We start from the raw sequence: 120,862 nt of genomic DNA on the forward strand, positions 1-120,862 counted from the left end.
AATAAAGGTCTCTTGTAATCCATTCCTCTAACATCACTGAAACCTGCTGGCTGCCACTTGGCACAGCTGCTCTCTCTGCTGTGCCAGTGCTGGTCACCAGCAGCTACAGTTGCCAGAAGCCATCAAATAAGTAAGAACGCAGAGAGCAGGAGCAGGGTGAGCTTGTGCTGCTGGTTGCACAACAGCCTGCTGGTGTTGAGTATCGAAGGAGGGCCAGAGGTCCATCAGAGATAAAGGAGGTCCAAAGCCAGGAGTAAATGGTTAAAAAACAGAACACAAAAAACCCATTTTTAAAAATAACATGTAATCTAGAGCCTCACAGAAAAAAATAGAAAGGACATTTTGCCAGTTCCTTTCTAGAAGGAAATACAAATGAAGGATACAGTCCAGTAAGTGGTCATATTGGGTATCAAGGGTGGCATCAGCTTGGCTTTCTAAGCCTCTGGCAATGTTCATACTAGAGGAGATAGAAAAGGGCGTGTTCTTGTCTGCAAAACCAAACAGAAGTAACTATGTATGAGCTGACAGATGCTTATGTATGCTTTTGCTGGCACTTCTCTCAGAAAAGATAATCTAATTTCCTGGTTGACAGTTAAATTTTACTTCCACTGAACAAGTGTGGTGCTCTTAACTCCCCAAGTCCTAACATAGCAAAACACTTTGAAGTCAGTGGATGTCAGCATACTCTTTCCTTTGCTGAACAGGTGATGCTGGCTGAACAGAGGGCTGAATGCAGACTATTGCATCCTTTAGCTGATTAATGTATTTATTTTCTTTCCAGTAAATTGCACAAGTATATTTTATGATTCATAATTGTACAGATGGAAAAGGCTAATTTGTTTAGACACTGAGTGATCTCTTTGTCTTCGGGGATCAGAAAAATTCATAATTTCTTTGCATAATAATGGATTGTTAAATAGTATTTTACTGTATAAAAATCAGTATTTACTTAGACTTTATTCTACACAAGTAGCAGGATTCTCAGGACTGATATAATCATGGCATTTAATTGCCTTCATTAGTTTTCCACGCTTTGTTTTCCCAACAGAGCAGCTGGGATATTGTATAAGCAATTCACATCAACACTGGGTGCAATCCAAATATAACCTGCCATCAAGCTTTGGCAGACAAAAACAAAAAGTAAAAATCCAAAAGAGCCAAAGACAAAGGAGGCTGTGAGGGCTATGCCTGTATGTATGGGAGTGGACAGGTATAGCCCTGCTGCGTCTGTACTCAGAAAGGGCTGGAGGTAAGCCAGCCGTGGTCTGGAAGCTATCTAGCTGACTTAGCACGGTATGTCCTGCCTCTTGTTGAGAAATTTTAGTGCCGGCACAGCGCCACACTGATGTGACAACATAGTTTCCAGACTGGTACTTTCATTGCATCTAGCTTGCCAGAAAGCTAGTGAGAATCACGTCGGTAGCTTTAGGAAAAGAGACCAGCGGACAAGACCGCTGTGCCAGCACAGCCTCTTCCCCAGCCAGAGCAGGATGTTACCTGACTACTAAAGGCTACTTATGAAATAAAAAACCCCTATAGCACGTGGAACATGGAGAGGGAGGGGCAGTAAAACTGCCTCCAGGCCTCCTGCATGAAGATAGATACTGCTATGTCTTCAGGAGACATTTAGGAATAACAGCATTTATTTGAACCCTGCGAGTTGCCTATCAGTCTCTGGTTCCATTCAGAAAAATAAGATCAGTGGTGCTGATGGTATGCTACTCTGACCCTCCTCCCCAAGGCTTTCCAGAGAGGTGGAGAGTGGGACTGTTAAATCACCTCATGCGATCTACAAAAAGATCTGTAAAAAAAGCAGTTATAGCAATAGTAGTGTCTGTTGGGGTAGGATCTACTGGAGGGAGTCCAGGGCAGAGCTGCTGGACATGACCTGTTGCTACAGGGATCAGTGGCCCCTATAGCTAGGATGGAGGTTCCCTGGTTAGACACCCTGATCAGCTCTTGTACCTTCAGCCACCTCCTCGCAGAAAACCGAACAAGAATGTACTGAGAACACAGAATTTAAAAAAAAAAAAACAAACACAACCACACTGTATTATTATAAATGGAATCTTTAAAACAATATATAGACCATCTTTCATCACAAAAGAAGAACATCTATTTTGAGGAACTTATCTTGAAGAACTTAATTTTGCTTCCAGCAGGAAATGAGAGAGTTTCTCTTGTTACTTTGCCCTTATTTCTACTTTATTCTTAAATTTCCTGGAGACCTGAGTCGAAGTGCAAGAAATGGCTATGGAAACAATTGCTGAGGAGTAAACAGATTGAAATAGGCAGGTAGACTACTGACAGATTTCATTTCTCTGTGCTTGCAGACTTGATCACTGCAGGGTAGTTATATGAGAAGGGAGGACTGAGGCACATTTTAATACAACTAAAATCCCAGACCAGCTACAAATACCATAGTTAAATAGAAAGCAGAGCAGAACAGAGAGCTTACACTAAAGCAATTGCCTTGCAAGTCATGTATAAGATGAAGTACGAAGGTATTCAAGCTGACAGGAATGAGGAGGCAGCAAATTAGTCCCATCTACCTCAGTTGTTTCATTCTTCTCTGTTGAATTCATTCTGAGTTACCAGGTTAGGCCTTCACATGGTATGGATAGAAGGATTGGGCTGCTTTAGCTTTATGTCATTACAAGCTTTGCCTAAATAAAGCAGCTTAGGTTTGGGCTTTTGTTTATTTAATGAAACAAAACCCACTTCCAGAGAAAAATATAGTATTAACACTACTTTATTCTTACACTGACCATAAGATATTTACCTCATGAATGCCAACTGCTTTCTTGGTAGCAGTAGTAACACTGACTGTGGTTAAAGTCTTGAGAAAAGACATTAGCAACAATTTCCTAAATGGAATAGAATTGACCTGTGTATGTCCCAATTGCACTTTAGTGGAAGGGGAGACCCCTTAGATAAAAGAAAAACTTGACAATTTTCCCATATGTCTGAAGAATGGAATGCAGTCTGTACTTCAAAATGAGCAGTAAGGTCAGAAAAATGGGAGGCAGGGTATAAATACAGCAGAACATTTTCCTTTGGATATTTTGCAGGAGGGAACTGAAAGGTTATATTTAGCCAAGATGCAAAAAAGTATTACTGGTATTTCAAGAACGGCTTTCATACAAACTTTTTGTTTCATATCATCCCACCTTCAGGATATCCCCATGTTAATTGTACTTGGAGGAAGCAGCTAGAAACTGAGCGGCTGGAAAGGTCATTTACTTGTTTTTCTGACAGTTATCAGCACAAAAAGAGGCTATCTTTACTTGGCATACAAACATACTGAGCAGCTTTCATTTTGCCTGTGAAGGGCTTAAAAAGAACTGTGCAGACAGAAGTTCCCATTTCGCCATGGGTTTTGACATTTCAGAATCTTGCCTCATTCTGAATTGGAGGAAAAAAATATACGGAAGTTAGTGACAGTAAATTGCACTTTGTCCACTGTTTGTTCCCATAATCTAAGAAATATTTTGAATTCTTTAAGTGTGTCTGATAGTATATATTGCAGAATGATAAAAAGACCTGAAATGTATATTCCCAAACAAGAACTCCCCTTTAGATATTATTTTAATTCCCTAATCCCACAGTTTTCCTCCAAAAGGCTGACGAAATCAACCTGGTTTATATTTAAGTTTCAGGAGGAAGAGAGTTGATTCCATTAAGTTTTTCCTGACAACTCCAGTTTACACTTTGCTAGTATCTGATACTGACCACGCAGTATACTAGACTGTGGTTTTAGCTTTTACAATGAGAAAGATGTAAATTACTATCTTCTAAGAGATAACAAAATATTTCCCTACAGATTTCTGTTCTTCAAATTCCTGTCAAAAGACATAATCTTGCCCAAGTCAGCCCTACCAAAAGCAATAAATGGTCATTTGCATCTCAGCCTAGAGCAAAACTCAAACTGATTTGAGTGCCGAAGGACAGGCCTTCACAAAGTAGCCAGCTCTGTCAGTAATGATTGAACAGTATGTGAAGTGAGGAAACCAACCTGTGAATCAGGCAAATTACTTCCACTCTTCCTATTAATTGTGCTGGCAGAATTTGAAAAGGTGGCTCCTTAGAGCCACATCACGGTTCACAGAGGCATTGCCCCTGGAAGAAGGATGCACGGTAGGACAGGGGTATAGAGCAGAGAGCTCCTAGAGGGCAGGAACTCCAAAGTGCACCTAGCATGAATTAAGAAGCACACCACCTTTACCACATCAGAGGTAATGTGTGCACCCTGCTGTATTTTTATCACCCCTTTGAAGCGAGACACTGATTGCAATGTAAAGGTGAGCAAATAGTACTGTCATTTCTAATGTTCATTGTGCAACATGTGTTTTCAAAGCTCGGTCAGTGCTGGAAGGAGCGCCTGAGGCCAGGCCTGGCACAGCAGAATTTTCCCTGCAGAAACCTCTGTGCTGCCCAAAAGCCTCCCTCTCCTAACTCAGGGTAAAGTCCAAAGAGAGCCAGGAGCATAGCAGGCCTTAAAAGTGCCTTGTGGCCATTCCTCCCCACAGAGGAGCTCTCTGGCTAACTTCAAAGTGAGGACCTGCAAAGCAGGATAAAAGGGCATCCAGGGCTGTCCTCTCCCTCAGGAGGCACCTTACGGGGTCCTGTGCCTAGCAGCCTTTTTTGCTTTGCTAGGTCACTGTCTTTCCCCGTCGTAAGCACCTCTGGCAGCAAAGGCCTCAGGGTTCTCTGGAGCTCGCTCTCCCTACAGGAGAAGCTCCCTACAGGGCTTCTGCTCAAACTGCAAACCAGGAGCCTGTCCAGGGCAGCTCGCAGCTATGGCAGCTGCTGCCCTCTCCTGCCAGGGTGATTGGCAGTCGGTGCCGGCAGCTGCCAGCTGAGCCAAAAGTAAGAGCAGAGCAGATAATCAGCATATCCACTAACCCTCTCCAGCGTTTTGCCAAATGGAATTTATATACAACATCAGCAGGACCTTAAGAATATTTATGGTAATATGTTGGTCCTTTGACGGAAAATGAAAAAGAACTAGAAAATAAGGATGATAGCAGCCCTTCTTTCAATAGTAACATACATAAAGCTTAACTTTAATCTCACACTGAAACACATCCACATGCAACTGGAAGACCAGAAACTACAAAATATATCCTTCTTGTCATTAATTATATTTATCTGTATAAGCTGTAGTTTACCTCTGTCCTGGTTTTGGCTGGGATAGAGTTAATTTTCTTCCTAGTGGCTGGTATAGTGCTATGTTTTGGATTTAGTATGAGAAGAATGTTGATAACACAGTGATGTTTTCAGTTGTTGCTAAATAATGTTTATACTAGAGTCAAGGATTTTTCAGCTTCTCATGCCCAGCCAGCAAGAAGGCTGGAGGGGCACAAGAGTTTGGGAGGGGACACAACTAGGACACCTGACCCAAACTGGCCAAAGGGGTATTCCATACCACGTGATGTCATGCCCAGTATATAAACTGGGGGGAGTTGGCGGGGGGTGGGGGGGGGGTGGGGGCAGATCGCTGCTCGGGAACTGACTGGCCATCAGTTGGCGGGTGGTGAGCAATTGCATTGTGGATCACTTGTTTTGTATATTCCAATTATTTTATTATTATTATTGTCATTTTATTGTTATTGTTAGCTTTATTGTTTTCTTCCTTTCTGTCCTGTTAAACCGTCTTTATCTCAACCCACAAGTTTTACTTTTTTTCAGATTCTCTCCCCTGTCCCACTATGTAGGGGAGGAGTGAGCGAGCGGCTGCGTGGTCCTTAGTTGCTGGCTGGGGTTAAACCACGACATCCTCACAAGACAGTTTCTAGGTATAGAAAACTTTAAATTTTCAAACTATGTGATCCTGACATACAGATGTTTGTGCTATCTGCCACTTCTAGATTCAGAGCAGTTTAAATTTTATAAAGAAATAGCTCTTGGCTGTTTCCCAAGAAAAGTGAACTGTTCCTCCTTCAGACCCTTTCCTCCTTCAGGACTCTGAAACAATACATAAAGCAAGAGCAGTCAGTGATGATTAGGGGGAGTGTCTCCGACAGCTTGTCACTGCTTCCTGTTTGTGTCACAGGTGTTCCCTGGGATGTGTCAACTTTGAAGCCAAAAGACATATCCGGTTATTTTTGTCATCAAGTTTAACAAGGAGCACCTCTATATGCATCCTGAACGTATTTTCCCTTATAACTCCGAGTCGCAGTGTCTGCTTAGAATTAACATGCCACTCACAGACTAAGTAACCAGTTTTATAATTAGAGACATTACCTTATGACAGGTAAAAGAATTGAGCCATCCTTAGGTGAAAGAAGAAACTTAGGCATCATCAAGAGTGAGAAAGGAGGAAATGAGCAGGCTATGCTTCAGATAATGTGCGCTCACATCCAGTTCTGCAGGCGGTAAGCAATCAGAGCAGTAGTTTGCATACCCTGCAGTTACTTATTAATAGTATGGCCATTATGCAAATTAGGCTTCCCTAGTCAAATGCTGGGGACGTGCAGGAAAGAGAAAAGAGAAATAACTATACAATTTTGAGTTAATAAATGTATAGCTTCTTACAGCTCTGCCAGCCAACAAAATTTAATCTCAGTGTCCTTAAAAGTTTCAAACTGGGTTGGGTTGGGTGTTAACTCAGAAGCCCAAATGCTTCCTAAGAGCTAAGAACATGATAGTATTTAGCAATAGTTCTCTTCCTTTTTCATCTTTGCCCAACTGAAAACAAAAAGACACATACGCCACATAAGTGACACATCTTAATAAATAAATACTATTTATTTATTATCAAAATACTGGCTATTTAGCTTCCTACCTATGAAAACTAAGAAAATTACCCAAATATATGGCATACCTTTATATAGAGGTGACCCTGTTTTTCTTCTCATTTGGGTTGGTAAAGCTTTGACCTAGGGTATAAGGTGACCTCCACCACGTTTTCCAACCATGTGCTGCTCCTTTTGCTGTCTGCCTCAGAGGCATCACCTCCTCCGCCCAGTGCTTAGCTAGCTAACTGCTTTTCACCACATATATCCTTGCATGGCTCCTCTTGTGAAACCTCGGCCCTTAAATTACTGTGTAAAGTGACAGTGAGGTGATTTGCCTGAGTCCTGTATCACTGGCAGGCCCTGAGTCCTGCCAAGCTCCTGCAAGTACTGTGAAGATGCTGCTTTGCAGAGGAGTAAGGTACCACTTGCATTCAGCAAGACAGCCCGTCCTCAGCATCTGCGGGAGGCAGATGTAGGCATGAGCTGTAGTGCAGTCATCATCAACTCCCTTAGCCAAGGTAGATTTTCAGGGCAGTTTCCTCTGTAAAGAATAAGAAAGCACTACCTTGCATTGAGGCAAATAAGATCTTTTTAAAGAGTGATTGTTTTTGAATACCGCAGCTTACATATGAAACATAAAAAAAAAAGCAACATAAAATACAAAGCAGGTCTTTTGCTTTTGGGGTATTATTACTGATTAATATGGACTGAGGGTGACTATGATATACTACACTCTCTCCTTCTCCTTATGAGCTGCTCCTTTCCACTCTTCTTGGCCTTTTGAGAAAAGAGCGCCCTTCTCTTGCCTCCCTGCGTTGTTTTAGCTGCAATCATATTAGTATGGGAGGCTCTTGACTGGCTCAGGTGGCTGAAATTGTCATTAGAGTTACGTAGATCACTGCTGAGGCTGACTGAGTAGAGGGGCTTGGAGAAAAGTCAGAATACAGAGAATTTCCTACATATTAAGATCATTGAGAATTATAGCTGCTGAAAGGAGAAGAAAAAACTTCAGCAGAAGTAAAAGTAGTTGTATGTGTGAAAGCAGAAGATGCGTAAGTGATGTAAAAATCTGACTCATGGTTCTGCTGTCTCACTGTTAGAACTGCACAGCACCCCTGTCACCACAGCAGTTCAGTGCAATTTAGAAAAAATAACAGGAGAGGTTAAGTTGCACTCCATTCATTTATGCAGAATCACAGGATTTTCCAGGCCAGATCACATGGTGGTTTGATGACTTCCAGTGCCTAAGCTCCAGAAGTGATTAGTGTCAAGAGCATTTCCCTGCCTCTGTCCTGAGTTAGTGTCCCCGAGTTAGTTACCCATATGGACTGTTCTGCTGTGCTTTGCATAGAGAAGAGAGAGGAATCTCTTCAGAGTGCCCCACAATGCAGAGCCTGACTGCTAACAGTATGACAGTGTGCCGGTGACAGCCCAAGCACGTTTCTGTGACACCTCTTGAGGAGTCCACGTGGGTCCTCTGTCTCCAGCTGCGCCATCGGACGTGCACCGTCAAGCCAGCTGTGGAGATCCTGTGGGATTTCAGAGACCGGAGCTGAATGCCGTTGGCCTTCTGGCTCCAGTTTAAGGAGTGTACGGAATTTCCAGTGGGATTCACCAGGCCGCGCGGGAGGGACCGTGTCTGGTCTGTCGAGCAGGTGAATGAGAGTCATCATCAGGCTGAAACCATATGATATAAAACAAATGATAAGCTGCATGGACTGGAATTAAACCTGACAGGAAAAAAAAGAATTCTAGATGCAGGAATGGTTCTAATAAATCTAAAATGTTGTTTACAGGCCAAACCAGCCAAACTACTGGGAGCTCTCAGAAGACTGAGTGGGCTCAGGTCTCATCTCAAATGCCACCAGCCTGTTTCACGACACTTAAGGTACAGGTCAGGGCGCGCTAGGCGCAAGAAGCAGGAGGGAGGGCAGTGCCGGGGAAAGGCGGCGGCCCGCACCCCCCGGCGTTCACTACCGCGGCAGTCCTCTCACGGTTGCCGCAGCCCTCCCAGGACTTCGGCGCCGAGAGCCACCAGGCACCCCGGGAGGCCTCCCGGTCAGGCGCGGCCCTCCGCTCTCGGTTAACGGCCCTTCTCCTCACAGCCGAGGCGGCGGCGAGGCGGCGGCGAGACGGCAGCGCGCGGCGGTCCCGCCGCCCGCCCCCCGGCCCGCCCCCCGGCCCGCCGCGGCGGTGAGGGGCGGGGCCGGCCGTTGCTCTCAGCACCCGGGACAGCAGCGCGAGCCCCGGCGCGCCCCGCCCTCCCCCGCGCGCCTTGGTTGCCACGGTGACGGCGACGCCGCGGCCATGTCGGACCTGAGCTCTGAGGAGACCGAGGAGGCCGAGGCCGATCTGGGGGTCCGCCGGGGCGGTCGGGATGCCGCTGGCGGCTCACAGCGCGGGCGGAGGCGGCTCTGCCCCGTCGGCCGGCCCCTGCCGCGGCGAGGGGCCCGTCCCCGCTGGGAGCACCCGCCGCCGAGGGCGCTGGGGAGGAGCGGGGCGGGAAGCGGCTCACGGCCGCGGGCGCCTCGGCAAAGGGGTGGGGGAGCGCCAGCGGGGAAGGGAAGAGTCAACGTTACCGGTCAGGGGGTCTTGAATACTGTGTGCCGGCCGTGCCGAGCCCTGGAGAGCTCCCGAGGCGCTTCTTCCGAAGTGGGGCTGTACCGTTTCAGCTGGGACCTGCCTAACTTTCTCCGCTGGATGAAAACAAGTCATCCATACTTTCCAGTAATGTGTCAGGAAGAGAGGAAAGCCTCTGGGTGCCAGGATATGATCAAAGTGTCTGCATAAGCAGTACATCTGTTGGCCAGGTGCTCCTGCAGTCTCTGATTCAAGCCAAACTGGAGCAGCTTTGAGCAAACACTTGTTTTCCTCTGTCTAATGAGGTTAAATTCAGTCAGGTCTAGCCCTCTTAAACATTTTTTTTCCCCACATTTGATCAGGAGTATGATGGTGAACGCAATTCAGAAGGTGAGCGACATGGACGTGGAAAAGCACGTCTACCCAATGGTGATACGTACGATGGAGAATATGAACATGGTTTCAGAAGTGGACAGGTAAGACAGTGACAGAAGACAGTGGTTGTGGTTAGGTTTCAGCAGTTCTTTTAGTTTGGGCACTATATTGAAACAAGAGTGAGAACTGAAAAGAATTTTATCTATACCAAATATGTTTCAGGGGATCTACAGATTTAGAAATGGTGCTTGCTACACTGGAGAATATCTTCAAAACAAAAAGCATGGCCAGGGTATTTTTTTTTATCCAGATGGATCAAAATATGAAGGTAAAACAATGAACACAGTTGCAAGGATTTCTGTAACTGAAAGGACACATTCTTTCCCTCTCCCCCCTCCCCCACCCCACCCCGAATGCAAGGAGATAGTGAATTGGAAAATGCATTACTTTAAGAAGATAAATTTGCTATGAAATGTTTTCCTTTTATTTCTTTTTTACTACAAGCTCTGAGAAATGTGGGTTTTATTTATGGGGACTTATGTCAATTATTGTAAGAAAGCTGATATTCAGCAGCATTTTATTCTTGTCATGTCCTCCTTTCAAGTGGGGTGTTCCAAGTCCTGAGAAATATTAAGTATCTTTTACAAATCAGTGCAATCTTGGTAGAAGAGAGTATAGTTACTTATTTCTGAATGACGATTATAACTACAGGTGTGTTCAGTATAAAGTATTTCAGGACTTTATTATGTCCATCCTTAAAAAATAGTCTACTGATTAGAGCACTTACTCAGGGACTGGGATGCCTCTGAAGTTTGAAAAAGCTGAAACTCGCATTGTTTCCCTTTTTCCAGGAGACTACCTGAAAAACTCTGAATATCAGTTAGGCTTCAAGGGACAATATTTCCCCCCTCCTTTCTAAGCTAGACAAGAAAGAACATTCACATTGTGAGGGCTAGAAGCAGAGAGCAAAAAGAGCAGCCCAGTCTTGCCTTACATGAGCATATGCACGTGTGATTTTTTTATTTATTTATTTTAATTTTGAATAGAAGAGTAATTAAGACACACAGTCTAGCATCCTTTTGAGTATATATGCCCCGTGACTGACAGGGCAATTTTAGCAAATGAGTCAAAATAAAGTAGCCCCTCTTTTTATTTGAGTCACATTATCTAATACAACTGTAATACATTACCAAATTTAAAGATAGGAGCTGGATGTGACATGACTTCTTGTGTTCATAATGATAATGGAGAGTGATAATGGAGACAGACTGTGATGGACAAAATGAAAGGGAGGTCAGGCAGCTGCATAAATATGTGTGGAGAGGAACAGACAGAAGGAAAAAGAGCAAGGGCTTAGAGTAAGGAATGGTGTAAGGAATGGTAAGGAAGGACAATGGTGTCATAGCTTTCTTTTCCTTCTCTAATAATTCACGTATGATAACTTTACAAACTGACCACTAAATCACACAATGAAATAAAGCCTGTCTCACTGTTTTTATGGTATTCTCATTAAAGGAGACTGGGTGAATGACCAGAGACACGGCTATGGACAGTATACATATGCAAATGGAGACACCTATACCGGAGAATGGTTTAACCACAATAGGTTTGTTTCATTCTTACAGTGATGTTTCAGGTCACCCAATGGCATTAAAATGCAAAGGTCATTTTCAAAGCATGGCTGACTGGAGCAAATCAAGTGCTACTGGATGACCCTGGCAATTTAGTCCATCTCGAGTCATTTCAGCTATTTAAATAATACAGTTTTAATACCTTAAGTATAACAACATCCTAAATTCTTAATATTCAGTAATACAAAGCAAAATTATTATTTTCTTCTCAGGCACGGACAAGGTACATATATATATAAAGACACAGGATCTAAGTATGTTGGTGGTTGGGTAAATGGAAACCAGGAAGGAGAAGCTGAACTTATCCACCTAAACCATAGATTTAAGGGCAAGTTTTTGAATGGAAATGTAAGTGTGCTGGAAAACTCTCTATTCATCTGAACAGTTAGCATGGAATTGCCTTAATATGACCTGTTTCCACTTAAAATAAGAAGCTAGGCTCCTGATCTTTTGTAGTATTTCTTGTACCATAAATGTAACATGAAACTGAATTAATCTGTAGGACAGAATGCCAAGTTTCTCTGCAACTTGGCTTTCAAACTATATTGTTATTGACTATTGTATGAATTTTGTAGTAAAGCATATTTTAAACTTATATGCTTAGAATATACTAACTTTATAGTTCTGATGACTTTTTTATATCTTTGTGCAGCCTATAGGTCGTGGCAAATATATCTTTGATATTGGATGTGAACAGCATGGCGAATACATACAATCAGAGCAGGTAAAAGAAATAGTGCAAATTATACTGAATATCAGAGAAATCAGTAAATCAAATCTATTGTTGAGTAATCTATAAAATGCCTCATAGACGCTGATGTTAAAGTAGATCTTAGCAGTCAAAAAAGGGTAGAAACTCATGCTTTTTTAAGAACTAAATGAGGTTTCATTTTGCTTTTTTCTTTAGCTTCTCTACTGTGTAAGCTTTGACAAGTACAAGGTGTGATTTTTGCATTACTTGCAAACAGGAGTCCTTTCTGCTTAAAGTTTAGGAGAATCAGGACCTTTCCAAAACATTTAAAGTTTCAAAGCACAGAAGAATGTAGATGTATTTGTCTGTGCATTTAGCCTGTATTCTACTTCGTTCTGAACACCAGAAAACAATGAAAAATATTTCTTCTTATATTTCTGAATTGCTTGTTGCTCTTTGTACAAATGGTAATTTCCAGCAGACTCGTGTTTTGGAAATATGTCCCACTGTTGTCCTCGTCCTGGGAGGAGCTTAATATCCACAGCTCCTAATGAATGTAGGGAGCAGCTGGGATCAGGGCTTGTTTTTCCTTCTCCTTCCTGTGTGAATGTTTTGAAATGTTTCTGACTGATATGGGGCAAAATAGCTATAGAAATAAGAAATATATCAATATTACTGGTTTGATTTCAAGAAAATATGCCACATTTTAGCTTAGAGTTTGCTACCTCTGTTGTCTGACACATTAGTTCCCATTACACACTCTTTGAAAATTCTCCAATGCAGCAATTGTTTCTTAAGACAAGGACAAAATAATAACAAAAGAAATCCTATCATTAGTGATAGAGATTTGCAAAACATGGAGACTGTTTTGCTTTTTTGGCTAAAAGCAAGAGATCCTCAAATTAAGTATCAGATTCATATGAGCATCCAAAGTGATGTGTGCCCAGTATCCTCAGTTCAGTTGGGAATTGTTGGATATGCTGATTTTGGAATATTAGGCCATTCATGTGGGAGTTTAAACATGAATTTAAAAACCCAAGGTTAAACACTAGGCTCCTGAAAATCGTTACTCTCAGGAATAATACTTTCTTCTCATGTGAATGCTGTAGTGACTGTGTAAAGCAAGGGAGAGTGCTGTCACTAAAGTAAGATTAAATTTTGCCTCTTTGCTGTAGTTGAAGTAATTGCAGAACAAGGCCCATTTAAAAAAAAATTAAAAGAAATTAGCTTGCCATACAGATAATGATTCCATTACTAAGACTCCTTCATATTTGGACAAAATAAAGCATGATTTTTTAAATAAAAAAAATTATCTTCAAATTTCAAAAACATCAGCTTTGTGCAGTACCTTACTGCTTCCTAGATCCATTCCAAGGTCTTTCCTAAGCAAAGATTGAGGCAGAAAGAGCTGTTTTGCCGCTCTGTTCCTGTGTGAGATAGTGTAACATCTACCAGACAGAGCATCAGGTCTTATTTGCTGCTGTTATACTGTAGACAGGCACAGAAGAGGAGACATAGTTGATAGGCCCCTTCACAGCTGATCTGTTTAAGGGAGAGACAAAATTTTACCTTAAAGAAAGCAAGCTGGCAAGCATTGATCATGAGTAATAGTCAGCTGATTTTATCAAGGTTCAAAGTATAGTTCTGTTCCAAGATTTGTGGCTGCTGAAGTTCCTCCACCTGTAAATATTTTAAAAGGCCATGTCATTGCTATTTTGAGCCTAGATAAAGAGGTTTTAGTACACAAAACCACCATCATAGTTACTCCCTTAATACCTGTAAGATGAGATGCTGGATTTCCAGAGCTGTCTTCTAGGATAAAGGAGAGGGAGAAGAAGAGGAAGAACCCTCATTGCTTGTTGCACCAAAATGGAAAGCATCAGAAATTACCAAACTAACACTCTGGACTCCCCATGGGGAAAACCCACCTTCTCCCAGAGAAGCCTCCCTAGTGGGAGCAGCAGCAGCAGCAGCAGCAGCAGCAGTGGAAGAAAGAGCAGCAGCAGTAACTGAAGAGGAGAAAATGCCATCAATTGCAGGTCTGTTCTGCTGGACAGCTGGAAACTCCATGCTTTCATTATCCCCTGAAGCCGTGTTTTTCAGGTTTAATATCAAGTAGTGTGGGAGGGTTGTGTCGTCCCCGTCCCCCCCAATAATTTACCACATACTGAATGTTAGGAACTTCCAAGTCTGTTCATAAACTGCACAATATATATATGTCTGGTTTATCTCACATAGCATGATGAGATACAACTAACTGTCTTGGGAAGCCTGTGAATCATTTTAGTCTATATCATGGCCTGTTATACAAACTTGATTATAAACAGTTACAGAAGATTTTGTGGGATTTCTCATGTGAGTAAAGACTGCAGACTTCAGTAGGAGTTATTAGCTACTGCATGAAAACAATGGCTGAGTGCAAATTTGTAAAATTAATTTTCTTTGGTATTTCTAATTTCTCGTATTTCAGTCACTGATGAGCCTGCTGAGGGTAGGGATGATGAGCCTTCTGTTCATGAAGTATCCAGTGAAGTTTTTAGCCCAGCAAGGGATGCAGGAGAGGAAGATGAGGGAAGCAGAGGGGAAGAAGAAAACAAAGATCAGGAGGATCAAGGTGAGGAATGGGGCATGCATGCTCATTTTTCACTTACCAATCAGGGTTTGAAATGATGTATGTCAATCAGCTGAAGTCATGCTGCTGTTGAGAGGTCCATTATCAAGCTGAAGAAACCATGGGAATCTCTACCTTTAATAAGGGGGGCCGTCCTCTATAGACGTAAACTGGTTTTGAGTAGTCAAGTTCATATAGTGTAACAGTACAAATTAGAAGTGACACTTCTGTGCAGCATTATCTATGCACATACAGTTGACACCACTTGCAGAGCTGAGTTTGTAAGTGATTGCATTTGCAAACTTTTTTTTTTTTTGGTACAAAAATGAGAGAGAAGATTTCAGACCCTGTGAAATTCAAGGGGTTTTGAGCACTCCACTTTTCTCTCATGGGTGGAACTGTGTATTCTTATTCTCTCAACTGAAGTTAAAAAGGAGGCCAAACAAATCTGAAGAAACAAATTTTAGCTATTGTTATGCATTATGGTTTGAACAGTCTCTGGTTGATTTGTTTCTCCTACAAACCAAAGAGATTTGGAATTCAGATACTCAGGTTCTCTTCCAGCCAGTTCAGAAGACTGTTTTAAATACAAAATTACTAAGAAGCAACAAAAGGATGCATCTATGTTTACTCATATTCAGCTGATAGACCTCCACCCAATTGTGTTGTTTGTATTTATTGTTAACATTTACAAGCTTACATATCTGATGTATGAAAACATAAAATAAATTTATCCATTTGTAATCAGTCCATTTTACAATAAATCAAAGCAAAGCACTATCCATCGGGATCAGAAAGACTATTAAACCATGTAAAAATGCCTGGAGGTATACATTAAACATTTAGGTTAGGTCTTGGAATTTTTGTAGTTTATTTGCTCTCGTTTTTTACCCATTACCTCTGAAGGTGCTCTCCTGCTTCAGGGCAGACTAGCCAGCTAGCTGATCTGGTGTGTAGGAATGATATCTTACAGGATCCCTGGGCTTGGATCAGATCCAGTAGAAATCTCAGCAGGTTTCCTGCATAGCTCTTCTTCGGATTTGGCAGAAGTTCACTGAGCCTGTCTCAAAGTTTGTCTCAAAGTCTCTTGGACTCAAAAACCCATTTTGACTGAACTTGATTCTAATAAATTTTCTGGCCTACCACAACGTTCTGGTATGCCCATTGTTTTTTGTGGTGTTTTGCTTTTTTTTTTTTTTTTTTTTTTAAAACAAATGGACCCAAGTAAGTATCTGTCAGAGACAGCATAGATGCAGATACCAATGCAAGAAAACATAGGAATGTGGCAGATGTTCTCAAAGTTCCTTCCAGCTCTTTATTTCTAGACTCAGAGAGTTGGATGATTTTATACATTTTTCAGCATAGGTCTACATCCATAATTAATTAGACAACATATTGTTCCCCTTGTCTTTATGTTTAGCAAGATTAAGTTATAGTAAGAGGAAATGATTTGAAGAAAACATGCATACAGTGAAGAGCAGATGTAACAAAATCTGTTTTCTTGCAGCCTTATATTCTCTGTCCCATTACCGTAATTTTTTTCCACACAGGAATTCCATCCTTCTTGCTCCGTGTTTCTTATGATATCATCTAAATAGGAGACATTCTTTGGCTATTCCAGAGATACATATGGGCTGGCTGGCAGTCAATATGTGTGTACTGAGTCTTGTCTGGCAGCTGACAAACAATGTATAACAGTTAAATTCAAGTATTGGCAGTGAAAGGCAGTGGGGAAGGAGGACTGAGGTAGACAGCATAGTCCTAGAATTATGTTTTAGGTTACTAGGATTATGTTCCAGTATTTTGTGATAAAACGCATCTCCATGTCCTGTCTTTCCTTTGCCTCCACAGGAACTGCTAGTTTAGAGGATAAGGAGGACGAATCAAAGGAAGCAGTGTAATTGGATACAGCTACAGACAAAGAGCCAAAAAAAGGAAATGTCAGAGTAAATAATTTATTATGGTAAACCTGCAATATTTTTATTCATAAAAGGCTGAGTTAAGATACTTTGAATAAACATTTTTGTCACTGTTCTGTCTGGAATATCTATCTCTGAAACTTTTATGATCTCAGAGTATGCTCTGAGATGTTGTGTGTTGTCTCACAACAACTAACTTTATTCCATGTAGCAGGTAGTCAGTTGTTGAATTCAGTGCAGGATTATTCTGGATTTATGAAGTTGTGTCCTCACAAGTTTTCAGAAGCAAACTCAATCTTCTCCTGCTGCTGCTAGTTCTTCTCTTCCTTGAACCCTGCCTCTGAGCACAGAGACTTGGGGGTTTTGCTTGGGAAGACAAAGACAAAAGCAGCACTGGCCTTGCCAGCTCTATCTGTATCCCCTGTTACTAGACCACCAATTACAGGCCTACATTTTCCTTGTTTATTTTTTTGTTCATGTAGCTGTAGAAGCTCTTTTTGTTGCCCTAAATGTCCCCTTGCCAGTTTGAACTCAAACTGAATTTTGCTTTCCTAATACAGTGGTGCATATAAATTCTTCCTTTGTAGTCTGTTTTTGCTTCCACTTCCTGTATACTACTACTTTTTTTGTGTGTGTGTGTTGCAGCTCAGTCCCAAGTTGCTTGTTTACCGTGTAGCCTTCCTTAACCTGTTTAAAGGAGTCTGTCAACTGATCAGGGTGAGGAAGTGGATCTGTAACAAATTCCCAACACTATCCCACACTTAATAGCCTCGCTGATGCACAAGCTCTCAACCAGCATGTTGTCCATAGTCTTCTTCACATAGAGGAAAACTCTCCTCCTCATTTTCCCTTTCTGTCTCTACAAATGAGCCCTTCATTCATTGGAGAGCTCCACTTGTGTGAGCTGTCCCACCATGTTTCAGCTTTTCCAGGGATGTCACAGTTCTGCATCTGCACACAGAGCAGTTCCTAGTTCCTCCTTTTTGTTTCCCAGGCTGGATGCAGTTGTATACATGTACTTAAGGTAGGGTCCCTTTAGACTTCTTTTATCTTTCCCAAGGGGTATCTTGCTCCCATCACCCTGCCCCATTTACTTACCACCCCTGCAGCGACTGAATCAAGCACTCAAGCTCTCTGTGCAAGATTCCCTTTATTTCACAAAAGAATCCAACTTATATATGTTTCAACAAAGATCTAGAAAGTACTAGCGGCATACAGCCAATACTACTAACACAGGAGCGCATATCTGGCTCAGCTGGGATGTTTGCCAGTCCTCAGAACAGTTAAAGATAAAAACATTCCATACACATACTCATGACTGTCTTCAGCCACATCTTCCCAGGCCTACACAAGGCCATCCTCCAACCTGACCTTGTAAAACTAGTTCTTCAAAGGCTTGGCAAACATGCAGCACAACAAGTTCTAACGGTCACTCTTGAAAATAAATGCCAGGTGTTCTGAGCTGCTCCCACATCTCCCCCTTTTTTGTTTAGTAACATCAGATTCACGAGGAAGGCAGCGAGGACTCCAGCTTCGAACCGACACAATCCTCATACTGCTCCTCAGATGATTCTGATTGCTGCAAACACACAGATGATTAATAACCCTCCAATAGCAATACAAATTCAGATACACAGATTTAAACCTTCAAACCATGTTTTTGGATTTAACCCTTTAACACTATTAGACAATTCTTTGAAAAACACCTTATTCTGCTAATTTTGTATATTTCCCATTTGATCTTGTAATATCTGTGCAAGATCTTAGATGTCTCCTGCAATATTAATAGCAAATGCACCTTGCAAATGCACCTTCACCTAATTCCAATCTCATACACTTTCATTCCTTTGTAAAGGAGTTACACACAGCCCTTGTTTTTGAAGTTCCCAATTGCAATGTAATTTCATTCTATTTTGTAATGCACTTTGTCTATCTCTATGTGATGAGTTGATCCTGGCCGGACACCAGGCACCCACCATAGCTATTCTATCACTCTCTCCTCCTCAGCTGGACAGGGGAATGGGAAATGAGGTTTGCGGTCAGTTCATCACACGTTATCTGTGTCACTTCATCCTCCTCAGTGGCAGCACTCATCACACTCTTCTCCTGTTCCAGTATGGGATCTCTCCCATGGGAGACAGTCCTCCATGAAAATCTTCAGCATGGGTCCTTTCTGCGGCGTGCAGTCCTTCAGGAGCATACCGCTCCAGCGTGGGTCCCCCACGGGGTCATAGGTCCTGCCAGAAAACCCGCTCTGTGAGCTTCTCTCACCACAGATCTGCAGGTCCTGCCAGGATCCTGCTCCCGCGCGGGCTTCCCACAGGGTCACAGCCTCCTTCAGGCACCCACCTGCTCTGGCGTGGGGTCCTCCACGGGCTGCAGGTGGATATCTGCTCCACCGTGGACCTCCACGGACTGCAGGGGAACAACCCGTCTCACCATGGTCTTCACCACGGTCTTCACCACGGGCTGCAGGGGAATCTCTGTGCCGGCACCTGGAGCACCTCCTCCCCCTCCTTCTTCACTGACCTTGGTGTCTGCAGGTTTATTTCTCTTACATATTCTCACTCTTCTCTTCAGCTGCCATTTCTGTGTGTTCCGCAACCGCTTTTCTCTTCCCCCTCTCCAGCTGTTTTGTTTTTATTATTGTTTTTCTGTCTCTCCCTCTCTCTCTCCTTTTTCTTTTTCTTTTTCTTTTTCTTTTTCTTTTTCTTTTTCTTTTTCTTTTTCTTTTTCTTTTTCTTTTTCTTTTTCTTTTTCTTTTTCTTTTTCTTTTTCTTTTTCTTTTTCTTTTTCTTTTTCTTTTTCTTTTTCTTTGCACAGAGGTGCTACCACTATCACTGATCGGCTCGGCTTTGGCCAGTGGCAGGTCCGTCTTAGAGCCAGCCGGCATTGGCTCTATCAGACACAGGGGAAAACCTCCAGCAGCCCCCACAGAAGCCACCCCTGTAACCCCCCGCTACCAAAACCTTGCCACACAAACCTAATACAGCCCAAGCCAAATTACCACTGCTTCCAAAGCATCCAATCATTCTAGTATTGTTGATCAACTTGTACCTGGGTATTCATTTCAGCCGTAACATTTTTTAATACATTAGCTACTGTGTGAGTAGTCTGAACGGATTTCACAAGCGCCGTGGTAGCAACGGGGGCAGTAACTGCAATAATGATAGCTGATATTATAAAGGCAATGAGCCATTCTATAAATTGTTTCGGGTGACTAATTGTCTGCTTTAAAAGCCTTGATAATTGACGTAATCCTTATTCCCTTTCCCACGATTTGGTCATATTTACAGGGATCCACAATTCAGCATGACATCATATTGGCATGATTACTGTAAGACTTAATTCAGATATATTCTTATGAGTAAAACAACTAAAATACCAAGGTTAATTCAGATTAGTTTCAAAAGCATGGTTACGTAAAGCAATATCTACAAATTGAGCTGCTACAAAAACATAAGGATGTGAAATACATATCATCACTGAATCTTTGTGATTCTGTGTGAGGTTCAAACTTATACAAGGAATGGTTTCTTATATAGTCACCATGGCTTAGGCACAACACCTCCATGGGCCCAATACAAATGCTGCACCCGAGCAACAGTGACCCTGCAAAGAAAAAAGATCAGAATTCTTACAATACTGTTCCTGGCCACTATTGCCAGGTATGCTAAAAAAGGTATTCTTTGGAGTAGGATACACGTTGCATCATCACACTAGCTTGTTGTTGCATTCTCTTCAAATGTCCCTATGTGGTAGCTTTTTCATTCTCGATGCGCTGCTTCCTCGTCATTCATCTCTCCTCCTTCAAATTCAGAGTCTTCATCTGCGGGATTGGGTTATCGGAATGGTTTCACCAGCTCATGATACGGCTTCATGTGTTTAGCTGGAATCCACTTGGTTTCTGTGGGAAGAACACAAGCATACCCTCGCCCCCAAGTGATTAGTTCCACAGGTCCATTCCAACCAGGTCCACTAAAAGGATCTTTATACAGTACTTTAGGTCTGTGTGAAATAGAATCAGGAGTTTTAAAATGCCAATCTATTGCTGTGCTGGCCATAAAGTCTGGTGAGTGATTTAAAAAATTCAAAGTAAACATAGCATTATCTAGCTGTTCTTGTGGTGGCATATTCCCCCTTTTTTGTTTATGTAGCATGGACTTTAAAGCATGATGCGCATGCTCAGTTACTGCTTGTCCAGTAGGTGAATGTGGAATTCCTGTCACATGGGATACCTGCCACTGTTGCAAAAATAATTGAGTAGATCTAGCTACATACCCTGGACCGTTGTCAGTTTTAATGGTTTGAGGAACCCCCATAATTGCAAAGCATCGTGACCAATGTTGCTGAACATCACGTGCCCTTTCTCCAGAATAAGCAGTAGCACAAATATAAGAGGAAAAGGTATCAATAGAAACATGCACAAATTTCAAGGAGTCAAAGGCAGATACATGTGTAACATCACTTTGCCAAATGGCATTAGAATGTAAACCACGTGGGTTAACTCCAATGCTCACTGCATCAGAAGCAACTCTTTGACAATCTGGACAAGAATGAATTATATCTTTAGCCTGTGCTTTTGTCAAATTAAACATCTTTTGCAATGCTGCAACATTTTGGTGAAAAAAAGGAAAGAGAGGCCACAGCAGGGTGGAATTGCACTGTGTCAACTGTAAAAGAGTCAGCCACGGCACTGCCTTTAGTCAAAGGTCCTGGCAGCACAGTGTGCGACCTAATGTGACAAATAAACAAAGGATAAGCTCTTTTATTCAAAAGAGTTTGCAATTCCAAAAATTTGTTGAATAAGTCTTCATCATTTATGTCCTTTAAGTAAGATCCTGGTAATCGCTGTACAACACGTACGACATATTCTGAATCAGAAACAATATTGAGTGGTTCCGATGGAAATAAAGCTAAAGCGTGTAAAACAGCCTGTAATTCCACAAGCTGCGTGGAACTGTGTAACAAAACAATAGATGTGTGCCATAGTCCATTATCCAGCCAGGCAACTACACCTTGTCGAGTTTTTCCAGAGCCATCTACAAAAACTGTACGGGCATTAACAACAGGAGTATCTGATACTATCGTCTGTGGTTTGATGTTTAATGTATGAAGGTTTTGCAGTAACTTACATTTAGGCAGTGAGAAAGAAATTTTGTTCACGAAGTCAGCCAATGCAATTTGCAGTGATTGTGATTGAACAAAAAGGTAATCAAAATCTTGTTTTGAAAAAGGAAGATACAAGGTATCGGGATCAAAACCAATGAGACACTGAGTACATGACCGTGGTTTTTATACCACGGTCACAATCATTTCTAAAGGCTGTGTAATAGTTTTCTTTAAAGTGTGAGAGAGAAACACCCATTCCAAATATAAAATTTTCTGAGTGACTCTATCATGTTGCCCTATAATAGCAAAAGGTTGTTTTAGACCTTGTATTACATACACATCAACAGGTAAAGTTAAGTCCCTTCTATAAGCTTGTAATGTAGATATCTTTTGTGAAACTAGATTTAACTCTTCCTTGGCAGCTGGAGTTAAGATCTGTGGTGATGTTAAATCAGGATCACCTCTCAGAATGTTAAAGAGATTACTTAATTCCTCTGTGGTTATACCTAACATGGGTTGTACCCAATTTATTGTTCCTAATAATTTTTGAGCATCGTTCAGAGTTTGTATATCTGTCTGCAACTTTACTGATTGAGGCTGTACTTTCTGTAGGAATCCACCCTAAATATTTCCACGGCGGCATCTTTTGAATTTTTTCTGTAGCAATTTGAAGTCCAAAGGTTTGCAAAGAATTTACAAGATGTTGCACAACATTTTCCAAATACTGCGTTGTTTCTGTTGCAATTAAAATATCATCCATATAATGATATATTATAGCATTAGAAAATGCAACTTGGCTTAGTTGAATAGCCGCAGCAACTACTATCTGACATATAGTAGGACTATTCATCATGCCCTGAGGTAGCACTGTCCACTGATAACGCTGCATAGGCTCGGCGTTATTTACACTAGGCACTGAAAAGGCAAAATGTGCACAATCATCAGGATGTAAAGGAATCATGAAGAAGCAATCTTTTAAATCAATGACTTGTAATTCCCACTCTTTAGGGATCACCGTAGCATTTGGCGTCCCCGGCTGGGTAATCCCCATAGGTTGTAACACCGCATTTATCGCTCGTAAATCCTGTAATAATCTCCATTTTCCTGACTTTTTTGGAATAAAAAAAATCGGCGTGTTCCATGGACTAGTTGAAGTGACAATGTGTCCTTGCTGCAACTGCTCTTGAATTAATTTATGTGCTTGTATCAATTTGTCCCCTTTTAACGGCCACTGATCGACCCAAACAGGCGCAGAGGTTAGCCATGTAAGTTTGAGCAGGGGTTTTACATCAGTGACCCTTAGGATAAATTTGAATTGACTGTGGTTAGGGTAATGTGCCGTTGTTTCAATAAATCTCTGCCCCACAAATTTATAGATGAGTCAAGTACATAAGGCTGAATCCATGCTTCATGCTTCTCAGGCCCCTTTACTGACAAAAGTTTGGCACTTCGCATGGGCTGTTGAGTGCCTCCTGTACCAACAATTGTAGAAAGAGCTATTTGCAGTGCCCACGAAGCTGGTCAGTCCTTTTTTGATATTATAGAAATGTCTGCTCTGGTATCTAGCATTCCTGAAAACCATCTACCCTCAATTTGCAATTTTAAAATCGGCTGTTGCTGTGTTATTTCCTGTGACCATAATACAAAAGGTCTCCCGGTGCTACCAAAGCTACCGCCACCTCGATTATTTTGCATGTTTTGAGATACCCAACAAGGAAGCAATATTAATTGAGCTATTTTTGTGTTCGCTGGAATTGTACATGGAATTTGCATTGAAGCTAGCATGATTTTAATTTCCCCTTGATAATCTGAATCAATAACTCCAGGGTATACAATTATTCCCTGTGTTCATAGAATCATAGAATCATTTAGGTTGGAAAAGACCTTCAAGATCATCGAGTCCAACCATCAACCATGCCCACTAAACCATGCCCTGGAGTACCCTGTCTGCTTGCTTTTTGAATACCTCCAGGGATGGTGACTCAACCACTTCCCTGGGCAGCCTATTCCAATGTCTGACAACCCTCTCAGTAAAAAAATTTTTCCTAATATCTAACCTAAATCTCCCTTGCCTTAACTTGAGGCCATTTCCTCTTGTCCTATCTCCAGACACCTGACAGAAGAGACCAACACCCTCCTCACTACAACCCCCTTTCAGGTAGTTGTAGAGAGCGATAACGTCTCCCCTCAGCCTCCTTTTCTCCAGACTAAACAACCCCAGCTCCCTCAGCCACTCCTCATAAGACTTGTGCTCCAGGCCCCTCACCAACTTGGTTGCCCTCCTCTGAACACGCTCCAGCAGCTCAATGTCTTTCCTGTAGTGAGGGGCCCAAAACTGAACACAGTACTCGAGGTGCGGCCTCACCAGTGCCGAGTACAGGGGAACAACCACCTCCCTGTTCCTGCTGGCCACACTGTTCCTGATACAGGCCAGGATGCGATTGGCCTTCTTGGCCACCTGGGCACACTGCTGGCTCATATTCAGCCGGCTGTCAACCAGCACCCCCAGGTCTTTCTCTGCCAGGCAGCTTTCCAGCCACTCTTCCCCAAGCCTGTAGCGCTGCATGGGGTTGCTGTGACCCAAGTGCAGGACCCGGCACTTGGCCTTGTTAAACTTCATACAATTGGCCTCAGCCCATCGATGCAGCCTGTCCAGATCTCTTTGTAGAGCCTCCCTACCCTCAAGCAGATCGACCCTGCCTCCCAACTTGGTGTCATCTGCAAACTTGCCGAGGGTGCACTCGATCCCCTCATCCAGATCATCAATAAAGATATTAAACAGAACTGGCCCCAACACCGAGCCCTGGGGAACACCACTCGTGACCCGCCGCCAACTGGATTTCACCCCATTCACCACTACCCTCTGGGCTCGGCCATCCAGCCAGTTTTTCACCCAGTGAATAGTGCACTTATCCAGGCCACGAGACGCCAGCTTTTCAAGGAGTATGCCATGAGAGACAGTGTCAAAGGCCTTGCTGAAGTCTAGGAAAATAACATCGACAGCCTTTCCCTCATCCACTAGGTGGGTCACCCGGTCATAGAAGGAGATCAGGTTGGTCAAGCAGGACCTGCCTTTCATGAACCCATGCTGACTGGGCCTGATCCCCTTCTTATCCTGGACTTGCCATGTGAGTGCTCTCAAGACAAACTGTTCCATAATCTTCCCCGGTACCGAGGTCAAATCTAGTGTTGTAGCACTAGATCGTCCAATTATTAATCTTAACATGCCATCAGGCAAAGGTCCGAATATTGCAGTCCCCACAATATAAATCCTCTGTTCTTTTATTGAGAGGTTGGCTGCTGTTGCCAAATCCAGCCCAGCACTCCCTGTAGTTGCGGGCTGGAGGTCATAGATGGTTCTTGCAGGCTGCCTGTTTGTGTAGCAGTCCAATCGGTTAGTGGTGCCTGCACTGAATTCCAGACCCTGTCGGTTTGCGGGGCACCGGGTCTCCTGCCCCTCCTGTAGTTTGCCTGGAAGAGATTACTTTCTTTGTCAAATTTCGATTTGTGTTGATTCGCCCAATGATATCCTTTACTACAATGAGGGCAGAAGTGATTTACAGGTTTTTCACATTTGGATTTCTGTCGCTTAGGACCTTGCTTAGCTATATGTCCCAATTTTCCACAGTCAAAGCATTTCACAGTAACTTGATTAACATTTAGTTGCTGTGACAGTGCAGCAGCTAACATGTTAATCCTATGAGTGTCTGTCCCTACATTTTGACATATCTTAATATATTGCCCAACATCAGTAGCTCTTCCTCTAACTGATTTCAGTGCAGCCTGACAGTCTGTATTTGCATTCTCATAAGCCAATTGAAATAATAATGCTTTTGCAGCTTCCGGATTTCCTACCTGCCGTGTTATCGCAGCTTGAAGGTGATCAATAAAAGATATGTACGGTTCCTGAGAGCCCTGTCGTATAGAGGCAAATGAAGTGATACCTTGCCCAGTTTTGGGTACGCGTTGTAAAGCCACGATCGCAATATGAGTAGCTTGATCGAAAACTTGCTTTGGCAAAGCTGCTTGTGCCTGAGGTGTAATGTAAGGGTCTGTTCCTTGTAACATATTTTGATCTATAAGTATCCCTGATGACAAGTTCTCCATAATTTGTTCCACTGACAAATCATTGTATTCTAATTGCCATACAGAATACTGAGCAGAAGTCAACACCATTTTCATAAGCAATTTCCAGTCCCAAGAAGTCATAGTATAAGTGCCTCCAATTGTTTCCACTAGTCCCATTGTAAATGAATTGTGCAACCCATTTTCACGAGTTGATTTCTGTAATTCTTTTATCATTTCATAAGGTAAACCATCATGCTGCGGTGGATTATGAGGTTTGTATACAGCAGGAAAAGTGAACATGGTATGTCCTTGCTGTAGAGCTTTTTCTCGACAGCGTTGCATCAAGCTATGTGTATTTTTTCCCAAATCATTAAGTGAATGGTCACATTTAGCATCAAAGTCTGTTAGAGGCGGAGCTGAAGGCACTCTAGTTTTTTCTCCGCACCGCTGTAAAGCAGGAGCCACAGGATTAGACAGAAGCATAGAGTTAGAGGGATTAGTAGGAGAAGGAGATACAGGCAGTGCAGCAAAGCCAGGTTCCGTTTTAACTTCTGCAAACCCTGGAGAGGGAGTACCAGGCGATTGGGGTGGGGGGGGTGGGGGACCGTGGCAGGCGGCGGCGGCAAAGCGGGATGTATGCGGTGGTGAGGGTCGGCGACCCCGCGGAGCCCATGCTGCCCACCCGCTGCCTGCCTGTCTGCCTGCCGGCGGGGTGTGTGCGCTAACGGCGTTAGTGCGGGCGGCGGCGGAGGTAACGAGGGATGTAAATCTGGCTCTTTTTCAGAGTCCACCCTGCCTGATGCAAAAGAATTATTATCAGAATCAGAATCCTGCTCATTGGCAGCCTGCTTACAAACTGTCTCCTCAAAAGCAGTATCAGGTTGCATTGATATGATTTTCTCTGCCGGCTGTAAATGCATCAGCGCAGTATAAATAAATTTCCGTGTCACAATTAAATTTTCTGATACACCAAATGCCAAAGTTTTTTGCGTTTGTAAACGTTCCCTGACTCTTTCCCAAACCTTGCTATCAAAAGCTTCCTCTGTGGGAAACCGGTTACAACCCTTTACCCATATTAAAAGCGAAGCAATTTGTCCCTCTGTTATTTTACACCCAGAGGCCCGTAAAATCTGCTGCAAAATGTTTAAGGAGAGCTTATGCTCCTGGGAAGCTGATTGTCCCATGCTACCGCAATCTCGCAGCTCACCCGTTCCACAGGGCTTGGTGTTACCTATTTTCTCGGAGTCATGGTCACTTCTTCAAAAGTCTCCCCATTAGATTGTGTGGTCTCCACAGTGAAGGGGAATCACCTCTTTTCTTCTTCTCTTGATCACGTCTTTTTCTTCTCTTAATCGCGCCGGCTTCTTCTCTTGATCATGTCGTCTTCTTCTCTCCATCATGTCGTCTTCTTCTCTTGATCATCTCGGGCTCACCATCTGTGGCGGCTGAATCAAGTGCTCAACCTCTCTGTGCAAGATTCCCTTTATTTCACAAAAGAATCCAACTTATATATGTTTCAACAAAGATCTAGAAAGTACTAGCGGCATACAGCCAATACTACTAACACAGGAGCGCATATCTGGCTCAGCTGGGATGTTTGCCAGTCCTCAGAACAGTTAAAGATAAAAACATTCCATACACATACTCATGACTGTCTTCAGCCACATCTTCCCAGGCCTACACAAGGCCATCCTCCAACCTGACCTTGTAAAACTAGTTCTTCAAAGGCTTGGCAAACATGCAGCACAACAAATTCTAACAGTCACTCTTGAAAATAAATGCCAGGTGTTCCAAGCTGCTCCCACAACCCCTGAACTCCATTTCTTAGTGTAAGCAGTTATCAGCAGCCTCTAAGGTATCAAGTTTAAGTCTCTCCTCACCAGATTTGCAAACCTGTTGGCAAAGATACTCTTACCCCACTTTGTTAGCCCTCCTTGGTCCTCCAAGAGAGACCCACGGTGAGGAAAGCCAAAACATTACCTATGGCAACAGCCATGTGACCAGTTTTTACCTCTCAGGATTGTCCCCCCTCCTACCTGACCTCTTCCCATAGAGGATCAAGGGGACATCCTGTGGGTTTCCATGTCCTTTGCCACCCAGAATCCTGCAGTTACTCTTGTTTTGCTCCAGGTGTCCCTCAGCAGTATCACCGATGGTCACACTGATGAGCAATGAGGGGTCACAGTCAGGGGACCAGATGAGCCTTGACCATCTCTCTACAACACCCAGTATCTGGCATTTACCAAACAGGAAGCATCCCATGACAGCATGTCTGGTCAGCAGACAGGTTCCTTTATTCCCTACAGAAGGGGATCTGCAACTGCTACCACTGCAGGTGCTCAAGCTGGGCACAGCTGGCTCTGAAGCTTTCCTTAGCAGCATCTGTTCCCTTCCCATGGCTCAATATTATTTGGGCTCAATACCAACTCTCTGTGTTCAGGTCTGAGTAAGGAGGAGGAACATTTCTCCTGCTGCCAGAAGTCATGAACTTCAGCAACTTCCCTCAAGGGAGTCCCCATCCACTACTCCATGCAGCACAGCCCCTAGACATCCCTCCACCTCAGGCTCAGGATCTCATCTCTGTGGAGACTCTGCCGATATCCCATTTACTCTCCTTAATAGTGAACAGTCTGCACACCACCTTCTGCAAGTCCTTGGACACACAGCACCTGGACCACTACACACCTCCCACAGGGGAGGAACCCATCACCCACAGCCCCGTGAGAGACTCAGGCACAACACCCGCCTGCCCAAGCCCTGTCTAGGTTGTCACCACTGATGTGTCAAGGGTACTTTCTTCGCTGGTGCTGGAGATCAGGCCCAGTAGCTCATCAACATCGGTGTTGCACAGTCCCACACTTTGGAGGAGAGTTTCTGCCTTTCTCCAGCACCCACAATTACCAAAAGCTCTGCTTGCTGTATTCCCATCTCCCAGATGAATAAGCATCCCTACACAGCAGACAAAAACCAGTCCAGCACCCCCTAATCAGCAGGCAGTTAACTATTGAACATGCAGCTCCTTTTAACTCAAGAACTTGTCAATCAGGAAGCAGCCAGCAGGAGATGGCAGCTGCAGAAGCCCCCTAGAAGCTACCGGAATCAAATGGCATTATATAAATAGTAAGTTAAAAGTACAGAGCAAGGCAGAGCTGCACAAAGTATTGTACAAGCACTAAATGCCACAGACAGATCTTTTCTCCTCTTCTGCAAGGGAATAAAGCTGATCTGAAACATTTTTTCCTGATAATATGTAAGCAATACCTTAATTATTAACATATGTATCTGTCTGATTGTAATTGACACTGTCATACTGTGGGAATATTGGTATGAATATTGATGGGCCTGGAGCCTGAGGTAGAGAGTTGCCAGCCAGTAGCAGTTGCTTTTGAAGTAAAATAACTGGTTTTGGCCCAGTTGGGATAAGAGAAGTTTTACTGATATTGCTGAAACAGGACTTAGATTTTCTTATTCTTCACCACAGAGCAGGAACTCTATACTAAAATTTTAGTTTAGGGGAAAGAGGGAAAACATTTTAACAAGTTCCTTTTCTCTACAACTCACAATTTCAGCAAAGATATGTCCAGAATTTTGAAAGTTAGTGATAAAAATGGATTAACAGAAAGTGGAGATAAGGAAATGAGTCATATGAACTAAATAGAGTTTATTACTTCTCCCTTGCAATTTTTTCCTATCAGATATCTCATAGAAAATTCCTGTGCAATCCTTCCCCTCCTATCTTACATGTCATTTTGTTTGCAATTTCTTGTCACACTGATGTGATTTCAGAGAGCATTTTTAGAGGTGGTTACCTTGTCCTTCCTTTGCTTTCTTTGGCAAAGAGAAATGCTGCATTTCCATCATTAGTGTAGCGAGATCAAAGCAAACTTGGCTTACTAATGTTGGGGTTTTTCTGTCTTTTTATAAAAAACTAAAAATCATTAGTTTACTTAGTAAATTTGAGAAATATCTGTACAACATATTTCCCAACTCACTTCCATTCTAAGGTAATCTTCAGGTCAAGCCGAGTTCATTCTTGGATAATTTGTATTACCTTTTCCCCTGCAGCCCTGTACTGTTTATCAGTACATGAGTGACCTCCAGTGGTATACCTGCAAAAAAAATGCATCTTGTCTGGAATACAATTGAGGAAAATTAAGAACATCTGGAATTCTCTAATGTGTTATAAAGTGCTCCTGAGAAGATGGCTTGCTCATTTTGGAGACCACCAATGCTTTTTTTGGAGGAGACATTTCATTTCACTGTATTTTCCAGAAACACCTTAAGGATAATTTGGAAACTAGTTAATAGTAGTTCCTTCATTCCTATCTTGCAGAGGCAGGAACCCCTGCTGAAACTTGTTGTACGAAGGTGTGCTAAGCCTCTGTCATCCTTCTGCCTCTTAACTTTTCAGTAATGAAGAAAGACCATTTTAGACAGTACTAGAGCAGTCATTTTTCAGACATCTTCGTAAAAAGAGTAAAAAAAAAATATGTGCTGAATGCAAGGATATGATGTTGAACTTAAGGCTTTGGAGCTGTCCCTCCAGCTTTTCATTCTTAGATTATCACTCTGGTGTTCAAATTACTTACTCCAAAGGTAGTAAAGTGTTCTTTAAAAATATTAGACCATTTTAACCTATGCATCTAATATTGGTTTAGGTGCCCAGCTTTTTGCCTTTAAATCATAGAATGATTTGTATTGGAAGGGAGCTTTAAAGATCATCTCGTCCAACCCGCCTGCCATAGGCAGGGACGTCTTTCACTAGATCAGGTTGCTCAAAGTCCTGTCCAACATGACCTTGGTATATCAATGACATGTAAGACATTATGAGTTTGAGGTTAAAAGTCAGTAATTTTCTCCCACATATAAAGCTGTGTATAAAAAAAATGGTGCTGAGAGTATCTATGCTCCGCATGTCTGAGAATAACATCAGGAAACCGTATCATGTGTGACCTGCAGAGCTACTTCTTCCCCAGAGATGGCACTTTTTCCACAGTTGACATGGAAGCTGGTCACAACAGTTCATTGCAGCTAAATGAGGCACTTGGGGTTCTCAAGTTCTTCTCACACCAAGAAGGTCTTCGAGTGCACCTGAACATGTAAATGTTTTAAACCCCTTCAGAGAGAGGTCCATTTTACATTCACAGATGATAAGGGAACAAATACCTGTTTGAGCTGTTGCATAAAGCAGGCTTTCCCCTCTTTCACCAACTTCATGCTAAGGAGATTTAAGCCATTTTCTAAGCACTTATGCATGCAAGATGTAGGAAACATCCCTTCTGTCAAATTTTATGAGTCCTTACTTCCTGCAAGTTTCAGGGGCTGCAGGAGGGAAATCTTGCAGTATTGGGGCCTTTTCTCTCCTAAAAAGACTTCACATAAAGTGAAACATGAGTGAACATCATTCCTCTTTTCTGGGAGGATCGTGCTGGAAGGGTTCCAGCAGGCTGTCTTTTTCTTCCCCCTTTCAAAGGCCAATAAATTTGTTACATAGTGTAAGGTAGGCTTTTTTAAACTGGCCATGTACTTTTCAAACATGTTCAGCCTGGGGACTTTTACCAAATTAGAAATAATATCAGAAGTCAAATGTTAGGGAAAGAAAACAGGTTAAGGAGACATGAAATTGTTTTTATAATTGATTCAACAACTTCCCCACATGTGTACCTGTTGTGGTTTAACCCCAATAGGTGGCTAAGCCCCACACAATGGGATGGGGAAGAGAATTGGAGAGATCCTCCTTCTTCCTTCAGCTTTTATTGCTGAGCACAACATCCCATAGTCTGGGATATCCCTTTGGTCAGTTGGGGTCAGCTGTCCCGGCTGTGCCCCCTCCCAACTTCTCCCCCTCCTCCCCAACTACTCACTGGCAGGGCAGTGTGAGAAGCAGAAAAGGCCTTGACACTGTGTGATCACTGTTCAGCAACAGCTAAAACATCCCTGTGTTAAGAACACTGTTTTGGTCACAGATCCAAAACATAGCACCATACAAGACACTATGAAGAAAGTTAACTCCATCCCAGCCAAAACCAGTACAGTATCCCAAAAGGTGACATCCCTTGAAGGGGTCTTTGGTAACCTGCCTTGTTCAGCCTGTAGGCCCAGCAAAGAGGTTATCTATAATCTGCTCCTCTAAGAGACATAAGAAGACATGACTAGACTCTGTAAAGATATGCAGCGCTCGCGTCCCTGTGCTAACTCTTATATTCACCCAGCACAGCACAGTGCTTTACAGGCTTAGGGTTCCAAAGTTGTAGCCGCACTGGCACAATGCTGTGCCTGAGCTAATAGGCACCATTAATAATTAAGGTAAAAAACATCAGCGTTGCTCTGTGCTGAGAGCATCTCTCCAGGTGTGGCACTGACACAAAGATCTCTGCACGAAGCGCTGCTGAGCCGTGTGGGCAAGCGAAGCGAGAAACTACAGCGCAGATGCAGGTGTCTGTGCATTTCAGCCCTGCAGAAGAGCTCAGAGGACTGCAGAGTCTGAAGTTTTATTTTGTACATAAAGTGGGAAACAAAGCTGTAAAAGAGATTTACATGTGCATTCCTTATTCTTCTGCCGGGAATACACAGCTTGGCTGCATTCTTGAAGGCGAGAGATTGTGATTCATTTGCCAACCCACACAATCACAGAGGTTTTCACTGGCAGAGGTACCTCCACAAATGACTCTTGAGAGTTTTTTTAAATAGCACAGTTACTCTCATGTGCTAGAGCAGTTTCTGAACCGTCCTCCAGTACAGTGATGTACCAGATGATTTTAAACTGAACACCACAGCGTGTAGTAAATTAACAATTTCCTGATGCAGGTTCTGTGGGACCACAAACCCCCATTTCTTAAACACATCTAGCTTGCTGGTTTTTGTAAAGACTGATGCTTGGGCAAGATTCCTTTGAATAAGTTGGAACTAGATAATAGGTTATATTGCACATAGGGTTTTTCCATTCTGTGTATTATTTATTCAGCTTTCTAGCCCACAGGTGGCAAGAGAAACCTGGCAGAACACCTGGGAAGTAATATCTTAGTATCAGACAAATTTGGGGACAACTGAGCTTTAAAAGACAGAAATAAGGTCATTGTGTTTTAAATATATTCTGTCAAAATTGGATCAATGAATTTCCATAAACAGATTTGCAACAGAAATTCCAGCTGTGAATTAGAAAACATATGTGTGTTAGTAGCATCTCTCTCTATTTTCTCCCCACCCCTGCCCCCAGCAGTATCTGAACACCAAAATGCTACAAATTTAGACCCTGGTTTTCAAAACACTTAATTACACAAGTAGTTCCATTAAGGAGGCACTTTCAGGTGGATCAGGTTAAATGCTTTTAACAATATGGCTTTGTTTTTATTCTTGCATCTGTAGAGGTAGAAGATGCTGCCTCCTGGGTATCCTCACCAAGAACCCAGGAAGCTTGGGGAGATCCCATTTGGAGGTTTTGCATAGATTTTCTCCAAGTTTTTCTTCTAAGTGTTAGAATCAAGACCCCCAAAGTGCTCTCCAGACTCTTTGTGATCTCCACAAAAAACTGGACTATAAAATTCAGTGATTCACTAACTCCTTCCTATTCCCCATACATTCTTCTGAACTCACAATAAAGAGCTGCATACAGTATTTAAAAAAAATTTCCTTTTGTTTCAGAGCATTTCTATAACAAAGCTCTCAGGAGACAGTAAAAAATCTACCCAACTGCTTTACTCCCCGCCTGATGATTTAAAATTGTGCAAAGTGAATAGAAATAACTACTGTTTTGAGTCAGCAGAATTGCACATTAGCCTTGCACCAGTATCAATGCTGGCATAAGGAAAAAGCTTTGGAAAAATCAGGAACAAAACATTCGTAGCATTTTTTTATCTTGCTTTTCAGAAGAACAGGACTCAAGTGTCTCTCCAAACAGTTCTGCCTAAAAGTAGTCCCAAACATTATTATAAATTTCTGTGTTACTATCCTTTCAAAGTGTATGGAAGGAGCATTCTTCTTTGAAAAATTGCTGCTCCTCCTCCCCATCCCTCAATCGCACCAGATCTTATTTAGTCATGTAAATCTGATGTGGTGTTTTCCCACAAGGTGTCACCATAGATTAACTTCACTGTAGGTCTTTATCAAAAGAAGTTATATTTTCAGTTTTTAAGATACAAGCAAAACATTCAGATTCTCTAGGTAGTACTCAAAGCACCTATTAAAGTACATACCTTTGTAATGAAATAGATCCAATTAAAGAAAATTGCAATGGAGTAAAGCAACACCTATTTTTTGAAGTTGCATAAAAAATCAAGAAACTAGAAAAGAATTTCCTGTTTCTTTTGCTTACTACAAAAACAACTTCAAAGCTTCCAAGGACATTTCCTTCATTTCACCTGTGTTCAGCAATTAGTTTCATATTATTAACACACCACATTAGGAACTCTTTTTCTCTCCTAAGCACTAGATTTTACAGCTAAGAACCCTCATACATTAAAGATATAATTTCAGCTCTGATCCTAAAAAGTGTTCTTTAGCGGTGAACCTGTGCTCACATGGGGTCACAGGAAAGGCAAAAGTGGGGGTCATTGTAAGTAGAAGAGCTTGTCCTTGCCCTTTCGTTATTAAGACTGAGACACAGTTTCAATGGCTTGCTATTTCTGCTGTCTGTTCTTTCTGTTCAAGTGATTTGGATGGTGGAAATAGAGACGTCTTTATAAGTTAAAGACAGTATTTTGCACCTAAGAATTTGTCCTCACTTGCTTAGCACTGCAGTGTCTGGATTAGAAACCACCACAAGAGAAATATTTAAGTCCCCAAACCCTCTTTCCCACATGGTCTGAAGTTTAATTCATTGCATTCACTGAAGTAAAATTCATTGGAGTGCATCTGTATTGAAAAAAAAAGCATAGTGGGATTTTTGGTTCATGTGTCTTAGCAATCTGCCTGTTAAGTATATTTAGTTTGCAAATGCAGTTCTTCATGCTCCGAGGGCATTTGATTAGATGCCAAGATTGGGCGAACTGGTTGAATCCTTCCCCTATGCCCCCACCTGTAAGAAAGGTCCTACCAGACCTGGCACTTGCCCCAGCTGTGTCCTTCTCCCCTCTCGACACCTGCGTGCATTCGTTTCAGATGGGAACTTGATGGACAATAACTGGATTAGAGTGCTGTAAACTGGCTTTTAGTAACATTATTTCTGGAGTGAAAAGCAAAGAGAAGTATCTCATTGCTAAGTTGTACACAGTGGCAGCAGTGTAGGAAAGCTGTTCAAAGAAAGGAGATGATGCTGTTCTTACAGGTTACTTTTCACAACCGACTCACACTGACAATGCTTCTTATGCCATTTGGTGAAGGGAGAGATATCATTTGGTATCTTATTTTGGTGTTTGAAAAGAAGACCCAGATTCTTAACCCAAATTGGTATTTGCAGCACATTCTAGGATTAATTTATAAGATCATTCTGGAAAAAAGCCCCACATTATTTCTAAAAAGAGAGGAAAACATCTCATGAAAGCACTTGAAATTTTATGTCACTAATTCTTCAAAAATGGCCAGTCTTTTAAGTGGCTTTGAAGACTCCTGTTCCTGAAGGAAGTTTCCTTTTTCTCTTTCTTGTCAGTTAGCGCCGACTCCATACCCCACAGGCAGGTGTGTCATGTAAGGAGGAGAGCACAGGTCTTACCTGCCTCTCCTTACCTGCCTCTGGCTCCATCCCCAGGCGGACAGTGTGCCATCATGTCCCGCTATCACAGGGTGTTATTTGAGCAGCAGGCATTTTCCTTTCCCGCATGAACCTGGAGCACGACTGTCACTCCCACCCATCCTTAGCCTCACTTGGGCTTTTTTTTTTCCATTCCAGGCGGCCTCCATAGAGAAGAGGGATCAGTCCCAAGGCCGGAGCAACTCAAAAGACTGAAAGAAGATAGGCTGAAACCTGGGAGACAGACTCCAAAATCTGTCTCAAAAGGCTGCTTTTCAGAGGCTAGGGACAGCAGTAGCACGGACCATAACAAGCACAGCCGCCACTACCATGTGTTAAAACAGAGCCGGGTCCCTATCCAGAGGCTGTATCCCTAGCAAAAGCTCGACCCAGAAACACACACCAACGCCCACACATCCTGGTACCATGCACGCCCAAGTCCTGGTCAGAGCTGGGGCCATCACTCACATGGGGGGTTCAGTCTGGGGTCACAGCTTCTCAGATGACACCTGTCCTATGGCTTGAAATCACTTGATGAAATCAGAGCAAATCACACCAAAAGCAACAGTTTTCATAGAGAGGAAAGCCCCACGGGAGCACTGTGAGGTGGGAGCTGACTCCTCTGCAGGCAATGAGCTCGAACCTCCCAGGAGTGACCGGAGATGTGCCATGCCCAGGGCCAGTTCCTTGCCCCATGCCACCCCCATTGCCCCGCTGTCCCCATTTCCCCCTCTCTTCCCACTTGGACAGGTTCCTTGGTGAGGGAACAGGGCGCCCAAAGGGGCTGCTTTTCACCAACGGATGGTTGGGCTTGCACCCGTGGCCGGGGCTGAGCCCAGCCCGAGGGAGCAGGTGCTGTGGTGGGTGGGAGACCCTCGCTGGTTGCTGTTGGCATGGCTGAGCGCAAGGCGGAGGTGTTGCTCCCTCCCTCATCACCCTGCTCTTCCCCTACGTGCTGGTTTTCTTGGCCCTTTCTCAGCAAGACCTCTGACTCACAGCCCTCCCTGGAGACCTCAGAGGAGCCTCGCCGCTGCCTTCGGGGCTCAGTGCAAAATCGTCCCTCACCACACCTGCCCCTCTCAGCTGACAGCGAGCGCGTGGCGGGGCGAGATGTGGAGAAGTAACCAAGCCATGGTCTTCTCGGCGCTGCAGTGGCATCCTGCTCCCCCGGAGCAAGAAGAGGCCATGATGGCACTTGAGGTTTTTACCTTTTTCCCGGGGCTGCATCCGTAGCCACCCATCTCAAGCATTCGAGCTGCAACCAGTGATGCAGTCCTGTGCCCTTCTTTGCATCACTTGCTAGCTAAAGAGCTCCCGTCTTGGCCCTGGGGCTTTTGGTTTTCACTTTAAAATTACAGCGCTGTCAGAAAAGCAAGAGCTCAAGCAATTTCACCAGAGCTGGAAAGTCAAAATGACTCATTCAGGTGCAAGACCGAGATACGAAATCTCCACGCCCACAGATAAGAGTGCTTGTCAGACACCTCTCAGCCCCAAAGCCTGAATGTTGGATGGGCTCTACCGCATGCCCTGACAGCTAACGGCATGCATACAGAGATATGTCAAGAAGGAGCAGGGAGATGAAGAGTGAAAATGAAAACATTTTTAGTCATGCTAAGAGAGAGAAAATCTCCATTTTTTCCTTTCGTTGAAAGAAACACTTGTGCTTTCCCAGAGGTAGTTATCTGAGAGGATAACTGGAAAGGAAAATTAGAAAGGAAAACAGACTGTGGAAAGGCATGTTCCTGTTTGTGCGTAAAATTTCAGGGCTACATTCCCTTAATTAAACAAATCACCAAGAGAAGAGCTACAGAGACATTTTGGGTGACCCATCTGGTAGGTGTGTCACCATTTATACAATTTGGCACGGAACAGCACAGAGCAAAGCTGTTGTCCTGCGAGTGCCATCTCAGGCAGTGTTCAGCAGTTAAGAGTTGCCCACGCCACGGTTTTGTCACCAGTAGAGTAACACAGGGCATCTTTCTTTGTCCCAGCAACAGTAAAGCAATCAGTTCAGTTTTCTGCAAAAAGGAATCATTTAGTCCCTTTTGCAATATGGATCACTCGGGAATCACTGAATGGGGAGCTGTTGTGATAGAAAATGGAGCCCCTTTGTAGAAGAGGTAAATAAATAGTCAGCGTGGTATTTGTTCTCACGAAACTGATGGAGTGAACAGGAAACCCAGTGGCTTTAGGTAGAGCTGGTCTCCTCTTTGGGTAGGAGATGACTTTTCTGCAATCCCAGTTTCTCTGCTTGTCTGAAAAGATCCAAGTGCACGAAAAAAAGCAATTCTTACTGTATGTATTTTGGTCTTGGAAAATGCAACATTTTCTATGTTAGTGCCTTTAGGAGTGGAATTTTTAATCAGGTAGTTCTGTATTTATTAAATGTTGGTACTCAGAAAAGGTTAAAAGGTACTTTCTTCACCACCAGAAGAGTTCTTTCTCCCTTGCACGCCAGTTCCTATGTTCCTTCCTCTCAGCCACTGAAATAAAAACAATATTCAGGCACCAAACTCAGAAGTGTTTTTCTGTGCTTTGACAACTTAGAGATGGTATTTCCCATCCACTGTAAGTCTTCTGGATGAAACACTGGACTGTGCTGAACCATAAACTGTCTTTGGCTTATTTTTGACAACTGCAAAAGGCAGAGCCGGCCTTCTAATCTTCCACAATACCATTTCTCCAGTTAAAGGCTGCATTTGCTCCATGAGTTAACGTCTTCACTGGTGGGTTGACCATCTGCCATTTGTTCTCCTCTTTCAGCTCTTCACAGAAACACATGCCCAGCGATGGGATCTAGGAAGGAAGTTACCAGCAGAGTTACTAGCAGGGTCATTGCTTTGACATGAAAGAGGGGGCTTTGCTACAGAAGAGAGCAGACCCTGAGACTGTTCCGGGAGGAGAGACCAGGACATTTTGCCACTTCTGAAATGAAGTAAAACCAGACTGGAGGCCTGTGGGGTAAAAGCTGAACTTGTGTCCTCACCCCACGTTCATACTTGGAGATATATATATTCACTCCTCCTTATGCATTGACAGTGGTAGTAAAAATATATCCAAAGACTGAATTCTCTGGTTGGTCATACCAAGGCAGATGGTAAGGAAAACTGGGGTGAAGAATTCTGCCACTGGTGATAATACACACATAAAGTAAACAAAAAACCTTGGCAACCAATCTCAAGCACAGGTCCCACTTGTGAAGCTGGCGAGAAAACCCTTCTCCACTTCATTCTGTAGCTGAGCACTGAAGCTGTGAACTTACAGTGACTCGAAAAACACACAGCTTCTTAAAGAGTGACTCACTGAATGTAGCTGCATGTTACACTCACAACACCACGGGGAGGAGAGAGAAGGCTAGGTCCAGATGGAGAGGTTTCCAAACGTGCCTCTTGTCTGTTAAATGTTACCTGGCATTGACTTTCCATGGGAGTTGGACAAAAAATTTCTCCAAAGACTTAGCTGCTAGTCACATACTGTTCACCAGGAGAAAATCGTTCTCTTGACCTCCTGTGTTTTGCTAAAACTACAAGAGATTCCCTTTGTAATGAGAAAGCTAATGTTGTTGGTATTGGCATGCAGTTACACGCATGTCTTACCACATAAGCAGGCTCCTTATTAACAGTATAATAAAACAAAACCAAAGCTTCCTGCTGAAAAAAATCTTCTTACCTTTCGTACCACCTGAGCAAAGTTGCTGCTGTCTCTGGCAGGGAGCCCTAACAGAGGTCGGGTGAAAGATGCCAAGGAAGAGCCATGGCCCACAATGAGGATGACACCTGATACACCAGAAAAAGCAAAGAAAAGTAGTAAGGGAGCTGCAGCACTGTCAGGTTACCCATCAGCAGATGGGTATGAGGCTCTTTGGGGCTGTTCATCTTTGCAGACCTCTTTGATAATGCGGCAGGGTATACTGTGCTGGTCAGAAAAAGTCTGGTGTGTTGTAGGCATGCCAGCTAGTGAGAAAAAGCATTTGCTAGGAAAAGAGAGAAAAAAAAAAACTTTCCAGAAAAGTATAGTATCTTATGCTGAGCTACATCCCGATGTAGAAAGATGAAGCAAAGTATACTCTTGCAATTTAGTAGTCTACTGTTTCCTGTTTAATTTTGCTTTTTCATTTCTATCCCATAAACTGCATTTATTTTAATTTAGCGTAGCCCAGGACAAGGACTAAGAGTTTACCTTAAGCTGTGTGGAATACAAACAACTCACGTTAAATGTGTTTCTGTTGGCAAATCTTTGCCAGTTCCTGTTACTGAAAGTCTCTGACAGAATATACAAAGATCTGAAACCTTTACCTTTGCTGGGGCAGGCAGCGATGATCTGTTTTATAACCGCAGAGCTTCTGCTTACATATTCTTCATAACTTTCCGATGGCACCAGAGAAGAGAGTGGGAAGTTACCCCTGACAATAAAATCACAAATGTATGTTAATCTAGATGAATACTGGGACATTGTCAGCACTATTTAATGACTACACCAGAGAAAAAGCACTTGGTTAAAAGGATATAGGTTTTTCTACTGACTGGGCTGACATACTGCTGCCTCAGCTTGCATGCAGCATTAGTGTCCCCCACGGTAATTGCCATGAAATCTTATAGCCAAATCTCATAGCTCATAAGGCACCAGATACAGGGAAAACCATGCTTTAATAAAACTTGTAGTTTACAGTGGAGACTATTTAAAGTAGGATTCATGCCTAAGAAAAGCTTAAGCTTTGAGCAATTCTGTCAGCAGGGACCACTGCCCAGCTATGGACTGCAGACTTGCAGAGCCGCCCAGCTCTAGCAATCCCGACCGAGTTCAAACCAAGGCGAGACACTGACGATGTGAATGCTTTCAAGATCTGGTGCCTCAGTGTTAGCCTCCTTAATAAACAAAGCAAATCAGACTCGGCAACAAATGAGGCATATCTGTATTAGCTGGACAAGTGGATAGTAAAGACTTTCACTCCTAGAGTTGAAAAAAAAAAGTGTTTCCAGCACCAAAATGCACCACTCCTAAGTATCTGAGCTCTTCTACTGAGACCAGGCATTCTTCTTTCTTTTATATGCCAGGGCTCTTCAGGCACTGAATAAACATTTCCTAAAAAAGTAGGAGCCAGGCCTTCAAACTGCTGCGAATCAAGGCAGCCCCACAGACCCGCTAGGGCTTGGGTTGCTGGGTGCCGTGCACCCTGCACAGACCCATCCCAAGGCTCCGCAGCACCTTCCAGGACACCAGCTCTGTCCAGCCGCGGGAGGAGGGCTGGGGGCTGCCCCAGCCTGGCGGCAGTGGGGAAGAGCCTGCAGGGCCCCAGTGTGCAGGTGGCTGGGAACACCAAATTCCCCATGTTGGGAGGCCCTGACAGCCTAGTTGAAGGTTGTCATTTGCAGTGGGTGAATATGGTAAAACCAGCCCCTGGGACCTGAGGATTTTGAACCCTGCATGCGACGGGAAGAAACTGGCATCATATGTACAAGTTTATTGCTCATCCACCCTATTTTTGCCTGGACCTGAGTGAGGTGCGAGGGGTCTGAACCCTGTAGTTAGCATTGCTTCAGAGCTTCCCCTCTGAGCTTCTCACTGCTCTGTATTTGCACACTTTCTTTTGAGGCAAGCGTACTGAAAAAACTAGGGAAAACGGTCTGCTGGTGGTAAAACACACCAGAAAGCACTATGATCCAAGAAAGTGAAGCATTTTATTCCTTCATGCAATTTCAAACGAAGACGCTTGGCTGTAAGAAATGCATTAAGACATGAGAAGTTTCCTTTCCCCCTTTCTTGTATATGTGGGAAACCCCAGAGACACTCACCTTCATTAGCTGAGTAATTTCCTGGATCTGGCTCTGCAACACGAACACAGAGCAGCCTGGTTTGCGACCAAGATGAGGAGCTAGATTGAATTGGAGGCTTATCATTTCCTGCCTTGCTGTGGTTTGCAAGCACTCAGAAAAGGCATCACCTCCCTCAAGTTGCGAGGGCCCCAAAAAGTCCTTAATGAGCACAGTACTAATCTTTGAGCGACGCAAAACAAAACACCCCCCCCTCCTCAAATGAATTTGGCACAAACATCAATTGCAGTGAAACACCGTTACCCTGCCTTCCCCTAAAACCGCAAGGACGGCAGGCTCGTGTCGGGCTCACCTCTCTCTCCCCAGACGCTGCATGGACCTGCCCCGGGGTGCACGGGGGGTGGCCCCCCGCTTTCCCTTCCTCTTGTAGCTGTTGCTTCAGTGACACAAAGCAGCGACGTTTCAGGCGTGGAGCTGTGCTCCCTGCCACCGCCCAGCCTGTGCTCACCCTCTGCCGCGGGGCAGACCTCTTGCTGCTGCCCTGCAGACCCTAAACAAAGGGCTTACTGACCTTTTCTAAAATCACATTTCTTCATCGCTGAAAACCAGCATGTTATTTACCCAACAGGTTATTCTTCATGTTTCTAAAGCGTGCTTTGCTTGAGCCAAAGGTAAAAACAAAACTCCTGGTACCTGACACTAATGCCTATAATGCAGCTATTTTTGTGCGTGACAAACCATGGGCCTGAGCCGGCGAATCTGAAGGCAACACCAAAGGAGGGCTGGTCCCATACAGAAGTATCGGATGTTTGTGCATGTTCAGCTGGACCCACGTGCTACGTGCACGCATGTTCCCAAGCGTGCGTGTGTGTCTCTCTGTCAGAGCAGCAAAGTTGACTCTTGGCACAAGATAGCTGACAGCATATCATATTTGGGGAACACATCATGCAGACTTGAATTTGATCAGAATCACCCATTTTTTGGAGTGTTCATAATGGTTTATGACAAATATAAAGACGAAGAGATACCTCAGGGAAAAAAAACCCAACTGCTTTAACAGCTAGATATGGAGCAATTACCTGTAACTTGTGTCTATTTTGTAAGAGGCCTCTGCCAGCTCTGTCACAGCCATGAAGTTAGGAATTACTCTGCTTCCTTCCCACTTGGTCCATTCAAACAGTCCTGGTTCCACCCTGATTTTGACTTTTTGATCTAATTTAAGCCCTAAAAGAACAAGAAATATTTATTAAGAAGAGAAAGGTACACTTGAAGTGTTACATTTGTGCTGTACATTATACGTTGTTCACTGTAATGTTTTCATTAATGAAAAAGAATTATTGTCAAACAAAAGAGAATTGTGTTGATTAAATGAAGTCAACATTATATTCTTGTCTGACTAATGTTAAGGCACTACAAATTCTTACATTATTATTATTCTTTCTGGAGCTCTCTTGTGATGATCTGCAAGGTACAGGAGATAATAGAAGAAAAGACCTCAGTAATGTTGCATTCTGAATAAACTTTAGACAGGAAATGTTTTTACCATTTTTATATAGCATTTTACTCAGTGGTCCTCGGTGGGGCAATAAATTGTCCTACAGTGTCAGAAATGGAATTCTCTTGTCAAAAGACATATTATTTTGCTGATAATTCTCGAGAGGTTACTGAGTGGTACTAGTTCCCAGAAGAAATGCACTCTCATCGTAATTCTGATATAAACATGATAATAAACTGTGAACCTCTGACAGACCTGTGGGAGGGGACAGGAGAGGAAAAAAGAAGAGAAGGAGAGGGAGGGGGAGAAGTAGAAGAGGTTCTGCAATATGAAGGAATTAAAATAGTTTGGCTTGCAAAGGCAAATGCTTTCAGGAGAAAGTTGTCTTCCCTGATTCACATACATATCCTTCAGAGCACTGGAAACATTTGCTTTTTGGAAGAGGTGGCAGTGGTGATCTGATGAGCAGCTACTAATGTTGAATTCAACCTGACGTGAAACACCACTGTTTCATATAACATTAGATTCCATGTTAACTAGCGAGGACTAGAGTTAATGGGATAGTACTCTCCAGACCATACACATGGCAGCATGTTTGTTACTGCCTGTATTACCAAGCTAGACAAAACCACCTTGTCTTCCCTGCTTAAATGTAACAACAAATAGCCACAAAGTCGTACATCTTCTTAATTACTCATCTCAGAGACTTCACAAAAGTTTGATGAGGACATTTTCACCATGGCAAAAGCACCTGGCCGGTTTTGCTGCCTTACCCTGCAGTATGTGTTGAGCTGTCTGTATGCAGCGGAGTGCGGGTGACGAGTACACATAGCTGACTGTCACCCCCTGGTCCAGCAAAGCTTCTCCTGGATGGGAACAGCAAAGTAAGTTCCTCTTTCAAAAACCACAGCAGATGAGACAATACTACAAAATACTTTCTGCAAAAAACAGCTTGGAGCTTTTCAGTTTCGTTGACATGGGATACATTGACAGTCCCTTTCTATTAATTTTTTTCACACTGTTGGCTGCCTGAGCTCACTAAAAAGCTCATTCTGGTTGTAACAGCAAGTTTAAAATGAGTGTTTGAAAAATAATTTTAGAAGATTCACTCAAATTCTGCAAACAGCAGTTAGGTATTTGGGTGTCTCCATATATCTGAATCATCAGAGATAAACACTTGCACCAGACTTGCATTGTCACAGTCAGGTGTGGCTGCTCAGGGAGCAGAAACAGCTTCATCTGGAGAGTGATCTGAGTCAGACTAACCCACACCAGCCAGCCATCAGGCACCTGTGATGAGGTGACCACATGGTGCTGAACATGAAGCTGCTTCCTCTGGTCAGCCCCTTCGCTCCCCACTGCCCATTCAGTGACAACTGCATAAGACGTTAGTCCCTTGCAGACACGCAGCAGGGCACAGCTAGTGTTGTAGCTTCTTTTTTTTTAATTTTCTTTGCCAGGAACTGGCAGAATGGGTCTCCGAGATGAGCAACCAGCCCCACCGTCTATTTTACTGTTTAACAAGATCTTGCAGCGGTTGCCAATACAGAAGTGTTACCACAATGAGTGCTACTAAGAAGTTTTTCTACTACAAAGCCAGTATGAGCTTTTGCAGGTGATGAAAGCCTGCTTCCCAAGCCCTTACACTTTCAGTAGGATATTATCCAGCTTACCTATAAGCCTCGACTGGAAAACACCACAGCAAGATAAAGGAGGATCGCACTCAAAATGCTTCATGCTGTCTTTCCGTTTCGGCAGGGTGGAAGGGAAGTTCAGATCAGCTCTGTAGTATTTTCCTGAAATGAGGTGGGACATTTTGCCGCTGTATGAGGGAGGCAGCAGCTAACACACGGGCTGCATTTCGTTATAATGGCTTCGTTTCTTCTGAATGGTAGAATGGCTGGTTCTGAAAACTCAGCCCAAAGTGACATCTCGACTGGCTAGTGAAACAGGTCGGGGTCTGTTCTCTGGCCACGAGGGCAAGTGAAGAAGCAGGGTGTCCGCCCAAGGAGCCAGTCTCTCTTCCCTCCACCTCAAACACCCATGCTGTCTGTCCAGTGGGGACCGACCCTGGTCTGTGCTCTCCCCAAACCTCGCCTGGAAACCGTAGGGGTGAGGGGGAGCTGCCATCAGCCAAGACCACGCCAGGGAGACAGCTGAGAACTAAGCAGTTTGGGGGATCGTGGGGCAGTGCCTGAACTCAGATGCCTACAGCATTATTTCAGTACTACAGACATAGTGTCTCACTGGTGTAAAAACCTGGTGACTACTATTATCTTAAAGGTACCATGTTTTAAGGTCGCAACACTGGCTTGGGAAATCACCTGTCCTAACAAAACAGAACCTCTTTTGCAAGTTCAGAAGGAGCAAAATGTGGGAGGAGAGAGAGGACAGGAAATTGTGAGACTTCGGCTTTGTGGGGCTCAAATGAAACAAAAATCCACTCCATATTGATATTCTTTTACCATTGCCAATGACAAAACCCAACATTTCCACTGAAGGAAAATGAAACCAATGAATTGATTATGCAGCCAGAAGGTACCATGCTCATTATCTAGCATGAATTTTGCACACTTTAGATAGGAGATCTCCAGCATAACAAAGGAGACTTTCAGCATAAAGCTCTCCCTTCTGAACTCCTACCTTCTTGTTACCCTCCTTCCTCCTGACACACAGTTCCCTGTTCTGGGTCAGTTTTCTTCACCTCAAAACATACATTTTTGAGAGAGAGGGACAAGAAATTCAACTTTTCGTTTAGGTCAGTGCTGACATCTCCTTTCCACCATGGTTTGCTCTTGCTCTTCTTCCCCAGATTTGACTAGTGACGTACTGTGACTGATCAACAGACCATGATTCTGACTCAAGTGCAGAAAGTTGGAGGGGTCTGACGACCACCACCTTGTGTAACGAGTGGTAGAGATGTTGTGTTTTGTACATCCGTCAGTGAAACACACATCCGTCAGTATCACAAGAGCTTTGCTTGGTCTGCAGAGTTTATCCAACATAAACATGAAGGACTTTAGGACATTACGAAATACTGGTTGCATGCAGGTCAAAGCAGTGCTGTACCTGACTTGCAATGTTACTCACTCTTTTGTGTCAGTGTTTACATTTACACGTAGGAGACTGAATCTCTTGTACCTATTACTGGGATTAATTGGTTTTGGTTCTGATTTGCTAAGATCCTTCCATTATCTTACTCACCATCTGCAGTCAAGCACTGTTGAAGCCAAGATTTGCCGAAGACCTGATCAACTCTTTCCCCATGACGCATGACCAGCACACCTCTTCGCAGGGTGGCATTCTGCGACAGCTGTGTAAAAAGGGTTTTTCATTACGATATTATATATAACCTGCATAAAAAGTCTGGATTCCTGGATGCTGCCTGATGGAGGAAGGAAGAGCAGACCTGTCCTGGGAGGTGTATAACAAACACAGAGGGGGAGAGAAGGAGCTGCTATAATAGGTGCCTATCTTTAGGACAATAGTAAGCCTGACGGGTTCTCCACTGAAGGCAAATGAAAGAGATCCCTGACCTTCATGGGCCACAGATTAGGTAATTCTATGTTTACACTAGTGAAAGGTAGTGATGATAACAGATCTTTTCATTCCAGTGTGGGAAGGAATTATAATTTTAATATATATCATATGGTTGGTATAAGCAAAAGAGGGAAACTAGCTAAGATTTAAGTGGCAATGCTCTTTTCTACACCAGGACTAACACTAAGCTTATCCTTCTTTTCCTAATGAAAACACTACTTTTACACTTTTCATAACTGTGTGGCCAAGTCAATAGTGAGCCCAGTTTTCCTCTGAGGCCACTTTTTACTCAGACTGCATGGAATTACAAATAAATTCTGAGTAGTTTGGGTTTAGTATGCAATGCACATTAAATACAGATGAGAAGATAGGGGGAAACAGGTCAAAGGCTTTAAAAGTTTTTCAACCCATCGCAGCATTACTGCTGCAGCACTGAGGTTAGCGATGTGTATCTTCAGCAGCAGAGAAGGGAATTCTTAAGAAGTGGTATGAGATTTATATTCATGTATTCTGCTAAACGCTGTTGCATTTCTGCCATAAAACACGAATCAACCGCCACAAGATCAGAGTTTAAAACTAAGGTTTTGTGGTCTTGCTCTTCTGCTTAGGAGGAACCCAGAGGCTGGGGAAACTCCTAGACTGGAGACGTGCACATCTGCAAAACATGTTCCTCAGGCCAAGTGGTGGCTCTGCCACAGATCTGAGCTAGATAAAAGAGAGGCTAAGAGCGATCAAGAGCCGGTGGAAGGACACGTGACTTGTGCAGATGTTACTGTCTTACGGTTGTACACACAGCATCCTGGGACCCCCCAGGATGGAAGTTCCCTCAGGGTCCCCTCAAGTTTCTCTGATGCTAACACAAATGAACCCAGGGTTATCCCCAGCACAACCAGAAGAGAGGCCATGGGGCCAGCAAGCCCAAAGGGGTTTCTGCAGCATGCCAGTGTGCTGGAAAGGACCATCTTGGCATCCCTGACAGTCAGAGTCAATAAGGCAGTGCAGGTGCAAATGTGCTGTAGGTAAAAAAAGAGTCCTTATTTGTTTTGCTCTTCCTACCAGAAGACCAGTGGAAAACCTGGGAAAAAACTGATACACGTTGATTTTGAAACTGGGACAAAAACGTAATCCTGTCAGTGCTGCTAACCTTTACAGCTGGCTGTTCTCTTGTAGCAGTTCTATGCAGTTATTTGCATTAACTATGTATCTAAAAATACAAAAGAAAATGAAACATTTAAATGTGCCAAGATCTGGGACCAGGTAAACCACCAAGGTGACATCCATAGGATCTGGACATAAAAGTAACAATGAACAATGAGCCCAATTCTGCTCTAATTACTCTGCTGTGAACCCACATGAAAGTCAGGGGATGTTGTGCCTGTGTCTCACTTGTCAGACTTTTCACCATACCTCTGCACAGCTTGCCCAGTAAGGCTGTGCACAGAGAAACCTGAGCAGAGAACTCATATGTTGTGCTATTATGACAGCAACAAAAAGTCTTATGAAAGAAGGCGAGAGTAATATACATAAGTCACAAAATATTTATGAGATATTATACTGTACAGTATAAGCGTATTTGTGTGTGTGTATATATGTGCATTACAACCTAACATGAAAATGCGAGGGAGAACAAGGAAGATAATATTAAATTTACTAAATGCTTTTAATACATAGTATATCTGCACAAGCACACGGCAAAGATTAGAAATGGAAAAAACCAATTACCTGAAGAGAAAGTACATTGGTTACGCTCCTTGACATACTAGGATTATGGACTTCTCCATTCAGCTTTACATTAGGTTCATTTTCAGTTTGGGTGAATAATCTCGAAGCTGTTACAAAAACATATTCCCTGTAGAAAAAGCAGAAGCAACACACACACACACAAACATATGGGCACACACACAAATAGAAGGGATTTTTAAGTTGTGATTTTGTCTACAGAGACGTGCAAGTCAGGATTCATGTTCCATTCAATATTTTTTGCACACTTGCAATCCACTTCATCACTTTGTTCTTGATTTAGAATCTGCCCCGGAAAAATGAATCTAAAATAATATGAATCGATGGCATATATTGTGTGTAACTCTGCTGAAGTGTGATCCTCAAACAGGAAATACTACCTGGTTGCCTCCTCTCTGTCTCTGAGGACTCAACAAGAAGTGCACCTACACCTCCCTGCTTAGAAAAATCAGCTCTAATCTGCAAGTAGCATCAGCCGTGCGGCAGTCAGCGGCAGAACAAAGTGCAGGAAGCCAGACAGATGCCTGCTGATACAGGGTAAATCAACAAGACAAGGGCTCAAGGTGGTGGAGCAACCTTGGCGTGGTTTCATTTCAAGTTAACTTTGCAAGCCTTTGAAATGAGAAAAAAGAAGAAAGAAGAAAGCACTGAGCCAGGCTGAAGACTCAGTCTGCCTGGCAGAACGTGGTCTTTTAAAATTCATTAGGATGTTCAGGTTGTTCAAGAGCAAACAGGGGTCATCCCTTGAGCAGCTGAACTAATGAACTCTGGGTATCCGTGGGTGTGTGTCCTATGTCCCTTCTTCCAGAAGTCTCAGTGTCCCACCCAGACCCCCAGGACCCCCCTCTCCTCTGCCCACGCTGCCTCCAGTTCCCGCCTGGCAGCCCACAGCTCACAGCGAGGAGGAACGCTGCCACGGCTCCCCAGCAGGAAAAGTAGCTGACATAAAGCAACACCCACGAAACCCCAGCTTACCTGTGCTTAACCCACGTGTCTGACTCGCTGGCCCTCTCAGTGTAGTTTTCGGGAATAAAACCCCTGCAGCCGGTCCGATGTGAGGTCCCGATCACCCAGCCTTCGCTCACGTCGGACTGCTGCGTCGGGTCAACGTAGACGAAGTCGCCGGCGTTGATCATGAGTTCGTCGATGTTCTGGGGCTTGTACTGGAAGAGGGCCCTCAGCGTCTGGGGGAACACGCAGCAGGGTCAGGCTGCTGCCCAGAGCCCGCTGCTGCATGTGCCACAGCGGTTCAGGAGCTGCTTGTTCAACTCTCCACTGGACACGGCGACCGCTACTATTTTCCACTCTGCAAATGCTCTTTAATGGCATTTTGGCAGAGAAAAGGAAGACACTACTGCATTTGCAGTATGTGTAAAAATAGGCACTTGGTTTTCATAAAAATACTTTTTTCCCTGTAACTAGTACAGGCTTATTTGGAAGCAAACATAGCAAAAGCATTGTCAGCTGGTTTTGTGATTACTTGCAGCTCTCCCGAGTGTGACCAAAATCCAATATAAGACTTGTGACAAAGCAATATACTGATCTGACTAAAAAATGTTGATCATTCCATAACTTAAAATTGGAAATGAGAACTGGAAAAATGTCGACTGGTTTTAACCAGGAGTTTGTCAAGCAGAAAATCATCAGCGACAACTGTGTCCTGCTCACTGATATTTAATCTGTGCAGTTTTCATCATGGCTGGAACAATCAAGAAAACTGATTTTGCTGAATGGAATTTTACTGCAAAGCTGTGATCTGACAAATCCTAGAAAATATTCAAAGATCATAATTTCCTGTCTCTCTTATTTTTTCATGTCATGGTAAGATTAGTTTTTTCTGCTGGAGTTGGGAATTAGACCTTGCTGACATGCAGGTCAAACAGCCTAACATAAAGGTATCTTCTACTGATTCATGAGTACAGTTTTTCAACCCAAAGAGGTACTTGAAATAACCATGCTTTTTGAAACACTGTACTGTGCATGCACTGATTTTCTTCATGAAAAGAAAAAGCAAGATGACTGTAGCAAAGACTCTGACCATGGGCTCAGGAAATTAAATAAATCTGATGACAGTACCTGGTAATGCACAAAACGCATGTCCCGTGAGTAGAGAGCAGCTACCCACTGGCAGCTCTCCCCTGGGTTAATGCATTTGGCCAATTCTTCCAAAGTCTTCTGATGGTGAGGATAAAACTTGTGAGCCAAGGTAAGGTGGAGCTGCTTTAGGCAGGGCTTCACATGGCAATCTAGGAATAAAACAATCATGTCACAACATAGAAGTGAAGGTCATTTAAAGCTCTTCTTGTTTAGTCCTACATGTTTTGCATGCTACAGGAAACACCATAGTAATTAGTAGTGGAGTAGATCAGAGTTTTGCTGAATAACTGTTTTGCAGAATGTCATGATTTTAATCATGCCAAAATGATTCATAAATCTGGACTTGATTTGCTCCCTGGCTTCAGCTGGGAGAAAAAAATTGAACAGGGTTTGAATTCCTCTCCCAGTCTGAGATGTATTGAACTTGTTTCTCTGAGACGCAGCTATTCTGGGGTTGTATCCCCTCAGTCTCAACTGGTGATGCAGTTTCCCTTGGATGTCATCAGAGTGGGGATTAGGACCTTCTTCTCAAGGATGCAGTCAGGCCATTAGCCTGGGCCATAGCACCATAGAGATGGAGGTCTGGGGATAGGGAGGATTATATCCCCACCCATCTTGGATATCCTGATCGATGACCTATCAAATTACACAGCTAACCTTTTCGGCTTCTAGATAAAAGCACTGTGTCTTCAAAGTCTAAACCATGCTTCCCTAGCCATGTTATTTTCAAATCTGTAGGAGGAAAGGGTGTTTGCTGGCATAAAACATCAGCTAAGCTTCCCTGCATACACAAGAAATGCTTTCAGTAACATGCCTAAGCATTTGTGCTATGACCCACCCATTTTCCCTCTGATTTTGGTCCTACCTGCCTGGGCTGAAGCCTCTGACGAGAATGCCAGAGCAAACTCTTTGAGGATATTTGCATGGCTGTCACCAATGAAGAAGCCAAGGTAGCTGGTGGATGAATGTAGTGATAGTGAAATAGATGCTGGAAAGCACCGTGAAAAGCTGTCACCGACTCGCTTTAAGGTGTCATACAATATTTCCACTTTCTGGTCTTCACACTGAAAGAGAACAGGAGGAACAGGCTTTACCCACTGGCTCAACAGCCACTATTGTAGCCTGTGTCATACAGTAATAGCAGAAAACAGTGCAGGAATTAGACTTCCTGAGAAAGACAACACACCTACAAACTTGCTTGAAATTCCTGGTATTAAGATCGGCAATACTGGGCAGTTTGATCAGCACAGTATCCTGGTGCTATAATAGGAGATGGAGCCTTCTACCAGCAGGCTGGATAGGAAAGAGCCAAAAGATTTTACCATCTGACAGGTGTGCAGTAACCTGACTGAAATGAAGCAGGGATCATGATTTCCCTCTTCAATTCTAAGTAAGAATTTGCATTATTGTTATCTGACAGCTGAAATAATAGCTCCTGCTAAAACTTCAAGATCTCAGATGCTGAGCAACATACCTAGCAAAATTTATGAGGCATCTTTGTCATTATGACCCTTAATGCTCTAATCACAGCAAATTAAAGGATTGTACGGAGCCATGCTTCCACAAAAAGTGTCAATTAAGCAATTTAAACAGTGAAGAGACAAGGATGAAATTTGTGCTGTCTAATCAAAGACAGAAACATTAAAAATGCACCATTTCCACACTGCTTTGGTCTCCTCCACAGAGCTATTTGCTCCATTTAGCCTTTTCACTAGGTCATGCTGTTGAAGGGGAAGAGCAGAAGAGAAGAAAGGAGCTCCTCCTGCTTAGACCGTCTTTGTCTCTTGAGCATTTCTCAAGCCACATACGCACTGCCTGGCGAGGCTCAGGCGTGGTGAGGAGAGATGCATTGAGGGGCACTGGGCAGACTGGGCTGTGGGGTGAAAGAGGCAGGTGGGATCCTGCACCAGGGCAAGTGCCGTGCAGCAGGCTCCCCCGCGGCTGACAAGTCCGGGAGCTGCAAAAGACGTGGGGAGTCAGGAAACAGGAGAGGGCTGTGTCGGGAGAAGGAGGTGGGAGGCAGGTCAGTGAGTCTCGCTTTCTGCCTGTGAGGCATCCAGGCCAGCTCTTGCTGACAGCTGATGAGCAGAGAATAGCACCGGAGGGTGTATTTATCCCTAGAAATATGCTACCTGAAACAGGGTGGAGGTGCCTGAGGTGAGGGTTGCAATTCAGTCATCTCTTCCAGGGGCAGACCTTTAAACTTGACACCTTTCAACACCATGGCATTCGTTATTAATTCATGATTTTTGTTCTGTATAATTGTGATTAATGGCCACAGGGTACCCTGCTATTCAATATTTTGCAACAAAATACTCTTATTTTCACTGTCTATACTTAGCAGCATGGTTTAGCATGAAAGTATGATTAACATAATAATTTTGTCCAGCTACTCTAGCTCATAACTGTTTCAGCGCATCTCAGCTGCAGCTGATGTTCATGTGCAACACCGTCAGTGTGCGAAAACTGGATACCAGTTGGCTCCAGAGTTTTTCCAGACCTTTGCTGGTCTTTGCTGATACTGGGGTATTCACCTGTGCAGGAGAAGGAGCTCTGCTGGGAAGTTCTTTAGAGGGTTACCGTTCACTCAGAAGGCCGGCTAGGAGGACAGTAGCATCTCCAGAACCAGAAAAAAGCCCAACAAGAGTCCAGCTCAGGAGCCTAACTTCCATGTTAAATTATTGACAAAGTGACTCAATTGCACTGCTGGACTCCTGTCCAGCTCCCCTTGCTCCTTCCATCCCTGTGCATTTTGCTTCTCCCTTTTTCACAACATCCAAGCTTCAGTAGAAAGGGTAAAGACTGGAACATGCCACCATAGCAATGACGTTCTGGCTGGGGCTCTCTGGGCTAGGTAGCGGTTTCCCTGAGATTCCCATAGGCATAATACCAAAGTTGTCTATATCCTATGATAACACTGTCACTGCTGCACAGTTGGCTGAAGCCAGCCACTGCTGTCCCAGGCAGGAAGGTTTAACATCCTAGATGGATGCAGCAATGGGCATGGTCTCTGTAGCCTGCTGATAGCTGTGTGTGGGGAGCAGTTCTTCACTGCTGGCAGGTCCATGTGCAGCCTGGACTGCACAGAGTTGCTCTAGATGGATGCTAGACATGTGTCACTCAGCTACCCTGAAGCATCCCACTGGCCCCAGCACCCAATTTTTAGTATGCCAAGGGCTAAGGTGGGTAGCTAGAGCAGGTAGTGGGAAGAAAGCCCCCGGTGCCTATGCAGGGGCCGAACACTCAATATTAAGCAAACACGCCTGGACCTAGGTCATGTTAGTTTGATCACCAAGGAGAATTTCTGGTGTAAGACAACTGTAGGTGGTCCACTTCCACCAGCAGTTTATATTTGACCCTTGCACGTCTTTTGCGCCTTACCGTGAAGAAGTCGCAGAGAGTGATGTGTGGAAAAATCTCATGGGCTCTGTTTTTCCCGCACTGGCGCTTGCTCTCCTTCCAAAACTCTTGCAGATGGTCATGCAAACGGCCGGTGGGACACAAGTAAAGAGCATACTCCTGAGGGATTGGGTCATCCAAAGAGGGATCGTTGCAGTGGGAGTGCAACCTGAAATCAAGAGCATATCACAGAGAGTAAAGTATGTGCACCGCTTACTCTTGTTTCCTGTGGTTGAAGGCATCCATAGTAGAGACCAGAAAAAGGAAATACAAAGTTGTTGTTTTCTTACAAAGGAAAAGCTAAATTAAGAGCTCCTTACAAATTTTCTCTCTGAAATATTAACTAATGGAGAATGGGTTTTTCTTCTGCTTATTTTTTGTGTACTTTACATTTTAGTATGTGCCTTCACTTCTTTCAATGTCTGAAAATAAGACAACAAAAAAGATATTTTTAGATTTTTGGGGGTTATTCTTCCCCCTTTTTCATGACTGGAAACAGAGGGCTGGAGGAGGAAAAAGAAGCAACGGGTAGAAAATATTGAATAATGCCAAAATGAAAAATAACTGAAGATTAAAAAAATACTCAAAAAGAGCTAGCATTTTTATTCAGCCCTAGTAAAAGCAAACAAGACAAATCAGAAAATGCACAAGCAAAGATCAGAAACTCGTATCCCATGTGATGACATCCTTCACCTTGCTCTTCACATGCTGTATGTTTGGCTTTGCAGCTGTTAGATTGGTAGTGATTGATGGAAAGTGTGGTGGCATCCCTGACAAAAAATTATTTGGGAAGAATCTGCCATTCTCAAATGTCTCCTCTGGCTTTTTACAAAAAAAAAAGAAAAAAAAGAAAGAAACAATCAAACCAAGCCAAAAAAATCCCACAGCAAAACCCAGAAGAGAATGCAAGGAAAGACTGGATTTGATTTGAGAGTGGATTAAAGAAAAAAAATCAATTATCAGCATATGAATACTCTGTGGGACTCCTGGTACAGAAGAAAAACTTTGTAGAATTCAAGACTAACAAGTCATTTTTACTCTAATGATACATCCCTCTGACCGTCAGCCTTTCAGCTTATTTTATAATGAGCCTTTCTCAAGGGAAGAAAATGGGCTGTTTGCCTTCAGCCATTGCCATTTAACCCCATGTTATTACTGCATGTGTTTGTAACTGCAGCCATGGGTTTACAGATATTTTCCCTGTTTCCTTCCTCCTTTCCTTCAGGATGGAAAGTCCAGGTTCCGCCCTCGGGCCCCGTGCCAGCTGCCCATGGGTGCACACCACGAGGTGTGAGCTCTGTGCTGAGGCAAGAAGGACATTTACCCCACGGGTGCCTCTGAGCGCCTTCCCGAACATGCCGCAGTGCATGCCCGCAATCCTGGCTCGGACCCCGGGAACCCCTTGCAGAGGTAGTGAGCAGACCTCGGCAGCCACGGCCATAAATAAGCAGGAGGCTTCAAACTGAGGAGAAGTGTCTGGTGCCATGAATTGACTAATATCACTGTGGTAAAAGTAGATGCTTCTGCCCAAGGCTGCCCTTTCTTCTCCAGCTTTTTTGATTTACCCTGGACTTTCTGCAAATAACCTCGCTTCCCAGAATAAGTACAAATACAATTATTTCTTTCTCTGCATGAACTAAAATGAAAAAAAAAAAAAAAGAACTCAGATGCAGGGGGTTTTATGGCAGCTAACTTCACATTCAGTGACAGAATCAGCACATGAACAAGGATTTTTAGCCAAGTTTAATCTGAAAGCACTCCTTAAAAATCACAGGTACTTACCATTTTGCAGCATCTTCTATCGTCTTTTGTCCAGTAGCAGCCAAGGCTTTTTGCCTAACAAAAAACCAAAACAGATTCATCAGAATAACAGAAAGAAAAATTCTAAAAAGTAAAGAATGGACATGCTATCGTCACCAAGTCTATTCTCCAGCACAGACAGGACCTTTAACAACTAGGTTATTCCTGGCAAATACTAATGTTCTTGAAGCCCTCCAGATAGTTTTTTCCACTACAAGTCTTTAATTCCTTGAAGATTGCTAACCTGTCCTCCTTTGTGTTCTGGAGGTGTTTCCTTAGCAGCCCTACTGACTATATGGATTTCCTTAGGGTTGAGTAAACCACGCACTGGAAGAGCAGGGTTTGCTCGGTTCATAGGGTTATGTTCTGGTTCAAGATGTCAGGCTGCAGCACACCTCTGCTGGCTCTCCCTTGTCCATCACATCAAACACAACCAACCTACATTTTTGCCATTCTCCCCATACAGCCCTTCCTGCCGTATTCTGTTGAAATGTCAGTGCCTGCCTCTGCTCAGCCAATGATGCCAGACTTTGTCAACCACTTGTTACACCTCAAAGTCAGTGTTTTACTGCTTCATGTCATGCTGCTCCTCCTACTCGGAGAGAAGCTCTGTGCAAGCTGCCCTGAAGGCAAATCGAGCATGACTTCATCTTTTCTTTACCATAGGGCCTGCAAAAGTATAAATGTAATAAGACAAGCGAGACCTGAGACCATGGACTGTCATGCTGCTCAGTACTATCTCCTTGCTCCCTTGTGCTCCTCTCTGTGCCGGTTCCCACCTTTTGTCTCATCATATATGTTGGCTGTAGGATGCTTTCCAGCAGGGTTTGTAGAGACCTTAGCACCAGGAGAGCATTAGGCTGTGACAGACATCCTATGCTTCCAAGATGAGCAGTGAAGATTGAAAGATAATGCATAGAATAAATTCTGTATATACCAATTTCTCTCAGATGATAGAGAGTAGGAATAAACCTTTGAAAATCTGTATTAAAAATAGTGTCTTTACAGTGAGAACAAACTGAGTCTTCCCTAAAGCAGAAACTGCTGACATTCTTCAGTTCTGTGTAAAGCACCAGGGAAGGCCCATTTTGTTGATCTGATGCTAGGCTGGATCCTCACATATTTGGTTTTTGTTCTTTGGGGAAACGTTGCTTTGGCATGCTGGTTCTACTTTATGAAAGATTTAGTAATATTTCCACCCAGCCTCGTTTTTGTCAGGCCAGGACATCTCAAAAGAACAACTTTTCAGTACTTTCATTTACGGTTCAACCCAGGAATTGCAGAGACAGCTAAAAGGTTTTATAAAAACGCGATCAAAATTTTGAAGGTCTTAAAGTCAATAAAAGCAAATAAATTAAAAAATAAAGTGCTTTTGGACATTTTGTCATTTTATGTTGATTTGCATAGTGCTTCTGCCACTGCTTCTTGATTTTGACCTGGGAAGCACAAAGCCATCTCTGTAACAGCAGAACTGTTTCAAAGAGGATTTGAAGAACATCACATACAGGACAAAAAATTCGAAAACTAGCTGTTACTTTGGGGTGACCAAACTTATAGTATTACTAGAGAAATGATGAGCCAGGTTTTCAGCTGCACAGCTAAAATTCCACTGTGTATAACTGGGAACAAGGGACCCATGGTTTCCTTGCGAGCTGTGCCCATCATGTCTAAAGTTGATCTGCTAAACACAGCTGTTCCTAAAAAAGCAACATGGCACTTCTGAATGGAGCCTTTTCAACTTGCTTAATTTTCAGTCAAAAGGGAGAGATATTGCTCTCCTTTCTAAAATATTTTTATGAGGGGTTCTTCGACATTTAAATAAAAAGATTTATTTTTTTAACAGTTTGAACCAAAGTGTCCATACTTGCCCTTCAGAAGTTGGAAAATCCTCCCCCAAACTTCCTTGTGCAACCAGAGTGATGTTTGGGGGAGGAGTGGTCACCACGTTTCTTTTTTATTAACTTGGTTAGCTGCCACCAGTTAATCTCTCATCCATTCGGGTTGCCAAGAGTAGCGCCTCATTCTTTACTGTTACATTTTCCAGGTAAGACATGCTTTTGGAACAAGATCCTGATTCAAGACAGGAAGAAAAATTGACAGACTTAGGTGGCATCTTGTTAAGGAAAGCTTACTCTTTTAAAACAGTTTCCAGTGACAAAATCCAGCAGGAGGTCTTTGCCAGGCCTGAAAAAAACTTTGGGTAGCAGTTACATCCACATTTAACTCCCTTATAATAACAGTGGTAAGCAGAAAAAAATGACGGGGTATATATCCCAAGAGCAAACTATGGACATCAACTTCTTAACTTATTGTGAGGCCTCTCAACCTGAAGACGTGGAAGGGTGTTGTGTCTTCAGATATGCACAGTATTTATTAAAATGGGTACAGAGCAGGTTGTTTTTGCAGTATGAGCAATACGCACAGCTCTACAAGAAATTCAAAGCAAGACAGGTCTGATCCCTGTATAGGGACATCACCCTCAGGAAACAGCGTGGTCTCTTGATGAAGAAAGCAAGCTGCCTGCTGTCAGGATCTTTTGAGAAATACCTCTTATATCTTAAATACATCTTACTGTGCAAAGGCAGCCAAACACATTACTCACGCGATATGAGCCGGGAATCCTTTGGTGAGGAGAGACTCAAGGAGTACAGAGGTGCTTTTGCTCCTGTGCTTGTTGGCCACCTTTGCGTACAGCTGTGTCTCCGCCACCGCCATCTCTTCTGCTCTTCCCCTGACTGTGTGCTGAGTGCTGACAGAAATTGGGAGGTGGGAGGACGGTGAGAGGGAGGGAGGGAGTAAGAAAATGAAAGAGAGAGAAAGAGAAAGAGGCAGCTAAAATAAAAAAAAAAAACCCTCAAACCTCTTGTGATCTTTTCTGACAAAAGCTGACATCCTGTTTTCGTAGCATCTGCATCTCCGATTTTTTGGGTTAGGGTGGCTAAAAAAGCAAAAGCTACCTGCAGGCTTTCCCCATCCGCCCCAGCAGAACAAGACTAGTAGTCCAAAGGTAAACACCACAGCCAGGGTGGACTTGCTGAAGGGTCTGAGATGGGATCTTTTAGCCTTTCATTTTAAAATGCCTTCTGAAAGCCAAGAAATCCACCTGAGCTGCTACTGCAGCATGGGGGAGGCGAGCAGGGATGTCCTTCAGCATGTAAGAAGTTAGTCTGCAGGCCAAATTCTTTCCGTTTGGGCTCAATTTTCATGTCTTCCCATCCCTATCGTCCGTGGCTCCTGCTCTGGTCTCCTCAGCCAAAGGCGATGGGGCGGCCAACTGTGCAAGGTCAAACCCAGTGTCACATCTAGACATCAGACCCCGAGGCTGGGCTTGGAGCAGCTCAGGGTGGCAGCTGGGAGAAGCCTGTCCTTTCCAGTGGTGCCAGTCCCATCATGGGAGCCTTTGCAGAGCTGCACTGGCTGGTCCCCAGGGTTTCCAGCGTGGCCAGAACAGGTGAAATGGTTGGAGACAATTTTGTCTGGCCTGGGCTGTCCTCATTGAAGGTACCGCTGCTCCTGGGGGAGGACAGGACATCTCACTGTGTGGACTGAAAGGGTCACCTGAGCTGCTGGTCTCCTGAAATGAGCCCTCACTTTCTCCCCCTTGGCTGAAGTTCCCCTTGGGGCACTTGGCCAGTGTGGGCCGCTTTTCCAACTGCTTGTCTCTAAAGCCTGGTGGGGAGACCATCAGAGCACTGAGAGCAACTCAAGAAGTGCAGCTTTCTTTATACATCCTTCTCTGCTTTCTTTTTTTTTTTTTTTTTTTTTTTCCTTATGTCCCCCTGTGTTTCCCATTTCCAGGGAAGGCTGCTGAAAGAGTGGCATAAAAGATGATGAAGAACTCTTGACATCATGGTATAGATGTGAACAGTGACATGGCGACCTCGCCTTTGGAAGTGCCAGTTTCCATTGTGCACAGCGAAGGGACTGAACAGCTTCCCTCATTGTAGCCATGTTCCAAGGACATGGGTTTTGCCATGGAAAAACTTCATTTCTTCCCTCGTCTCTCAGGAGCCTTGTTTCACTTACACTGCCATGGCTTTTTGCTCCATCTCTCCTCCTCCTTCTTCCTTCCACCATCCCCTCTGTCATCAATCTCTCTTCTTACTAAAAATACCCCAAGCCAAATTATTACTATTCTTGAGCATTTTATGAAGCTAAGCATGCATTTTCATTTTCTAGACCCCAGAGTACAAATGAGCTGATACTTCAGAAACATGAGATACTGCTTGCAAAGTACTTCCAGAATATTGTGCAATATTTCATTATAAAAGTTATCCATAACTAAAGCATGGGTCTTTTTCAAAAACCCTCTTTAAGTGTGCGCTTTGCTGCAAGCACACAGCAAGGGCTAAAGCAAGGGAAGGAAGAGCAAGGTGAACCTATGGGCCTTGTGTGCCGAAGAGACGAAGCACCTGGGGCTTCTGCCTTCTGCCACCCACAGCTGTCAGCAGACTTCTCAGCTGCACGAGTTTTGATAAAAGATGAGCAAGCCGGAGCCTGTGCAGTTTGGGGTGCTCCTTTGCTGAGGGGTTACAGAAAGGTTTGCAAATACTACAATATTACCTGACACTCTTAGGCTAATTAAAAAGCATGCTGAATTTTTATCTTCCCCTTTCCGTAGCCATGCCATCCGGGGCTACCTGATACCCCTCACCAGGTTGAATTACACAGGCTGCTGCCATAATGCCGTATGCAGCAGATAACTGAACGGGCAGCTGTGGGCAGCTCGGTGAAAACCTTTCCAGAGCAGACTGGCTTAGCAACCTCAGAATTTCCTTTTGGTTTCTTTTGATAATGAAGAAAGAAAACAGTTTTGCTTTTAACTATGACTTCTCAGGAAGAGGTGAGTGAAGCTTCAGGAGCATGTGATATCCTCTAAAAAAATGCCACATCAGTGTTTAGCTTTCGTGTAGTATACTTCACAATGCTGTTTTGTTTCCTGATGGACAACTCACGTATGAGTTAGAAGGCTTTTTTTTTTTAAATATTTAAAAATCATGCACAGCAAGCTGTCCTTCTCTCTGCCTTAAAGCTAGCAGATGCTATATAAAATTTAATTTATGTTCATTGAAATGTACATGAAATTTTATCAAATGAAAGAATAGAAATCTTATTTTAGTTGTTTGCTGAAAGGTGAAAAGATATTCCAGGTGACTTAAAGATATAGTGTTCACAGACAAAACACGTATTCTTTGCCTATAATGTGTCATTGTAAGCATTTTCTGGGACTGACTCTGCAAACACACCACTTTCACAGCTTACCAGCTCCACTGTCTTTAACAAACCTAGACCTATTTCACATCACTGTGAGCTCAAAAATCTGATTCCTTTTGCCAGTGACATTGTGCAGAACCAGACTCAGAAATTAGCATTTCAAATCTATTTACCCTGAATTCTACTGTAGCCTGTTTTGTTTTTCACTGTGTAGAAAGTGATCAAAGGTTTTCTGGAGTAAAATTCAGTGGGCCCCTGCATGAGTATCCTGTCAGGTGCTGTGCAGGTGTCATATGCTTTTTAGTCTTTCTCTTGTTTCCTATTGCGATTAAAGAGCAGGGGATGGATTCACACCCCCAATGTGAGTTATTAAAGGTATCTATGGTGCTTAGAGAAATTTGAACAAAAATTAACTTCAGTAGTTTGCTGGTAAATTAATTATAAGAGCTCCTCTCATGAACGTTAAGTACATAACAATGTACTGCATCCAGCTCTGGAGCCCTCAGCACAAGAAAGACACGGACCTGCTGGAGCGGGTCCAGAGCAGGGCCACAAAAATGATCAGAGGAATGGGACACCTCTCCTGTGAGGACAGGCTGAGAGAGTTGGGGTTGTTCAGCCTAGAGAAGAGAAGGCTCCGGGGACACCTTATTGAGGCCTTTCAGTACTTAAAGGGGGCTTATAAGAAAGATGGGGACAAACTTTTTAGCAGGGCCTGTCATGATAGGACAAGGACTAATGGCGTTAAACTAAAAAAGGGTAGATTTAGACTAGATACAAGGAAGAAAGTTTTTACAATGAGGGCGGTGAAACACTGGCAGAGGTTACCCAGAGAGGTGGTAGATGCTCCATTCCTGGAAACATTCAAGGTCAGGTTGGACGGCGCTCTGAGCAACCTCATCTAGTTGAAGATGTCCCTGCTCATTGCAGGGGGGGTTGGACTAGATGACCTTTAAAGCCCACTTCCAACCCAAACCATTCTATGATTCTATGATAACATTTTACAAGGTGATTATCTTCTTCTTTTTTTCTTTTTTCTCCGGTTGAGTCAGGTACAAGAGACAAATCCCACTACTGGAAGTCTTGAAATCATCTCTATTACAGAAGATGAACCACCAGTACCAGAAATTCAGTTTTCCTTCAAAAGATTTTTCTGCATACCACAAGCAAAAGTGGACCCCAGTGCAGATGGATCTGGTAGGGATACGGCACAGCTTTTTGACCTTTGTAATCCAAACGGCTAATGTAGGCCTTTAGCCTTGCAAAACTATGCTAGCCCACTCAGTCAGAGAAAACAATCCCTTAGAGGAAGAAGAAACACAACCTCACTCCCCCAGCTGTGAGGTTTGCCAGGATATTAACAGATGATGACTTCTTGTGTCGGCTTGCATGCGCAAGCATTTTTCACAGCCAGATTATTCACACACTTCAGCCACATAGCAAATATTTGCCCATGCTTTTCAGACACATTTTTGAATGGCTTATTTGAAATTTTACCAACCTGGAAATTGGTCTCTTAAAAAACTGAGTATACAATTACAGCAGCGTTGGAGGAATAGCATGCATGTTTGCTACTTCCCATAGGTTTAGTGGCAAAAATAATCATTAACTCCAACAGGGACAGGCTGAGCATCAAGGATGAAAATAGAGCAATTTAATTTTCTAGTCCATTAGCTACTACAGCTATCTAAGATTTTTGGCATACCAGACACCAACTCCATTGCCAAAATCAGTTATTCAGCTGCTGCTGAGAGAGTCTGTGTAGGCTGGGATTTACTTGTCAGTCTATAAGCACTGGGAGACACTCCTCATCCTTGACCAGTTTTAAGTGTCTGCCAATCTCAAACTCAAAGCTTGAAGAATGAGGGAGTTAAGAGCTGCATGAATTAAAATTGGAGACAAGGTTCTGCCAGTTCCGTTGTGTGCCCATGACCGAGCTGTGTATGCTATTTTCCCATAGTTTGCCCTTTGTATATCAGAATACGCTTGAAACAAGTGAACCGTTCATTATTTTTAGTGGAATCTGTTGTTGTCTTCCAGATTGACAATATCACTAAGTTGAGGTCAGCTATGGAGGTGGTTGGTGAACAGGACTCGTCCACCTCATGAAATGTATTCAGCAATTACTACTGATATATATTTTAACTTTGTATGCATCTTTTTTCCTTGAAAACTCAAAACTCAGCCTTGAACCATTGCTCAGTTGTCTCCTTGTCTTTATAGCAAAACTTTGAACAGAACGCCTTTCCTCACATTTTTCAAGACTAGTTTGGGGGTCCTGTTTTTTGCAAATTTATCTTTCTATCATTTTCAGTTAACCTTTCTTCCAAGTCCAAAAGGACCAGTGACTTTCCTCCTTCTTGTCTTGAACACCTATTTACTAGCTAGTCCTGTCTTTTTCCAATATCCTTGCTCCTGTTCGAATCTTTAGGCTCCTCTTACTTGTTTCTGTGCCTCTGTTACTCCAACTCTGGAGGAATGCATCATGCACAGGACTTAGCTCCCTGGTGCACAAGCCAGAGCTCTGTGGCCTCCGTCCTCGTCCCAGAATTTCTGTTGTCCCAGACACAGTGCTCAGAGCAGTGTCCACCTGGGGCTACGGCTGGAGGGAGCACCGAGACCACAGGCTTGGTACCAGCAAGAGTCAGAAGGCATCACAGGCAGGAACAGTCATAAGGAGGAGACTCAAACTAGTTTGTTCTTTGCTACTTCCACTGAAAGAATTTGTTAGTCCACTTGAGCTTTCTGAAGTCTTCAGAGAGTATACCTGTACCCTGCACACAGGTTTGATTACACAAACAAAACAGATCTGAATTTCATTTTTATTCTGGGACTCATGTTTTCAGGAGAGGTGCTTGTATACTTCTAAAGCTCGCAGTGTGATGTAGCCCAGGATAATAAAAATTTAGAGCTCATATTCTCGATTGCATTGAGGACAGGCCAGGTGCTCTGTAAGGGTACGATTCAGACCCCTTGCGAGGCAAATGCTGAAGCGCTGTCTGAGAGCACCAGCCACCTCCAAAGCACTTGGAGCCTTCTCAGCCCCTGAGCCGGGGGATCTGAACCACTCCGGGTCAGGTCAGCTCACGAAGTGTATGCAGGGGTTAGTACTGACATCTAGTTTAATGTTAGATAAATCTTTTTCGTTGCAAACTCAAGCTGGTTTAACTTCACAGAAGCTGTTCTCTCTGTTTGGTTTCTAGGAGATATCGAACCACCTTCAATGTGCCATGTTTTTATCTCCCTAAAATACTTTCCATATATCTGTGGTTTATTCCTTGCAGTAATCCTAGCAGTTGCCATTGGCCTGGGAGGTGAGTACAATTAGTTATTCATTAAGTTCTCGCTTAACCATTCAAATGCTTAATTTTTCATGAGCCTTTTACTTAGGATGGAATTAAACTGCTACTGTGGCTTGTTTGCTGAAGCAAAAAATCTTGTTGATGTGATAGCTTTAAATTTTATTTACATGTAGGGACAAAACAGATCTGGCACTCATGAGAGGATTGGTGTAATATTCACAACACTGAGGAACCCACAGCTCCAGGAAACCTTTCTCTAGTAAAACTTCACCAATTCCCCTTGGGTGGTGAGCTAAGAGTTTAGAAACTGGGGGAGGCTTCGGGTAGCACACATCATATTTTTGTCCTGTAATTCAGTTCTCTAAGTTTCTTCCCAAAGAATTAAAGAACTTTCCCCTATCACAAACAACTTCTACAAAGGAAAAGAAAATGCAGAATGAGTTTAGTTGCAACTGGAAAGTGTGACCTGCCCAGGTTTAGGTGCCAAATGTGTTGATGTTAGAGCAGCGCCTTCACACCTGCAACGGGGATAAGCTTGCGGGAGGTTGAGGCATCCCCTCAGGAAGAGAGTGCACTGGCCATGTTTTGCAAGGGAGACCCTTGCAAGGACTGTTGTGGTTTAACCCCAGCCAGCAACTAAGCACCACGCAGCCGCTCACTGTACCAGCTACTAGGAAGACAATTAACTCTATCTCAGCTGAAACCAGGACAGTCTCCTTGCTTTGCTGCTGAGGGGCTGAGGCACCAGGCAGAAACTCGCCCTGGAGTGAAACATAAACTGGGTAGAGGGAGCTGGGAAGGAGTAAGCACAGACAGCAAGGCTCACTCATCCTACAAGTCATTACTAATGGATAAGTTTAGCAGCACCATGTGGCAACCTCCAGGTTGTATTTCAAAAGTTCCTAGAGTACAGGAGTCATCTTTTCCTTAGAAAGACAGAAATCTGGCCAGATAATGGAAGTCAGAAGTGTTAAATTAATATCCAAGTGTGTTTTCATCACCCTGTTTTCTTTCGTTCTTGTTAGTCCAATACAACTGCATTGGGAAGTTTCGCTGCCGATCATCCTTTAAGTGTATCCAGAAATCAGCCAGGTGCAATGGTGTCTTCAACTGTAAAGAAGGGGAGGATGAGTACGGATGTGGTAATTTAAATTTGATTATAAATCCCTCCTACCTCCTCCTGTAGCATCTGGCACGTTATCAAGAAATGCATGTTGTAAAGAGTTTGGGTGAGACAAGAAAGGTAGAGACTGATGGATTATCTAAATCACCACTTCAGAAGAACAACCTCTCTGAGGTATTGATGTACAGTTTCTGAGAAATCAGACTGCTCTTAAGGTAAATGTGATGATTGCTGAATACTGCTACTGCCATATCTGGCATGTTTCCCCATAAGAAGTCTAGATGCTTTTTGACTGCTAACATTTCCTCTGCCTGCAAGGTATACCAACACTGCGTTATGGTGTGTATATACAGCACTCTCTGTATTCACTGGCACACAGTTTTGTTGTGTCAGTTTTGAAGATTGCAAAAGCCTGTTATTATCTTAAGGCACATGGGAGGGGGAGAGATCAGCACTGCCTGTTGTGCATTGAGTACTGTGGAGTTTGCTGCTTCATGCGTGAAATGTATGCTCCCATGCCTGAGTTTCTCTCTGTAATGGTTTAGGGAATCACAGGGCCATTGTAAATGGTCCCTCCCTGTCCTGTGCTATGAAAGATGACTGTGGTGTTTGCAGCCACTGGAGGGAAAGGGCTCTAATATTAGTAAACAGAATAACTTATTTTTAGATCAGTGCACTTGTAATTCTGACTCCTGCACCTACAGGCAAGGAGGCAGCACAGCTTTCTGTCTGTGCAGCACGAGGAATGACAAGAACCACGAGCATTTGGCTACAGCTAACCCCGCACGATCCTTTCAACCTTTGGCGTGTTTTCCCCAGGGAGGCTTCAGGCCCCAGTGGAGCCTGTGGGCAATATGTCTGCTTTTCTTGTCTGCCTTTGCAATGCCATAACGCTGGCCCGTGGGTGCCTGCAGGGAAACCCCTGTCCGGCAGTGACCCTGCGCATGGCCTCCCTTCTCCCTGGGAAGACCAGGTAGACATGGACTCTCCCAGGTCCAGGTGCCTCCTGCTCATCCAGGGCCCTGCGCCCCGGCAGCGGCGGTGGTGCGGGGTGCAGGCGTGAGGAGGACACGGCGACATGCAGGACAAAGGGACCATGGGTGATGGGTCTGCACCTGGGCCTCCAGCAGTATTTCCCCATCGGTCTCTTGGCCGGAGGCAGCACAGCTTGCGGCAGTGCTGGCTCCATGGGCCAGGCTGGTGTGAAGAGCTGCCCGTGGGGAAGGGCTGTGCTGAGCAGAACGGGGCTGGCACGGGGAGGGAGTCCCTGGGAGACGAGCTCCCAACCTGCGCATGTCTCCTCTCCTCAGCCTTTGCACGCTCACCAGCCCAGACACGCCAGCCCCATTTGAGCAGAGGGAAGCAGGTAGGAAACTGCATGGGAGCCCAGGGACGGCAGGGTGCAAATACGTCCACCTCTCTGACTGTGCTGTGCGGCGCAGGAGGTGTCAACCACCTTTCATCATGTGTCTTGATCATAGGTTTCCTTGGTGCCAAGCACTTGCAGCTCCAACTCGCTGCGGTCAGCAAGACTTGCTTAGGCTCACTGGAGGGCAAGGCAGCGTTCTCCATCTGTATTAGAGCTAGCATCCCCTACCCATTCCCATGAGCATAGAATTTTTCCTCCTGGCTGTTCTAGCTCAGCGTGCCTTGGTTGCCTTCCTTAAGGGGGAAGAAAAAAGGCACAGAAAAATTCTGTCGAAGTATCCAAGTGATGAAAAAGACAAATAGCAAAAACTCAGTGAGCCAAGAAATGCGGATGCCACAGTGGTGCATTGATGCTGTTGTGTACCCAGTGGTTCTTCTTCACAACTCACTTAGGCTTTTCTTCTCCTGAATCTCAAAGTCAGGTTGAGTGGCAAGAAAGCAGTGCTGCAAGTGTTCATTTCTGGATCCTGGCGAACAGTCTGCTCTGACGACTGGAAAGCAGAGTATGGAAATACTACCTGCAAACACCTGGGTTTCTCGAGGTATGAACACAAAATGGAAGAAACCCTGTTTGGCATTTTGAACAAACTCTGAGGTTTTCAATCTTTCTAATGAAATCTTGTATTAGTGCTTAGAAAGAAAAACGGATTTAACAATCCACCTTTGTGAACGATATGGTTGAGGAGATTTGGGATGATGTGGGAAATAGTCCTGAATACTTGTGCACCGCAAATACCATTTATTACTGCTATAAATCCTGGATGATGGATAAATACAATGGTTTGGTTAAATCTTCCCTATGGGGTGCAGGTGCCTGAATCCTACTTGTCTCTCAAGTAGCTTACAGCCTGTCAGAAAGGCACTAAAAAACATATGAGCATTTTCCATCTCTTTTACTTCCTCTGTAGAAAAATCATATGTACAATTCAAGTCATGACATCTGTTAGGAATTAAGGTCCACCTCACCATTAGAGAAGAACCTGGCAAGGCGATTCTTACTGGGTTGATACCATTCCTGAAAAATGCCATTTCTTTCACAAACTTTCACAACTGAGAAAGAGTTTGAAGTTGTGACTTGCAATGATGCTTTGTCATTTCTTACAATGGCGTCATTCTGATTTCTGCGCATTATAGTTAACAGTATAAAGCTTCTTTTAATAAATTCTTGTTGCCTTTAGGATAAAATACATCTCAATTGTTCAACAAAAAAGACAGGAAAAAAATTACAAATTATTCATCCTCCCTGCTGCAAAACATAACTCTAGAAAAATGAGACAATGAGCTTGTTAGTGTTTCAGGAAATGTGCCAACCAGTTACAATAAAAGCTTTATTACAATGTTAGAATTAAAATTTACTTTCTCTGCCGGTTAAATGCCTCTCAGCATGTGTGACTTCCACACGTGATTATGGCAAAAATACATGTACATTATAAGAGGTATTTCTTGGGGAGGATAGGATTACTTCATGAAGTGTCAGAATCCGATTATTGTGGTTGCTACACTGGGTTTTCATTAGCCGAACCGCTGAATTATTTCAACAGATTACTGAAACGCTGTCTGAGAAAGCTGTGTTTATGGTTTATTTGCAGTTACGTGAGTTCAGGTTACCTGCCCGTGGCTGCAGTTGAAAAACAGTTTCAAAGACATTTCGTGTCCCTCAGCCACTGGTTATCAGCTGATCAAGTGACATCCCTGCACAACGCAACAAACCTCAGGTATGCCTCAGATTGTTCATTCTGACAGAAAGAGAGCAATCAATAAAGGAGAATTACTAATAGTTTGAGATTGTTGCCTGTTTTTTCAGGCATGTAGTACTTCATAGGTGGTTGGGGAAGTTATGCATCATAGACCAAGGTTCAGTACCAGTCTTGCTGGAATACGAATTAAAAGCCTGATCCAAGGCCCATTTAAAATCAACAAAGGCTTTAAAATGAGCTATTTGAAAAGCCTTTTTGTCCCATGATCCCTTTTTTGCAAATGAATAGACACCAGGCTCTTATCTTTTTCCATTGTGATGCAGTTTGTTTCAGTTTACAGATCCCTAGATATTTCCCAGTGGGCTTATGAACCTTTTATGGTCCATTTCTTCCTCCTGACAATTGCTTGTTTTTCTTAGTTACCTTTCACTGAGAAGCAAGCTATGGAACCAAGGAGACTACAGATCACATGTTGAAAATTGCTAATGAGCCTCCCCTCCTGTAAGAGTGAAGCAGTCTTCAGCAGGGCAGCATATGGTCTGCAGGCTCCTGATGGTGTCTAAGCTCCTAACTTAAGTATTTCAGCTAAATGCCCTAAGTAGATTGGATGAATACATGACTTTTTGTACTTCTTTCAATATATGAGTTACTTATACTGATGTGCACATAGCTGTACAGGAAGATGACACAATATTGTAAAAAAACCAGTATTTGTGAATTGGAACTAATACTGCACTGTCTTTTCATCTTAGAGAGGAATGCACTTCTGGCAATGTGATCATCTTAAAATGTTTGGGTAAGAATCAGGAAAAGGGAAAATAAAATCAGAAACTGTCCTTCATCCACTGCATGGCAAGAATTGGAAGGAATTGTGTACTGAGGGCATACTATACTGTCAGTTTATCACGCCAAAGAAAAATTGTATTTCTTATATAAAATTTAAAAGAATTTCAGAAAGTAAGAATAGGCTGGGAGGACAGTTTGGGAGCATCAGGTAGCAGGAGCATTTTGGTGAGAATCACAGTAGGAAGCAGACATTTTAAGGTTTGTGAGTTGAGTCCACGGACTGATGTTGTAAATCCAACTCTTTGCCATCTCAACAGGGAAAGGGAAGTTCAGTCTTAACATTTGAACTTTCATCCCACACCTCTCCATGTCAGCTAGTTTTCAGATTGGGATATGAAAAGTCAAAAAAACAACAGCAAAATAATCACCAGGGGAGATGAGATGCTTCAGCCTGCCTATGTGGGCCCCTGGGACCCTGTGCATTTAAGGACGGCAGAACAGTGGGGTTTACAGCTCAGCTGAGCACTACGACTGCAGGGGAGAAGATGTGAGCCCCACAGCCCCCGTACCGGCTGCCAGACATGATGCTGCAGGGATGGGAGGGAGGAGGAGAAACCTCTGGGGGCAGCCACAGCCCGAGATGTGGGCCATGGTGATGGGGACGGTCCTGCTGCAGAGACCTCACAGCCTCAGCAAGGCTGGGACTAGAGGGGCTGAAGGTGACCAAAACCATGCCTGCGTTTCCTCCGTGGACCATAACCTTTGCTTTCTGGCAGCATGTGGGACGCGGGCCAGCTACGGGCCACGGATCGTGGGGGGCAACGCGTCCTCCCCCCGTCAGTGGCCCTGGCAGGTCAGCCTGCAGTTCCACGGGCACCACCTCTGCGGAGGGTCCGTCATCACCCCACGCTGGATCATCACAGCTGCCCACTGCGTCTACGAGTAAGTCCCTAAATCGCCTTGCTGGGGGTCTCCCACTGACCCTGCTTGCAGCAGGTCTGCGTGGGGGGCCACTGCAGAGGAGGGCAAATGCACTGTGCTTTCTCTTAAAAATAAACTGCAGGAGAGATTGGGTTATCTTTACTTCACAGGCTTGCTCCGTAACATTTAAACCATCTCTCTCTCCTTGCAAGAGTGCAAGTCTTTACTGAAAAAAAGTCTCTCTCTCTCCTACCTCTTTGTTTCAGCCTGTACTTGCCGAGCTCATGGAGTGTGCAGGTTGGTTTTGTGACTCAGCAAGACACCCAGGTTCACCCATATTCAGTGGAAAAAATTATATACCATCGCAATTATAAACCCAAGACAATGGGAAATGATATAGCACTGATGAAACTGACAGCACCGCTTACTCTCAATGGTAATTCTTTCTGTTAGCTTTCACTTGACTTTCTCAACTTTCTAGCTAAAAGCAAGAAGGGTCTTTCCTGGTACAGACAGGGAAATTTCTGTTGGCACCCTATGTGTGGCCCAGGACAGTCGAGTGGATCCCCACCACCTCTAAAAGCAGTGAGATGTGCAGCGTAGATGTAGCCAGCCTGCAGCTGTGATGGCAAGGCAGCGATCCCTGTTCAGACTGCACCGGCAGAAACCCTCCGGCCTCAGTATCAGGAACTCCTCTGTGCTCGATATCCAGGCACAGAGAGCAACAATGCGGTCACAGGGCTCTGCAAAATGTTCCCAGTCCATTCTGGTATTGGCTTACTGAAGGCATTTAATAACAGGCAAGCATTAACTTTTTTCTAAATATTTTTCCTAGTTAAAATAAATGCCCTACCTCATTTTACTTGGAGGTCACAGAGATTTTTATCACATCCTTTCTGTGAGTATAGGGAGATCCAGCAGTGTCCAAAGCTGAAAATCAAGCTTAAATTTCAAAGAGAAGAAAAGGCAACTCAAACATAATGAAGCTTTTAAATTAAAACTACATTTATTTTCTCAGCAGGATGCTACCTACAGCTGACACAGTTAGTGAATTGAAATAACGTATAATAATATTTTATGAATTTAAATGATCACCTGCCAATACCTCCTAATCCCTGTGAGCTCTCTGCAATGCGTAGCTGGCTCTCTGTGATGCATCTAGACTGTCAGTTCCTAAATCAATTCCCTTGAAATACTTCAAACTTCCAGTTCAAATGAAAATTAAGCTTGATTTTGTTCTGTTTTATATCTCAGCTAGTGCTGTTTTCTTTTGCTCGGGAATAAGTCTGGGATGCTGTCAAGAACAGTAATGGTTCCACACCTGAGCGAGACACCCACTAAGCCCTGGGCGGCTGGGGGCAGCCTGGGGCGGGGGGGCTTGGAGGTTCCACGCTGGGGGCTTGATGCTTTGAGCTGGGATCTTTGCAGTGTGGAGAGCTGAACCACTAGGAATTGCCCAGTAATACCTCGTATCTTCTGTCCCTTTGCCCAGTGCCAGCTCATCTCAACACATCACAGTTGGCCCTGCAAGCATCAAACGCTGTTTGAGGTACAGCATTCAGTGCCCCAGAGTGCAGAGGCACTGAAACTCTATGAGCCGATGGGTGGGAAGCAAAGAGCACCCCGGACATCTTGTTGTCCCTTCAGAAGAGCGCAGAGATGTGCACAGACGGCTCTTTGTACGTGCCACCGCACAAAACGTGTTAGGAGGTGCCATGTAGTCATGGTGTGGTTAGCCAAGGCCATTTCTCTGCCTGAGCAGCCTGCCGTGGGGTCTTTGATCTGCCCATCAGCTGTGCACGCCGTGCATTTCTTGTTTGCTCATTCTTCAATTTATTGACCTGCCAACACCTCCTCCTGTTGCTTTATTCCTGAAACTACTTAGGCCTGGTGTAGGTACTGTTTCAAACCTATGGTATTGGCTGTAAGACAAAAGACCTGCCGAACTGCCAGGCTATTTGTGTGGGGAGTGGGTGGTGTTCATAACAAGGTCACAGCAAGCCGAATCCTCAAGTTTTACTGAGTCATACAGTTTTTTGCTAAATTTTAAAAGCAATTTTCTCTTCTCTCTCTCTTTTTTAAAATAGGTCACATAGAGCCCATTTGTCTGCCTAATTTTGGTGAACAGTTCCCAGAAGGGAAAATGTGTTGGGTATCAGGATGGGGAGCAACTGTGGAAGGAGGTATTTGAAATAGTCTGCTGTTGATACACTACATGAAAACATCTCACATACAGTAAACACAGGATTTGGTTGGAGCGTTGTTCCACATTAAATTTTCTGGAATATCTTGGGGCGGGGGGAAGAAGACATATTGCTAAATCTCATGCTTACCCTGAATTGCAAAAGTGCTGTACAAACCCTTATCACAAGAATACATGGGTACACTCTGTGAAAAGGTTGAAAATGACATGTAGACAGCAGCACTGCCCACAATCTTGTAATCAGCCTCAGTCAAACAGGCTGTGTCCTTTACAACTTCAAGCACAGAAAGCTCAGCATGAATGCAAGAATCGACCATCCATGTTTTCAGAGAAAGCATGTACACATTTTCAGGCAGGTTGGATGATGTAGAAATTGGATCTGTGAACAATGTCACAACGAAAAACAAATTTTTTATTTTTTTTTTCCATGACTCACAGGCCATGTTAATCAGTAATATATACCAAATCACTTTCATGTGAAAATGCTTGAGTTCTCAGGTCATTGTTTTTTATCATTCTTCATTCATCTCGTTTAACGTGTTCACATTGTTCAGAGAACAAGAACAGCATGTTACCTCACATACAGACAATAGCAAAAGGTGAGAAAAAAATGAAAGCAAAGTTTACCACATAAAAAGTCAGCTATAAATTGACAATAGGCAGTGTGCAAATACTCCCGTTTATAGAAATTATCCATTCAGACTCTGAATAAAATAAAATAAAATAAAATAAAATAAAATAAAATAAAATAAAATAGAAAATAAAATAAATCAGATGTTTGCAGATGATTTGTTGACTAACAGAACAGGCAATACATTCAAAATAAGTTTTGGCACTAGTATTGAAGACAGGGTCCAATTAGCTTTTAAGTTCATTACTGTCATTGATTGTCTAGTTTGAAGCAGAAACATATAAGGTACAGCTTTATATTATATACCATGATAATCCACAGCTCTATAGAGTTGTTGGTTACTGGATTCTGTAAGTGATGAGACACCTAGTTGCCTTACTTGTATGTTGTCATATTAACCATATTTCTTTCACCCTTGCTTGCCAATTCTTCATATACTAAAATATTTTCTGTTTATAAATAGAGATTAACTTCAAAGATAGACAGTATTTTTCTTCTTTTTTGTTGTTGTTTTTTTAACAGGTGATACATCTGACACCATGAATTATGCAGGTGTTCCTCTGATTTCTAATGCAATTTGCAATCACAGGGATGTCTACGGTGGGATCATAACTCCTTCAATGCTTTGTGCTGGTTTCCTAAAGGGAGGGGTAGACACCTGCCAGGTATGGAAGTTTCCAAACTGCAGCTGTGCTCATTAACAGCAGCAATGGAAAAACATGAGTAATAAGTTATCAGAAGGCACTCCCAGGCTTTTCTTGGGCAAACATTTGGGGTTTTGCCATTTAATCTGTTTACCATGAATATCGATCACTGCGCATGCATTCATGTACTACAATTCCCTTCTTATACTTCTGTGGACCGTATCTGCTACTTCTGAAGCCAAATTTACTTAAGACATTTCTTAACTTCTTGCATGTGCTACAGCATGGTGCCATCCTTTCTTTGCCCTGGCTGTGGCCTCTGCACTGCACTGAATTGCCATGCACTGCACTGCACTGCACTGTGAGCAGCTCCGGAGACCTGCAAGGTGTAGAAACCCTGTGGTGAAAAGCAGACAAAGCATATATCAGTAAAGAAGCAGAAGCATGTGATTTTGGAAAGAGTAGAGTGAGGCAGGGGAAGGAAGAAAGGGAAAGGTGTTTGAGTAACTCAGAGGACTCGTAATGACTCTGGGGGAGAGGGGTTCATAGCAGTGATGGATCAGAGGATCCTTCACAACACAGGGTGGTGATGATCCAAAATCACTGTCAGAGTCATGACGGTGCCCACCTTGTGCCAGGTCTCATCCCCATACACACTAATGTGGACTCACCTAGCTAGTCATGGATAAAGAGCAAGGGCTGGGGAGGAAATTCATGTTTCCAGATTTTCTCAGTCCCAATTACACATGGGACAAGACAAAGCAAAGGCATTAGGTGCACAGATCTTCATTTAAGCACTGGTTTGCACAACGGTCCCAGCAAGGTACCTGGCACCAGCGCGTCACTATGCCTGGGAGAGCTGCCCAAAGGAAGCACGTTCAGCATACGGCTTCAAGTGACAAAATGAGCCCTGCTCCCTTTTTCCCTTTTTCTCTGTTGTTGTGCTGGCTTTGCTGCTCATGGGGCAGGAAACTGCCCCAGCAAAATAAATTGGGAGTCTTCAGTACTTAGATGTGAGTGCCTTGAGTCAAATCTGCTTAGCAATGTGTCTGGGAAGGGCCAGAAAAGCAGTGCGCAAGACTGCACACAGGAGCAGGCAGGGACGGAGGTGGGGTACTAACTTCTTGTTGCAACCCTGGGCTCGGCTCAGCTCAATAGCTAGGAGCTTTTTGAGAGAAGCAGCTGTGAGGGACCAAGACCATGGCACGGAGACTGCAGATTAGCAATGCCCTACCCGCGGGACAGACATGCTCCCCAGCACCTAAATGTTGTTTAACAGCAGGCTGTTACTTCTGTTGTACTGTACTGCTAACTGGGGAAAGAAAAATAAGATCTAATATACATCTCTAAGAAGTCTTCAACTTCTGCTGTAACATACGCTTTTCTCAGGACCCAGAACAGAGCAGAAACAGGACACTTTGAATTACTGGACTATGCCTCTCCCCCTACCCCCCCCAATAGACATTCCCCTCCTTTTCTGGGGCACTGACGTTTGTTTTAATTCTTTGTCCTCCAGGGAGATAGTGGGGGCCCTTTAGCATGCGAAGATATGAGTATCTGGAAGTTGGTGGGGACCACCAGCTTTGGAGTGGGCTGTGCAGAAAAGAACAAGCCGGGCGTCTACAGCCGAACCACCTCCTTCCTGGACTGGATACACGAACAGATGGAGGTCTGGTTTTGCCCCGTCTCTCCATCTCCAGTTGTCGCTTTGCTCCGCCTGTGCCACACAGGGTTTAGCTCATATTTGTAACCCAGCTCAGTTGTGTCGTACGGGCACACGTGGCCCCAGGGCATGTTTGGGGATGGGGGCAGCTCCGTGGGCAGAGTGGGCAGGGCAGGGTGTGAGGGTCTTAGCGAGATGCGGGGAGCACAGGGGCAGGGGTAGAGAGGGGAGAGGAGCACGGGAGTGACTGGGGAGGGGGCCTGGAGGTGCAGAGCAGGGAGCAGGGAGGTGTGACAGGGCTGAGTAAGGAGATGGGGGCCAAGGGAAGAGATGCTAGGGGACTTTACCTGAAGCCGTGAGGCTGCTACAAAAAAAGCCTGGGGAGTAGAAGCTGAGTGGGCCAAAGAAATGGGATGGGGGCAGATGGTGTTGGCTGGAAGGAAAGGAGAGCAGAGGCAAGGAAGTGGGAGGACGCTGCAGCCACCTTCACCTGACCCGAGGGTCGCCCACTCTCCGGAGACCAGGTCCTCTGCTGTCAGCTCCCCTCCAGCGCTGCCAGAAAGGTGCTGGGTTCAGTCAGCTGAGCAGGGACAGTCGTTGTACTTCAGGTGGACTCCCAGGCAGGGATCTGTTGCCTAAGGAGAGGCTTCTAGAGCCATTTTAGAGACCCCAGGCTGTCCTACCTGGCTCACAGGTACCTGCAGAAGGGCAAGGATCTGCAGCTAGCCCTGGGTTGTATCCACCATCCCCATGGGGGTGTCTCAGATGCCCTGCGATGGCTCAGGTAGATATGATAGAGGATCTATGGGAGATCTGAGGCCTTCCGGACCAACTGCTAGAGGTCAGACAAAGTGCACTAAGACGCCTCAAGTGGCACTAGATAGTGCACGTGCAAGGCAAGTGAACCGTCCTCCACTGCCCTGGCAGGAGCCTAGACACACAGCTCACAGGCAGACATCTATGCACAGGCTCTTAATTGTCATTTTCTTAGCTTCATGGCAAAGCCCCCCTGAGCACCAAAGCATACGTCCCGTCCTGCTCTAGCCTGGTCTCCACAGACAGTGAAGCCAGTGCTGCTATTCCAGCACCCAGTTTGCTGGAATGAATGAATGAATGAATAGCAATGATGCTATTCCAGCACCAGCAATACAGCCCCCAGCCCAGACAGCTGCCTATGCCACCGTGATAGTATGTGATGAAACCACTCCTGCCCCCGTCTCATTTGTGAAATATGTGAGACTTCCTCCTCAAACCAAAGTGCCAATATCAAGCATTCACAGACAAGGAAATGCCTGAAGTAAGGTTTTGTGTGCAATTTCAGTTCAGCCCCCCATCTGTGTATCATATGACACATGCTATTTTCACAACCTGTATTACAGATGGAGATTTATGCTGTCACATGCCTATTTGTCACTCAACAAAGCTAAAGAAGACAGGATAACATTTCTAAATCTTTAAGACCTCTAATATTACTTTTTTTTCTCCCCCCCCAAATATATACATCGTTGTGATTCATTTGCAGATACAGAAGCCCAGATGTTTCAGATGAAGAGTTCATATCCAATGAAAGCACAGATCTCCATTATAAAGAAGTGATCAAGGGGAAAAGAATACAGCTAAATCTTTGTTTAGCTAAATGCTGAGGTGTTATAATTTTTCACAGGGACATCCTTCAGATGTAAACATTAATTCATCAATTTATCCTCTTAGAAAGGATTTTCAACTGCAACATAGAAACACGGACACTTTTTAATGGACTCTGAAACAAACCAAAAGAAAGTAGAACTAGTGTGCCTTTGAAAATGGGGCAAAGGGAATGGCTTGCACCTGGCAGATCTGTATTGTGACATAATGGTCCTGATCTGCTCTTACGTGCTATTACTCACCATGGACTGGGGTTCATTTGGTGTTTCCAGAAGTTTCTGTGCTTTCTTCAAACAAAATTAATTGTCGTAGCTAAGGCTTACCAAAGGAGTTAGGAAAGAGATCCATTTTGATCTAAGAGATGCAAAATTGCAAGATAAGGAATTTGGCCAAGAGCATGCCCCTAGAAGCTTTCTTTCTGGAAATTAGCTTTATAACAGCTCACCTGTCAGGGCTAATCATCTAATGCAAGGCATGATCAAAGAAGAGGCATTTGTGTTTTCTGATCTTCCATTTCCAGTTTTGAAACCTGAATAAAGCACTTCTGTCTCTCAGATTTTCAGGAGGGTACAAACATTTTGCTAAAGGCTCTCTCCTATGAGTGCAAAGGAAAGTTTTTTATTGCTTTCCACTAAGTGGTGAAAATTAGTTGATGTCATTTAGCAAGATGTTTCTCCAACACTGTGAACAGAATTTCTGCTGCCTCCATTTTGAATGGCTCTCCCACTAGGGAGGAAGCAAAAAGTTTATAGCACTAAGGGGAGTGCCAGTGACCTACATACATTACTGTCTGAGAAATATTATGCTTCAACTGTTAAATCTGAATAGACATGAAAGGTTCCCACCCCAGCAAAAAAAAGAAAAAAAGAGAAAGCAGCAATGGAACAACTAAGAGGAAATAAAACAAACCCCTTCAAAGCCTACTTAGCTCCCCGTAAGCATGTGTCCCATGCATGCAGTATCTACCACTATTACTAATATATTCCTCCATCCCCCATAACCATATTTCTTTATGAGCCTTATATTCCTGTCTCAGCTCATGCAAGGCTGAGAACCAGTGAACTAAAGCTGTGAGAGAAGCTGATGGCATTTGCTCAGGTTCACAGTGTACGCAATGGGAATTGCACCACACCTCTTTTGTCGAGGTGGTGTGTTTATCTGAAGAACTTCAGCTGGCAGAAGTGGCTCCAGCAGCCCCGGGGTTCTTCTGGTGACCCTAGTATAGCAGGGGAAAAAACAGTCATGCCCTTTCAGAGCTCAGCAGGTGGCAACATGAGCATTTAAATAGATGCATAACTGGTTTTGCTTCCCAGAGAGAAGAACTGCAGACCTGAGGAGAGTGGTGGTGCATTGGGCTTCTGAAAACCCACATCATGCTCCAGCCCCACAGAAGGACCCACCACACTTTTCTGGACACTTGCTCTGAGCTTTGTACTTTTACAGACTACTTTTTACCATTTCTTTTTGGTACTGGTAACTGTACTTAATGAAAACTGTTGCACATTCAGCCTCTTTTGGATGGAAGAGGCAGCTGGATGCTCGATGATGGGTATGCGTATTTACTGTCAACTACAGATTTCATATGTAGAGAAAGTGCTAAGACTGAAAACCCATGATGCTATCACAATGAAGTTTTGCAGGCATCATGAGTAAAAGACTACAGCAACTTCAGATCAGGTTGCTAGCTATTACTTTAGTACTTACCTTCCAAAAACCAGACTACAAAAAGACTTTTCCTGAAAGTGTTCATATATAAGATCCATGCTCTGTTGCACAGGCAGCAGCAGCTTTCTTTGAAGCCATAAAGCAAGCAGGAAGCAAGCAGTTGGCAATTTTGGCAAGCATTTGGCAAGTATGTTCAACTCTTGTTAGAAAAAAAATCTCTGGATTCACATCTTTTATCATGTGGCTGTGAACAAAGTCCCTAAAAATTGAGTTCTTAGGTGTTTTCTTGTAGTAAATAGCTCTGAGATGAGCAACACACAGGCTGTAACTGAAGAATTCTGAGGTTACTGAATAGTCTTAAAGGGAAGAGGGGCTTCTTTACTGCCTTTCAATAGGCTAGAGAGCCAAAATCATTGCTCTGTGATGCACCATGCAGTGCAATAGCCATTGAATACTCCCAAGCTCACGTTATGTAGTACAGTTCACCAAGGAACTCGTACTCAGTCGCCTTCCCTCTTTTCCCTCCTTTTCTCTGCGGGCAGGACAATGTAGATCTCACACTCTTTGTACCTGTTAGTGACATCAGTGGTGCAGATGAACTGATGCCAGCCAGGCAAGGGACAAAATATGTGAAGTGCTGCTGTGGTTTCCTGTTTTACAAGCCATTTTAATATAACAGCCTTGTGTTATTAGGTTGGCAAATGCCTGATCCTTTTGCACTTGCCCCTTGTAAAAATCCTGGGATGAAACTTGTCAATTTTAAGAATTGATTGCCAGGGACTAGGTAGGCTGAATAATGGATAATATTGTCAGAGCTTTTCAATATCAGCCAAAACTGATCTTATCATTTGATCAAGTGCTGCTGATCTGCTTAAAAAGTGGTTTTGGATGCAGTCTGAGTGCTTCTAAATCAGTATCTGCATCATCACTGTCATCCACCACTGCTGCAAAAAAGTGCCAGCGGAACTGGAACTGCATTCTCGCTGCAACACGTCAGGTCAAAACCGAGAGACAACAGCAAACCCACATGAACTGTCAAGCTCCACATTGCTCTGTGGATACAGACTTTGATCTCAGAGGACACTGCATCAATATATTTCACCCTGGTTAAAGAAACTGCAATGCAATGGAAACAGCACTTCCAAAAATGGCATGTTGTTAAAAAGAAGAGGGACGCAAAAACTGGAATGAAATGGGAAATTTCAACTTGACAGAACCATGACAGAATTAAAACAAAGTATGTTGAAACCTTGTGTAACTAAGACATCTTCAGAGGAGTTTTAATGTTCACTGTTTATTATCATAACATTTTCACAGCCCCAACATGGCTCATGTTTTAGTATTATCAGCAGTCTGGAGATGAGGGCACTGCTCTCTGAGCTCATGGAGTTGTTATTTCATATTTCTGAAAGGAGCCCTGAAAATTCCTTTTGCACTCCTTCTATTTCCATAAAAAGACTGTACGATAAGTATCCATTGTGGTCTGCCTTTATATTAAAGAGCAAGCCAATGTAAAATGTAGAATGCTAGTGAACTCTTCCCAACAAGAAGCCACATTGACCCCCAGATCAATGACAGTCACTTACGGGTACACCTAGCCCAGGGAGTCTGCAAATCTTTCTTCTGATTTCTGTTATGCCCCTTGCTGTGGTGTTTTAGGTATAGGCAGAATACAAAAGAGTCACTCTGTAAAAGTGGATTTTCCTCCCCCAGCTTATGCCATTAACATACATGCTAGAGGTTTTAAAATAAATATAATCACAACATTAGCATATTTCTTTGTGTTAACCCGGGTGAAGATACATGGGGTTTTAGGACATTTGCTGTGGGAAGGGTTTTGTACAGAGATGGGCATTGTGTCCTATTCAGAGAGGTGGGATTGATGAGCTGGTCTCTTCTGGTAGTCAGTATTACAGCTGGAATGAACTGGTAGACAGTAAAGTAACTTTTCAAAGAGATTACATGACAGGTTACCGAGCCTTTCCTTTTCCTTGGATTTTCTTCTCTCTATTCAATGAAAATAACTGGCTACACCATGCGTGCATGTCCAGAGGCTTGCCAGACCAGGTGGGGTTGAAGGCAGCTCTAGTTTAACTAATCCTGATCAGGAATTTCATGGTAAACACCTTGGAAGGTTTTAAGATCTTTATACTAGAGGAGTGTATATCTGCTACGTTATTAAAGAGGCTGATGAAAGAGCTTCTAGCTTGTGAACTCAGATCACTGGTTAAAATGGTTGCTTTAACATAGGATTATGTTACAGCTGTAGTATCTCTTAGAAATACAACCTGCTTGTATGCACAGCCTGTGGAGAAAACTTGCATCGACATGTAATAAAGAGGCTCTCAGAAAATTAATCCAATGCATAACTTTGCAAGAGATGCCCAGCATGTGAAGAAAAATTCCTTTGCCATTCATCACTTCTTCCTGTTACCATTATAGTTAAGCCTGGAAACTGAGACAAAGCTGGTAAGTTTGGATGAACCAGATGAGACTTTTATTCAATATGCGGTTTTCCCAGACACTCTGAAAAACATCAGATGGAGAAACTCTCCTTTGACAAATCCAAAATTCATTTTTTTTCACTTGAGATGTACAAATAAAAAGGCAATTTCTGTAAGGATACAGAGATAAGCATAAAAACAAATACCTAAGTTTGGTGTCTGAGAAAGCCAAAGTGTTTTCTGAGGGGTGACATGCTTTTAACTTGCTAAGACATCCTGCATCAGGAAGCAATCACTGCAGAGGGGCGAGGATGCTGCACAGCTCTGCTCAGAGGGGCTGTCTCACTGGCAAGTTTCATATAAGTCTGTAAATGCAAATTCAAGAATTGTACATTGAACTTAAAAAAAATTAGATCTGGCTGGTCCCATTTTTTGACTGCCTTCAACATCCAAAGCAAGCAGGTTGAAATCTTAGAATATAAGTGTTGCACTGGAAATCTTGCTGGTTTTGGTGACAAACCTAGTTGCATCCCTGAAAGGTCTACACTCTCCAGTATCTCTGCACGCATAGTACCATTTTAAGATGTGCAGATCAAATTTATTTTCTTCAGCAAGTAGCCCTGTGAGAAGCAGTATCACAGTTGCAAGCAGCAGGAGCCTGAGATTACATAAAGCACAGTAAGAAATGAGCTTACTTCAGCTGTTTAACTTTAGGGAAGGTACAAGGAAGTGTTTCTTATCTGAACTGAAAGAGTACACTCGATCATTGCCTTTAATCTCTGTTTTTATGTATTTTACATGATCAGAGGCTTCTGAGTTTGTTTTATTGCTTTTGTCACACGTTTTCTTGCTGGTGGAGCTGCTGCTCCAGTAGAAGACAGCAGGTTGTGCCCCCAGCATTGACACCGGTTAGAAGGGTAGGATTTTGAACAGTTTGCTTCAAAATTTCGCAGGGGAGAGGTAAAAATGCAGCCTTGTGGATGGCACAAAATGATCAGACCAATTTCTCCTGATTAAAAGAAAATTGACTCCGTAACTGATTTGTTTTCCTGAAGAGCACCTTGGTAGCTGCCAGTCTGAGCAATACGAATGTGCAAAGTGCAATGGGCAAGAGTGAAAAAATTACTGATCCCCCATCTCTTAATGCTGGAGTGGGTTTACGCAAGGTAAATGCAGGCACACGACTGACAGCTGAATGAGGAGCCCGGCCTTGCCTCGGGCACCCATGTTAGACCTCTGCTCTGAGGTTGCCAGCACACATCTGTGTCCCCATAGCCAGGGCTGGGTACAGCTGCATGGTGAAAAGAAGCTTGGCAAAATGTAGCCTTAGAAGATAAGGCCAAAGCAACTACTTTAATCCTTTAGCAGAGGACTAAATAAATGGCAATTAGCTGCAGCAAGTGGGATGCTACCCTGTGCACCCATTTTTTCAAGGACTGTTCCCTGCTGAGCCTGGTGCAGGGCAGGCTGGTGGGGCTCTGGTGCCTGGGTGACTGCCTGTGGCTTTCCCGAGAAAGGATTTGCTTAATTCTTGCTAAATTAAATCAAAGTGGCTCCCAAGGGCAGTAGTGGGAATGAGGCCGCCTTCTCTGACATGTGATCTTAAAATAAATATGGTACCCCTGAAGCTTTCAGGTGAGAGAGGTTGGGCAGTGAGGGAACAAAAAATGAGAAGGGAAGAGTAAAGAATAAGACTGTCTTGAAGGACCACAGCATAAAGCGCTTGAGGGGGGAAATCATTTGCACTTAAAAATAAAATCACCGGTAATTTATAATTCCTTTCTACAGATTTCTGACTTTTTGAAGTATGTTTTGCATAGAGGGTCAAACGGAAGGGCGTTTTAGATCCTTTTTTTACAACTAGTACGACTGCCATGTATCATTTATTTGGGCACTCTTACCCTCAGCAGCATTACCTCTACGAGAAACTAATTTGAAATGCTTATGTTAATATTTAAGCCCACAGCAGATGGCAGCATACTTCAAAATTTTGCCTACGTACTCTATTTAAAAAAAAATAACTAACTACCAAAACGGTTCATGCCTCAACCACCAGAAGTGGGTAATGCGAACACAGTTATGGTTCCCATCGCACTCTTGGCTATTTGAGGAGAGGTTACTGGGGAGATGCAGCTTCCCCAGCAGCGGAGGGGACTCTCAGGCACCCAGGAGAGTGGTCAGGGCATCCGCACGCCTGCCCAGGTCTCTGGTGGGTGCTGGCCGTGGCTCCCCAAACTGCATGGCTGTGTTGTGTGTTAGTGCTGCTGGCTCCTCATGGTAGGGGATGCCCTGGAAGTCACAGCCTCAGGTTTTCTCATGCTTTGATATATTTAAAAGTGATACAGTTGATATAACTAATACACTGAAGAATTACAGTGGAATAGCAGTAAGATGTCACTGCAGAGCTGTTTTTGATCCAGAGAGGTCTGTTGAGCAGTATATTATCCACATCTCCAGCTACCTGGCTAGACTATTCCCTTTTGAGACTGAAGCTAAAACTGGACAATAACAGTAAAAAAGAACCTTTCCCCTACAAATTATTTTGTGTCATTCACCAATGGCAGAAAGAAAAAAAGTTTATTTAGAGATTTAGCAACATTCCTTTTTACTAGCACTTTTACTAGGACTAGGATGGTGTCACAACTTACAGATGTCAGGGCAAAAATGTAACTGTCACATACAAATATTTCTTCATAGGTACCCAGTGCTAGACACCTACAGCCATGTGCAGATACCCATTAGATAGCTTAATTTTAAGAAACCCTTAAAGCCGATAGGAAAATGGAAGCTAAGCTTCTCCGGAAACAAATTACTTCATCACACTGTGGCTGCAGCGAGAGTGAAGGGAAAGATGGTCACCTATTTAAGGCTTCCTTCACCTCGTCCTCCTGCTTCTCCCTGCGGCAGGAGTAAGGCATGGCCGTGCCAGCGTCAGGTTGCAGTCAGGCTCTGCGTCCCTGCCCCTCCGTGGCTCTGTGTCCCCGCGTCCACCCACACCACGATAATCCCTGCTTTTTATAGTGCCTCCTCTGCAATACCCCTAGATCCTCTCCACCTCTCAAGACCTCTTTCTTGCCTCACAAGCCCTTTGCTTTCTCCACCCCTCTGTATCCCTAAATACCCATCTTCCCTCCCCTTGCTGCCCCTCACATCCCCTGCCCATGGCATTTGGCTGGGCAGGAGGCAGGACAAGCACCAACCAGCCAGTCAGCCCAGCGGCCGATCTGCTGATGCCAAACCAAAGCCTGAAACCTCCCTGCTTTTCCTCCAGTGGGAACTGCCATTCAGATCTCTTTCTTCCTCCCAGCTGCAAATTTGCACAAAACTTGCCAGAAGTTGGTGTGACTGTTTCAATAGTTTCTCCTCCAGTTTCTCTCTCAAATTCTTTAAAATGTCCAACAGGCTCAGGAGCCATTAGGGGACTGGGAAGCCAGGCAGGAGGAGGGGAAGCATGCCGTCTGCTTGCAAAAATACAGACAAAACCCCACAGGCATCCCCAAGGCATGGGATAGCTTCGAGCCTTCATTCCCTTCCAAAGGTAGCAGCCTCTCCTCCTCCTCAGCTCCTCACCCTCCTGCGGTGAAGCCTCTGGTCACACTGTGCCTGCACCCCTGTGACAGCCCCGTTGGTCCTTGAGCATCCTCGTGCTTTTCCTGCCATCCCTGCGCAGGTGCCACGCACGGCAGAGCCCAGTCCCCTGTTCCAGCGAGGGGGGCTGCACGCAGCCCCCCGTGGTGGCCGTGATGTCTGGGCACCAGGCACCCCTCCTTCCTAGGGCAACCGCAGCACTGCTGGCCCCCTCGTCCTTTGGCCTTGGGGAATTTGAGCCTTTGAGGGTTTTTTCTTCTTGGATGAAGCAGAGAAAAGAATGAAGCCTCAAAAAAGACAGATAGGCTTGAAAATAAACATAAGCCAGCAAACCAACCAAAAAACCCCCCAGAAACAAAACCTTGGAAAAGCTGAAGAGCTTTACGGTTGTGGTTCATTTCCAGCATCACTCCAGGACCTTGCCACTCCCCCCAGTTCACGGCCACCCTCAGCCCAGGAGCAACCCCCAAAGGGTGTGTTTGGTGGAGATTGGACTCCAAGGAGAAAATCAAGCCCAGGTCAGCAGCTACAGAGGCACAGCACATCTCACTCCCTCGCGTGGCTGCGAGGACCCCCGTGGTGGAGACCCTGCCTCCATCAGAGGGACTCAGAGCTGTTGCCCTCCCTTCCAGCAGCAGGCAGAGCAAACTGGGAGCATCCCAGTTTATGTATCATCAAATGCAAGGTCTTTTTTGCTGGCAGCCCTGCCTGCTGTGTAATGCCAGATATACTGCATGTGTGCTACGCTGGGATCAGCATTTCCCACCTTTCAGAATCTGAGGGCCACAGAGTTATTTTAAACAAAGCTAGGGACCACCTTGCACCATGCAGCTGAAATGATTTTTTTATTTACAAGTAGAGATGTTTGTTTATTTTGCTCGTTTCCTTTTTCTGTTCACCCACCTGTACGCATGGGCACATGTTCATATTATAAAGTTTTTTTTTTCTTTTTTTTTTTTTTTTTGGCAGCTGCTGTGCAGATCACCCTCTGGTCACTAACAGACTGGGACTGGAGATGCAGAAATGCTGCTCCAGGTGATGAATTAATTCCCCTTCACATTGCAGGAGGACAGTAAGCAAATGCTGACCGCTGACTCCTGTGGGACTTGACGATCCTCATCTCTGCCTGAGACATGGGTGAGCTGGAGGGGAGAGTGGTGACTGCTGTTCCCAGCAGCCCTCTGAGCCATGCCAGCATCCCTTTGTGAGACACCAGGGACATCACTGTGAGACCCGTCCTTACGGAGACCTGCGTGTCTCGGGGGATTTGTCACTCGCTGGAATCGCATAAATCACACACACGCGCTCTGAAGTGTGAAGACTGTGGCAGAGCAGGGACAGACCCGGGGCCATCCCAGGGGAAGGCCAGCACCCACCTGGATCTCGGGGAGACCCCCCAGCTGGCACCGAAGGCTTCTCCCCAGGAAGGGCTCCTGCAGCCCTGCGAGGGCTGCCTGCACCCAAGGGCTGCCTGCACCCAAGGGCTGCCTGCACCCGAGGGCTGCCTGCACCCAGCTTGCACCTGCCTGGTGTAACCCCTCCACCTACGCCGTGCGGCAGGCAGCAGTGTCACCCCTTTTACCGCATCGACATCGCCAGCTCTGTGATGGTGACTGAGCCGTTATCAGTCCTTACGGATAGCATCTGCAACTGCAATGAGCGTAATATTAGGCCCTGTTGAAGCTCCTGGGAAGCAACAGAAACCACAGACATACACGGGAACCTGACTTCTTCTGGACTGTTTTGCTGATGATGTTTTTGCAGTATGAATGAGACAAGTGCAGCTCCACCTGATGCATAGTCCCAATTTTCCCCAGTGCTACAGACAACCTGTGAATGCTACCCAGCAAGGTGGTAAGAGCTGGGAGCGGAGGGGCTGCACAACTGCTCCTCCACCATTTACCTGGGGGTACTTATCTACCAGACACTGTCAAAAGAAAGGAGGGGTAATAACAAGCCCCTCTGCAAATCTGTTCACATCTGGCTCTGTGCTTCACTAAAGAAGAAATCCCATTTCTTGCTTTTTTCCCCATCCCTTGCAGCCCCTGTTGATTTTGTCCCTGGACTGAGCATTATTTGAAGGGTCCCCATCACCTGCATAATTTCAGAAGTAAATAAAAAATATTGCTGTACATACACATAAAAGCATTGACTTGGTGATTCACCGTGTTGAAGATAGCTTATTTAGCAACTGGCAGAACACACACCCAGTGATAAATGAGAGCCAGGCTACTGCTGGTGAGAATGACCAGTTTGATGGCTGAACATTTCTACCACACAGACCTGATGCTGAATTGGGTATCTTTGCCAGCCTTTGCCCAGGATCAGCCATCTGCCTGTTTATGGGACACCAAACGTGCCAATAACACGTTAATCAAGAGTGACTAAAAAAAAATAAAGCAGCACAAAAATTCTTCCTCAGGCAAATGTAAATCAGAGTATTTGGGCAAACACAACCAATATAAAATAAAAGCCTCAAAAGTGACTTTTTTCTGTGGACACACATGCTACCTAAAGTCTGCAGACGGAGGACAGCCATGCAGAAGACGTTGTTCTGGCTCCTCACCACCTCACTGGCTGTAGGGCCCAGCAGTGCCCCAGAGAGTAAGCGCAGGAGTTTGTATATCAGCATGCAGCAGTGGTTCGAGGTGTAAAATCAAGCCATCTGAAATTAGCCTGCGCTGCTAAATAACATTTTTCATAGGGAGCTTGCTTCATTATCACGAAATACTAAACATTAAGTGAATATTATGCTCATAGGTGTAACGCTATGTGCAGAGGTAAAACATGATTCAGTACAGGATCATGAAAGACATGATGGACACTGCAAATTAAGACACTTTCAGTGTCGTTCCTGTCAGAAGGAGGGAGGGGAGAGATTGGAGTGCCAATGATTTTTGTTTCTCTTAGCTGTGGTAGCACAGTCACACACAGATCTACTTTCCCAGCAGCGCAGCTTTTTGAGCAGATCAAAACTAACATTTTCCTGAATCTGATCAGGAATTACTGCAGCTTTTTTTCCTTTCTTGAGTTGGTGAAAAGCAGATTTAATTTTGGATTTAAATGATTCAGCAGCTCAAACAGAGCAGCCCCATTCTACCAGCAGAGAATCAGGGAGTGAAGCTATGTAGCTGCTTTCAAATTGTGTATGGGGTGTCTCTCACTCTGTTGTGTATGTGACATCAGGAAAAATAAAGTGGCGTTGAGTACATCCCTAAAGGATTACATTACAAAAGATCTAATCAATTTTCATTCTCCTAGTTAAATGAACTCAAAAAATAAGCCAATATTTGGAAGTCAAGGGGATTTTCTAAATGTTTAGTTAATCTAGCGTTAAGAATGTAAGTAAGATTTATTTAAATAAGTTTCCACGACATCATCCTGTATAATCCTTGCTGTGCAAAGCTCAGAAATGTTCCTTATGCAGGTGCCTTCAGCTCCCTGGCAAAGGAGGAGTGTAAGAGCCACAGGGTGAGGCAGAGAGTCTCTCAGGTGTTCGCAGTACGATGTGTATGGGCAGTACTCTACAAAATATGAAAAAAGGATTCCTGCGGGGCAGGGTGCGACAAGCTGTCACGACTCAGACCTTCCGGCTCGACCTCTGTCTGGTCCCTGGAGCATCCTCGGTGAGGTGGCTGCGGCAGAGCATTTCCAGCGGACGGAGGGGAAAAGGCCTGGCTTTGCCGCGGAGGGGGCTGAAGGCAGGCACCCCACTGACCAAGCCCATCGTCGGTGCTGCGCTGGAGCTGAGACTTTTTGCATGAGCCCCCTTTGCTTTTCACATGGACCGTCCCTGACACATGGCCTGCAGTTTCGGTGGCATCGCTCTCATATTACAGCTAAGTCAAACCCTGCTCCATGTTTACACCTAACCAGCTTTTAATACCTGATGTTTTCAGGTGCCACCGCTGTCAGCAGCCTGTTTCCACAGGGAAGCAGAGCCAGGCAGTGTCACCCCCTCGGAGGCTCCTCGGGGCGACGTTTAGAGGCATACCAGTCTGCACTGCAACGTTATGGCCGTACACACAGATAGGTGCTAGGGGCTAATGTGAAGAGAGAGAAACCATTAAACTGTGTAGATTAGCATATTCTGCTTCTGATAGCAGGCCAAGACCAGAACCTACTTCACTAAGTATCGCTTTGCTTAGAGGATTGACCTGTGTTGGGCCTATTTATAGTGGAAGGCAATACACCCCTCAGTTCACAGCTGCTTTTGATATTTGACTGGGCAGACCCTGGAGTGGCTGCATTCATTAGTTAGGAAAGACAAAATATTTATGCATCTCTATACTTTTATATATTTTTATATAAATGTATGTAGGTATGTGTATGCATATGTTTGTGTGGCATATAGATATATATATATACATGTTGTTTACCTTATCCTTTGCTTTAGGTAGACCATAATTAATGTGAAGTGCACCCAAAAGCAAGGGAAAACCGTGGGTTTCTAGGCATCACAAAGTCATCATCATGCTTACAACAGATGTGTTGCTTTGACCCATCCATCCCAAATGTGCCCTGGTGCTTCAGACCTGTCTCCAGGCGGTCAGTATCCACCAGAAGCACTGCCAGTTCTCTGCAGTTTTTAATGACAGGCCTTTCTGTCCGTGGCTTTGTCCCAGATCTGTGCTATGCTGAGGGCTCAGCACTGGTGCATCTGCAGTTTAAGATCCATGCTGGACCTTGCAGAATGGATCCCAGGATCAACTAAACATCACACCACCTGCAGCTCTGTTGCTCGCTGGTTGATAGCACAATGCCATGGGTTGAAGGAAAGCAGTATGCGGTATAGGGAGATGGTTTAGTGGTGGACTTGGCGGTGTTAGGTTTACAGTTGGACTCTATGATCTTAAGGGTCTTTCCCAACCTAGGTGATTCTGTGATCCTATGATACAGATATATGGCTGGCTACCTGCCAATGTGCACGGCAGGTATGGCCCTGCCGTGAACGGAGGGCCAAGGAGAGGCTGCCCCTTCCCCTCTCCTCTGCTGATGCCAGGGCCCTGTGACATGCAACCTTCAGGTCCTGACAAGGAGACAGCCTGTGGTGTGGTGCAACCTCAGTGCCTGATCTACCAGGGCTGCGGCATGGGAGGAGGCACTTGGGAATACCGGGGAGGCAAACGCCACTGCGTGCTGATAGCAGAGATTTCCTCCTCTGAGCGAGCACAACTGGGGAGCAAGAACAAGTGCTAGGAAGAACTCAGGGTTATCCGCGTACTGGCCCGAGCCAAAGGGAAACAATTCTATCTTGAGGCCATGAAGTACACAAACTAGCTAGAAACAATCGATTTCTTTCTCTTGCAGCAAGCTGGAGTGCTGTGGGGCAGCTGAGGCATGGGTGTGCTCAGCCGGTGGTGGTGGGAGGGAGGATAACTCTTTGGGACGCGTGGTGCATGGATTACGGGAACCCTTTAAACAAGCAGCATTGGGTCGCCTGTGCACAGGAACCATGACAGGGAAGAGAGGCTGAGGGCTGGGGTGGGTCGCTCACACCTGGGTGTTGGGTGCCCTACAGCAAGCCCTCCAGGTCCTGTGTGACACTGGCCAGCACCCAGGAGCATCGCAGACGCCATGGCGTAGTACAGCCGGCACTAGGGGTGCACACAACCAAATCGAGCCCTGATGCAAAGCTCTTGGGGACTCTGGCGTGCCTAAACCCACAAGCAAGCACCATCAGGGTCATTTCACCAGCGCAACCCACAGAGTGGGGTTTCTGTTTAAGGAGACCCTCCTACCAGGGCCTGCACCTAGGCAGCTGGGGCAGGGGGCTCCTGAAAAAGAGGGGCAAGTGGTTTCCCTTGCAGAGAGAAGCCGAAGCCCCTCTGGGTAGGTGAAAATGGCTGGGGAGAGCTGGGCTGGTGGCAGCGCGGCCGAGAGCAGGCAGGGACCCCATTGCCAGCACCTGCAAGCAGCTAGCAGCCCTTCTGCAGGGGACCACCACCACTGTCCCTCCTCTTCTTCCCCCTGCACAGCTGGTCCATATGCCAGAAGAGGGAGTGCAAAGCCCACTCACAAAGGAGGGCACAGTGCCTTGGATGATCAGCGCTTCCTAGATCCAAATGTGCTCAATTTATAAAGAAAAAAATAAAGACTTTTATCTTTGGTAATTAGTCCCTTCATATTTCCTGGCCCAATATTGCTGAAGAAGAAAAAGCAGGAGGAAAACACAGGGTTTGCAATTAGGGTTTGCAATTAGGGCTTGCAATTAGGGCTTGCAGTTATCAACCCTTCCCATGCAGCCCCGGGGGCTGGCAGGGCAGGAGCGGCTCTCCGGAGCTGCAGCAGCTCTCCTGGGCCAGGGATGGCCCCACGTCCAGGGCTGTGGGCAGGCAGGGACAGGCAGGGACAGGCAGAGACAGGCAGGGACAGGCAGGGAAGGCCCAGCCATGGCTGCTGCAGCTTCTGCCCTCCCAGTGGCTCACTTGAAGCTGAACTTCTGCTGCTTTATCCCTGGACACTTGTGCTTTCAGGGGAAGTGGGGCAAAAAGGCTCGGACAGCAGAAGGAGCAAGTGGATCTGGTGGGAGCCTGTGGGCCTGGCTCTGCTTTCTTACAGACAGCAAGGTGTTGGTGCAGGCAAAGGCTGGGGCAGCAGAGCTGTGTGCTGGACGCGGGGTTAAACCTGCCAAATGCAAACACTGTGACCCCGTCTCTCTCCATCTCCTACAAGGATCTTGCATTTCAGAGGGGGTTTGCTCCCGTGACTTCAACTCTGAATAATTGACCCTACCGCCTGTGGAAGAGGATTTCAGAAGTTTTGCTAACTTTTAGGCCCAGGAGGCTTGTTATGGAGGACCGGAGAGGAAAGATATCTTCTGAGTTTAACAGAATGGGAAGGGGGCGAGGCAAAGGACCTGCTGAAATCCGCTTTCCTCGTGTTCCTTTCTTGCAGAGGGGACTTGCTGCCTATGTCCTCTGAGCAAACTGGGCTAGGCAAGACCTCGGTCGGAAAGGCTAGCACCCAAACCTGGGGGCAGAGGGCTGAGCCAGCCTGTGCAACCTTGTTTCTTCAGCAGTGAGCACCGACCCAGCGTGAATAGAGGGACTCGGACATCCCCGCTGCCTCCTGGTTTGTGAAGGCAGGTGGAAAGGTGACCGGCCATCTAAATCTGGGGCTGCTGTTGCATTTCCCTGGACACTAGTCCAGGGTGCATCAGATTAAAAGCCACCAGCCCAAGCAGGAAAAAGCCAGCAACGTTAGCATAAGCCTTTTGCTGGGCTCTTTTCCCCAGTGGCAAGGTACAGTCACATCACGCCCTCTGAAGCCATCGCTGGCCCACACTGAGCTTCAGGTGACAAGTAGTTGGAGGGGTAACCTGTAGTGCAACTGGGGACCTGAAGCCATTAAAGCAAGTATTCACTGTGGCAAGTATATTTTTTATTTTAAAATGTCTATAAAGGTAAAAGAATAGTAAGAGAAAATTATTTCCTTCTCCTGAACCTCATCCTCCTTCCAGCTGTGTCACGGGAGAGTAATGAGTTCAAGACAGGAATGGCCCAGATGTTAGTGTAACAAAGCATGGGATTTAAAGCACATCTGCTTTGTAGAGGTCTATATGCCCAGAGCCACTTGGATTCCACCACCTAAGAAGAGAAAGAGAGAAAACAAAAGAGAGAGAGAGAAAAATAAACAATATTTAAGGGTTTATTTTCTCCCCATCAGTTCTACAGATAGGTGACTCACATTTCTATATCATAGAGGAACATAAAGATGACAGATAGAGCATATAAAGCTGTTTGTCCTCATCCTGTCCTCATCCAGCCATTTTGCTACGACCACAGCACAGGAATTGGTCTCTTCAAGAACACACGTAATTTTTTTCTTTCTTTCTGTTAAAAGGTGAAATGGATGAGGTCAGGCCAGTAGCAGAAAGTCCTGTTGGCACTAGGATGACCCATCTAACGTGAATGGGAACCAAACGTTCGTGCCAAGCTGAAGCCCTGACCCTGGGGCCATCTGAAGCCAGCAAAGCTCACCTTCCTGGCTCCATGTGGCCAGACGGGCTCTTTCAGAAAGGGGGCAAGCCTCATTGCCAAAGTTACCTTCTGCAGGACCTCCTAGCTGTCCTGATGGCATCTGCCACTTGAAGTCTATTTGACAGCTATTTTTTCAGGAGCATTTTAGCTGAGGGTATCTCATCAGGGTCACTACTTCACACTATCTGCAGGTCTGCATTTCCCAAAGGCCAACAATAGGGGTGGTTTGTTTTGAACATTGAAAATCTCTGAGACTAATGTAATACCAAAAAATTCACCAAATTAGCCCTTAAAGTAGCAATCATTTTGTTACATCACACAGTTACAACGGCCAAGTTTAGTTAACAGCATGGGAAGAAAACCTCTGACTGAAAATTTCTGACCAGTGTGTTGGCTCCTGTAACAGGGTAGGGAACAATCTAATCAAAGTTTGTATAAAGCTACACTTAGGAACGGCAAACAAAACATTTACTAAATAATAGTTATTCTGAATAGATCCCAACACAAACATCAGGGTTTGTATAGGTGGCAACAAATAATTTGAATTAAATTATTGGCAGAACTTTTTCTTACTGCTAATGTAATTTCACTAAGTATTTTAGTATTTTAAAGGGGCAAAGGTACTGAGCCAGGGATTTACCTCCAAGTCCAGGCTAGAGGAGAGAACAAGGGGAAAAACCCCAACCCTGAAACTTTCAGGTGAAGGCACCTGGCTGGGGCTCCCAACAACTTTGTTCTGACTCACATAGTTCCCCTCTCAGTTTCTCGTCTTGCAGGTGGCCCTCCATAATGCAAACAATTAAATGGGCATTAGGTGAAAGTGGCTGATCCTATTGCCTAATGAGGACATTTGGCAGGAAGGTAAGGGTGCCTGGCTTTTTGTTCAGAAATCAGGCCCTTTCTTATAGGGCCTCATGTTCTCCACATTTCTAAAACTCTCCTTTGTTATCAAGGAGATGAATAAAGAGGTTTCGAACTTCTCCAAACAAAGTCCAGCCAGCCTGAGACTAAAACCCAGAAACAGTGTTTGTAGAACAGAGTAACAGTCAGTTCCAGCAACCAGAAACTCATTGTCCAGTTTATATGTAATTAAATCTTGCTGGCCCTCCCATCAGCAATGGGTGCTGCCGTCACAAAGCTCTTGGCTGCAAAGTGCTGTGCACCTGTGCTCTGCACCGGTAACCGGCTCAGGATGTGACACGGTGTTGGGTCCTAATGGTGTGGGAGGGGGGCATTTGCCACCAAAGAAGTGTTTTCAGTGGGGCAGGACTGGTGAGAGGGCTGGGCTGCTTTCCATTACCTGCCTGGCATGAACGTGCCTGTAACAGCTGGGCAAGAGTCTCCTCCTGCTTCGGGAAAACTAGTTTGGGAGAAAAGCCATCTTTGATCTCTGGCTGGTGAAATAAGAAATGCCACAGACTCAGCCTGAAGTCCGTTGGGTTTGCATGAAGTTCATCAATGGCAAAGCCTGCCCTCGGCGCATATGTTGCTTCACAGATGTTGTTGCTGAAAAAGGGCATCCAGAAGCCTCAACGGCTGTTACAACAGTCACTGAATATCACCAGCACTTCTTGTCTAGTCTGCCTTTGCCTAAAAGCAAGGTGCAGCTGAGAGCTGTAATGCAGATACCACAGGTCCTGGGGAGAAATTTGGGGGTGGATGGAGCTCTGTGCACAGCTGATCCCAGCAGCACTGTCCGCATCACCTACAACGATGTCCTCCTTCAGCCCAGGGTGCAGGTCAGCCCCAGCATCCATATCTCATGGTATAGCCCCAGGGAAGCAGCAGCCCCTGAACTCCCCAAAAGCCTTCTAGGGAGCTAGAGCCGAGCCAGGCTGTGACATGGGCTGTCAGGAAACAGCTACCTGCTGGGGGACTGCCGGGGCGGCCAAATGTCACCGGAGGTAACAGAGTGTCCAGGATGGGCTGGTGCTGTGTCTCAGTATTTATCGTCACCCTTCGAGAGGGATCTGTGATGTCACCAGACAGTGATGCCTGGTGGGATGATTTACTGCCCTTTTGGTTAACCAAAACCACAGCAGCCCCTTGCTTTAGAAAAGGTAAAGGCGCACAGGACCTCTCTGATTCTCCCACCAAAACCTCTCCCGGAGCGGCATTTAAGTGCTGGCACCAGCATACCCCCAGCCCTCTCCCTTCCTCAGCCTCGCTGCACACCAGCATCCAGCTGTCTGAAACGACGCCCGGCGTACTGCCTATTTCCTTTCTCTCTCTCTATTCTTATTTGTAGTCCCTTCATCATTAGTTCCCACAGGACTATCAATAGCATATTTGTCTGACACAGACAGTTTCACTGCTATAAATTCTCCACAGCCTATTGAATAGAGACTTTTTAATTAGGTTTTAGAATTTTTCCATTAGCAGGGAGATATTGAGAATTCAGGTCTCACTTCTGAAAAGCAAAATATGATAGAGAGGGAAGCTGCTTGATTTCCTGCAATATTAACATTTTCCTCCCTCTATTTATGGGCATGAATCAATCACTGTTTTGCTACTGTGGACGGAAATGTGTTTGACAATTTATTGTGTTACAAATGAGAGACTTAATCCAGTGATCCAACGTGAGAGCCCTCTTGGGCTACTGTATTCTCTGTGTGACATATACAGAAAAAGTGAACAATATCTTTTATCATCAAAATTTGATTGCTTTCCTATTTGCACCAAAATGGCACTATGTTCTCACTATTAAAGCGTTTTTCTGGCTTTAGCTCTCACTTTGCCTCGCAGATCTGAGATAGGGCCTTATATGAAAGGGGAAAAGATTGAGCTGGTGTCACCTCCTCGACAAGTGTGAAAGAGCAAAGCTGTGCTGCCTTCAGCCCTAGACACCAGCCTCCATGGTCACACCAAGAGGGCAAGCATTCATTTCTAGTATACTCCCAGCTGCTGGGTATTCCAGACTCAGGGAATTCATGAACCAAGTGTAATATTTTGTATTTTTAAAAACCCAGATGGATTTTCCCTTCCAGGAACTGCTGTAAATGTCTTTCTGTTGAGCTGACAGAAAGCTCTCTTGCTTGCTGTCTGTCCCATCCCAAAACACCTTCAGATCAGGAAGAACTGGCACGGCAGTATTTTGCCAACGCAATCCTCGCGGGCATGAAGTTTCTATTTCAATCTACTCATCCTGACAAATCTTTATGTTGAAAAAAAGCCCAGTCAACTCTAACGAGCAATGTTTTAATCCTGCTGGGTACATTTGATCTAGTTCTTGCACCTCAGCTATAGTCCAGTGTGTTGCATCAGCTTTTGTTGGGTTACACCGGATAAGCAGGACTCAGCAAGGGCAGCCTCAGGTGCCATTTCATCTGCCGTGGCAGCCTTCATCCCAGCTGGAGACCGCCAACATGCTCGTCTAGGCCTGAGCTAAAGATCTTTGTGGCTTCTGCAATGCTTTCACCCGCAGTAACGTATTATAAAAAACACAGTAAAGAAAAATGTTCTTATTACAATTTTATAGTTTTGAGAGGAGGAAAATATTTTTTTTCCTTTTCTGATTCTTGCCAAAATTTTACAGTACCTTTCATATGCTCACTCTCTTTAAAATCCTTAAAAGGAAGGTTTTGAAGGAATTTTATAGCTAGCCTTCTTTTTTCTTTTGACATTTTGACTTTTTTCTTTCAACATTTCTACTTTTTTCTTTCTACTTTCAACTTTTTTCTTTCATTATTTTGTTAATTCCTTTGAAGAATTTAACTACAGAGAGAGGGTTTTCCCCTGAAGTAGCTCTCCCATTAATCCTCATATACTTTTGCTAACATTAGAGCTTAATATTTCTCCCTCTATTTTTAACCACATTTAACTGGTACAGGAGAAACACTTCCTGGCCAGTATTTCCTCCACTCACTGTCATCAATGAAAAGAGCAATAACTGACACTTGCTAAAAGCAGCAACTGTCTTGACTCCACTCTGCCGCCACTGTAGGTAATTTTTGCTAGCAGCTCAGCTGAGCCAGTCCAGGTCACTTTTTGCCCTCTAGCTTTTTTACAGACCCTGCCACACTGTACCTCCCTTTGAGCCTTCTCCAGTCCTCACTGCTATTTAGAGACAGCAGTTCGGGCAGTATCTTTTTGCTACCCACTTCTGAAATGGCTAGGGCAAAACTTCTCTGAAATGCCCTTTCCCTCCCACATGATGTCTTAGGCTCACTTATTATTTCCTAGGTTTCCTGCTTCTCCTATTTCAGGAATTTCTTATTTGTATTTATCTCTTCAGCTATTTGTGCCAGAAAGAACCTTACAGCCCTTTACCTGCATTGCCTGGTTTTCAAAGTTTTGATCACCCACTGTTCCCATAGTAGCAAATGAGAAATATGGATTTTTTTTTTTTTTTCTCATGTGTCCTGAATAATATTCAGTCCTTGACATGTAAGGTGAAAGCCAGACTTCACAATCTGCTCTAGGAAGCTGCAAGAAAACTAAAAGGGGACCATTTACCTTTAGCTTGCAGGATTAATGGCTGCTAACCCCTGCTTGCTCCGATTTATGTTACAACTTACTCTGACATTAATGAATGAATTATGCTAAAATGATACAATAGGGGCAATATTTATCAGCTGTTCCATGCCATTGCCCTCAGCACGTCAGTGTTGGGAGCTGCTGACCAGTCTTGGTGCCTCCCTGTCCCCTGTCCCGGGTGCAAGTGAGAGGTGTTGGCATGCTCGTACCCCTTGCTGGCTGCCCCATGGGGGATGCAATTTCACTGCGCCTGCGAGCATCCCTTCCTCCCTCCCTCCCTCCTTCCCGCCAGTCACCGTGGGAGGGAACTGACCCAGAAACCCTCCCCACTTCACAAGCGATGCTAGATATGGGTCTTTCTTCTGGTAATAGGAACCTATCTGCAGGGGTGGGTTTGCTTTGGTTTTGGTGAGTTTCAGAAGCACTTGTGAAACTCCACCTATCACAGCATTTTCCATTCTCCAAACTGGGACATTTTTACCAGATTCAGTATTAAAACCAGGCTAGAGTATCTTGGTTTTGAGCTCGAAACTTTCACCGGATGATTAAACTCATCAATTCAGGAGAGTTTGAAAAGGTGCTCCTAAAAAATGATGAAAATCAAAAGTTGCAATGATAAAATCATAAGATTGGCCAGACTAAGCTAAATCCATCCCTAGCCCAGTTCCCTATGCCATGCATGGCCACTTACAGGTGCTCACAGGAAAACTTCAAGAAGGAGTAGCGAGGATACAGTCATACACCATATTCTTGTCATTTACAAACCCTGCCTCATCATTTTATTGAATGCCTTCTGGTTGTGGCATTCTGAGAAATGCTGAGTAACATTAGCTAAAGTCCTGCCAGCCATGGGCAGTGATACTTTCACAGAACACATAATACTCTTCTAACCTCCAGTGATTTGCAGCTTAGACATTTCCTGAGACAGATGTGTAGTTTGGGGATTTAATAGCCCCAAACAATTTTTCTTCAATGAGTTTATCCAATTGCTTTTCAGACCTGTGTGAAATTTTAGCATCCACGATGTCCTGCAAAAGGGAGCTCCACAGCTGAACTGCGTCCTACCCACACACTCGGTGAAGAACCATCTTCCTTCACATGCTTCTAACCTGTCACTCAGACTTTTATATTAGATGAGACAAGGAGCTCTGCCTCCTGTGACCTGGATGGGGCTCGCACCCTGGAAGTACCTAGTGTACATGGTCATTCCTGGTGTGGATGCTGTCCCACACCGCCATCCCCGACACGGGACTTTTACAGTCTAGAGATTGAGAACACAGCATGAAAAAGTGGACGTACTGTGGGTTTATAAGATGGCATAACAGTGTGAATCTGTGTGATTCTCTATGCCTTGCCTAATAATTGTTAACCTGCCATTTGCTTTTCTCACGGTTGCTAAGCACTGAGCTGGTGTTTTCACAAAACTGTCTGTTATCCTCCATATGCTCATGTCATACATCACACTCGTGTGTACCTGGGCGATCATAAACAGCTCAGGGCCCATCATTTTATTTGAAAAGGTAGGATTGCTCCTTTCCCAGGTGTGCATCACTTCATATTTATGGATATTAAGCATCACCTGCCATCTTACTCTGCAGTCATTCAATTTTGCACAATCCATCTAAGTAGTTGGCTCATATCTTTACTACCACAGAAATACTGTGTCGTCAACAAATTTTACCCTCTCGCCTCCTCTTCCAGATGGTTTATGAGTTTGTTAAGCTGCAAAGGTCCCAGCATAACTCTCTGCAGGAGCCTCCTCGTGACCTCTCCACACAGTGCCAACCGTCCACTGGCTCCTGGCCTCTGCTTCTAACCCCGTTATTTATCCAGGAGAAAACTTCCCCATCTGCCCTGTGACAACTTAGTTTCTAAGATCCTTACACTCTTCAAAATCTTTTTTCATAGCTCATTGCTCCCATGATCCAGGGGGCTTTTCTCAGCATCTCTTCTAATTACACTTTCTCCTTTTTAACTTGGGGCAACCAGATTGTCACAAAGTGATGGAGGCATGGGAGCAGCAGGGACTGTGTGGTATCAAAATTATGTTTGCCGCTTTGTACTCAGTCCCTTTCCTAATAGCTACTAAAATTCAATTTGCCTTTTTGACACTTTGAATATTCAGTTGGCGTATCCACAGTGATGCAAAGCTATGTGAGTGGCAATAGCTGATTTGCAGCCCATCTTTGTGTTTATATAATTAGGTTACTCTTCCTCCATGCACTTTACTTTGCACTTACCCACTCTGCCTTTCATTTGCCATTTATCACCCAGTCAGTCTTTTAAGATATTTCTGAAACTGTTCAGTTACCTGCACTTTTGAAAAATATGAAAAATAATTCTGAATCATCAGCATATTCATTGCCTCATTATTCACCAAGCTTTCCTGATCATTTATGAGTATGTTGAACAACAAAAATCCTCTCCTCTCCCTTGTGATTGCTGACCTTCGTCTCCTATCTTAAAAGAAGTTATTTGTTTGCTTCTTTATGATTTTACTTTCCTGCGGTCAGGATTTTTTTTCTGGTTTTTTTATTTGGCTTTGAAAAAAAGTCTTTTGTTCTAGTTCTTCTAGTTCCTTTACTCTGCCATTTAATTATTCTGGGTCTATATGTGTGCCTGAGGACATCCTTTTCATATTTTGTGTTTGATGGTAAATATTTACCCTGAGTCTTTCATGTTGTGTCTTTAAATAGCACCCTGCTGTTTGCGAACATTTACCCATTTTACTCTTCCTTTAAGTTTCATTTAATAAGTCTCCTTTGTTTATATGTTTCCCTTTTTAGAAGGTAATAGATCAGGATTTGGGCTTTTTTATTGCTTGGGGCATGGTAAACTGGAATGCATGACAACCACTATCATAAAGAGACCTTTCAATGGCCACGTCTCGAACCAGATCTTCCGCATTTCTCAGGCGCCATTCAAGAATTTCCTCCCCTCTCTGGGTCACTGCAAAACTGATGGGGTCTAGAAAAGAAAAAAACCCACCTTTTCCTGCCTTGCTGGTTACAGCCAGTGTGTTCTTTTCTCCACAGGCTGGTCCCCATCTCATCACAGGAACAATAAGCATTTTCTGGTGTTACTTTGGTGCTCACAAAAAAAAGGCAAATGCTGGCAGTGCAGATATCATGGGCTGCTTGGAGAACACAGAAGCATTAGGAAAAATGATAGGCTGGGATCTGTATTTCTAAATCGGCACTAAGCTTTGCAGTTGCAACTAAAACTTTTTGCAATGTATTGGATGTTGAAATTCAGGCTTTTAGATCTGACTCAGCTCTGAGTTATATATTTGATTAACTTCAGGTAATTATTTTTTCATTTTACCTCGTGCAAGGATGTTGGCCACAGAAAGGTGACAAAAGCCCTCCTCCAGCACTGTTTATGGTTTGTAGAAATGACATATTCTTTTACAAAATTCCCCTTAAGGAGTCTGTACACACCTGGTTAAAGTTGATTTTGACACCTGCGTTAGTATATCTCAGGTAGGTATGTTTATCAAAGCAGTGGATCTCAATGGTTACTTTGAACTGTCCATTCCCAGAATTAAGATGTAGGGTTTTCTCTTTTTATTTTTTAACCCACGGTGTTATTTGGTAGATAGGCAGATAACATCCTGATTTAAGGGCGTTTGTGTGCTAACTCATCAGTTAAAATATGTGGGAGGCTAATGGCCTCTCCCTCATTTACACCAGAGTTGCCAGGTTTGGCTCACTGCTTCCAAGCATGGATCAACTCATCTTACACAAACAGGTCATCAGAGCCTGTATAGTACCTCTTATCCCTACTACTTTCTTCTCTCTCTTTTTTTTTTTTTTTTCATTTACAGCTCAATGTTTCTTTCTCTTTTTATAGTTCCTTCTCCAGACCTGTTCAGATTTTGGTCCCACTGAGGGCGAGTTTAGCAGCTCGGGGAGACAAGAAGTACGGTGGGACACTGCCTGCTGCAGTAACCTACATCTGAACTTAGGTGTATGTGAGGGTCACAGAGTTCATCTCTATATTCAATTTCTCCTGACTCAGTTTTTCCTAGTGACACATACCTGCCCCTGTTTTGATGGCTGACATTTTTATGCAACAGGTTTCTCTGTAGCATGGCTTGCAAAAGTAAGCCAGGCAGCAACCATGCAACTGGAGCATTGCAAAACCTTTGGCTGGACTCCAGGGACTTTTACGTATATAAATGAATGTTTAAATTTTTCCAGAAATCTCACCTGTCCCATATTTCGGCCTGTGTTTAACAACATGCACAGTTTCAACCTTTAGAGTCTCATGCGCTATAGTTAGGTCCAGCTGTGTTTTCCCAGATGTGGTATTTTTAAGCTTCCCTCTGAAGCATTGCTTGGCTGATTGCTCATGAAATGGGGGCCACCCTGAAAGAAAAAGGGAAAGCCAGCCCCAGTCCGTGCCCAACAAGGGTGACCCACGCGCGCAGCACAGGTCGTACCCCTCTGCACAGACATCTCCAAGCTGCAGCACAGCTCCTGCCTGCTTGGTGGGAAACAAAATTTTTGAGCATGTTTTACAACAGACCTATATCTAAAAATAACATGGTTAGACACCGCCCCCACACACTCAAAATATTGACCTTTAAGCTTCAAAAACATGGGGATTTCCTGTGTGGGCTAGAGAATAACGTCTGCTAGGGAAGCCCAATACAAATCTGAGACCATGATGCTTGTTACGGGCACTGAGCTGCGAATCTTACTGGGACCATCTTCCTGGTATTTTTGCTTCTGTTCAATCCCAACAACCTTGGTGGCCTCTTGAAATTTCCATTCCCAGATGTGTTTGGCACAGAAATAAATAAGTACAGGCTCAGAACAGGAAGGAACATTAGGAATTGACTGCAATATCGCTTAAAGATTCTATTACAAGTCTTTCAACCTCCAGGTAACTCTAATTTACACCAGGGATTGGGGAGGACTGGAATGATTTCTGCCATTAGCCCAGGACCCCTGCTGCATGCAGAAACCTGCAGCTCCAAATCCAGTCTCCTACTTTATTTATCTTTATTTAATTTTCTCTGGGTTTTAACAGGAGCAGCAAGGAAGCTCATTGCTGTGCCATGCCTTGCAAGGACAATGTGCCTATTGAAAACACAAGGGTCCACAGAACAGTAGCTGGAAGAGACCCATGTCCCTAATTCCAGCCACAGCATCTCATCCAGAGATGCATGCCGAGACGAACGTCCCCACGTTGGGAGCCCAGAACCTGCCCACAGATGCAGCAGCTGCCCGCTGCGCGGGTACCCTCTGTATACACACACATAGACGGTTTGTGTTGGTGCTGTACACAAACTGCCCATATAACTCGTCACGGTAGAGCAGCCCCACAACATGGTCCTATGGGCCCCATGGGAAGTACAGCCTGAAAAATACACCCTTTAAATGTTGTGGTCCTACAGGCCACACCTTGGGGGAAAGCACCCACACCACTCCCCCTGTACCTCCAAAAGGGACAGAGGAAGGGAGATATCGCAGGGCACCAGTGGCCATCGTGAAGCCAGGCAAACAGTAAGCCTAGTGATAAGGGAGGAGAGTACAATTCATTGCTATGGTTTCTAGAAACACTCTCATAAAAAACGGTATTGCAATGAATGAGTGGCATGTAGGGAGGTTCGCCTAAGTGGTGTTGTCAGACTGCCCCGGCTCCTGAGTCTCTCCTCCTGCTGAGCACCCCTTGCACAGCTGGAAGGAGCAAAATTGCTGAAGACTCCCCCCCCTCCTTTGCCTCTGATTCTTTTCTCTTTTATGATGATTTATTTTAGGGAGCACTCAAAACTTGGCATTTCTTTTGTGGGCTCACATGCAGTGGTGTTGGCCCAGTGACAGATTTCTCAGGTCAGCACTCATCCTAACAGTTACCACAAAAGGAAATTCTCTTTAGGTCAAAAAACTCCCTTTAGGATGAAAAACTAAGTTGTACTGTTGGTTGCTGGTTCTTTGTTTTTAAATGAAAAGAAAAAGAAAAAAATACCCACATCCTTTAAAAGTTCTGCAATATCAGAATAAAAAGTTGCAGCCTGTTACTGACTTCCAGCAAGAAGGTCTGTACCAGCCATGGTGACTTCTCCATTTCCTTGCTGGGAAGGAAATGAGAGCACCACAGTTCAGCTAAAAGCCCCGTGGGACCAGAGGAGGATGGTGAGGGAGGACATGAAGGCTGGGGAGGAGGAAGGAGCCCTCCAAGCCCCTTCTGGCCATGGGCACTCGCAGAGCCTGGGTGCCCTATGCTGGGTTACCAAAAGGTCTAGGTAGGTGCTGGCCTCAGGGAAGGAAACACATGTACAGGGATATCCCAGATAATTTTCAAGGCTTTGCTATATAAACATATTAAAGATCTTAAACTAACCCGCTGGCAGAAAGCAAGAAGCTTATTTCTTTTGGTGTGTTTGTTTTAAGATGCCAATCAAACACTCCTTCCGCAGCAAAAACTCAATGGTAGATTTGCCTTTGTGCACGCAGTTAGGATAGGGCCCAAGAGGTAACAGCCAACAGATAAGGACTTAATTAATGTCCAGGAGGGACGAATGTTATCGGCAGTTTCACCTGACTCACGCGATGGGCCAATAATCTATTGAGAACTCCGTGGAGGTCTGAAAGCAGCACGGTCCCCCGCTTGGGATGACTGCTTTCCTCTCGTGAACGGGCAATGTTGCAGTCAATCTCACTCCCTGCACCATGAGAACAGAGCTGATGGAAAAATTACTAAAGACTTCTCTGTACCAGGCATCACAATGGGCCTTTGGGAGCACTGTTGACATTGCACGTAAGGCGAAAACTGGATTTTTAAGTTTTAAGTCTGACGTTTTCTCCCAGTGATGGAGGTTAAAGGTGTGATATGAACTGCTGAGTGCTGGAACACAGTCTTCTTCTGCCTGCAGCTTGGTATCTTGTGAAATGAAAGATACAGAAAATGTCTGGTTTACAAATCATGACTTGCAATGAGAAATGCCACCAACATATTAAATAGGGATGGACATAAATAAAGTCCATAAAGTATTAGATAAGTTAAACAGCAGGAAAATGAGCTCTATTATTTTTTCCTTTGTGGACCAAAATCCCTCCCACAGGGTTCAAAATACTTTTCAACAAATAAATTACCTTCAAAACACAACTACAGAAGTTAAAAGTTCTCACTTGGGACTTTGTCAAGGAAAGAGGCACAAAACAAACTTATATATACTAATCAAAGGCGTGAAGACACAATTCTGTCAAAGATCAAAAAAATGCATTGAATCCCTTTTTTGGTGATGAACAGGAGGGATTCCCTGGCGGTTTTCCCGTGAAAAAGGGATGCTGCAGAGCACCACGGGGGCTGTGGCCAGCCCTACTGCTCTGCAGGTGTCTGTGTTGGGGAGGGTGCAGAGATGGTCCAGCCATCCCCACTGCTTGTCTCCCCCTCCCTGGCACTGCTCTGCTTGTGTTCAAGCGATGGGAAGTAGCTAGAAGTTAAGAATGTTACAGTCAGTGGTAGAAAAATGGGCAAAAGGGAGATTAAAGCCTGACCAGGCAGTCCAGGTGCCAAGACCCGTTGTCCTGAAACAGCCCAAAGGCTACCTTAGAGGCCACCTTTGAAACCAGGAGAAAAGCAACTGGGAAATTAATAGGTCAAACATGGTGCTTCAGAAGTTTTATTTTGGCAAATCCTGTGCCTGTGGTGTTGGATGGGTTGCAAAGCAGTATGCTGCTCCGGGGATGGGGGCAGCCCCTGCTGTGGCTCCCCTGGGACAGGACCCACAGACTTGGGGGTGGTGGGGTGGTGGTGTCTGCTCCAGGAGTCTGACCTTCCTCTTTGTGCAGGACAGCAACCCCAAAATATCGGCTGGGACACTTGGGTCTGACCCCTGGATGAGCACAGTGCCTGCGGGTCAGGCTGAGTTCATATATAAACTCTCCTTTCCTCTCTTGAGTCTCTTTATGCTGTTGTCCCTCTTGGGTTTGGTTTTTTTTTTTCCTGATCTTACCTTCTTTTCCTACTCCAAACTAGTGCAAATTGTCTCATGTGTGGAAACAAACAGTGGCCTCAGCCAGGCTCAGTATTTCACAGTCACACCTTCCACTTTCTGCATTTATGTATTTCTTCAGGTGCACGGATTGCCCTGTGGTCTCTTGAAGCTTGGAGGTGTCAGACCTCCAGCCCTCCTGTTTCAGAGTAAGCATAACCAAAACCTTAAGGCCAGGGAAAAATTGAGACAGAAAAGATACACTTGGATAGGAAATATATCTACATATTTTTCAGTAGTGGCAACCATTTAAAGCAGCCCAGAGCTCTGAAATCCTTGAATGGCAATGAAATCAGCTGGGGCTGCCAGAGGCACCCAGCAGCATCCATTTAATAGATTATGGGGTCATGTAATAGATATGTATCTATAGGTACGTAATAGATACGTGATCAATAGCTCACGGGAGCCTAGAAATTTATCTCAGGAATATCAGAATACGCACAGCAACATTTCCTAATTAAACAAAAGAAAACCCAACCTCTATGTGAAGCATTGGATGGAACAATGTTATCAGACCTCGCCTGGCAAACACGAGGAGCGTATAAAACGAGCTGCTCCCAGGGAGAGCGGCACTTCTCCTCCACCTGCCTTCCAAGAGCAATGGATCTCAAAGTGATCTGTGCGCTCTCCGTCATCCTCATCGTATCCCTCAGCACCTTCGCAGAGGGAAAGAAACTACCAAGTAAGTACATTCATCTGCTGTTGCCTTCACAGGTATGTACGTGGGCCTGATCCTACTGACTGTAACTGCAGCAAGAGCATGTCTCCAGTTTATGTGTCAGACAGCCAATGTCTTGTTCTGGTACTATTACCAAAGTTGGAGTTGACTTTTTAAATTTTTCAGAGAAATCTATGGCTAAATATAAAAAGACTGCAGGTGAACTCTTGTGTTGGTGGAATAACCAGGAACCTGCTGCAGAGGGACAGACATGCCCACAAGCTCGCTAGAACAGGACCAAGATTGGAACAGGAGCTAGCTTTGTCTAAGTAGTGTTCTGACATTTATTTTATGCTACTTTGCCATGTGAATACAATTTTAAAGGACTCTATCTGCCTCCTCAATAAAAGACAAGTCATTTAGACAAGAAGTGCAAAGCAAGTAATTCAATGACAGACACCTAGGACCATCTCCAGAATTTTTTGTTTGCAGATGACTGTGCAGTAGACTTAAAAAGTTAAAAGTATAGCTGCAATTATTTGCATGTAATCCTGTGTTTTTATAGTCACCTGACAAGAATGCAAAGATTTTTTATCTTTACACCTGTTTGAATATCCACTGGACCCTTAACTCTTTCTTCACATGAGATGGGCAAAACAACAAACATTTACTAGCACGACATTTGAAGTTATGGGGTTTTACTATTTGATATGGTCTATTTGACAGACCCCACTGTGCTGGGCTGGTTTGGCTGCGAGACCACAGATTCTCAAAGGGTGGAGTACAACCCTTACCGAAATCAGTGCGAGTTTAAAAGCAGCTTTTAAACCACACAAATTCTGGTCTTAGCAAGCAACAGAAAAGGTACACATGCAAAGATGGACAGTCTAGGGAGAAGATCCTTGTTCTCAGTGGGCATCTGATAAATGCACTGCTGCTACCAAGTGTGCAAACTGACACCCAGTAACTTGCTACTTCTGTCCTGAACAGCAAGTTGCCAGTGTAAAATGGCCCCCAGAGAGCGGAAGAACTGCGGCTACCCAGGAATCTCACCGGAGGAGTGCAAGAAAGCTGGGTGCTGCTTCAGCAATTCAGTCGCCGGCGTTCCTTGGTGCTTTGCTCCTAAGGCAAAGAAAGGTAATATCTCTGCCAGAAACACTGATTTACCTAGTGGTTGATTATGCAGAAATGTGTACAACTGGGGAGCAGCTCTGCTTTTCTTCTTAGGCCAGCGAAGTGGGCACAAACCTCTATTAGAAGACCACTCGTAGTAAAATGCAAAGTCAAACCTTGCTTACCCATCAGTTTTTTGTCTCATCCTTTTCGCACAATATATTTCCACTTCCTTCAGGCTTCTAGTTGTCAAATAACCCGTGCTGATTATTTAAGAACATTTCACTGCCATTTGTGGTCTTATTCATCAGTGGATCAAGGGATCTTCAGTGCTTATTTAAATGAGTTTTCTGTGTGACTGAGGAAGACTTTAGCACTGCGTGTCAAAGTCCTCAGTAGATGAATCCCTCTGTAGTCATCTGACACCTGTACAAAAGACCACAGGCATCCTGTAACTTCTAGGTTTTTTGCTCTTCTCTCCAGCCTGTTTTGATACTTGCTACTTCCTTCCTCTCCTGTCTGTTTCCTAGCGTAATTGCATTTGGTGGTTCCTTTTTTCGCTCCCATTTTTGCTCCCAGTCTTCATTCAATGAAATCTTCAAAATATCCCAGGGGAAATCCTTTTCTCCTTTAGATTCTTCCTTCTAAAGCTTCTGAAGTCCTTCTTCCACTTTTTGCCTTTGTATTCTCAGAGACGGCAGGAGCTGTTCTCCCAGACCTTCAGGGACTGAATGTATATTTTACATAACTGCTGAACGTAAGCTACGTTTGCTAGGCTGACTGTGTGACTCCTTCTTAGGAGAACTTCAGGGCAATCTCAGCAGTTGCACAGGTGAAATGAAAGGAATTGATGGTGCAAAGGCAACGTTACCCAATAAAAGAACTTGATATGAATCAAGATTGGTCAACAGGGCTCAGAAAAAAAATTTGCTTTTGAACACTGTTTGCATTTTGTGAAAATCTTGAAAAACAAATTGCAGCACCTTACAGTGTCATTTTCACAGAACTGCTTTTCTGAGCAGAACTGTTCCGGGAGACGAAAACTGAATTACTCAGGCCAGGAGGTATAACATCTTTACCTGTGATTTGACTTTAAATTGCCTGGATGAGCTGTGATTTCCTCCTAAATGACCTACCTCCTTTCCATAACTCAAGTTGGCATGCAGAGGAGGCTGGGTTTTCCTCTCCCCGCATTATCCAGGCTGCTCTGGGGTTAGCATTGGGTCAGGTCATGAATATACCCTGTCCGAGGCCAGTATCTGTGGTACCATTATGGGAGACACATGGCTTTTCACCACGTTGCTGGATCTAGGAAAGGTAAAGCTGGGTTGCTGCCTACCAGACACTTCTGGGGGGGAAGTTTTCCCCCTCTGGCCCCTGGGGGACAGCAGCAATTCCTCACCCATTGGTATTCAGTTTTGCCTAACAGGCACTGTAAGCAGTCGGGTGAACCTGCTGCCTGAAATTGGTATGGAGAAGGTCATCATGGGTGTCATGTCTGCTCACTGACCTCACCTTCATGGCCTGCCTTTTAGTTGTGAGTTATGCCGCAAGGTAAACAGAGTGTAAAGTAACATAGCCTCCTTCCTTTGTTTTTGGTTTACACAGTTAAGAAAGTATGTCCCAACAATCCCCGTGCCAGGGTAAACTGTGGCTTCCCCGGCATCTCGGCTAAGGACTGCGAAAGGAAGGGGTGCTGCTTCAGGGCACAACCCGCTGGTGTCCCCTGGTGCTTCTACCACCACATGGTGGAGGAAGGTAACGTCCTGCATGAGACATCGTCCCCACCACAGCTCCTGGCAGGGTCCATGCTGTGCCCGGGCTTGGTGAGCTGTGCCAGCCTGGCGCGGCAGGAGGGAGCGAGCAGGATGGGGTCTCCCCCCTTCCCGGTGTGGGTGCAGAGCTTCCTCACCCCCAGCGTGAGTGGGAAAGAGGTGGCTAAACCCTAAAATGACCATCTTCTTGCACAGAGGGGTGGGTGTTGCCAATGCAGTGCCAGGGACTTGTGGGCAATGTGGCTGCACAGGTAGTCTGGGCTCAGGTGTGAGCTCAAGCCCTCAGCTAATGCAATGGTAGAGGTGCAGCTACCAAACTCACATCTACTTTATCACAAGAGATAAAAGGCTTTGCTTTAGAAATGTGGAATGAAACTTACAGAAATTTCTGATCCCCTACTTCCGTTTTTTTAATTAGGATTGACCTTTCAGCGCATCTAACGTAGATAACCGATAGCCTCAGCCAATTCCAACCCACCCCACAGTGTATTTTGTACTGGAAACAATTCACCATAATTTGGTTTTACTGATCTGAATCATCATTAAGAAACACATGTATGGATGGGGGGAGGGGGGGAAGCAATTGCTAAAATTTGCCTTTTTGATGTCCTGCATCTCGGCAAAACACTTCCTAGCATTTTGTGTAATTTGTGGAGAAAACACGTCCCTTAATCTGCTTCTCCTCTTTACCTTCCCAGCTTGTTAAAGGAGAAACTTCCATCAAGACCCTTGTGATCTCTGGACCTACTCCAATAGGAAACAACAGCCGGAGGTCCCAACTCAGACTTCATGTCTGCAACAGCTATGATTTCTAGGTGATTTTTACCTTGGATTGACTCCTTTCTGATGAAAAGTTACTTGCAGCTTTTCTCCTTTCAGTAGGCTAGTACCATGTAGGTTTTCACTGTAATAAAAGAACTAAGACACATTCGTGAGTTCTCTGCTGTCTTTATTTTAAAGCTGTGTATTTCTCCATTTCCCAGGAAATTCAGCATCTTAGCAACCCGCTGATGAAAGAGTAGTCACTAACACTTCCGAAAGGAACATGGCACTCAGCTTTTTGTGTTAGTTACGCGTCACACTTGCAAGTGACTGCTTGCATTTGTTAGCTGATATGTGGCTTCACACGGGCCACTCACCCTTCTGAATACTGAAAATATTCAGTGTTTCCCTTTATATGGCTACAGCTGTGGGTTTGGGCTTTTTTTTTTCCTCTCAAGACATAGGGAAGGGTACCTTTACTAGCTGACCACTGAGCTGGTCTGGCTCAGACACCTCCTGCTCTCTGCATCTCTGTGTCTCTGGTGCTGCCAGTCCCTCGGTGCTGCTACCAGCGGGGCACGGAGTAGCTCAGGAAGGCAGGTACGTACCTGGTACCTTACCTAACCCAACACGGGCCCCGGCTGCTGATGCAACATGCAGCTGAATCACTGGGCGTTCTCGCCGTCAGTCAGTGTCCCCACAAGCAGGTCCCATGGGTCATGCTCAGGAAAAGTCTCTGCAGCACTAAAAGCAAGACACAGGTCTCCCTGGCCCTGACGTATACCTGAAACAGAGCCTGCTGTGTCTCGCCAGACACAGGAGAAGCTCCTGGTCTCCAGCTGAGCGTGGCTGCTTCCTCCTGGGTGTCTTTAATGCTCGGCACAGCAGCTCAAATGCTTCCCTGCTTCAGCTGAGTGAGAGCACAGTAAAGAGCCTCTAAAACCACCGCTGGGAACAAAATGGGTAATGCGAGACTGCCGCGGCAGCAAGTGTGCTCAGGGCTTAGCAGGAAAGAACGGTTGTGCAGGGTTGTGCTGCAAGGAGAGAGAAAATGGTGGAGATGCATGCCTCCTTAGAGATTTCTCCAAGTACACTTTTGTGATGAGTAAGTTTATCCAAGCGAGCAAAAATTAGTGATTCATAAAACTTCATTATCACTCACGATAGGCTCAATAATATGATTTGAACATGGTGGGATATTGGCTGTAATATGAGCAGTAAACTGACAAGTCTACTTTGAAGGTCTTTGCTGAGAAAGGTTTGGCACTGTAGCCCAGGTGAATTTGTAAGGCCTAAGCCCAGTGTAATCACGATAATACTGCACTGTAAAATCTGGTGCAAAAGGTAGGTGCATCCACCAGGTACTGGGGCCTTCACAGGAGTCTCACTGGGAGAAAGAATGAAAATGCAACCACAAATTAGTGCTATGGGAAATGATCTGCAGGGACTGCAATTAGGCTGCCAGAGTCAGTGCCCTTCCAGGGCAGAGCTCTCACTGAGCCACACGTACTCACCGAAACACTTTTCCTTCTGCAGAGGCACGTGCTGACATGCACAACACAGAGTGTAAGGGGGCATGCAGGTATTTCAGAGGGACAGGCTCAGATGGATAACTCCTTACTACTCTTGTCTCACCCTCCCAGATCTCTCCGTTGGGGCTGTGCCAGTGAGGCAGGCGCAGGTCGGTGGTCCTGCTGAAATTCCCCTGCCACAGCATACCGGGGCTGTATTTGGCTTTGCAAGAAAAATTATGAACAGAAATGTCTTATTAAGGGGGGTGGTGGGTATTGTGGAGTCCTCTGCTGCAAAACCTGATTGGGAAATTCTGCCTGGCAAGGCACAGCCCCTGAAATTTCTGGGAACTGCTTGAGCCCCTCTGTTGAAATGGTTTGCATGTTGGCATGGAGAAAAACAGCAGTGATGGTGCAGGAAAGCCGCACTGACAGCAGTCTAAGCCCAAAGGGATGAAGCATGATGGGCTGAACTTGCTTACTTGTTGTACCTGGGCACGGTGTCCCCTGCAAAAACCATGAACTGCTGTGTGCTGACCAGCAAACTGTTCCCAACAGCATGCTAAGCCAAGGCACTGGGTCATGCAGTTGCTCTGGACATTTGAGGTTATAAATCAGAGTTAGTTGCTCATAATACGAAGAATTACGACCTAAGGATCTGTCATAATCAGCTAGTCCTAAGGGATGATGGCTATTTACATTAGGAATTTACATTAAGTGAATGTAATGGATGGGAATTTACATTAAGTAAACATTTGAGGTTTCTCTATGTAGATTGTTATCCATACCCATCCAAATGCACTTGAAAAAAACCACCTAGCATTCTTAAAATTAACATTATTGGTGAGAAAACAAGCTGGTAACAACAGAATAAAGCCACAGCCACTGAGGATTTGAAGACGGCAGGCAGAGCCAAGGTAGAGCAAAGTGACGTGCCAAAACAGGAATGCACACCAAAAAGGAGTGTGCAGGACCCACAGAGACGTGGCTACAGAAGGAAGGACCTTCCTCTCCTCACCTTCAGGGTCACTCTGCGGGCTCCCCTTGCCTGAGTCAGTCACCACAGGCCCCGTTCACAGCCCTCACAGAGAAGACACCTCTGAGATGGAGATCATCTGGCTAGTTCAGATGTCCCCAGTAGGGTGAATTGAACTGCCCAGAAAGGCCTCCTTTCCTGCCCAGCTCCAAGGGTTGTCTAGACAAGCAGCTCCATATATCTGCTCTCCTTCCTTGGGTTTTCCCATCAGTGCCTCTTGATCCCAGAGAAAGCTACTCAAGGGACAGGGGAGAGAGAGAGGTGGGGATCACCACTGCCCTGGCACAGATTTCTGGCTTGATGCTGGCTTTCCTAGCTGTCCTGGTGGCAGAGGCCCAAGAAAGAAAAATCACTGCACGGGAACAGAGGCGTCCTGGCTGCTGGCAATTGATTGCCTTTTGGAGCTCACAGTCTGGCCAGCAGATAGACACATGTAGACATGAGCAGTTTGTTCATTTATTTTGTGTCAATAGATGGATAAACTTCACCAGCTAATGTGTTTCAAATAGCTTCACATTATTGGATTGTGTAAAGTCTGTCCTTTTCTGTCCCTTCTTCATCTTTTTTTTTTTCGTTCTTTTTGCTTGTATGTAGCCCTATCCACCACTAGGAAGAGAAATTAAGACAGAAACTTTAAAACTGTTTTCAGTGTTTCAGGCTGGTTACTTTACTACTTTACCCAATTGATCTGTATAATGGAAAGAAATCCGAGTGCACCCACAACGCCTTGAGACTGATGGGTGGCCACACTGGGTCATTTCAGATGTTCATCTAGCCCTCTGTCTGTCAGTGACCAAAAGGGTCGTCTCAGGAGAGATGCAGGATAAGCATGTAACGAAGCTGCTCTTCTAACAAAATGCAGGGCTGTCACAAACGTGAATCAGTTTTAACAAGCAAATATGAGAAGCCCAAATGAAGACTTGCCCTTTGTATCTCTGCAACTCTGCTTGCACACCCCCGTCACTGTACAGCGAGTGCTGAATAAATAAACAAAGTTCTGAATATTTTTCTGGGGGAAAAAAAGTAGCACAGCTACATGACTTTCATCAGCAAAGGTGCTACCGTAACAGGAATCAATTCTTTGTGACACAAAGTATTTGTGCTGATGGGGCTTTTATGAAGATAGTGAATGACGTTTAACATGATGAATGCCTGGTAGTCCAAAACTGTCTGTAATCATAACAGCTGTGTGCAACCAATGCTTCAGCTTCTAATAAAGGCTGAATAGAAAATGTTTGACATTGCAGATTGATTGCCCATGTGGTTCTTCAGTGAGTGAGGATATTCTACTGTTTTTTAAAGCAATTGTAGCCAAGGAAAAGGTCTCAGAAATCATTCATTTTGAAGCAATGCAGGAAAGCTGTATTTGGCTGACGTGGAGAATTAACAGGGGAGAAAACTAGGACAGACAAGGAGCTCAGAGCAGATGGGTGCTAGCAACAAAGAACAAACCTGTAGCAATGTGAAAAAGGGATATAACTGAAAACACCTCCAAAAATGTGTATTTTAATGTGCCCACTTACTTCAGATACCATTCCCAAATGTCTCTGGAAAGGGTATGCTTCCTGCTACAGCTAATATCACACACCTCCTCTGGCAAAGCTCCGGTTCAAAAGGAAGGTTTCAGACAAGGTGCTAATCCAAAGCAAAAAAAAAATACAGAAAATGAAATCTTCCTCTGTTGAGAGCAGCTAAATCACACAGTTCTGCCACAAGTCTCTAATGAGCTACGGCTTTTATTAAAGCTTGAAAACTTGACCATGATGCCATTAAACAGCTTGCAAAGCAGAAGGTAAAACACAAGAACCACATCCGATTCCCTGTGTTAAAATCAGGCAGAATGATGATCTCAAGACCCAGATTCAGTTTCCAGGAGGTTGCCCTCGCTGCCAGGCTGAGTCCAAAAAGGGGAACTCACTGCTCTGAGGTGCAGGTTGCAAAACCTTCCTTATAAGCAAAGCTGAGGTGAGAGTTTCAGAAGCTCTCAAGTGAGAGTTTCCCAAGCAGCTCTCTGCCAGAAACAAAACCTCTTTGGGCAAATGGTCCATTATTACCCTGTAGACCTCTTTTTCCCCATCTGAACCTTCCTCTAAAGCATTTGAAAGCTGCCAGTGTCAGTATACAAAACAATGAGCTGCCTGACTAGCTAAGACAGCATGCATGGTCCCTGTCCCAGTACACTCCACCAGGTACACAACGGGAGGATGAGACTACAAACATGTCCTCAGTACTAGAAGACAATGGCCAAAAGATAGAATTGCTTTAAAATATGTGTGCTGCAATGCATAATACACTCAAGTGCTAGAACTAACTAGTAGCACTCATGGATGCAATAGAAGAGGATGCTGTTTTGTTCAAGTGTTTGCAGTCATTAGGTGCTACTCCCCCTGCTACTGAATGGTAAGATTTCTGTGTGCCCATCAGAGGTGAGCAGGGTAAGAAAACAAAGTACTTTTCTGCTGGAGACTAGTGGATCCATTAATCTAGCTCTAATAACTTCTTGTGCTTTGTGAGCACCCTTTGTATACCCATTAGAGTACCCAGAAATTCCCTTCAGAGAAGACGCTAGACAAAGACAGGCTTTTGCAGGGTCTTGCTCCCATCTGTCTCTGAATTAGGTCTCCCAGGCTTCCTTCAACATGCACTTCCATCTCTGAGCATAACAAAAGGTTGTTTTGGAAAACAGAAATTTTGAGGGATTTAATACTGAAATACCACAATTGAAATGAAACTCTGGAAGTCTAGAATCAAAATATTTCAAGCCAAACACCTTCATTGCTGAACTTGTTGCAGAAACTCTAGGAAATTCCCAGCGTTCAAAGCCCATGATATTTAGTTGGGTCTGTCTGAACACAGGAGTGGACTGATGGTTGTTTGAAAGCAGGTATCATCAGTTTGATGATTTTGGTCTGTGGTATTTCCAGGAAGCTTCATGAAAGGTAAATTTGGTAAGTAAAACCCAGCCAGGACACATGCTCCTTCCTGCCACAATGTAGGATTTCCCCTGCTTGTTACCCTTTTTCAGACTTGGCATGATGCCCCATCCAAGGGATGCTTCACCAAGACTTTGGATACGGGTTTCAACAGAAGGAGCAAAATCAAAATCTTTACTGTAGCTTCTGTTTCTTCTCTAACTACTTTGGGGCTACTTTCTGATTCTTACACAGGAGAAAGACAAAAAGCACCTGTAAGACTCTTGATAAAGCCATGAAATCTACTTGGTATTTGACTCTACAGATGCCGGTGGGGATGAGCAAGGCGGTCCTGGGAACAGGTAGAGCTTTATTCAACCTGCCCAGCAGAGCAGATGAACTGGCAGTGGGACAAGAGAATGACTATGTGCTAGCAAGAAGTGGGGGGAATATAGCGCAACTCTGAGGGGTGTGTTTGCAGGCAGAGGCTGACAATGGATCAGCTTTGTGTTTTGATAGTATCTTCCATCTGTGGAAGAGACCAGGTATTGACTTCCTTCTCAGCCTTCCTATGTGCGTGTGGGCACAGGCACAAAACTGAAATGTCAGGTATCCAGCAATGCCATTGCACAAAGTTAACATTGCATAAAAAATTCACGGATCTTGAAAATATCTTCAAGGCACAGAAAAAAATAAAAGAAACCAAATGAGGTTATGAAATTTAAAATAAAATAAAAAAAAGAAATTGATGCAGTTAGTGCCAACTTGATTAATCCAGCCCTTGACAGCTTTACTGCCCTAAATAGAGCTTGCAACATACACTTCCCCACCAAGCCCTTTATTAAGGGTCTCCCAAGATAAGATGTCAGCGCTAGGGACTGACAGCATGACGGCTGCTCATTGCTCACCTGGGCACTGCACAGATCCTTGTATCCTCCCGTGCTGAAAGAGGGGATCATTCTTCCTGTAGCAGCTTTCCTGGCTTCCAATGCCTTCCAACCCGCGTTATGAAGCAGGTTTTAAATGGATAGCTATTTGAAAATACAACATAAAGTGTCCCTTACTTTCAAACGCTCTTTATTTTATGAATCCATTTGGAGTACACAGTGGATGGTAATTGCATGTGAAGTATATTAATTTTTGCAGCATCACCAATGAGAATTTTATGGTTGGCTTATTTCATAGCATTAACTGTAATATAAAACACTTAAAGTAATTTATGTTGCCACTCAGGCTACGAAGGACTCCTGTTCCTCTTCTTCCCTTCCTGATCTATAGACAGTTGGCATGGGGAGGCATCTAGTTTTTGAGACCGTAATTCCTTCAATCTAGTATTATTTGCAGGCCTATAAAACATAACATAAAGTATGATCTTGGTTATCATTAAAAAATTGTCTTGCCGTCAGTTCTGAAAATACAATCCTATTGTGTCCTTAGGGTAATTTATCCTTTAAGCATCACTGCTCATGTCATCCAGGACTGGACACTTAACTAACTTGTAAAAGTTATGGCCGTTATCTTCGAACTGAGGTGACCAGTGCAAGCAATTTTGTTGCTGTGGTGGTCAGGAGGGGTGTACAGTACAGCGACGTTGTATAGGCTTGACCTTAAGTCCACTACACAAACAGACAGCTTAATAGCATGAAAAGCCACCCGGCCAAAGTATATGGCAAAGTAAGGGACACCTACACTGCAACCCTTCTTGTGACACTGCTGTTCTTGGGGCCTTACACAGGTCGAGTTTTCTGCCCAAGAGTTTCCCTGCCAGTGCCATAGGAAGCAGCAGTCCCAATGTCTCATGGGCTGTATTTTGGGAGACAATATGGATCTTCAGGAGAAACATGTGAGGAAGAATACTGGCTTTTTAAACTAGCTGAAGAGACCTTTCATGATGACAGAAATACGCAGAAGGCTGCAAAAGAACATAGCACGGGTGTTGTGGCTGAACAAGGGAGACCGACATTTTGTAAAATGGGGAATGGACAGGTGTGACTGCCAGAATAAAACATGGTTTCTCTTCGGCTGGGAACAAGGGAGGAGGAAATGTATACATTCCAGAGTGCCGAACAGGAGGTAAAGAGGGGAATAATCCTTTACTGCCTCCTGTAATGCAAGAGCATGGGGAACATCTGCTGACACTTGGAGGTAGCGTGGTCAAGATGAACAGCAGATAAGTCTGTGGAAGAAAAATCCATCAAAGGCAAGAAAATACAAAGATAAACCCACTGGTTCAGGAAGTCCTCAAATTGTGCAGGGTTTGTCAGGGAAGCACCCCCTGATGCTTGCCCTGTTCTTGCACTCTTCCCTGTGCGGTGCTGTTGTTCACTGTCAGGTACTGTGCAATACAGACCTTTGCTCTGAGCCAATGTGACTGCAATTAATGTTTTAAAGAATTTTTCTGCATATTCTGTAACCTACTTGTATTGGGAGTTACCTGAAACCACCACAATGTACATCTGGAACAGGCAATTTGACGTCCTTGCTGGCTGCCAGAACCTAGGAGCAGGCAGTGAAAACGTATCACTACCAATGCACCTACCACTTCCCTTTGAGAGAGAACAGGGACACAGGCATCTGTCTGAAAATAATAACACTTTATTTGAATTTTTTTTTGTTACATTATCATAAATGTTCTCTAGTCTCAGAAAACAAAGCCCTAGTTTGGAAAATAATGCACATACAAATCTCTTCTTACGGGTATTAAGTATACAGAAATATACAAAGATTTGTCTATTATTGTAATATATCATCAGAATGCCCCACATCCCACATTTTTACTCAGGTCCACTGTACCGGTAAGCGTAAACTACAAAGGTAACAAGCAACCTGGAAAAGACATGGTTTATATAATATATTTATATATAAGTATATATATATATCTACAACAGTGCAAATATATCACAGCGTGCAGGCAGCAATAGTCTCTAGAGAAGCATAATAAAACTGATTCATAGTAATGCAAATGCATTACAGAAACAAGAGACAACAATGACATATTAGATATACCGAATATGCACACTTTAGCACGCTGATTTAAAATGATACCTTGCATTGACTCTTGCTTTAAAAACAAAAGGACAAATGTTAAATAATTCAGTAACAGTTTCAAGGGCAGTTTCTGACAATAAGGTCAACTGACTCAGATAAGGTATTCCACAAATCTTTACTGACACAGGTAAAGGCTTGGCTACACTGCAGGACTTGTTTGTCTTTTTAGATATATCAATGTAATCTTTTCCTTAAATTTCATTTACTTTTACCGTAATTTAAGTGCATTTTTTCCATATTATTTTAAATTGCTCAACAACTAATTCACATTTGTAAAGGTTGGTACAATTATCACGGAGGCCAGGAAAGCTGGTTTTTGGAAGTAATAGAAAGGAGTTTGTATAACGATTACCCTAAATGGGCTACTAAAATAAGCTACAGTGGGGTCAGAAAAAAAGACATCACAGATGCCACTTAAGTAAAACACCCCATCAACCTTAAAAGTAAAGACTTCCATGTTGCCTTGCAATCTGCTTAAAAAGACATTTTAGATTTTTTTTCTTCTTGAAAGAGTAAAGCACACCCATAGATCCAGCACATTAGGCATTCAGTAGCTCAAAAAAGTCTAAAAGTCATCCCTCCAACTCTACCTACCTCACACTGTTCCTAAGCAGCTCATTTTTACACCCCACGTGGACAGCAACCATGAATATCTAGCAATAAGAACACAAGCAATCGGTAAGCATGGGCTAGGCTGCACGGAGGACCCCAGAAAGAAAATGGGTTGACAAAATCTTGATGTATCTTGAAGGCATAAACAATGCAGAGAATGCAGGCTGGCAGGCTGAGCCACGGGGATTTCTTGTGCCAAAGGATACGTATTTTGACTGGTCACCCTTTGTTTTACTGTGCTGGCAATGGGTCTCAACAGAAATCTAAATCTCTTAAAGGAAGGTCCTACAGTTGACAACTGCATAAAGTTATGGGTCATTGTAAGATTCCAAAGTAATAAAACCACTTAAGCTAGATTTCATTCTCTACAGTACCATTACTCCTTCACAAACTCTATGTGAAATGTGTACAGAAAGAGAAATATGCTAACATATGCACAGAATTAAAAGGAAACTTGTTATGCTTGCAGGCTCAACCTGCAACTTTTGGACAGATCCAGAAAGATATCCACAGTTATAAAAAACACTCAGTGGGGTATATTACAACAATCTCTTTATGTATTATAAAAACAAGTATTTAAGAACAGGACAGTAGGAGTTGATCCCTGAAAATGCTACTGCCCCTGTCCATGAATAGCAGAGCTCATGATTAACTTCAGTGACACTCAGCACTTAATTTATGCACTCACTAGTGCTGTGTGGCAGTGTCACGGGCACAGCAATGATCAGCCTGTCACAAACTGTTACAGAGGACATGACACGGTATAATTTTCTGCCTACTTCTAGTTCCCAACAGCTTTTCAAATTATCGTACTTTATAAATGGCTTTCCATACAGAACTAAAGGAAAGAAATTCCTGAGCAATTGCACCCTATCGGGCTGTTCTGGTAGGAAAACAGATCATTTTCTCAAAATAAAAAAACCAACATGTAGGACAGTATCTCTGCAGCTACCACTGAGATCCCCTCTGCAGGAATACAGACCGATTATCTACCACAGTCAAACTGCTCTGGAGGAGCCTACAGCTAGCTACTGCCAAAAACAACCTCGATGTTTTCCAATATTCCCGCTTTTGGCAGGGATCTTTGCTGCCCTGGTGAATGTTAAAGGAAACAACAATCCTAACACTCAGAGTTCAGGGTGAAGTCCAGACCTTTTCTAACTTACAGTAGGGCTACAGAAACAAGGTAACTTCAAACACCACATCTACTTGTTAAGTGTCCTATGGTATTCACAATGCAAGATCAGTTTTAACAAGTTTCCATTTTAGCAAGGAATTGCTTGAACTTCCAGCTCCAAAGGTCTAAGCACCAAAGCTTTAAGCTCTGAAGTTGCAACGTACAGGGGCTCATCTCCTCTAACTTGACGTGTCCAGAGCAGATAGGCAGACTATCTAAGGTACCTTCCTAGGCTCCCTCGATACTCAGTGCAAGAGTTATGTACCTCCCTGAGAGCAAACAATACATTTTTGTCACATTACCTAATTCCAAATCTTCTGCCAGAGCCCAAAACACATGCTTAGGAAAGACCACAAAGGAGATGCTAAGTTCAGTGTGAAGAATTGCCTCTGGTAGCTGCCTAGCTAGTCCCCATTAACTAGAGAAGGAGCTTGGGAAACCAGAAGATGTGTGTAAACTACAGCTCAGTAAGTCTGGAAAGCTGAATTACACTGCTAACATTTCAATTTATCCACTTCACGGCTGTTGCAAAAACTGGAACCACACTGGCAAAAAGAGGATCCAGTCCTTCTCCAGCTGACATTGCCCTGAACCCTCCTGGGAACAGGCATGACTTCGAATGTGGCAACTGCTATAATAAAACTCACTGTATGGGCCAGAATTCAAGTCACTAGGAAAAATACCTACCTCAAGGAATTATGGAAATACCTCAGGTCCATTTGTCCTGGAGATGGACATTTCTTTCCTTTTATTACAGAGAAAAGTAGATGATTAACTTAGACTGGGCCCCTCATTTTTAGACAGCTATGGTTCTGTGAGATAAACCATCTCCAAAACCACTATCCAGTTGATGAAAATAAAAAGAATTTTAATTTCATTGGCCAAATCACAGTATCCATAGTTAAAAGCAGCATGCGTGTAATTTCCTCTTACTCCACACCTGGATCCCAACAAGTAGGCCAATGCTGTGGCTGGCCACCTGCACCCTGAGCTCTACCCATGCATTCAGAAAGAAGCACTGCCTCGCTGCTACTCCAGCAACTGATGTCCTTTTCAACCGTGTTCATACTAACTCACAAAGCCTGGCCCAAAACAAACACAGGCCAAAACAACTGTTCTGTTTGGGAAAGCATTCAAGCTTGTGCTTACATCCCACTCAACCCATGACAGCTGATGCACTTCAAAATCCTCCCTGAATGAGGATACACTAGAGTAGAGCCAGAGCCAGACTGGGCCAGAAAATGCTGTGCTCAACCCCTGTGAAGAAGACTCCAAGCCAGCTTCTGCTGCACTAAGATCAAGGAGCATCAGAGCAGATCCCACAGGTATCAAAAACTCCCCACAGAACTAACTTGACCTCAATGAAGGAGCTGATAACCAACCTGCAGAGCTGCGGGGCTCTCCTGCATTATACAGGACAAACACGCATGATCCTCTCTCCCACACAGCCACCAAAAGAGACTGGACCTGAATCTCGGTGAGCAAAGGCAACGTGGAAGAAGGTGCAGCAGGCTGCAGAAAGGTACACATGCTGTTTGCACCCTCCTCACACATTTCTGAGGAGCTCTGTTTGGAAACATCATCACTGCACCTTAAGTTTTTCTCTCTG

General features: G+C 44.3%; 4 protein-coding genes across 4 annotated transcripts; 3 read left to right on the forward strand and 1 right to left on the reverse strand.

Annotated features, from left to right (window-relative positions):
• Window positions 1–8,968: 8,968 nt before the first annotated feature.
• Window positions 8,969–17,126, forward strand: RSPH1 (radial spoke head component 1). The gene is made up of 9 exons (XM_052795155.1): window positions 8,969–9,098; window positions 9,683–9,796; window positions 9,918–10,023; window positions 11,211–11,301; window positions 11,539–11,674; window positions 11,979–12,050; window positions 13,834–14,056; window positions 14,488–14,631; window positions 16,480–17,126. Exons 1-9 carry the CDS (start codon window positions 9,048–9,050, stop codon window positions 16,527–16,529), a joined length of 987 nt encoding a protein of 328 aa, XP_052651115.1. The 5' UTR covers window positions 8,969–9,047; the 3' UTR covers window positions 16,530–17,126.
• A 20,070-nt stretch (window positions 17,127–37,196) lies between these two features.
• On the reverse strand, window positions 37,197–57,948 carry UBASH3A (ubiquitin associated and SH3 domain containing A). The gene is made up of 14 exons (XM_052795098.1): window positions 57,836–57,948; window positions 55,216–55,269; window positions 53,416–53,602; window positions 50,900–51,098; window positions 50,014–50,183; window positions 48,913–49,121; window positions 47,920–48,046; window positions 45,862–45,970; window positions 44,331–44,453; window positions 43,431–43,523; window positions 42,242–42,386; window positions 39,687–39,793; window positions 39,061–39,167; window positions 37,197–38,187 (listed from the first exon to the last, which is right to left on the reverse strand). Exons 1-14 carry the CDS (start codon window positions 57,946–57,948, stop codon window positions 38,050–38,052), a joined length of 1,881 nt encoding a protein of 626 aa, XP_052651058.1. The 3' UTR covers window positions 37,197–38,049.
• Window positions 57,949–59,947: 1,999 nt separating this feature from the next.
• TMPRSS3 (transmembrane serine protease 3) lies at window positions 59,948–80,688 on the forward strand. The gene is made up of 13 exons (XM_052794452.1): window positions 59,948–60,076; window positions 61,500–61,644; window positions 63,651–63,761; window positions 64,775–64,891; window positions 66,719–66,842; window positions 67,890–68,015; window positions 68,750–68,793; window positions 69,560–69,725; window positions 69,971–70,140; window positions 71,792–71,887; window positions 73,061–73,203; window positions 74,699–74,851; window positions 77,803–80,688. The coding sequence occupies exons 1-13, from the start codon at window positions 60,059–60,061 to the stop codon at window positions 77,821–77,823; spliced, it is 1,434 nt and encodes a 477-aa protein (XP_052650412.1). The 5' UTR covers window positions 59,948–60,058; the 3' UTR covers window positions 77,824–80,688.
• Window positions 80,689–87,692: 7,004 nt separating this feature from the next.
• On the forward strand, window positions 87,693–108,636 carry LOC128145241 (putative gastrointestinal growth factor xP4). Its single transcript, XM_052795051.1, has 7 exons — window positions 87,693–87,812; window positions 88,118–88,205; window positions 88,617–88,734; window positions 105,246–105,335; window positions 106,302–106,444; window positions 108,029–108,178; window positions 108,614–108,636. The coding sequence occupies exons 1-7, from the start codon at window positions 87,693–87,695 to the stop codon at window positions 108,634–108,636; spliced, it is 732 nt and encodes a 243-aa protein (XP_052651011.1).
• Window positions 108,637–120,862: the final 12,226 nt, after the last annotated feature.

The sequence above is a fragment of the Harpia harpyja genome, chromosome 8 (genome assembly GCF_026419915.1).
Source record: "Harpia harpyja isolate bHarHar1 chromosome 8, bHarHar1 primary haplotype, whole genome shotgun sequence".
NCBI classification, from domain to species: Eukaryota; Metazoa; Chordata; class Aves; order Accipitriformes; family Accipitridae; genus Harpia; species Harpia harpyja.

Coding starts and splice junctions, on each gene's coding strand:
- RSPH1 (XM_052795155.1), top strand. CDS start 9,048: ATGTCGGACCTGAGCTCTGAGGAGACCGAGGAGGCCGAGGCCGATCTG. Junction 10,024..11,210: donor AGATGGATCAAAATATGAAG/GTAAAACAATGA, acceptor TTCTCATTAAAG/GAGACTGGGTGAATGACCAG. Junction 14,632..16,479: donor CAAAGATCAGGAGGATCAAG/GTGAGGAATGGG, acceptor TTGCCTCCACAG/GAACTGCTAGTTTAGAGGAT.
- LOC128145241 (XM_052795051.1), top strand. CDS start 87,693: ATGTGTATGGGCAGTACTCTACAAAATATGAAAAAAGGATTCCTGCGG. Junction 87,813..88,117: donor TGGTCCCTGGAGCATCCTCG/GTGAGGTGGCTG, acceptor CTGTTTCCACAG/GGAAGCAGAGCCAGGCAGTG. Junction 105,336..106,301: donor GGAAAGAAACTACCAAGTAA/GTACATTCATCT, acceptor CTGAACAGCAAG/TTGCCAGTGTAAAATGGCCC.
- UBASH3A (XM_052795098.1), bottom strand. CDS start 57,948: ATGGCGGTGGCGGAGACACAGCTGTACGCAAAGGTGGCCAACAAGCAC. Junction 51,099..53,415: donor CTCTCTGCGACTTCTTCACG/GTAAGGCGCAAA, acceptor GTTCTCTTTCAG/TGTGAAGACCAGAAAGTGGA. Junction 42,387..43,430: donor AGCTCAACACATACTGCAGG/GTAAGGCAGCAA, acceptor TTGTTCTTTTAG/GGCTTAAATTAGATCAAAAA.
- TMPRSS3 (XM_052794452.1), top strand. Junction 63,762..64,774: donor AGTTGCCATTGGCCTGGGAG/GTGAGTACAATT, acceptor CGTTCTTGTTAG/TCCAATACAACTGCATTGGG. Junction 68,016..68,749: donor CACAACGCAACAAACCTCAG/GTATGCCTCAGA, acceptor TTTTCATCTTAG/AGAGGAATGCACTTCTGGCA.